This window comes from Manis pentadactyla, chromosome 1 (assembly GCF_030020395.1).
Source record: "Manis pentadactyla isolate mManPen7 chromosome 1, mManPen7.hap1, whole genome shotgun sequence".
Taxonomy (NCBI): Eukaryota; Metazoa; Chordata; class Mammalia; order Pholidota; family Manidae; genus Manis; species Manis pentadactyla.
In genome coordinates this window covers 82,858,023-83,002,201 of record NC_080019.1, presented here as the reverse complement: position 1 = coordinate 83,002,201, position 144,179 = coordinate 82,858,023, and the positions used below count along the sequence as shown (strand labels likewise).

General features: G+C 36.5%; 3 protein-coding genes and 1 long non-coding RNA gene across 8 annotated transcripts; 1 reads left to right on the top strand and 3 right to left on the bottom strand.

Moving 5' to 3' along the window:
* Positions 1-16,893: 16,893 nt before the first annotated feature.
* SELENOT (selenoprotein T) lies at positions 16,894-34,136 on the bottom strand. Of its 2 annotated transcripts, none has more exons than XM_057499121.1 (6): positions 33,903-34,136; positions 22,582-22,692; positions 21,895-22,021; positions 19,827-19,914; positions 18,160-18,320; positions 16,894-17,653 (listed from the first exon to the last, which is right to left on the bottom strand). In XM_057499121.1, the coding sequence occupies exons 1-5, from the start codon at positions 34,037-34,039 to the stop codon at positions 18,196-18,198; spliced, it is 588 nt and encodes a 195-aa protein (XP_057355104.1). In that variant the 5' UTR covers positions 34,040-34,136; the 3' UTR covers positions 16,894-17,653; positions 18,160-18,195. The 2 variants fall into 2 exon arrangements, with proteins under 2 accessions (XP_057355104.1, XP_036752307.1); XM_036896412.2 differs by having other exon boundaries at positions 16,894-17,661; positions 18,167-18,320.
* A 21,601-nt stretch (positions 34,137-55,737) lies between these two features.
* EIF2A (eukaryotic translation initiation factor 2A) lies at positions 55,738-100,889 on the bottom strand. 4 transcript variants are annotated; one of them, XM_057499100.1, is made up of 14 exons: positions 100,823-100,865; positions 95,117-95,186; positions 90,241-90,315; positions 87,139-87,257; positions 85,907-86,036; positions 85,482-85,564; positions 82,912-82,985; positions 82,633-82,777; positions 82,330-82,446; positions 79,115-79,686; positions 75,636-75,749; positions 57,403-57,531; positions 56,781-56,846; positions 55,738-56,155 (listed from the first exon to the last, which is right to left on the bottom strand). In XM_057499100.1, the coding sequence occupies exons 1-14, from the start codon at positions 100,848-100,850 to the stop codon at positions 56,090-56,092; spliced, it is 1,788 nt and encodes a 595-aa protein (XP_057355083.1). In that variant the 5' UTR covers positions 100,851-100,865; the 3' UTR covers positions 55,738-56,089. The 4 variants fall into 4 exon arrangements, with proteins under 4 accessions (XP_057355083.1, XP_036752221.1, XP_036752222.1 ...); XM_036896326.2 differs by having other exon boundaries at positions 85,907-86,006; XM_036896327.2 differs by lacking the exon at positions 87,139-87,257 and having other exon boundaries at positions 85,907-86,006; positions 100,823-100,889.
* Positions 100,890-101,176: 287 nt separating this feature from the next.
* On the top strand, positions 101,177-105,105 carry SERP1 (stress associated endoplasmic reticulum protein 1). The gene is made up of 3 exons (XM_036896329.2): positions 101,177-101,630; positions 101,900-101,975; positions 103,144-105,105. Exons 1-3 carry the CDS (start codon positions 101,547-101,549, stop codon positions 103,182-103,184), a joined length of 201 nt encoding a protein of 66 aa, XP_036752224.1. The 5' UTR covers positions 101,177-101,546; the 3' UTR covers positions 103,185-105,105.
* Positions 105,106-128,876: 23,771 nt separating this feature from the next.
* On the bottom strand, positions 128,877-137,333 carry LOC130679018 (uncharacterized). The gene is made up of 4 exons (XR_008992058.1): positions 137,266-137,333; positions 136,409-136,526; positions 131,194-131,318; positions 128,877-129,423 (listed from the first exon to the last, which is right to left on the bottom strand). It is a non-coding gene; the product is annotated as an uncharacterized LOC130679018 (long non-coding RNA).
* Between the last annotated feature and the right edge of the window lie 6,846 nt (positions 137,334-144,179).

The window sequence follows — 144,179 nt, the reverse complement described above, 5'->3', positions numbered from 1 at the left end:
TCCATTGAACATATTTGTGTATATTTGTTTATGGGTTTCCTATTCTCTTTTGTTGACCTACGTGTCAGTTATCTACCAATACCACCCTGTCTTGATTACTGTCATTCTGTAGCATGTCTTAGTATTGGGTAAAGTGATTCTTCCTATTTCCTCTATTTAAAAAATTGATTTAACTTGACGATGGGGGGAGTCTAGTAACCATACTGTCATTCATGTAATTGCAAATTAATGATATAAAAAAAAACTGATTTAGCTATTCTAAGTCTTTTGCCATTTCAATTTCTTTAATGGTTATTCAGTTATTAGGCTATTGGGGAAATCTGTTTCATTTCAGTTGAGATTTGGTAGTTTGTAGTTTTCAATAAATTTAGACCAAATAGTTTTACATTTGAACTTTTCCAATGTCCGCACCAATAAAAATTTTAAAGCTCACTCTGTGAGGCTAGTAGCATAGCCCTAAGTTGCCCTTCCAATTAGATGTATTAACAAGTGACCTGCAGAGATGTTAGCCATTAATTGCACTGCAAGTGCAATGGGCAGTGTCAAGATAAAACAGACCAGAATCCCTTATGATGACATAAGTATTCTAAAACGAAAGTAATATCTATCAGATGATTAAAATAGACTTGTCCAGAACACCCAGGATTTAATCTCCTTAAAATTAATTACAGTTTAGAGTAGAAATTTTATTTCAAAGAGATGATTCTGATGGAAAATGATTTGATGTAGCCTCGCATCATTTTCATTGTCAGAGTATATGGTTTTGGAATATAATGTGTTTTTCAGGGATTTTTTGAGACTAACCCAAATGAAGGAATATATTTTATATGACCAAAATATAGATAAAAATTTCATATGGTACCATTACTTGGCAGGAGTTCATTGAAAACACATTTGGCTGAGTGCTTCATAGCCAAGTTTAAGAAGTAGTATTTGCCTTAAGACAAATGCACCACTACAGAATCAACTTCTGGCAAATGAAATAAATCTGAAATTTTCGTGTTTATTTTATGATAGATTTTGTCAAATCATTTCAGGCATCTTGAAATTTTGAGGTATTTTAGTTGACACTTTGGTTTTAATTAAGTCTTACAGTATGAGAATTACCAAATAGGACCTTGTTAAGATTAATAACCAAAGTGAAATTAAAATAACACTAAGAATTATGTGTGATTTTTACTTGTTCAAACTATCAGTGCTAGCATCCCAACAGTTCTATAGATTTCAATTATGATTTAATCTATTCATTTGCCTTCTTGTTATTTGAATTATAAACTCATTGGCTCTAAAAAGATATGAAGGTCTTAAAGTTATCTAGGCAAGATACATTCCATTAATATTTTTATTAACTGTTATCTCTCATACTGTTTAATAGATTTTAAGTTATCAATACCCACAATTTAAATATACTATATGTGTATGTGACTTGCCAAACTAAGAGTTCAAAGTTTAGTCATTTCACATTTAAAAAATAAAATTAGAGAATATAATCCATGCATACTCAGTAAAACTGCAATAGCCCTTCATTGTTACCTGAACCAGCTGTCCTGTTTTGCTCAGATTTTGTAATTTATTACATCATAAATAAACCTTTCACATGAAACTCAGTGGATTTCATGATTGCCACATAGGAAAGGTGTTTTTACAATGGTGTATGTGTAATACCATGTACTACCTTAAATTGTTTCTAATTCTTTTACTTAGGACCGTATCTGTGTGTTAATAATTGTACTTCAGAGATAATACATTAACCTAACATTTTCCATAGTATATGTCAAGTAATGCTAGAACTCAGCTGATAACAGAAGAAAAGATTTTGTGGTCAAACAAGCCTGTAAGTCATGGCATATTTCATATCACTTCTTGGAGCAATAAGTTCATTTTATTTCAGGGCTGTAATAAATATTGTTTATATGACCATGAATCCCTTTTTCTAATATGTGTTAATTTCTTTTGCATATGAACTGTTTCTGTAAATAATGCTCTAGCTAAAAGAACCTCAGGGGTGGAAATTCTATATATTATAGTTTGTGACCAACTACATTTAGGAGACAGCAAGGTACTTTCTCTGTAAAACAATCACATTCTTTTTCTACATGTAGGACTCCTGTCCTAAACAAGGAAAATCCTCTCTCTACCTTATGATATACCTTCAAAGCCCTTTCTTACCTTTCCTCTTCTCCCCACTTCATCTTAGTGCAATTTAATGAAATATTTTTTTAAAAACAAGAAACAAACAGGTTCTTGGGATTGTAATGTCATAGTAATGAAGTAAATGGCTTCATCACTGGTACATTTAGTCCATAAATCAAGTTTTCAGAATTGGAGCTTCTCTTCTAAGGTGAAATGTACAAGAAACAAGAATAAAGATGGTCAAATGGGCCATTATCCCATTACTTTGTTCTCTGCTTCTAACAGTTTTTGACATACTCTCTTACAGAATGTTGGAAATTAAACATTTTTATGTGCACATTCTTCTCATATTTGACAGAATTGTCCTTCTGAAATTAGATAATGCATTTCCCTCCAAAACAGACTTAGAGCAAATACACTTAAAGGAAAAAATCCGACTTTTACTTAGGACCATAAGCTTTGGCAAAGTTTAGGTCTTGCTAAATTAACAAGTTAAAAGCCTCATGAATACCTTTCCATAGCTTGCTTTTATGCTTAAATGTGCATGTATGTGGGACTTTTCTTTTTCCCTTGATTGTTTGGGGGTATTTAAAGAGGATCACTGTAGGACATCTCTGCAAATTTTCTTTTAAAATATATCATGGACATCTTTCCAGGTACATACAGATCTAACTTACTCATTTTAGTATTGGTAGCTGCAGAATACTATATATGTAGAGGTATTGTATGTTGAAATTATTCCTATATTGATGTACATTCATGTTGTCTTCAGTTCTTCACTATTTCAAACAACTATCAGTAAACATCTTTATACACACACAAAAAAGAAAAAGATGTGCAACATTTCTGTATGTCTACACTACCTGACTTCTTTCCTCAGGGCCAAAATCAGGGCACTGATACAACCCACTTCCAAGCTTTGACAATTTATTCACTGTAGCTTTCAATAGAGATGGAAAAAAAAAAAACAACCTAATCCCAATTCCACAAAATCAAATAATGTTTTATGAACGCCTGTGTGACCAGATGGTGGTATGACAAGTTTCCACTAATTCTATACCAAAAGGGCTAGGAGACAGGATAAACTAATCCTCTTTCATATTTGCATATTGCTTACAGTTTAAGTCTCACATAATCCTGCAAATTTCCATAACCACCACTAAGACTGAAAGATGGTGACTTCTTGGGTCTCCCAACTAGCCAAGAACTGTGAGCAGAAAGCAAGCCCAGGCCTTCGGACCCCTTCCAGCGCTCTTCCCTCTGTTCCTCACCTGAGTGTTCTTTGCCCAGGGGAGGGCAGTGTGCTGAAGTGGAAATCATCAGTCAGACATTCCAGGGGCAAGTCCCAGCTCTCCACCAACTAGCTGTGTGCCCTTGGGCTAATTACTTAACCTGATGAGCCTCAGTTCTCTCAACTGTAAACTGAAAAAGATAAAATCAAGTTCCCATGGCTGTAGCGAACATGACCATTTGAGAGGATACATGTTAGTAAGTACTAACAGTAGTAAAAGTAAACATGTTTGTTTCTCCTTTACCAACAGACTATAGATAGAAAATGCTATACAAAATACATCCACACAATTTCCATAAGGACACATTTAAGTTTTCGCAGCATTTATTGTTTATCAATCCCAAAACACATGAGGGTGTAAAGTATGGATCAATTTCTGATTTATTAAACTACAAAGACAAAGTTTAAAGTAAATTTCATTCTAATGGCCCTTGGGCCTCCAGAAGGAAGCAAAGCAATCCATCTAGACCAGTGATCTTTAAACTTCCTTTCACATATCCTTAAAAAAAATTTTTATGCAGATTCACCCTTGTACATTTTCCAGTTGACATCTATGATTCATCATAAATTTAAGCAGTTGCAAAGAATGTAATTTCCGGTATATTATAAATCTTGACATTTTGAAATAAAACATTACTTTCTAAAATGAATCCAATGGAATCTAAATACCATAGCATATATTATGCCCTGCATTATACATCTGAAAAGTATAAGAGCTAGCTCTTCTTTAACAATACTTCCTCTTTCTTTCTGAATTTATACTTTCATCCTACTTCTTCCAAAGAGGTTGACTGTACTGTGATATATTTTATACTTGAAGATCTGTTACTGATCATATACTTCTTGACTACAACAGTACATATTTATTTAAAAATTTTTAAACTTTACATCCTTTGACCTAATTTAAATTTTAAGCTTTACTTCCTATGACCTAATTGTTCAAAAAAATTCTTTTGATTGAATTAACATTACCAGTAGCACGATTGATCAAAACAGCATGACAAATTTTGATAAACCGGAAGTAAAATTTTAGAGTAAATTTATGACTCACCCTTTTACAGTCTGGTTGAAAGCAAAGAACTACAAACCATTCAACAGTGATCTTCAAACTGTCAGTTGTTGAGTAAACTGCAGGCACTGACCACTAGGACCTAAGTTGGTAAAGGAAAGTTTTCCTCCCAACACTATGTGTACATGTAAAGTTATCTCTCTGTGACCACAAACCACCTCCATTTTGCACTACACATGGGTGGGGAAATTGGATAAAGCATACATGGGGTGTTAACTCTATCTGGATATCCAGCTATAGCTGATCCCTTGGAGAAGCTGATATCCCCAGTCTGAAGGTCACTGTTCTCTCTACTTTGGTATACATTTAAAAATTTCCACATAAGTAAAAAAACACATCACATACATATGAATATACCATATATATAATACACACACACACACACACTCAGATGGCCTGGCTCCACTAGCAGATTTTTAAATTTAAATTGGTCTGGGATGGAGATGGGCTTCAGCAGGTTTTTAAGGCTCCCTAGAAGACTTGAAAGTGCAGCCAAAGTTGATAATGACTGAATTGGGGTTAAACAAGAGAGAAAATATATTTCCCTGAAAGCATCATAGCAGCAGACTCCTGCCTACACTGGGTCCAACAGTGGGCAGTGTCAGCAGAGCCTGCTTTTTAAAATTTTTTCCCTTGTGCTGGAAGGAAAAGCCATCACCTCCACTATGAAGAGTTCGGGGAAATGGCTGCCTGGGAATTCAGGGACAAGGAAAGGGTTCTTCCTGGCACAGCATACTGTCGCATGCAGAGACCAAACTGACAGCCTTAGTGTCAAAAGAAATGTGTTTTTGTTTAATCAACTTTTTAAAAGAATCAAGGTATCCACTTGAAGTGTAGTGTCATTCCATCATCTTCTGTATTAACTGGCTTCCTTTTCTTTTCCTTTGGCTGCTTTAAAGATTTTTCTCTTTCACTGATTTTAATACACAAAAACAAACTGTATTTCTACATACTGGCAATAGAAAAAAAATTCAGCAAAAACAAAATTTGGCTCTTTGGAAAGATTAACAAAACTGACAAGCATTTAGATAGACTGGCCAAGGGAAAAAAGAAGGAAAGACTGGAATTACTTAAAACATAAGTAAAAGAGGAAACATTTATCAAACTTACAGAAATAAGGATTATGAGGGAATACTATGAATTGTATGCTAACAAATTATATAATTTAAGTGAAACGGACAGATTCCCAGGAATATACAAAATATTAAAACTGACATGTCAAAAAGAAATAGAAAATGTGATGGCTTGTAATAATAAAAATAGTAATTTTTAAATTTTCACAAAGAAAAGCCTACATCTAAATGACTTCACTGATGAATTTTACCAAACATCAGGAGAAGAATTAATATCAGTGCTTCACAAACTGTTCCAAAAAATAGGAGTGGACATTTCACAACCCATTCTATGAGACCAGTATTACCCTGCTACCAAATTAGACAAAGACGGTGCAAGAAAAGGAACTAAAAACCTATACTGCTTATGAATATAGATGTAAAAATTCTCACATGCCAGCAAACCAAATTGAGCAACATATGAAAAATACTATACACCATGACCAAGTAAAATTTATCCCATGAACATAAAGTTGGTCTAACATCTGAAAATCAACTAATGAATAGACAGTAGTAAAGGAAAAAGGGAGGAAAATATGATCATTTGAATAAATGCAGAAAAAGCAGGGAACTTCCTCACCCTGATAAAGGACATCTATGAAAACTTCACAGCCAACCTCAAGATCTAGAACATGCAAGGATGTCTGCTCTAGCTACTTCTACTTGTCATTGTACTAGAAGTTCTGGGGAGGGCAAGAAAAGGATAAAAGACATCCGGATTGGAAAGGAAAAAAGTAAAACTATCTCTATTTGCATATGAAATGATCTTATATATAGAAAACCCTAAGTAATCCATACCTATATACAAATATGAGAATAAATGAGTCCAGCGAAGTTAAGGAATGCAAGATTAATACACAAAAACAAACTATTTCTACATACTGGCAATGAACATTCTGAAAATGAAATTAAGAAAACAAATCTATTTATGATCACATTGAATAATAAAACAAGGTACAATTTTAACAAAAAAAGTCAAGACTTATACATTGAAAACTACAAAGCACTGTAGACATAAAAGACTTGAATAAATGAATGGCACCATGTTCATATCAGAAGACTTATTATTGTTAAGATGGCAAGGATCTCCAACCTAATCTACAGATTTAACATAATCTCTGTCAAAATCCTGGCTTTTTGTAGAAATTCACAAGCTGATCCTAAAGTTCATATGGAAATGCAAGGAGCTCAAAATACCCAAAACAATCTAGAAGAGGAAGAACAAAGTTGGAGGACTCATACATCCCTATTTCAAAACTTACTGCAAAACTACAGTGTTCAAGACAGTGTCATACTGGCATAAGGCTAGACATACAGGTCCATGGAATAGAATCAAAATTCCTGATATAAACCCTTAGATTTATAATAAATGGATTTTTTGACAAGGTGACAATTCAATGAGGAAAAAATAGGTTTTTCAACAAATGGTGCCTGGACAACTGGATAGCCTCATGCAAAAAACAAAGTTGGACCCCTCCTCACACCATATACAAAAATTAATGTAAAATGGATCAAAGACCTAACTGTAAGAACTAAAACTATAAAGCAGATGAACACATAGGCATAAATCTTGATGTCCTTGAATTAGGCAATAGCTTCTCAAATATGACACCAAAAGCAAAAGTGACCAAAGGAAAAAAAAAAGATGAACTGAACTTCATCATTATTAAATGTTCTGTGCTTCAAAAGACACCATTAAGAAAGTTAAAAAGACAACCCACAGAATGGGAGAAAATATTTGCAAATCATGTATCTGCTAGAAGTTTAGTATGTGGACTATACACAGAATTCTTACAACTCAATAACAAGACAAATAAACCAATTAAAATGGATAAAAGATATGAATATTCATTTCACCAAGGAAGATATACAAATAACGAATAAACACACAAAAATATGCTCAACACATTAGCTATCAAAAAATGTAAATAAAAACCACAGTGAAATATACCACTTCACAACCACTAGGATGGCTAAAATCAAAGTCAGATAAAATAACAAGCGTTCAGGATGTAGAGAAATTGGAACTCTTACATTGCTGGTGGGAATGTACAGCAGTACAGCCACTTAGGAAGACAGTCTGGCAGTTCCTCAAAATATTAAACATAAAGTTACTGTATGACCCAGGAATTCCACTCCTAGGTATATACCCAAGAGAACTGAAAATGTATTTCCAAACAGAAAACTTGTACACAAATGTTTAAAGCAGCATTATTCTTCACAGCCAAAGGAAACATCTCAAATGTCAATCAAGTGATGAAATAAAATGTGCTATATTCACACAAAGGACTATTATTCAGCAATAAAAAGAAATGAAGTGCTGACACATGCTACAACATGGTTAAACTTTGAAATTACGCTAAGTGAAAGAAACTAGTCACGTTATCATGACTTCACTTTTGTGAATTATCCAGGTGCATCTATAGAGACAGAACATAGGTTAGTGGTTGCATAGAGCTAGGGGATGCCAGAATAGGGAGGTGATAGCTAATGGGCACAGGCTTTCTTTCTGAGGTGACGACAACACGCTAAAATTAATAGTGGCGATTGAGGGATTTGTTTTAGGGAAAACAAAAATCTTCTAAAATTAGGTTGTGATGGTTACACAAGCCTGTGAATACAGTAAAAAACACCACACTGTACACTTTAAATGGGTGAATTTTATGGTATGTGTATTGTATCTCAATAAAATTTTTAATTTTTTTGTAATATCTTTCACCAGTATTTTTCAAATATTTTCTTCTCCTTCCCCCTGAGATTCTTGTTATGCAAAAATTTCATCTCATATTGTCCAACAGGTCACTGACCATCTGTTGACTTTCTCAGTCTTTTTTCTCTCCAGTTTAGTTTCTTTTGCTACTACTTTAATTTCACTCATCTCATTAGTGTCTAATCTTCCTTTAAGCCTTTCCAGCTAATTATTGATTTAAGATACTGTATTGTTTCATTCCTAGAAGTCCTATTTGGTTCTTTTTTTATATCTCTGATTTTGTTCATCAGTGTATTCATGTTTTTCTCTAAATATCTTATTTTATGTATAAACTGTTCTAAAATCTTGGTCTGCTAATTAAATCATCTCAGTCATTTCTGGGTGGTTTCTATTTCTTTGTTTTCTCCTGGCAGTGGTTCAGATTTTCCTGCTTCTTTCCATGTGTAGTAATTTTCTGTTGGATCAACATTGCAAATTCTACACTGGGAACTGTCGAATTTTGTTGTTTTCAAAAGATATTAAGACTGTCCTCTGAGACAGTTGGGTTACTTTTGGATCATGTTGAGCCTTTCAAAGCTTATTAAGCATGTTGGTGTGAATTTAGGAGTCTTTACTCTGAGCCAGTTTACCCCCAGTCTTAGGGGGTCTCCACTGAATATCCTAAATGTGTAACTCTCCATTCTGGCAGTTCAGAAAGTTTCCTAGCCCTTTTGAGCTTGGAAATTGCTCAGCTTACAACTCCCCATTCTTTGCCAGCCTCAGTGGGGCTTCAGCAGTACACTCAAGGAACACCTCAGGAGACTTCTGGGGGTCTTTTTTTGCATAGTTTCCTCCTCTGTGACTGTCCTACAATTTCTAGCCACCTCTTTCAACTCCTATCTGCCTCAATTTAGTAAGGTAACTGGTTGGCTTGGAATCCCCGTCTCTGCATCTTAGTCTGGAAAGTACTTCTATTATGGACTGCATTGCGTTTCCCCAAATTCATGTTGAAGCCCTAACTCTCAATGGGACTGTATTTGGAGTGGGGCCTTCAGGGAGGCAAAGGTTAAGTTAGGTCATAAAAGTGAGCCCCTACTCCAGTAAAACTGGTATCCTTGTAAGATAAACCAGATTTCTCTATTTACCACCCCTTTGTACCCCCATCTCCACTGCTCCCCAGCCCCCAGTATGGGCAGAAAAGACAGGTCATGTGAAAACAGTGAGAAAACAACCATTTACAAATCAGGAAGAGAGGCCTGAAACCAACCATTAGTACCTTGACTGTCCTAATCTCCAGAATTATGAGAACATAAATTTCTGTTAAGCCACTCAAGTCTGTGGTGCATTATGGCAACCTGAGCTGACTAATGCAGCCTCCAAGGAGAAAGTCCGGACCACTGTATGTAGTTCTTTGTACTTTCTTTTCTCTTGGGCATCAAGGTTCTGCTCTGCCTGTTGTTCAATTTATGATAGTTATTTCACATATTTTGTCTACTTCTAATCATTTATTCAGGTTACTTGGGTCAGAGTTACTCCATAATGACCAGAAGCATGAGTTCCTTTTCATCATGATTTAACTAAATGATTTTCAGAAATTTTGAGAAGGGGAAAAGATGAAGAGTCACAACCCCATCATGAGGGGCACTCAAGAAATCTTCAGTCAACCGGCACTATTCTCCAGAGAAAAGCAAGTGTGTTCTGCCATCCCAACTGGGATGGAGTGAGGATCCTCTATATATCAGACAACCCAGAATAGTCCTAGCAAGATTTCAGCTTTCAGCAAAATAAGACTTCTAGATCCTACTCATACTTGTATCGAGATGGAGTTCTCATTCATTCCAAGAGGGTATCCAGTTTAATTTCCATCATACAATTTTTCTTGTAATTGGTAAGAAAAACCAATCTCTGAAGTGGGTATCTAGGTTCAGTGTCCTTCCTGAGACCAATACTCACAGGACTATATGGAATATTGTCCCTAGAGATTAAAACCAAGATTATATTCTGGACTGGGCCACGAAAGGCAAGGATGACTTCTTAGGAAAATAAGAACATTACCCTAAACCACTAGGCATTTTAATTACTGAGAATATCATGCTCTCAGGGCATGAAGGGAGGCTCCTTAGCAGAAAATAGATACCAAGAGGAATTTAAATGATACCCAAGGGTTAAAAGCTAAATTGTAAACATGAGACTTTAGATTTGAGGATAATTCTAAGGGAGTGTATGTTTCAGCATGACACTGATCCCTACGATAAAGTAAAACTCCAGAATACAAAGGGACTGTGACCACAAAAGCTGACACTGAGTTTTTTTTAATTGACTAAATTACTGTTGTGTATATCCAAGGTCAAAGATGTCTGAAAGATGAGATGGAATACCAGAATGTTTTTGTTAGAGCTTCTGGCCACCTCTTCTACTTCCTCTGCCTCAATCCCACTCCTACCCTCCCATGTGTCACTGCAGCCAGACACCTCTTAAAACTCTGCCTCTACAGCTCATCTCTGTACAAAAATATCTTCACAGAATGCATCCCAATTCTTCAGCTCTCAATGCCTTCAACCATCTTTCCCCAACCTACCTGTACTCTGTGTAAGAGTAAAGGTACTCTTGGACCCAGATACTCCCATGGTCCAGGGCCTTCCCCTACAGGAATTATCACAAAGACCCTGAGCCTCTGTGCTTTCTCATCTATAAAATGCAGTTCCTTCTGTGCCTGCCCTGCACTCCACCTGTCCAATGCCCCATCTCTCTGCTTCTGTAGCCCCCTTAGGCTTCTTGTACCAGCATTTAACCTGTGTTGCTGCGTTTAACATTTTTGTGTGGTTGTCTCTACTGCTATAAGCTCTTTGAATGCAGGAATTGTGTTATATGCATCTTCACAACTGCTATCTTCCATGTGACCAAGCACATAGAAATCCCTCAAAATTTTGAGAAGCGTAATGGAGTCTAGAAGCTTATTCCACAAGCAGGAAAATTCCAATAGGTTTGACTTTCAAGTTGTGGATTTGCTTAGCCCTCAGTGCATACTCTGTCTCCCACCCCGCACCCATCAACACAGCCTAAGGTGGAAGCCCAGAGAGCTGCCCTCTCCCACCCCAGGAGGCTCATCAGGCTAAGACTCTTGTACCTCAGCCCTAGCTGGAGACTGTGGTTACTCAGCTCTACTCCAGGACCCTGAGAGGCCACCCTGCACTATGTGTGCCCACTGACTGGCCTGTCTCCTAGTCTTTTTCTTCTCCTTTCCCAGCACCCGCCTCCAACTGTCCTTAACTTAGGTTCTTAGTGATATTTTGATCAGATTATTCTTTGTTGTGGGAAGCTACTTGGACACTGCAGGTTACTCTGCAGCATCTCTGGCTCTACTTGCTAGATGCCAGGAGTAATGAAACCCTGCCACCCAGTCATGGAAATAAAAAATTCTCTCATCACTAATGTTCCCAGAGTAAACATCCCTCTGCCCCACATTGAGAACTATTGCCTTAATCAAACCCATTCATTCATCCACCCATTCATTTGTTCACAGGCAACATTGACAAGACCATGATTTTAGCCTTTTTTAAGACTTTCAGAAGCTTAAGTTTTCAGCATGTTTGTCATTATATTTACTTTTTTGGTATTGCAACTCTTTGTGTAACATTTTATAACATACTTATGCTCTTCATATTATCTTTTCCCATGCATCTTCCTGAAACACGTTCTCTTCAGTTACTGTAATAAATCTTAAGCACAGTGCTTTATTGCAGATTATAAAGTTCACATAAGTTTAAAGGAAATGACTTTATAATGTAAATCACTTTATTTCCTAAGATGGTGTGAATGAACACTCACACAGCCCACCCACCCACTACCCCTCGCCCCAAAAAGAATAAGATGCAATGGAGCAGGGGTTACACATAGCTTCAGAAGAAGCATAATTTTCTGTGATATAAATTTTGCTTGAAGATTTAGGGAGTTGTTAAGAATAATAAAATTTTTCACATAAACCAACATGAACAATTTGGAGTGAAATGAAGTTTTTGCATGCATTTTAAGAGATGTCAACAAAAGTATGTTTTGCAATGTGTCACATCAAGCCACTGTCCCAGACAAACCTTTGCTTCAGCAGAAATGCTGAGAAGACCTAATTTAGTGAAATGGATTATCTCCATTGAATCAAAAATGCAAGAACTTCAAGAGAACGTATGATCCAAGCTCTAGCTCAAAGGCAGGTGTGGTGTTTTTAAACCCATCTCATGGTTAAGGTAACTGCCTTGTCTATAGGACATGTAATTAGCAATCTCTCTATGCTTTGCAATTCTCCTCACACAAGCAGTGAGGAGAGTGAAGGACATATGGATTTCCAGTCCACTTTAGCTAAAGTAAAAGTAAATAAAGTTATGAAGTGAAATTAAGATTAGATTCTTATGTTTTGTTACTGTCTCTTCTCTTCCTGCCTGGAGTCATTTCTGACAAAGACCTCTGCTTTTACTCCTCATTCCCCAAGCTCCATGAAGGGTGTTTTTCTTTTTTCTTTTTGTTTTAGCGCTGTTACAAGCTATAGAATCAGGGCAACATACTTAACCTCTCTCAATCTTTTCTTAAGAGTACTGAAGTAGATCTCAATTATCTTTCACACCGAATTTCCATGTATCTGTATAATGTTTTGTAGAATTTTACTTGCATAATCACATTTATAAATGACCTATTGTTTAAATACATTACATATTTTAATTCCATAGAAACAGCGCCACATCTCTAGATTCTTTGGACTACTAAGAGAAGAAATCCAGCAGCATATTCAAATACTTGAAAAAAAATGCTTAGAGGAAAATGTCATGAGCACACTTACCTGCAAACAGACTTGCTCTTAGCAACTCAAGAGTAACAATAAACAGAGAAGCAGTTAATTGTTTTCTTCTCCAGTAAGAGTTGCTAGTACACAAAATAAATGAGTACAGCCAGTGGCCCGAGGGAGTGTTAGTAACCTGTCCGCCAGGTTCTAACACTTTTATTAACCAAGCCAACCAACCTAATGCTGGTTCCAACCATTTTAGATAATTCCCAAACAGCTAAGCACTTCATCTGAGGAGTTCATAACCATAAAGTATAAACCTCTCTTAAAAAATTATGATCCTGAATAGGAAGGAGGCTGGATGGACGGAGTCAACAGGAGGAAAGGAAGGGTTAATGGATAACAGAACTGTTAGGAGAGTCATCAAGTGAGAAACAGAACTCAGGAATGTGACCCAAGTTGCACTAAAGTACTTTTCTGGGACTTTATCCCTGTTCTCATTCCTTCTCCATTCTCCCCAGTCCCACACAATCTTCTCCCCAATTTCAGGGGAGACTCATGGAGAAATGAGACCAACTTGGATGGAGAGTTCTAGAAATCGCATTTGACTACCTAAGACCAACTCTGTTGGGTTTTTCAGTTACATGAACCAGTAAATACTTTTTGGGGGTTTTAAGTTCAGATTGTGTTTGGCTAGTGATTTAGAGTTCTATTATGGTTACTACAATAAAATTACTAGAATTTTAAGAATTTAAATAGATTTGTTTTATATGAAAATCAAGACCAGTCATCACTATGAAATGTAAGCTTAATGCAACCATGTTACCTGCTTTGTTCTGGGAAAATCTAGCAATCAAAATCAGTATTATACTCAAATGCTTAACATTCAAAACATCTATCCAAAAGTTTAAAAATACTAACCCAACAAAGGATAATAGGTTGTACTGATAAAATGGATTAATTGGGAAAATTAAATCCTTGATTTTTCTTAGAAACATCTCATCTCATTGTTTCTCTCCTCTTTTGAGTTTCATTTTACTGAACTCTTGTTCTTATTGTCATTCTATAAATGTGAAGCAAATGTACACAATTTACTTGTTCCATGAGTTACATTTCCTTCCAGGTTGAGTCATAGTAAGTCTGTTTGCCTTGGTACAGTGCTCCTCAGTGTGGACCACAGACTGACGGCATCAGCATTATCTAGAAGTTTGTCTGAAATGCAAATTATTGGGCCCCATCTCAGACCAACTACTAACAACCTCTGGGATGGCATGCAGGAATCTTTCCCCATGACTCTCAGGCACACTACAACTCTAAAACTCCTGCTGCAGTATGTTTGCAGTGATCATGTGTCTTTTATTTTGCTCATACTTAATACAGGCAACAGAAGACATTCCCTAGGCTTTGATAGTAAGTGGGTGACTTTGATACTCTTTCCACTGTATCTGAGAACAGTTTATATTTCTGAAGATACACTCCAAAGCCAGTAGAAAAACGTTCTATTTGCTTTTCTGAGGCTTAGGGAAAAGGAGCCAGGCACCATGAAAGGAAAGGCTCACCTGGATCTTAATATTTGAACTTTGTTTTCTCTTTTGAGTGTTAAACTGTCTGTATCAGTCAAGGGGGAAAGTAGTCAATGAATTTTTCTCCAGACTTGGGGATGTTAGTATGACTTTCTCAGGAATTCTGAAGACTGGGTATAAAAATGGACAATGATGTAAACTGCTCTGCTGTGCTCCACCCCAGCACAGAATACATCACAGAGCTGTTGTCAGTTCATCAACACTGGAACTTAAGCAGCTCATAAGGCTTGAGGTCCAGAAGTGGGAAGATGTGAGTGCCAGACTGGAAAGGAGGGGTGAGGTGTTAGCACTGACTGGGTTAAGAAGCCCTTAGAAAGTAAACATATTATCTGATGACAACTTTTACAACATAAAATTTCCTAAATACAGATATCATGTAAAGTGCTCTAGCACAGATTTAATTCTACAAAGGAGGGGTTTTACCTTTCATATCAGCTTAAAGTTCACTTTCACAATGCTACAGAGGTAAGTCCCTGAACTTCATAATTCCTCATGTTTCTCTCAAAAGAGAATTTTTTAAAAAGCCTTATTATTAAATACAAAATCATGGTTTAAAATTCTGTAGACTATTTTTTGAATCTGAATCATTTAAAATTATGATAATAACTAAATGCCAACCAATTAAGTTCCCAAACTAGTAACATTCAATAAAAAATCATCACTAGGATCCTGTTAAATTTTGACAGTGGTAAAGGCTGATTAACTGCTGTCATCAATGTTAGTGTCATAAGAAAATAATGCATTTATATTCTGAAAAATTATTGTTCTTGCACATCTTGATACTGAGGTATGAAGCCATGGTTTGCCAAGTTTTTTTTATTAATCTAACAAATTATTTCTTTCATAATAGCAACTGTGGTAAAAATCCCAGTAACATTAGCAACTTCCTTTTGTGTTCTATGGTCTTCTGATTAATATAGTAAGTAGACATTTATAAACAAAGCCACACCAATTTGTAAACAACTAATAAATTTTGAAATGTTAGGAATATAATAGAACTATATTCTAAATAGTTTATTTTTTACTTCCTTTTCCTTATTTTTTTAAATATTCATGCTTACCACCAATTGTTTCACTACTCTATTAAATCCTAGATTTAAATATGAACAAAGATGAAACAATATTGAGATGAGTATCAACAAAACAGCTGAGTTTTATCAGTGTCTAAACTACTTAAAGCTATTCTCCAAAAGATAAATTATTCACACAAGTCAAACATGGAAGAAATTAGGATTGAATCTTAGGTTCTCCGTGGTTGACCTATCAGATACGTGGGACTATACAATACAAAGCTAAAGCCTGGATGATCTAAATGCCAAAAAGTTTACTTGTCCCTAGTAGAATGTCCATCAGCTGAAGAAAGACCCTAGACACACTGAGCAGTGTGTTCAATTTGCAGAAGACAGGAAATAGGGGCTCATACAAATCAAGTTAAAAAGGTTTTAAGCCCCAGTCAAAGACAAAATGTAATTATACTTGAAAAATAAACTCTAAGTAACTTCCAGCTTATATTGTACTGATTCTTGCCACCACATGAACTGAGGTTAACAGTTCTGCAGTCTTAATAGGATAAGCCATTTAATCAATTTTTTGCAGTGAATTATTAGACAAACTTCCTGTCAGCTAGAGATTACAGTTTGTTCTACCTTGAGGCTGTCATAATTAAGATAGTTACCAGACATTAATTCAACAAATAAATATCCAGGGACAAAGTGTAAGGTTTGTGCTTAAGTGTTTGATGGACCCAATGCTGAATTACCTCATAGCTTCCTCAAATCCCTTCACTTCCACTAACAAATCTAGACATATATGGAATTCTAGTCCTATATGGAAGCTCAATTATGTTATGACTTGCTTTATGAGTACTTTCTACACTGTGGTCCTATTTCTGCTAAATTACTCTTGCAGTCTTTACCAATTTCATTTGTTTTGTTTTGTTTTTAACTATGTTTGTAGAACTCTGCGAAGATAGTAAATTCACTAAATAAAATTTTCAATTTTGTTCCTTAAATATAATAAAATTCTGATATATGATGTTACACAAGTTAAATTATTAGGTAAGTGATCTCCATTCACCTAAAATTAATGTTATAAAGAGGTTCAATTGAATTTTCAAGTGAGATGAGTTTCAATTAACCTAAAAATGGTAAGTAATCTATTATCTGTGTGTGAATCTAAAGTGTATCCCTTATGAAATCTGTAAGTCAAAAACAAAAATTTAGGCAGACAACTGTTAAATATAATGTTAACAAGTACACTGGGCAATAAATTCAAACTTTTTATTTAACTTACATCTGCTTAAGTTTTTTATTGAATTAAGTAAAAAGGCCTAGTTAATCAACTCATTAGATTGGTCAAGGTAAGACACTTGAACTACGTAACAGGATTTAAAAAGCAGTTGGTCTTTTAGTAATTCTCTGGTAATCACACACACACACACACACACACATACACACAAATTGGTAGAGTACTCTGGATATAGGATTTCCCCCCATAATCTTATATAATGCACTGTTCACAATCTGTAGTATTTTGAAAACTATATAAATTGGACAGGACCAAATTAAAGATGTCTGATAAACTCTTATAAAGTACTTGGGAACTTCATCTGTATTCCCAAAAAGATCAATTTTAAACTATAAAAAAGGAAAATTTATATAAAATCACAACAGATTTAACAGACGTCTTTGAAAAAAAGGTCAAATTGTAACTCAATTTTCTACTTTTTCAAATATGACTAAGAAAAAAAGGTACAAGTAGTAATGTCTACATTTTTTAAAAACTATTAAATGAGTGGATTTGGGGAAGAAAAAAATATACAGTATTATTGCACTCCACGAATGTGCAGAATTCCAAAATGTGCCAGCACTGAAAAACTATCTTGCATTGAGGTTTTCCAAGAGGTACAACGAGCCTGCCAAGAAAGCATCTGGTCTGTACTAACAGCTTGCTGTCTTCAGTACAGGCCTTCATAATGTCAGTCACGCTGCTCTTGCAAAAAATCCCTTAATGTCTGAAAGATATACAGAAGAGAAGAGTATTTTATTTCAAAATTCACTCTTGTAAAATCAACTTATTGATCAGAAAAGAACTGAGAACATCTCTGTTAAGCAAGAGTTAACATCTCCATGTTCACACATATTTGCTGACAAATTTCCTATCCTGAGCATGTTAAAAGAATCTTCATACTCTTAGGAACCAGTTATTTCAAAGTATGGAGAAGGTATGTATTTAAACATCCTAGCATAATAAATCAAGTCTGGCCACTAGGAGCTCACAGTCAAAAAAATGATGTTACAGGCCCAGTTATAACAGACTTGAGGATAAAATTATTAGCATAACCTTACTTTATATTTTGGAAGGTCCAAACTCTCTTGATCCCTTAACAAACTTTAATGAAGAACACATCCATCTGTTAAATCTTAAGTTGGAAACTCAAGTGGTAATATATGAAGTATCTAGTGTCTTGTTGATTTGTGATGAGAATTAACTGAGAACTATAGGTTGCTACTACTTACAAAAGAGTTTTCAGTGCTGATAGGTGGGGCTACGATCGATGATGTGGGATTGAATCCATATGCACATTGAGCTTCATTTCATTGTCAAGAATTTGAACAAGCTGTTGCATGGATGGAAGGTGACCAGATTCCAGCTTAGACCATACAGGTACATCTATAAAAATAAAAGGTACCATCCCCCCAAATTAAAAATGATGCTGTAGTAGACATTCATTTCAATATGTTTATTGTCTATGTACACAGCTGGGGATAGGAAGTGAACAGAAGAATTATACTTCTTACTATTACGGAGTTCATATTCTAGTACGGGAAATGCAAAAAGAACTATACAAATAGCTACAAATCACAATTGTATGCTAACAACACTAGACAATGCTGAGACGCACATATGAGAAACTGGAAAGGAGCCTTTGCACTTACTATTACTAAAAGTGAGAGATATTATCATTAAAAGTGAAGAGAGAGATGGAATACTTCTAAGAGTGCTACACAGGTGGCTGGAGAGATGGAGAAGGTCTAGATCAGGGGTCAACAAATGATAAAGAGCCAGATAATAAGAATTTTTAGCTAGGGAAGACATACAGTCTATCACAGCTGCTCAACTCTCCTTCTAGCATGGAAAGAGCAACATTTATACATAAATGAATAGGCATAGTTGTGTTCCAATAAAACTTCACTGAAAAAAAAAAGGTAGGAGGGAACATGGTCCATACAGCCATCGTTTGTTGATCCCTAGGCTACATCATACTTTTAAAAGTTTTGGCCATGTTAAATTATCTGGTCTTAATCTTGAGAACAGATTTAATGAATTTAAGTCAATGAAGCTATTTAATGAATTTAAGTCAATGAAGCAAGAAGTTGCAAAGTGCATTTGAAAAAAAATATCACTCTACTCTTTGAAGCAGGTGTCAGAAAATTTTTCTATAAGAAGCCAGATAAGTATTTTAGACTTTACAGAGTAACAGCCAAAATCAAGATTATATAGGTATTTATATAACCAGAGAAATAAATTTCCACAAATTTTTCACTGATGAAACTTAAAACTTAAGGTATGAACACTGAAATGTGAATTTCATATCATCTCCATGTGTCACAAAATATTATTTTGATTTCTTTGTAACCATTTAAAAAATGTAAAAACTATTGTTAGCTCATTATTTGCCAACCTCTGGTTTAGAGAATGTATTAGAGGGTAACAAAATAATTGTGACTTGGACTATGGTGGTGGTGGAGAACACAGGTTTTTGGGTAATGTAGCAGGTAGAATTGAGAAGAACTAGTAACCATTAGATATGGAGAGTAAGGAGAAAGTGGTATTATCCTAGGTATCTGACATGGGCAACTTAGTAGAATGACAATGGTACCATTATGTAAATGAGAAATGCCAAGAAAGGAGCAAACTGGGAGCATACAAGAGTTGTAGGAACGAGAGATAATATTTTGAGAGTAGGAATTTAAGATTTCTGGGTATAATACCTAGAAGAAAGGTCAGAGCTCTCTAGAGCTGTATATTCAGAGATTATATCATACAGATGTAATTCTAAAGTCATGGGAGCAGATCATACAGGATTAGTAAAGAGAGATAAATTTAGCACATTATGAAAAAACAGAAAAGCCTCATGCCCATTATAAATCATTTAAAATTCATCATAGAACTCACCATTCAAAGTTATCTCAAATGCACCTGTTGACATACACTGGTTCTCAATCATGTTGCTCAAGAAGAAAACCATCATACATGCATAGACCTAAGAGAAAATATAATACAGAACAAGCAAAGTCATTATGAAGGCTAAACAACATCAGAACTTAAGTCACCATAGTCTCATTTTATTTGCTAATTGCTCTTTTTTTACTCTACTTCTTAAGTGTCTGTACAAACTATTACTGCTATTCCATGTTAACATATGCAGAACAAAAAAAATTCAACATTAACTCACAGCTTTTACATGATGAAGAACATGTATGACATTCACAACAGAGAATTTCTAGAGATCTCATAATAATAGCCTTAGTAAGTTAAACAAAAGAACGCCAGCATTAGAAGGGTTCATTTCACCATTTTTATAATAATAAATGTATGAATTCACAAGAGACTAGTGATGCAATAATCAGCAACCCCATGTATCCAATATAGCCTGTCCATGTTCCAAACAAATCATTTTATTCAAACCAAGAAAAAAAGTAGGTTAGAAAGCACTGACATACTAAATTATTCATTTACCTTTTGAAGACAAATCTATACTTTCTCAAAAAGACCAGAGGTTCCTTGTTGGGCAGAGAGGTTTTAATTTAATAGAATCACCTGACTAAAAGTAGGACATAGTAAAAATGTCAATTCACAGCAAGCTGTTAAAGAGAAAAATCCATCCAAATGAGCACAGCAGATGAGAAAGGGCTTTCCCCCCAGTCCCACTTGAGTAGTCAGGCTTTCATTTCATAACGGTTACCCTAGCCTTTCGGAACATAAGTCTACTTTCTTGGGAAAAATCCACAGGATGTGTCATAAAACTTCAGCTTTCAAGTACATTCCTCTTCCACAGATCAAGCATGTTATATGTCTAAACTAAAATGCACTAAAGATAATTTGCAATCAATAGAATTAATAAATAGAGCACAAAACATTTTCAATAGGTAAACTTCCAATTCTTAATCTGATGCAAATTAGTATCTTGTTAATAACAGGACATACACTGCAATTAGAGACAGCACCTGAGATTATTTTAAGAAGCCTCAAAAGTTACTGGAAATAAGTGATTCCCCAAGAAAAATTAGTATAGCTACATAGTCATCAGCTAAAGGTAATCAGTTCAGATAGAAGACTCCGAAAGAGATTACTTCTTGGAAGGACACCAAAGGCAATCTCATCCAAGAGAGAAATAAAAACTATTCCATTTCTCACAGCCTAAGGTAAAACCTCCAGAAAACATGATTCTAAGTAAAACAGATGAAAGAGACCTAGAAAGAATATATGTTGTAATGGAGAAGACAATTAATGACTCTATAACATCTTACTACACTGAAAGACAGTGACCACAAGGAAGGGGGTTAGGACTTGACAATATGAGTGAATGTTGAAACCACCACTGTGTCGTCTATGTGAAACCATCGTAAGATTGTGTATCAATGTACTTTAATAAAGAGAAACAAAATATATGCTGTAGCAAAATCCTATAAAGGATAGAACAAGTAGAAAAAGATTCTTATGCATATTTACATTGATTGTTACAGGTAATGTAATTTGCTAAACAGAGTCCCCATAAATAGGAAAGTCAAAAGATAGTGAAAAAAAAAAAAAAAAAAAAAAAGACAAAGTTCTGGTAAGAAAAATTTGTGGTGGAAATCCCATTTTTTTAAAGAGAATAAAACCCCTAAAATCCACATCAGTTGGTATAAAAGGCCTATGTTTTGTGTATATAATATTTTGGTGGATATGATTTGCCCTAAGTTATATAACCAAAACCAGGCATAAATTGTTCTGTGCCCAGGGCCTACTAAAGCAACACCTCCTTATCCTTCCAATAATAAAAAGGTAAAACTTGATCATTCTTAATACATAAATATGGAAACTAAGGCCAAGGGAGGTTAAGTGCTTTGCCCAGAGATAAAGTTGAAATAACACATAAACAGGGGAATCAACTACTTTAAAAATGAAGAAAAATCCATTAAAATACCTTCATTGACAACCTAAAAACCTACAGCTATCACACAGCTATTAAGTTACATACCTTATTTTCTTGGCCCCACTGCCAGATGCTAGGAGCTTGCATGCCAAAGAAAGCAAAAGGATCCTTGCCAACAATTATTAAGCCTATTAATACTAGTTTGAAGACTGACAGGAAAGATGCTATGTGTCTATTAAAAGAAAAGAAACAAATTCATCAGAAGCCATATTTTCACATCTACTTCAAAATTTCATACCTCCAGTCTATGTGTACATTTTCTAGACACCAAATCTAAAAGTCACTATTATAACCACTGAAAAAGATAATAACGAAAGTTTACTGTGCAGTTTTAAAACAAAAGTTTAGTATCTTTTAAATTAATCAAAACTAACATAAAATTATATGGCATTGGCATTTAAAAATACTATTATTTTAATGGTAGAAAATTTTGTACCATTTACTTTCTACAGAATTTTGGGAGTTCTTGGGCTATTTCCACAATAAAAATTACATAAGGAGACACAGCTTTAGAAGGGCTGCCAACTCTGAAATAATCCTCTTTCCTTCTTATAGAAAAATTATTCTGTATTTGGATCAAATAAACTTGCTATTTATAAAACAAGGTTCTCGTACATAACCAAGAAATTTTAATAACCAAGGAAAATCAATTGAACCAGTTTACAAAAATTTATTCACAAGTGAAAAAAAATTCACTGAAAAATTCCTTTTAAGTTACTGAAATTTACTTACCTATATATTGGCTGAGGGAGGTAATTCTCTCCTTCAATGCGGATGTCTGGGTACCGCTGGCTAATAACCCGCATGTACTCCTCAAACACCCGCCTATAGCCTCAGGAAACACTGCAGAAAAATGAAAGTGCTTATTTTAAGTGATTTAGAATATGCCTAGATTCATTTTGTAGTTAGACAAAGCCTTAAAAAAATTTCAAGATTAAAAATATTTCTGAAGAACAATTAAAAATTAAGAATGATAAATGCTGGATGATGGGTATAGGGAGGGATCCCCCCACACACAAATTTTACATATTTAAGTTACATTCCCCTCAAATCTTTCCATTTGAACATTAATCTTTATAAATTTGGGTTATTGTTATAGATTGGGACAGCATCAAATATCTATTTATATATGTCAGCATACAGTGAGCTCTCAAATCAATATGCCTTTTTTTGGGTATCAATGACTGTAAACACACAGAAATGAAAACAATTCTTATTCATCTGAAATAGGGACTTTCAAAAGTGGGGCACCATAAGTTTAAAAAAAACCAAGGCACAAAACATGAAATTCTGGTCTGGGCAAATATGCCTGCTCAATCACAATAAAAGGAACTTAAATAACTCTTAGATCCCTTCTGATGCTAAATTTTGATTCTACTTTGCAAAGGAAACAAAGATTGGGAAGATAATTTTCAGCAATATGACAGCAATCCGTATCATTACTCTGAAAATTTAGTCAACAGAATCCAATCATCTCCATTAAAATCTCTGAACAACTGAACTGTGGATATGTATTTCTCTAACAGGGGAAATGGTACCAGAGTGCACATACAGAGAAAAAAGGTATACTGGAAATTTAAGACACTGACAAATGAAACTGAAGAATTTATATTGTTAAAGTATCCATATTACCCGAAGTAATCTACAGATTCAGTGTAATCCCTATCAAAATTCCAAAGGCATTTTTCATAGAACAAAGAATCCTAAATTTGTATGGAACCCCAAAGACCGCCCAAAAAACATATTATCTGGCAATTCCACTTCTGGGTATATATCCAAAGAAAATGAAATCCCTACTGTTTGCTCTGTGAGTTCCAATCCTTCACCAAGGGAGGCCCTAGAGTCCCAGTTAGAAAGATGGGTTTATGTGCAGGCAACACTACTGGTCAGAGTTCTCCAACTCACCTACCTTTCTGACTACTATGCTCAGAAACCTAACTCTATCCTCAGTTCTTCCGATCCCAAGTCTTCAGTTTAATCTCAGACCTCTGTTCATGAAACTCCAAGTAGAACTGACCCATAAACCTGAAATCCAAAAAAGGACTTGAAAACTGAAAGCCTCAAATTTCCAGTTATAAAATGAATTAAGTCTTGGGAATGTACAGCATGGTGACTACAGTTAACAGTACTGTACTGCATACTTGAAAGCAGCTAGGAAAGTGGATCTTAAAAGTTAAAAAAAAAATTGTAACTGTGGTGATGGATGTTAACGGAATTTATGGTACTGATCATTCTGCAATATATACAAATAGCAAAATATTACAACTCAAACTATTATTATGTCAATTACGCTCAATAAAAATAAAAGTGAAACAAACTGTACCTTTCTTATTCTGAAAAACGAAGCAGTTTACAAGACTGACACAACACATTGTAGACAAGTTTAGTTATGCTTGAGTAAACTTTCCTCCCTATATTTGCCTCTAGACTTGTGAAGAAAAACCAAGGAACTTTTTTCCTATTGAATCATTTTCCTCAAAACAACTTTTCTGTTTTGAAACAACAACCCCTACTGCTGACAGATGTTTTCCAAAATAAAACATACCTAGTGTTTATCATGGTGGACAAAATGTTAAATTAAAGGCATACAAGATAGGAGCCAGTAATTTTTCCACCTCTATCACACCCAGTTCTTTCAACTGATTCCATTTTTATGAGTTAGTAAAATTATGATGTCCAGTTAACTCTTAACAAATAAGTATGTGAACTTGCTAAAAATATGTTGCAGCAGCTCCCTGTTCCTTCTGCCCCTGGACTAAAGGGCCTTATGACGTAAACATAAAGTCTGAAAAGAAATCTTTATAAAGTTAAATCCTAATCACTTTGCAAATCTCTTTCCAGTAATACGAAATATCTTAATATATGTAGTTTAACTCTTGGAATTGCTCAAGTTAAAATATTTTCCATACAACACTTTTTTAAAAGGGAGAACTTGCATACAATTTACATGATCTATGTGTAATGAATAGAAAGGAAATACAGAAAATACAGAAAAATCCTGTCCATGCTATTTCAAATAGATTTTGTACTTTTTTTTTTTCGTTAGGTTTATTCCTAGGTATTTTTTTCTTTTTGATCCAATTGTGAATGGAATTGTTTTCCTGATTTCTCGATTTTGTACTTTTTTAGGTCCATCATGCTTTCAGTCTCCAAATTCATGATGCCAACCACTCCACTTTTCCCTTTTCTGTACTGCATCTGTCCTTATAGTCAAATGCCTATTTTATCAAACTTAAGCCTGTCACAAACCCCAGCCTCTTACATCTCCTTATTAAAAGACAAGAGGGCAAAACCTCAGATATTTACTTATGAAATAATTGTGATTTTTATTTTTACTATCTCTTGACCTCACCATCCCCTTTGGTTTACAATAACCTCCCCTTCAACTGTCCTCTCACCCATACATAGGACTGGATCCTGTTTTTATCATGAGACCCAACTCTTATCCCAACAGACAGTCCAGAAATGTGAACCTGTCATAGGAAGGCTTGAGTCTTCTCTCTCAAAATGAAGAACTGGGGTTTAAAAAACTGATTATCTCTACATAGGTGAACATTTAACACAATGGGTAGAGGAGTGGTAATCATTCAAAAGTATTGAGCAGACTACTCTTCAATCTTCAGAGAAATAGAGAAATAGGGGAAAATGAAATATATTTTACTGAGAAAGAACTACATATGTTGTGAACCAGAAAAGAGGGAATGAAGTCTTCTTAGACATACTGGTTTTCTATCGTAGCCAATCTTGAGGCACTGCTGCATCCTTGCCTTTGGGGATTTCTAAATAAATGCATTTCTAAATGCATTGTTCAAACCAGCTCACATGGGTTTCTGCTACTTGCATCCCAAAAATTTCAATATTCCTGCATGTTGTACGAAGAAAATCAGTAAGATGTTTAATGAATTTTGTGCTTTCTACCTGTCTATAGAATTGCCCAGTCCAAGAGCCCACTGATCACTGAAAACTGAATTTTGAGATGTAATCTTTATTGCTCCTACTTCTGTTTATTAGATGAAGTAGTAATAGACATTTATCTGTCTGATGTCATCACCTGCTGAGTGTTTTAAGCAAGGAAATCTGAAGAAGGTGCACTATAAACTACACAAGAAACAAGACATTCAGGGAGTAAATAATAGACTGATCTGATAAATATTCTTAAAAAAATGCCAACAGGAGTGCTCACACACTCCAGATGAAGATCAAAACATGACCAGACTTTTTTTTAAAGTTGTAAAAACTGCACTAAAGAGGTATCAGCTTATCAGGTTAAGGAACTGCATTAAATGAAATCAAGTGACTTCCCTTCCAGCTACCCCTCCTCACTCTTGGAGTACTACAGTGGCCACCATCATAAAAACATAACGCAAAATATGCATGAAGTGGCTTCTAAGCTCCTGGCTTCTATACTGAGTTTATTCCAAAGATTTTAATAAACCTAAAACACAACTAATGATCTGTTTTATTCTCTTCATTCTTTGTGTCTTATTCTTGAGGTCACTAGCTTCTAGTTTCCCTACACCTTTGGCGTAACATTTCAGGAAAGCTTTTCCTTCAGACTATACCACCAATAATTTATAAACTGCTTAAGTTCCTCAGCTCTTCCTGAGAAAGGAATTTTCTCTCTTTACTCTGGAAAGCATTTTTTATTAATAGATTCATATGGTACATAACCTCTCAATAAAGGTGTAAGAGATTTTTATAAGTTGGAAGAGAGACAATAAAAAACATACCATGTTTTTGCTAATTCACTGGCCAGAACAAGAGCGGTCTCTTGCCTGCCTTATTGTTTTTCTGTTGTCTTGTGCAGTTTACCTATTGGTTTTTCACTGGTCCCATGTGACATCTAGAGGCATGGAGGCCAAGCCAAGAGTAGGTTCAAAACTGAAGTTTTACACATATCACATTCTATGCCTAATGACTACCAAACTGAAGCAAAGGCCAAACAGATAAAAACCTATCATAAAGGAACAGTATCAAGAGCTATCAATCTATAGTCCAGTTAGGAATTAAAAGGGAGGCAGGGGTACGAGAGGATTTGTTATCTCAGGGCCAACCACAGTGGACTACAACAGATTGTACTTATTTTTTCAATAAATATTTACTGATGACCAGTACTGTTCTGGTCTCTAGAGATACAGCATCTAGCCAAAGAGACAAAAATCTTTGCCTTTTTAGTACTGGCAACATTCTAATGGAGAAGAGAGAATAAGTTGCTAAGAGTCTAAGCAGAGGACACAGTTCATTAGTTCATAATATCTGAAGCTGTTTCCCCTGTCTTGCTTGAAACACAGAGAGGAAAAACAGAAAATATACCTGAGAGACTACGGAAAAAATGTCACAAAATTAAAGATCAGAAATAGCAACCAAAAAATTCAAACTAAAAGCCTATGTCCAAAAATACTTGCAAGAAGCAGAAAGATGATAAAAGAGATAAGGACCACAAGAAATCTCAAAATCAAAAGCAGAATTAAAAAATATTTTGAGAACCTTAAGCAAATTGATGGGCAGAAAACTCAAGCAGTGATAGATAATAAAAATTATAAGCTGTGAACAGCATCATTAACAGATTTCATAGATTCATCAGTGGTTTTTTTTCCTATAGGAAAAAACCCTGAGAGCCCACAGAACATTTATAACAAATGGCCATCTATGTTAGATCACAAAGAAGGCCCAATAAGTAGAAACAGCAAATGTCACATTCTCCGAATACGTGCAGTAAACTAGGAATTTAAAAAAACCTAACCCACTCTAAGATCTTCTAGTAGGAGTATTAACTAATTTAACTCTGTCAAAATTTAAGCAGTGAAACCCTTTGACATGATTCTAACATTTTACTTCTATGGATTTAATTTACGGAAATAACTGAACAAGTACATACATAAGACATTTGAGGACATTGTTCCTAGCAAAGTAATTTTGTGAAAAATTAGGACCAATCTAAATGTTAACCAGTAAGGCATTGATTAAATAAATTAAGGAATACCCATCTTATATAATACTATGCCTGTTGGTGTAAATCTGTATTTACTGACAGCTGGGGTTTTTTTCTAAAGCTGAAAGTCAAAGAGTAGAACTTTCAAAGGTGTATTTACTTGAGTTCTCATCACAGCATTAAAGAAAGTAAAAATAAACTACAATAATAGGCACTTGATAAATGGTAGCATGTACACTGTGCTAAATGTTTTAACTTACTGACTCATTTCCTCATGTCTTGTCTCCTCCCCCTCCTCCCCGCTAGGTCAGGCTTCATTTGCATACTTTCTTCCCATCACTTATAAAGCTCTTTCTCTGTACCTCCTGGTAGAGTTCCCCATACTCTTCAAGATTTCATTTCCTCCTCTGCAAAGCTTTCCAACTCCCCCGATTAGATAATTTTTCTTTCCTCTGGGTTTTTAAGAACCCTCTGTCTTACTTAGACCACTGGTTTTCAAATGTTACTGTAAAAATTTATATCTTCCTAAAGTTGGATGTAAGGGCAAAAAAAGTGGCATGAAAAAAGGACATAAAAAAAAAGGAAGACTTGATTATCAGCAGTTCTTGCTAAAAGCTACATGGCAAGATTTCTTCCTCAACAATCCCAGGCTGCAACCCAATCAAGGAATATGAAAACATGATTTCCCTTTTTGTAAAGCAGAGAAGGTGACGATCAGGAACCAGAAGACTCCAGCTACATGAAGTGACAAAAGAAATGAAACACATATATAAGTTTTAACTTTTTTCCTTCAAGCTTCTTAACAATACAAAACAGAATAACAGAACATTAGAGGTAACTGGAAAGCAACCAGCCTTTTTTTAATTAAGGTATTATCGATATACACTCTTCTGAAGGTTTCACATGAAAAATCAATGTGGTTACTACATTTACCCATATTATCAAGTCCCCACCCATACCCCATTGCAGTCACTGCCCATCAGTGCAGTAAGATGCCACAGATTCACTAGTTGCCTTCTCCGTGTTACACTGTCTTCCCCATGACTGCACACACCATGTGTACTAAAATTATACCCCTGAATCCCCTTCTCCTTCCCTCCCTACCCATCCTCCCACACCCCTCCCCTTTGGTAACTGCTAGTCCCTTCTTGGAGTCTGTGAGTCTGCTGCAGTTTTGTTCCTTCAGTTTTGCTTCGTTGTTATACTTCACAAATGAGGGAAATCATTTGGCACTTGTCTTTCTCCGCCTGGCTTATTTCACCGAGCATTATGTCCTCCAGCTCCATCCATGTTGTTGCAAATGGTAGGATTTGTTTCTTTGTTATGGCTGAATAGTATTCAATTGTGTATATGTACCACATCTTATTTATCCATTCATCTACTGATGGACACTTAGGCTGCTTCAATATCTTGGCTATTGTAAATAGTGCTGAAATAGCAACCAGCTTTTTTTAAACAGATGAATAAATTGAGAGCTAAAAAGATTAATTTCCTGAAAGTCACTCAGAAAACAGACTGAATAAGGCCTGGGCTTCCAAACTGCTAGTCCAGTAAATATGCAGTTTTCCAGTAACTTTACTATTCAAAATTTATGAGGTTATTGTGATATTTCTAAATGATATATTCAATTTCCACCACTTACCTTAATGGCAAACTGTAAAGAAATAATGTTTCAATTTTCGGTAAGAGGAGATAAAATCCTTAACACTGTTTATGTTTTACCTACATCTAAAAGCTCTGGACTAAAGTACTCTGTTCATTATTAAGTAGAAACAACGATTATATGCACAGCATTCAGGTAGATACAATTATTTTGCTTAAAATGGTAAAAAGCAAAAACAAAATGGTAACTAAATTCCATATAAACATTACAGAACTTAAAAAATCTAACAGAGTGGTAGTGCTGCAGCTTTCAGTTTGTTCGCTAGTAACACTCTATTACTACTCTTCTAACGGAATCAATTTATTACTTCTTTATTTCATTGATTTTGAGAAGTATATTTTTCCTATTTAGCATCTTTTAAAAAACAAATCAAAAAAAAAAAATAAATAAAAAAAATAAAAAAAAAAAAAAAAAAAAAACAAATCAGTTGATAATATGGGTAAATGTAGTAACCACATTGTTTTTTCATGTGAAACCTTCATAAGAGTGTATATGAATCATACCTTAAAAATTTTTTTTAAATTGCCCTTCTTTGTTTATCATTCCAGTGACTGGCACAGCGTCGCTCCAGAACAGGAGTCATCTTTGATACCTCTCACTCCAGGATGCCTCTCCTTCCACCCAAAGGTGTAACCCATCACCAAGAATTGCTAAATTTATCTCCTAGAAGTCTCCTAAACCTGCCGTTATTCTCTACTTCTACTACTGCCTTTCTATTCCAAGCTTTTATTATCTCTTACCTGGACAATTCCAACAGCTCCTCCAAACGGTTCTCCCACATCTATTCCCCTGTTTTTCCACAGTGATTATAACTGATCTTTATCATGGCTTGCCACCCCACTCCAGGGTCTATGCCACCTTCTCTTTGGTCTTTGAGGTTAGGAGCTTTGGTCTTCTTTAAATTTTCTCTCCTACAACCAGACCACTGAACATGCTATTCCCATATCTTTAAAGCTCTTCCTAAATAAATCTTATCATTCATATCTCAGTTCAAAGTTATTTCCTCATGGAAACCTTCCTTCCCTGATCTGACGAGATCCCTCTCCTACCATATTACTTTCCTTCACAGCACTTAACTGTGATTTTTTATGTGTTGTTCATAGATTAATACAGCCTTCAACTCTTGCCTGCAATATCTATGAGAGCAATGAATTAAATTCCCAGCACCAGGCAAAGTGCCTGCATAGAGTAGGTGCTCAAGTATTTGTCAAATGTGCAAATATTAAGTTTACAGTAACTAACCTATAGCTCACAATATCTCAAATTTCTTCAATTCAGCATTTTATTAATCTTGATCAGTATCAACATCCAAATCAGTCTTAGGTCTTTATTTTCATTTATCCGTATCATGAAAGCAAAGGTTGAGTTTGTATAAATTTAAATAAAAATCTATTACTATAGAGCTTGCTTCATTTACCTCTTCAAAATCCATGCAGTAGTTGGTTGTCCTAAAATTATAGCAGTGGATTCTTAAATTAACAAAAATTGGAAAATTCTGCTATGTTCTGCTTATGTTTTGAAATCTTAACTTTATCTACTATTCTTAGTAAATCAATTGTCAAATGCTCAAGTAAGGGCTAACTATAAAGAGCTGTAGCCAATAGTCTTTTTAAATCAACAACTGATTAAATGCTGTAGGTCTGGTAACATGTTAAATCATATATATGGAGAAAATAAAGCATGAATACGAACATCATGAGAAATAGTACCTATCAGAATATATTTATACATAAAATACATTTTCACATAAAAATCAAAAGGAAAATGTGACAAGGGAACTTTAAACTCTAATTGGAGAATTTCCTTTTTTATGTTCAATATTTAAACAGTTAATACTTAAATTAAAATATTAGTATTTATATTAAACATAAAACAATATTTAACCAAGCGGGAAAGATTTTTCCCAAAATATGAAATCAGCGCCATCAAATTTACATAATCCTACTGCTCAATCAACATAATAAGCCAAAGACTCAGGTGCATAAAGTAATACCGTACATTTCTGTAGGTTTATAAGGGGCCATACTGTCTTGTTCACTACAGTAATATTTAGGCCCTGGCACAAGCAGGTACTGAATGAATATTTACTGAAAAAAAATACATGAATATAGAATAGGAAAGTTTGTTTTAAGCTATTTTGCATAATTGATCTCTCCCGCTTCAATTCCGTTTGTGTATTGCTATTTTATCCTATTAGCAATTATAAAAGTGGTACAATTAACAGATAATATATTAAGCTAAAGTTAAAAAGAAAACTACTTATATAAATATGTAATAATAAGAAACAAAAGCATTTCAAAGGTAAAAATAGTTTCCTTTGTTAACAGTGGTAATTAATGAAAAATATTATACAGCACTGACGTTTCAAATGGAATTAATTTTTTTCACATATTTATCCTCAATTGTTGTAGCTGCTTCTCCTTTCTCAAATAAACCTGCAAATGAATGTCCAAGAAACTGTACCGAAATTAGAAGATTAATATTCACTTTACTATTTACATATTAATCTCTGGGGGAAAAGTAGCAAACAACAAGCTATATTTACCTGCATTTGGTAGGGCATATTAATAGTTATTTCCCATCTATAGATAAAAAACAAAACAAAACTGAAGCATTTTTGCATGTAACATGCTCAGAGTTACTGCAAAAGAAAACTCTTACTAGACTTTTGGGACAAGTTTGTTCTTAAAGCAAAAAAACCAACAAGAAGAAGAAAAATTAGTAAGTGTCAAAAGTTCCAAGGAAGTACTACTTAAGACTTTTAAAAGTTTAAATTGAAGGACTGAATGCCATTCCTGACATTTGTTTACACATTTTTAAAACTCTGTTATGCATATCTTCAGTGGCAGATACACTTGTTAAATTATTTTGACAAGTCTTCCCATATAAGCAACTATAAAAATCATTTTGGAAAAGCACCAATGAAACCAAGAAATACGTAAGTAGGAAATAGAAAAAAACTACATTTGGAAACCGCAGTCTTTTTTTTAACTACTTAAATGAAAAGTATTACACTTAATCCTTAACAGTACTTATAAACTGGTAAAACGACTACCACCTTCTAATTAAAAAATACATATCTGGGGGAAAAAAGTCAGCAGGGACAAGCCATAACCCCCATTAACAGCCTTAAATGAAAGATGGTATGTGCTGGGCATACAGTTAACAGTACAGGGAGACGAGGAGGGTTTTTTGTGTTTTTAATCAGGAAGGGATGGCAAGGTTTTCAGTTTTCACTCCAAAAACAAAGTTTCACTATCTTACTTTCTGACTCTCTTTAAAGGTCACTTAAATTGATTTTCTTTTTTTAATTTTAAAAATGTGCTTAGTCTTTAAAGATCAAACTAAAAAATTAGCTGGATAAGTGGAAAATATAAACTTTAGTACACTTAATACATTAAGTTTGAAAAAGCTCATTTTCAACGTATTATGGCCAACACCAATATTCCAAAGTATCAGGGATCCTAAGATTTACTAATCTGGCCATCCTATGATGAAACAGAAGTCATCTGCAATGCAGGATTCTAATTTCCGAATTTTACAATTTTGTTTTTCTGTTTTTAAATCTCAGCCTTTCAAACCTTCCCAACACTACTTACGTTAGTACATGCATTACTGCTCTGCTAATATTTAACTAGGCAACAATAAAATGACTTACAGAGCAATGTCGAAATTTGCCAAGGGTTTTGTTTTTTCTGTTTCTCTGAATGCACAAGATATTTCAAAGGTAGAAAGAGATGCCAGGGCAGGTAGCCCCTGGGAGGGGGTTATAACGAGAATAGGGAGCACATCCAGTTGTCTGGGAACGAACGCTGTCAGGGCACTTTTCAAAGACACTTTGGAAATTGCCAACTGAAAACGGCCTCTTTGGACCTCTCCACGTCCTCCATCTGTCTGAATTCCCCACTCCCTTAACAGTCACCCCGGCAGGTCCCGAAGAAAACTGCATCTGTCCCTCCCGGGTCCCCTCCAACGACCCGAATTAACCTTCGCCTCGCGCGGCAGCGAAGCCACCTGGCATAACCCTGGGTAACGGGAGAGCAAGAGTGAATTGGGTGACGAATGCCGGAGCTCCTCCGCCAACGCTGCGCCGACTCATGCCCACCTCCGCAGGCACCGGAGTGGCCCCGGCGTGACTGCCGATCGGTCCTCCGCACCGACAAAGGTCCCCACGTCTTCGCTTTTCAATGTTTTAACCTTCCTGTGTCCTCTTTCCCCCATTCCCACCATTCTAACGGCCAAAAAAGAGCAGTGAGCGGTTGTGCTCGAAGGCACGGCGGGCGGCCTGGACGTCCCGGGGAAAGGCACAGGAGAAGACAGACATCGGAAGGCTGCTGGCGCCGTCCTTCCGGGCCGGGGTAGGGTCAGCCCGCTAGGCCGCGAGGCCGGGACCTCGCGTAGAGACGGGGCACGAGTAAGAGCGCGGCGGCGCGGCCGGGGCCCAGCACACATACTCACCAAATCTGGAACTTGAGCAGCGGCCCCGTAGCGTACTGCATCTTTAATCTCTTGCTAGGCATGCCGCCCAGGTTGGCCGAGGCATCGCTCCGGATCATCGCCGACGCCGCCACTAGGAGAAGTAAGAGAAGCCTCATCTTAGTAGAGCCAGCCACTTCGGCCGCCCTCAGACCGAGACTGCAGCCAGTCGTAGGCCGAGCGGGAGCCGCGAGCCGCTCCCCACTGCGCAGGCGCAATCCTCCAAAGTCAGGGAGGGAAGCAGGAATGCGCCTGCGCAGCCCGGCACCTGCGCACGCTCGGAGAGGCAGACCGGACCTGTTTCACTGTCCTAACCCACCATGTTGGGCGTGTGTAGAGACCGGGTATAGAATGAGAACTGTAGGGAGGGAACGAGGCAGCTGGTGGAATATCAGAGGACCCGATTAATTATAGCTTCGGGTATACATCTGGGTACTACGTACAGTGTGGTTTATTTCAGGCATTTATATGCCTGAGACACTTAAAAATATTATTTAACAGCCTTGATTCAGGTGTGGAAATAGAGCCCCCTGCTTTGCTCTTTTTTTTTTGAATTTATTTATGTATTTATTATTAAGGTATGATCGTTATACACTCTTATGAAGGTTTCACATGAAAAAACAATGTGGTTACTACATTCACCCATATTATCAAGTCCCCACCCATACCCCAATGCAGTCACTGTCCATCAGTGCAGCAAGTTGCCAGAGATCCACTGTGTCCCTTCTCTGTGCTACACTGTTCTCCCCGTGACCCCCACACCATGTGTACTAAACATAATACCCCTCAGTCCCCTTCTCCCTCCCTTCCCACCCACCCTCCCACACCCCTACCCTTTGGTAACCATTGCTTTACTCTTTTAGGGTGCCATGCAGTGGCCTTTCCTTTGATCTTACAATTATTGTTGTAAAGACCTTTGGAAAATTTCAATCATATAACAGAATTGAATAAATTACCTTACTCATTAACGACCTTTAACAATATACTGGCATTCTGACAATCTTGACTGCCTATAGCTCTGAAACCACTTCTCCCTGAAGGCAAGCAAGGATCAGACATGTAATTTCATCTGTATATCTAAGCATGTATCTTTAAGAAATAACTATTCTTTAAAAAAAAAAAAAAACCCAATGCCATTATTCCATCTTAAATAAAAACAGTAGCTGCTTAATATTAAATATCCAGTGTTCAAATTTCACCTATCTTAATAAACATTTTTGTATTGTTTGTTCAGATCAAGACCAAAATAAAATTAATCCATTGCCATTGATTGGTATGTCTTTTAGGTCCTGTCAAAGTCTTTAAGACCAAAAGTACACTGGGAAATGAAATTCAGTTATTATTTATTTGCAGCCAAAGGGAACACTAATGACTGGGAACCAAAGGGAGCCTGAGTTATACTCTATGATAATATCTGTGTTTTGAGTGGATGATTTGGGGAAGGGAATGAAGGATGTCAATGGGAAATTTGGTCATATTTTTTAAATAAAGTCTCGGTATTAATAAATATTGGTCATTCTAGGTCATTCAGCCTAAGTACTGCAATTATGAAATACATCAGGAGTTTGAGAAAACGTTGACTAGATAAATGTAAACTGATAATTCTTCATACACAATAGGTTGAATGTAGCACATGAATCAAAATTTTTGTCCTAATTTAAGGATGCAGTTTAAGTCTGAAAACATTTCACAACTGTTAATTTCATTTAACTTAGACTTTAAGTGACTAAAACAAATTTTATATATCTTAGGACAAACAGAGCTGCAAAACCAAAATCTTAAAACTGTTTTCAATAATCACATTGATGTTGATACTATCTTGTTTGTATTATTATCCTAAGACTCTTGCATGTAATGTGCGATAAAGCAAATGAGTGATTATATTGGTGCCAATGGGAATAGGACTTTTGGGGTAGAAGAAAGGAAACAGATTTTACTTAATGTGTTAAATACATCATGAGAGGTGGAGACAATTTCATGGTTACAAGAATTGTTTTAATAAAAATCGGTTGAAGTTCTTTGCAATAATAGAGGAGAAATATCATATTTCAATCGAATTTGATAAAATTCAACTCATTCATTATAAAACTCATCAAAATTGGAAGGAAATTTCCTTAACCTGATAAAACGTATCTAAGAAAGGACAAACATCATACCTAATTTGAAACATTAGAATCCTAGGAAATTCCCATTTCAGTCATAAACAGGTCAAGTATACCCATGCGCACTGCTCCTCTTCAGCATTGTGCCAAATTGTACAATTGCGCACTGTACTTAGCAAATTTGCTAAGATAAGAAAAAGAATTAAAATGTGTATGGAATGCAAACAAAGAAACACTGCCATTGTTTGCAAACAATATACTTATATACAAAGAAAACCAAAAGGAATCTATAAACTTTTAGCACAGAAAGGTTGCTGGATACAAGCTCAATTTACAAATGTCAATAGTTATCTTTCATCAACAGATAAATTTTTTTAAGTATCCCTTAATATTTCTTAGAATAAATCTAAACTGAAACGTGCAAAGCCTTTACAAGAAAAATAAAACCTTTCTACCCACTCTTTAAGGCCAATTCAGTTTCTACAATGAAGTCTACCCTCGGGCTTCCCTGTGCTGTGGCCCTGAAGCTCTCAACACTGACCTCCTTATTTAGTCAACATATTTCATCAGTTATTATTATTATATATATTTTATTAATATTATAACTGATTAGTAATCAGTTATCACTCTGTCAGTCTTCTCTTAGCTGAGCTTGGCAAGGGCAGGACTCATTCATCCTTGTAGCCCAAGTGACCATGGACTTCTTGCAACTGTAACAGTGAGAACACAATGAGAATAAAATAAGAAAAAATACTATCAGCTGCTGTTTATTAAATATCTACTATACATAAGGTACTGTTAAGGGCTTTACCTATATTATTTTTTTAATTACTAAAACAGAGCAAGTATTTTTGAATGCATACATGTAACAGGTGATTAAGATTTTGAACAGTGAGGAAGAGAGAATGCAAGCAAAGGCCAGGAGTGGGGTTACTGCATGACTACTGTGCTGGAGGGGAGGTTCTTCTAGGAGATGAATGTAAACCAGATTTGGAGTGTAGACAGAGCAGATTGTGGAATGTAGGTGGGGCAAATTGTCTTCTAAGCCAGGCTAAACAGTTTAATTTAATTTAATTTTTTGCTATAGATAATAGGAGCTATTGAAGATAGGTGGCATTATCAAAGCACCCTCTTAGGAATACTGATGTGCTGTGTGCATAAAGATCGAAGTAAAGAGTGTCTAAAGGTAGGGAGTTATATATAGAAGGCAGACAGTTACCACAGAACTGTCATTGTAAACCACTTGGCAAAATGGAAAACCAGGGCACAAGGAATAGACGTGGGTTCTTCAATAAAAACTTAAAGATCACTATAGAGTAAGAAAATATTTCAAATGGGACCAATAAGATGTGCAAAAGTAGGTGAGTGGGGAATCTCATTTAACCTGGAAGGTTTCCAATATTGGGGCTCATATGCATGGCAGATAGATATATACCTAACTGGAGGTGGGGCGACACAGAATGAATGCTTCTGGGAATAATGCATTTTAAGAGAAGAGGCCAACAGTAAGAGCAAGAGAACACTGGTCTCTGGGAGGAAAATAATGCCAACTCCAGTAATGTGACTGGCACTTAGATTGCACCCCATCCCAATTCAACTAGACTCAAAAAAATGATAAGTCTAAAAGTCTAAAAATTCAGCACAATATTGGAACCCTGGAAGCACAGCTTTCAAAAACTCTCCTCTAAAAAAAGAATGTAATGCAAAGATAAGAGACATTCTTTATCTTACCCTGAAACATAAGGTATGGAGGGTGAGCATTAAATGGATCTGCATGTAGGACCAATGAATTAGTGCTATAAGAGCTGACATAGTAATATTACGCCATTTATTCTCAAAGGCTAGTAGTTTGGTCCAAAAATCAAGTTAAGAATTTTCTTAATCTTCTAATTCAGCGAAGTAGCCTATGTCCATAAAAAGATCTGCAGAACTGTACTGGAAGAGTTTCCTTGGAGAATACAATTAATACAATTAGTAGTATGTGGTAGGGTCAGAAGACTGATCTTGGAAGCCATATTGAAAAATAGAGACTGGGTTCAAAAGACAGTGGCAGGTACTACAGGTTCTTGGGCAGAGAAAAAAAGTGCTACAGGTTTCTGAGGAAGGTCATTTGGTGGGATTTGGTGCAAGACAGACTGGAAAAAAGAGAGAATGGAGGCATTAGGATATAAAGGTGATTAATGATCACTGGTTTTGAAGTCTGATCCTCTTTTGCTAGCTGTGTGACTGTGAGTTTCCTCAGTTATTTGTTCATTTAATCCAAGAAAAAATCATTTATTTTTTTCTATTTCTGGCAGCTATAGTTTTTGTCATTCTTAAAGAGTTTTTGTTCGGTATAATTAACCATGATAGAAAAGTCAGTTATCTTTATTTTTTAAAATGCTTTCACATCTTTTGTCTTTTTTTATTAAATACATTGAATAAAATGCACAAATCTTAGTGTACAGCTCAATGAATTTTGACATGTATACACACTTATGTAACCATCACCCATATCAAGATATCAAACATTCTATTCTTCCCCTTCATATGTTTTACCCATTCCCTTACCCCCATCCTCTATGGCAACCACTGGTCTTTTCTGTGTTTGTCTCCTAAGTCCATTTCTGCTTTGTTTGCTCATTTTTCTTTTTAGATTCCACATATAAATGAAATCACATGGTATCTTCCTTTCTCTGTCTGACTTATTTCTCTTAGCATAATACCCTCTAGGTCCATCCATGTTGTCACAAATGGCAAGCTTTCATTCTTTTTTTCAGAACTGAATAATATTCCATTGTATATATGTAACAGATCTTCTTTATTCATTCATCTATATATGCACATTTAGCTTGCTTCCATATTTTGGCTATTATAAATATCGTTCAGGTACACATAGGAATGCATTCATCTTTTTGAATTAGAGATTTGTTTTTGTTGGGTAAATTCCCAGAAGTGGAATTACTGGGTTGTACAGTACTTCAATTTTTAGTGTTTTGAGAAACCTCCATACCACTTTCCATAGTGGCCGCACCAATTTACTACATTCCTACCAACAGTGTATGAGGGTTCCCTTTTCTCACATCTTTGCCAACACTTGTTAATTCTTGTCTTGCTGATATCAGCCATTCTAACCAGTGTGATCTCTTATTGATATTTTTATTTGAATTTCTCACATTGTTTTAATAAGGATTAGAGCAAATAAAATGATGTATGTAAAAAGTTCAGCCTGGTTCCTCAGAAAGTGGTAGAGTCATTATTGCTTGTCTAAGGTAGTAAGGAATTTGAATAAAAGATGGTAAATATAAAGAAAATGAGACATAGTTAAGATTTTTCTAGAGGAAATATTGCCTAATTTGGTGATAACCAATGATCTAGAGAATGTTATAGGCAGAAAATTTATGTTCCCCTTCAAATTTATATACTGAAGCTCTAACCCCCAATGTGATGGTATTCAGAGTAGGGCCTTTGGGAGGTAATTAAGTTTAGATTAGGTTATGAGGGTGGACCCCCCACATGCCCACAAAACAGAGGTCATGTGAGTACACAGCAAGACGGCGGCTGTCTGCTACCCAAGAAGAGGGTCCTTACCAAGAACCCAGTCTGTCAGCACCTTGATCTTGGACTCTCTGGCCGCAGAACTGTGAGAAATAGATGTCAATTGTTTAACCAAGTCTATGGGATTTTGTAATAGTAGCCCAACCTAAAGACAGTATAGAAGCGATAATCATTGTTTAACTCAGGTGTTCTTCTGAATTAATTGGTCTAGGATGGGAACTGGGGATCCATATATATTTTTCCCAGGTAATTCCATGATTAGCCAAGTCTATTGTGTTAGAGTTGAGGTCTCTTAGAGAACAAACCAGGGTTTTATTTGTCTACAAATCTCCAGAGAACCCAGCAAATTGCTCTGAGCATTACTTGAAGTTACTTGAATTTTTATTGCAATGAATGATAAGGCGGAAATTGGAAAGTGGTAAAAAGATAATTTGATTGTCAATATGTTAAGTTTAACTTTTGACTAGATAGTCAAGTAAACTTATTCTGGAGATAATTGGTAATATGCACTACAAAGAGACAGAATGTACACATACATATTTGGGAATCATCCAAGTGCATGTGATAGCTAAAATTATGAAAGAATATACAAATGTAGTTAACACCTAATATTCTTGAGGCCTCAATTAAAAGCATTAGATATAAAGTAGATTAATATAATCAGCTAAAATTGAATTTAAAAACAATACCTAGAAAACACAGCCTGTATGGAAAAAAAAATTTGAACCAAACATGTCAAGTCAAAGGTAAGTAAGGAATAAAGTACTCCTCTTCTGGTAATATCATGTCAGTTTCTTTTCAAGGGACTAGCCAGACCCCATTGCACTCTTGGTGAGAGTGTCAATTAAGATGCCCAAAGCTTTCCCAGCCAGGGCTGTCCCTAAGCCAAACACTATGAAGCTGATTAATTCTGATTGAAGAACTGGGAGGAGAGTTCCAGACTGCAAACTGCTTTATCTCCAGGGCCTCATTCCATCTTTTCATTTGAATCTGTGAGCTGTAAGAGATTTTGCCATTCTTTTTCCCCCTCCACAAGTTAGAGTCCATTTCTGTTACTTACAAACTCAGTGCCATGAACCATCTTCTTTCCTTCCTTAAGCCTGGCTTAGGTTTTCAAACTGTTGGCACTCTCACCTCCAACTCTTAAACACAGAATTGTAGAAAGACATTACTTGAAAATTCAGATACTAGATTCAGTGTCTGGGAGTCCATTACACAGATGGGATAACCCTGGCTAGCAGGTAGTTCAGGTCATCAAGCTCAGAATCAAGGCCAGACCTCAGTACCAGAAGGGGCTACATCAAGAGGCTTATGACACAAGGCCTAGTATAAAGATTATGTTCACACAAAAACCTGCACACAGATGTTTATAGCAACTTTATTTGCAATTGCTAAAACCTGGAAACAACCAAGATGTCCTTCAATAGGTGAATGGATAAACTACAGTATACCCGGACACTGGATTATTATTCAGCACTAAAAGAAAAGAGCTTTTAAACCATGAAAAGACATGGAGGAAACTTACATGCCTATTATTAAGTGAAAGAAGCCAATCTGAAAAGGCTGCATACTGCATGATTTCAACCACATGACGTTGCAGAAAAGGCAGAAGTATGGACACAGTAAGATCAGTGGTTGCCAGGGGTGAGAGTAGGGACATGAATAGGTAGAACACAGAGGACTTTTAGGGCAGTGAATATATAATATTAGGTATGTGCCATTACACATTTGTCATAATCCACGTCCAACACCAAGAGTCAGCCCTGATGCAAACTATGGACTTTGGATGATAATGACGTGTCAAAGGTTGATTCATCAGTTCAAACAAATACACCATTCTCATGGTGGATGTTGATAATGGGGGAGGCTATGCATGTTTGGGGGCAGAGGAATATGGGAATTTTCTGTACCATCAGTTCAATTTTGCAATGAACCTAAAACTCCTCAAGAAAAATATTTTAGAAAAAAATAAATCTTCCCTTCCTCAGCAGCTCCCAACCCAAATAACTGCAGTAGTCTTGTTAGTCAGCCTTTCTCCTCCAGGGGGCAAGGGACGTCTGCAGACAATGTAAAGACTACCAAATTCCAATATTACCAAACTCTATCTAAATTCCTTGAGAGTCTTTCATTACCAGTGCTTAGAATGCAAAAGTCTGCTTGAGTTTTGTGGTCCAAATGTATTCTATCATTAAGTGTCAATGGAATATCTCCATTATTTGAATGGAGGTTGGGGAACCAGGCAAAGCCAGAGATTTCAGGTTCCTTAAGTGGGTGCCAGATACCCCTGCTGGGAAGAAGAGGGGAGAGGAGAGGATGCGAAACCAATACAGGCTGGCCACAATAAAAGGTGTCTCTGGTGATATGACAATTCTAGGATTTGACCTGTTTAGCTTCAACCGAATATAGATAAAAACTATACTGCCTAGGAGTAATTTTGTCAGAGTGTAAATGTAAGTGGCTCTGCTTTGACAGGTCTTCTAAGGCTTTATTTTTAAAGTCTTACAGCTGACTTTTCTTTGAAAAGAAACATAATTCCTAAGAGATTTGTGGAGGTTCTCCCAAGTCACATAGTGATTTAAACTATCCCTGGGTTTTATGTTAGCTATTTCCTCTTCCAAGAGCTCTCACCATCCCTTCCTTTCCTTCCCAGCTCAAACTAGAAACTGAGATGGCCTCCTGGGTGTGATGACTTTGACAAAACTCCAGGCTTTTTACTTCACTTCTTTGCTTTCATTTCTCTGTTCATCTCATGTGTTATCTTTTTCTCCGTAATGCCTTTTTACCTTTCCTTCCTGCTTCCATTTTTTGCCTAATAAAAACCTCTCTTCTTTCTTTCCTGCTCTTCATTTCTTTTGTAAACACTAAATGACCTCAACTGTGGTTAAATTTAAGAATAGTGAAAATTTGTATCAAGGAAAAGAGAAGTTTATGTATGTATAGTAAAGAATTAGAATCTAAAGCACACAAGGATAATCAAAAGCATCCTTAGGAATCTCCTAAAATTTTTTCCTTCATTTAGATCTGTTTTTAAAAATAGCATTTAAACTTTCAAAAATAATTCTCATTCTATTGCCCTACATTTCTTATCCTGGCATTAATTTTTAAAAAATTAACTCTTAAATTGCTTTTTAAAAAAACGAATCTATACTCAGTTCTTCTACTGAAGGTTTTCATGGACTCACCTCAGCACCGACATCCACTTATATTATTACAACTATGGGAAAACACATTCCATTTTGTAAACATTTGACATATAAACAAATTATTGGGACATGACTCATTTGCAGCCAGTAGATCACTAAAAGAACTTAGGAGAAAAGTAGGAATACATCTGATGTCAACATTAAAGAGAGCTAATTCAGGGAGTTTGGCAAGAAAAAAATAAAGAACAGAAATCCAGGCTATTAAAGTGGCAAATTTTAAGTGAGTGAACATATTTTCCAGATATGTTTTAAAATTTCTAATTCCTAATTTCCCTCCATAGTATTCTGATCTTTGGAACCCTGTAGTGGCCATTATCAGGAATTGTGTTTGGGGTGAAATGGATAAAATTCTTTTAATTTTCAAAGTCATTTAAAAAATACATATATTACAAAATATAAAATAACCTATGGAAGTGTGCTTTAGTGACTTTCAACTTAAGATAGCAAAGTAATCACATGCACTTGCCTCTCTCCTTTCTCAGGATCTCAGAGAAATGTCAGGAAAGTGGTACAAGAAATAAATCCATGGCAAACTGGAAAGAGTGGTCTAGAAACCATAAAGATTGGCAACAGGAAATGGATGGAACCATATTGATTAGCTACCTATCATTTCCACAATACACCAGGAAAAAGGTAAAGTGAAGATAGGAGCTGGGGAAGCCCTAGAGAGGCTCCAGGAACCAAATTAATATAGGGAAGGAGTGGGCTATCAAACAGCAATTGGGTAGCTAATTAGACAGTCATCCTCTCACTCAGGGGAAGCCCTCCATGTAAACAGGTCTCCGTAACTCCACACCTGATGTCTAATTTTACTCACTCTATAGGGCTGAGCTGTCTCTGTAAAGGGGTCACCTTATTGCTGGTGCCTCTGACTGACCACTTATATGATGGAGGGATTACAGTCTCAGCAGGGACTATGTCTGTATGTCAGTTAATGGATTGTACCTTTCTGTAGAAAATGGAAAAGCCAAGAATAAAATGCTCACTTTTGGAAAACTCTTTATCTTGTTTTTTTCAAATTTCACAGACTTTCTGATATCAAATTTCCTTGGAATTTATAAGTATTAGTTTTTACTTGGCAGGGGGATATAAATTCAGGAAGTATTCTACTTTCACAGTTTACAATGAAGGATGAATTACTCTACCCAATGTGTGTGTATTAGGCCGGCAGAGTAAAATGTTACATGACACATAAAATTAACTAAGAAAAGGACTGTGAATATTTCCATTACTATTTATGTGGAGAAAGTCCAAATGCTAGATTCTGTCTGAATTCTACGCATCCTCTATTTAGCTGCTCACCATGACAAACATGATAAATCTTAAACTTTTTTTCTATGAGTGCCCATAATAGATACACATTAAATCCTTTTTTTTTTTCCCATGAAGTCTCTCCTAATTGGTCATCCTTGACTTTTAAACCATCTGGAATTTGTACACCCACCCTGTAATTAGTCCGTTGGGCTGCCAACAAAATACCATGGGTTGGGTGACTTAAACAATGGAAATGCATTTCCTCACAGTTCTGAGGACTGGAAGTCCAAGATTAGTGTGCCAGCATAGCAAGGACCTTCTTGCTGGGTCCTCACATGGCAGGGAGAAACAAAGAGCAAGCTCTCTGGTGTCCCTTATTTTTCAGAATAAGAAACTTTAGTTTTAAAACTTAGTACTGAGAAAATATGGAATTTAGTAGTGTTGTGCCCAAAGTCGCGAATCCCAGAAGACCACCAAGGAGACAACACCGATGCAAAAGCAAAGAGCCTTTATTCGAGCTAGCTCGAGCTCAATCTCTCATCTACACCAACGCAGTGGCAAGATGCCAGAGAAAGAGAGCGCATTTTCCCCAGAACAAAGGTTTTATGGGTTTCCAGGGCGGTTTGGGGGGGTGATGGCCGTGGCTCTGGCTGATTGGCTGGGCCTGGGGGTAGTTGGGGGGGGTGATGAGTCATGGCTTTGGTCAGTTGGCAGGGTGTAGGGGTGGTGGGTGTACTTCTTGCTGACTGGAGAGACTAAGCTCCGATTGGCTGAAATAGGATCTGGGAGCTTGCCCTTTCATTCCCCCCTTTCTCTGCATCCTAAGGGACCCAATCATGGGTCTAATAAGATTTTGCAGTTGTAAGGAGATAAAGGCTGATACTGTTGTCTTAGCACTATTAGCTTGACTGTATTAATTCTATCTTTAATAAGTTATCAGGTAAGCAGGAGTAACAAGATTACTAGGGGCTTGTATTGAGCAAGGAGGACTATCAGTTGGACGGCCCCCATGTGGTCTCTGACAATCTGGACCAGCCTGTTGATGATACAGGGCCTAAGGGTTAGTAAAAGTAGGATGGCAAGGGGTCCTTGATTAAAGATAATCTGCCTTGATTTCTCTCTGGGACACTGGTGCCTTGGTCCAGGCGCACATTAAAAGACTGCATGCCCAGCCTCTAAGGTGGGCTGAGATATTGTATATTTGCTAAAGAATCCTGCCTTTTACTATGCCATCTACAGCTGGGTCTGCATGCTAGGTTTCTCAGCTTGCAAAATTACTTAGATCAGGAGGAAAGACAGCACATAGGCCTAGGCTCTTCCGCATGCTAAAGTGAATCCTACACATGATCACAAATGATTAGCATAATAAAATATGTGCTACTCTTCTTTATCTGGGGAACACCAACTGATCCCACTGAAGAATGACTCCAGAGCTCAATGTTCAACATAGTTTTAGTAGGAGGGGGGTTTCCAGCATGTAGTTACGTTGCTCTGATTGCAAATATCCTGCCTTGCTTTCTTCAGAGGCTCTCACTTTATTCTGTCTAAGCCTATGGTCCCTGTCTCATTCTCCCCTCTATAGATAGAGACTCTAGCTGCTGCTAGGGAAAAGGGGCAATGACAGCTCTGGCGGCTTCGTGCTGAGAAGGGGACGCAGTAAAGGGTGCAGCTAGGTCTCCATCACTGGTCAGTTGAGAGGGCCTCAGAAGGTTGGCGCTTCTATTCTGGGTTTCATTTCTATTACTATTTGCAGTTTTGTGGCTTTTAGGCAAGATAAAACAAATTGTGTTATAAGGTTATGTAGCAACATCTGGAGTTGGATTTTCCATTCTGGAAGGACAAACTTGATGAGATTAAGAATGCATGGTTGAATATGAGAACTAGAAATAGTAAAATTTTAATAGCAATGACAGGAGAAAACTAAAACATAGCTAGATATTTTGAAGAAGCTGGAATTCTGGATCTAGTTTATGTCCCAATGACTAGTATTAGGATTTAGTATGGATAAGGCTGTGTTATTGAAACAATACTTTTCTCTAAAATCACCCTCATTTTTATTAGAAGTAACTAGGTTAAGAAAATAATTAACAGCTGGCTTGATTATTTGCATAAGTGCAGCAAGAAGAGCAATTGATTACACAGGCTCTTTAAAATATGCTTTGCTGGAACTTTTTGTAAGGAATTTCAGATTGAATTTTTAAGGGCTTCTTGAGGCCAGAAAGCCAAGCCAGACTTGCCATGAGCTTGTGCCTTCAGTACCTGTAGATTTCGGTGAATTCTTCTCTTCTTGAGGTTCCCGCACCTGCCAGGAAGTGACCTTCCTTACTCACCTGGTAAGGCTGCTGGGAACTCTGTAAGCAAGGTACCAGGCCAGTTCTTCTAAGGGGCTTTGTTGGCTTTATAAAGTCAATCTTAGTCCCTTAAAGTTGTTCATATCTGAGTTTATGCACATGTCTCTCAGGTATGACATTCCAGTCAAAGCCTTGGTAGTATAACCAGTGTTTTTAATTAGTCTTCTTACAAGGAAAGCAGATTCTTATTGAACTTGTGCAAATAAACATACTGCCATGGAATATAAAAATAGTCACTGAAAGTTTTTAAATTCTGGAGGGATCAGGTAGAGAAAGATAAATGTTTCAATTCTGCTTATAAAGATAGTCATTTACTAAACTGTTGTCAGCTTAAGAGAACAAGCTTAAAACACTTAATCAGCAACATTTGAAACAAAAAGACACAAAATCATTTTCTTTAGTATATGTAATCTTATGTAACTAATACCTGTTTTGCTGAAATCTAGTTCTTTACTAGTTTAGGAATAATAGAACAGTGACTATAAATGACAAAAGACTTACAAATGACAATGGTTAAAGACTTGATGAGAACTTACTATAAGAGTTGATATAAGAAAATTTGGATATTTCTGTAACACAAAACATTCAGTAACAAAGTTTAGCATCATTCTCTTTGACAGTGCTTTCCTGGTAAATATATATATATATATAAAGCCAAATTAGTCAAATACTTTCTCCAATGAGAAAAAATTCCTCCGACATGTTCCAAGGGCCCTCTGGAAAATATCAGAGTTAACTAGAGGTAAAAGCACCTTTTTGCATTTGATTTTTTTTTTTTTTTGGGCACCTGCTTAAATAGGATTATAGGTTGCTATGAAGCAATACTTATCTATTTAACCAGAATGATAACAAAATATTTCAAAGGCAAATAAAGGTTACACAGTTAACAAACTTTAGCTTTTAGTCTTTTTAATATTAAGATTTCATTTAAAAAAAAATATTCCAGCAACTCCCTGAGACTTTAAGCATGAGAAACTGCTTTGATAAAACAATTAGAGAACCTTTTGCAATCTTTCAACATATAGAGCTAACAGTTAAAGAAAACTTTGTTTTTTTTTAACTGGAAACAAAATTCTAATTTTGCTGTGTACTTGATATCAAGACTCACTTGCTTTAATTTCACATAGCACGACTATATCTATAAGAATATAGTAATTTATTCTTCATTTGCCCCATGGTCCCAAGCACATAAGCCGGTGAGAATTATGCCTGGGCTTGCCTGGGGCTTGACTGGGTTTATCCCGCGTTATCTCTAAACATCCTGACCCTCCCCCAAAGCAACAGGCTGAGTGGATCCACCACAACAAAAGGCACCACGCTGCTGTACCACACTGCTCTCTCTCTCTTTGTCCCCCTTTAAATAAATAGCTGTACTTTAGAACAAAGTTACACATTCTTTAGCATGCAGACGAGTTTTCATTCTTTATACCTTCTCTTATTAAAACATACATCTTTTAGCATAGAGAAATGTTTTCCTTATTTAAGTAGTTTTCTTTTTTTTTTTTTTTTTTTAGATAATTATTTTTTATTGAAGGGTAGTTGACGCACAGTATTACATTACATCAGTTTCAAGTGTACAACACAGTGATAAAACATTTATATACATAATTCTAGGTTCCAGCTATCACCCTACCAAGCTGTTACAATATCTTGACTATATTCCTTATGCTATACATTACATCCCGGTTACTTATTTATTTTACCATTGGAAGTCTGTCCTTTTTTTTTTTTTTTTTTTTTTTTTGTGAGGGCATCTCTCATATTTATTTTAAGTAGTTTTCATTAGAACTTAAAACCATTTGATACTTTAACTTTCAGTGAACACTGAAAAATAGGCCACCGTAAACTGTTACACTAGCATTCTTCAGATTGATACATCTATGAACATATGTTATCATTTTTGGAAATGTGCTTTACAACACAATTTCTCATCAGGCACAAAATATGTCTATATAACTTAGCAAACTTTAAAAATTTTGGTTACCACAAAAATTCTCAGGCTGTTTGCATATATACACACTGTTATACATTAACACAGTATTATTATTAAGATGCTTATTTGCTTCACTTGTTTACTTATTTTTAGCAACCATGCTAGATTACTTAGAAAACTTTTACTAAATGTAAGACAAAGTCAAGCTTTTCTTTAAGCATCTTCTTGAAATGTTTAACAGGTAACATCAACTTAAATGACTTTAAGTAAACTTTGGCAGCTGATAACTGTAAGGACATGCACACCTCAGCCAAACCCAAATTAGCATTAATGCTTAACATTTTTTATCAGATTTTCTGGAAGTTTTAGAATGCCCAATTTTTCACAAGCGCTTGTCTTTATATCAATTTCATTAATACCATCCAGAGGTAGAAAGATATTTTCATTTACATACTTAGACACACAAACATACAGACTGAGTATTAATGATAAGGTTCCCTCTGGCAGCCATCCGACATTGAAAACTGGCTACTCACTAGAACAAAAAGTCTGCCACCGACCCTTCAGGACTTCCACACTGAGGTTGTTTAAGAGTGGTTGGATTAAATGTTCCCTCCGGCAGCCAGCCAACGTCAAAGGACGGCCACTCGGAGGTCTAGAAAACACGAAATTTTCCCTGACGTCTGTGCTCAAATTGTGAGCTCTCTCCCTGTCTGAGAAAAATGGTCTGTCATGAGAAGGGGGTCGTCTGAGTCTGTCCCATTTCTTCTGTCAACAAGACTAAGACAAACACAACAAACAACAAACAGGCGCCTACAGAGAATAAGAAGCCGCGGTGGCAAAACTGAAAGTAAGTTGAGGGCTTGTCAGACTGCAGCGGCAGCCGACTTTCCTCACAGATGAGGACTTCATCCTCCAGACGGGGGCAAGGGACGTCTCCCAAGACACCGGGTCAACGACCTGCCAGCGCGTCTGCCTAAGTCAATGCCGACCCTGATACAGATTGGAGCTCCTACAGGCTTATACAGGCTTCAGGCTTGTTTATGAACAAAAACAGTGAGACACAGACAGACAAAGACAGACAGATAACTGAGTGCACTCACCAGCCAGCACAGGGCTCTCCAGGTCGGGGGTCCTGGGGGTCTCTGGGATCCCGGACAAGCCCCCAAATGTTGTGCCCAAAGTCATGAATCCCAAAAGACCACCAAGGAGCCAACACCGATGCAAAAGCAAAGAGCCTTTATTCGAGCTAGCTCGAGCTCAATCTCTCATCTACACCAACGCAGTGGCAAGATGCCAGAGAAAGAGAGCGCATTTTCCCCAGAACAAAAGTTTTATGGGTTTCCAGGGCGGTTTGGGGGGGTGATGGCCGTGGCTCTGGCTGATTGGCTGGGCCTGTGGGTAGTTGGGGGGGGGCGATGAGTCGTGGCTTTGGTCAGTTGGCAGGGTGTAGGGGTGGTGGGTGTACTTCTTGCTGACTGGAGAGACTAAGCTCCGACTGGCTGAAATAGGATCTGGGAGCTTGCCCTTTCAAGTAGGTGTGCCAAAAGTGGAAAATATTTAGCACAAGATGCCCACAGAATTGTTGGTGCAAGTATTAAGAAAAGAGAACACTAAAATCATGTGAATTCTGTAACTATAGCAAATAGTTACATCCATAAGGCAGATGTAAAATATTTATATTTTAGGCTCTTTAAGGATGAACACACCCTACAACAGAAAATAAAATCACTTGGCTTTCTCACACATTTTCAGGAATGTATTAATACTGTAGGAGATGAATAGCACAGGCTAGATTTGTGATTCCCAAACTTTGCTAACACACTGGAATCACCTGGGGAATCCAAAGGACACTGTAATGATGCCTATTTTTCATCATCAGACATTACTTAGCTGGTAGGGAACTTCGGCATTGGGAGTTGTAAAAGCTCCCAGGTGATTCTCATGTGCAACAAAACTTGGGAATCACTGGGCTAAGTTATCTGGGGATAAAAAACATCGCCAAACTCTCAGTGTTCTAAAAGACAAAAATTTATTTCTCATTCATGCTACAAGTCCAACTGAGTCAGCAGAGAGATTTTGTTTATCATTGTCACTCAAGAGATCCACCATCTATGAGAGTGCTATCTCAACCCTAGCCCTCAGGGTCCAAGACAGCAGAAGAAGCACGCAGAACAAAGCACTGGCTCTTAAATGCTTTTGCTCAATAGTGACACACCTCACCTCCCAAACATTTCATTGCCTGAAGCTAGTCATTTAGCCAGGTTTGACTTCAAGAGGTTGTCCAAGAGATGAGAAGAAATATTGGTAATGACAGTAGTACCTCCCATCTTTTTGTAAGTGTATATTGAATGCTTGTTTTTATGCTGCCCTGGTGCTACAGACTGAATGTTTGTGTCCTTCCAAAATTTCTATGTTGAGGGTAATGGTGTTTGGAGGTGGGGATTATGGTAAGTGATTTAGGTCATGAGGGCACAGCCTTCCTGAATGGGACTGTGTCCTTATTAAAGAGCCCCCAGAGAGCTCCCTCAACCTTTCAACTATAAGAGGACTCAGTAAGAAGACAGCAGCCTATGAATCAGGAAGTGGGCTCTCACCAGACACCAAATCTGCCAGTGCCTTGATCTTGGGCTTCCTAAACTTCAGAACTTTGAGAAGTACCCTTGTGTATAAGTGACCCAGTCTACTACTGTTTTTTGTTACAGCAGCCCAAATGGATTGAGACACCTGGCCACATCTTTTGATATCAGGTCTTGAATCTTCAATTGTTTTCTATTTTCTACTTCATTTCATGAACCAGTCTTAACTTGATATTCCTAAATGATACACTGCATTTCTCTTGTAACCTCAACTGTACCCAGTAAATACTGCATGAATTGATCTATGTAGCTTTAAAGAAAAAGTGTGAAGGTTATTCCATCTAAATCTGGTTTGACTTTATGGTGTTGGTAGCCAAGGATGACCCAGAGAAGTAGGCACCAATTGTAGGCTTATTCCACTATTACTCCTTCTTTCCAGAACAAAATAAAACACTTAATTTTGGCAAGACTGAAACAGCAAGGCCGTCACAGTCATTCCTGTCATTTAAGTACTTATAAATGTATTTACACGTGTATGAATCCAAGAACTTCTTTGAAACCTCACTTGAGTAAAAATTCTTAATATTCCGAGCTGTCCTTTCTGGTACCTCAATAACTCAAAGAAATACAGTGCAAAAATGACTACCAGTTAAACTGAGCATCTATGGAACTAATTTCATTTCTCAAAACATCCAACTTAATCCCCAAATACAAATAAATGTACATACCTTGATGTCGTTTGTAAGCAAGTGTATATGTCTGTGTATTATAACCTAGACGTTTATTAGCGTGAGATAAATCCTATTCCATACAATGGGTCATTACAAAGTTATATGTATAGTAAAAGGAACTATATATATATATATATATATATATATTAATTGAACTGGAAAAAGATAATTTCCAATTCTGAAGCTTAGTCTCAATTATATATGTATGTATATTGATATGGAATTACCTCCAGAATATGTTAAGGGAAAAAAGGAATACAGAACAGTGTATATATGCCATTATTTTTAAAAAAGCATGTGTACATATACTTGAATACACACATGCTATGTATCTTTAGAAACACACAAGAAATTGGTAATTGTTGCCTCTAGAACCAAGGTGTTTTTTATGATATGCCTTTTTATACTGCTTGAATTTTTTAAAAATCTTCTGAGCATGTACTACCTACTTAATATTTTTAAAAAGAAGATTTTATGTTATCACACAGGACACTCTTACAAATCAGTTAAGAAAGCCAAACCAGAGAAAAGGGCAAAGGAAAAGGAGAAACAATTCACTAAAGAAATATAAACAAGTGTTAAATGTGGAAAAGTACATAACCCACCCCTAATAAAAAGAAATAAAAACAAAAAGCATTTCAGCTCTCTTGAAACCTCAAAAGCCTTATAGAGGAGAGTATGGAAAACTTTCACTGGTGGAAGTATAACCTTTAAAGAGCGCAATCTGGCTATAACCATAAAAACTTGATGTGCACAGTCCATGATCTGGCAGTCATGCTTAGAGAAATCCATCCTTCAATCACACTAAAACAAGTGTGTAAGGAAGGATATATTACCTAAGGACACAGAAGCCATGTTATCGCGGTGACCTAGAGCATGGGCTCTGGTGTCAGACTTTCTGGGTTCATATCATAGTGCTGTGATATTGGTAAATTCCTTAATTCTATGGCCTCGGTGTCATGGAAAAATCTTACAGGTACCCATTGAAAATAAAAATAACTGTAAGTGAATCAATGAATGTGTGAAGTAGGAGTCAAACTATTTTGTTTTTATATTAGTAATATGCCAGGATAAAAGATGGAATCACATTTTATTAGGCATTTATAAGGGAACACAGCAGACTTTTCAAATCTACTTGTCAAAATTTCTTAAAAAAACAAACAGGAGTTACTTTTGTAGACATATATCTCCCTCTCATGATGCCTCAGATATCAGGTGAGGTATTCCAAAGAGTTAAGTGAATTTCATTCAATATCCATAACACTTTGAGTTCTTCCCTTAGCAATGAGAGAGAAGGTAGTCATATAATTGAACTGGAAAAAGATAATTTCCAATTCTGAAGCTTAGTCTCAATTAATTATCATTTTTACATTGTGCAAAACTATATTCTCCTTTATATACATAAAAAAATTAAACATTATAAGTAAGGCTAAAGTTCTTTTTGACCATTGTCCACCCTAGTAATCAGTGTCAGCAGGTTAGTGTTTACCAGACTTTACCATCAATTTACCCTCATGAGACTTTTTTTCTGTAAGTTTACATACTTAAATGTACCCATAGAAAATATAATATTGTTTTGAAAATATTCAGTATTATTTTATTTGGCAACATAATCATGTTCTGACAAAAATGATCAACTCTATTTCTTTTTTAAGAGAATCATTCCTTTTTTGGGGGCAATAGTTGGATTTTTTTCCTTTTTCTCTTCTCTGGGAAGTTCGCTTAACTCATGAAAGACAAGGAGAGTATTTGCATCTACTGAACTGCCTCCCCTCAAATGTCTAATGCTCTTCAGAGATGCTTATGGTAAATGCCAAATACATTTCTTAGATGATTAAGGAAGGAAGATTTTTATGAGAATCCAGGGTTTACAGATTTTCCTTTATAATAAATACAGCAATGCATTTAAAAGTTCATTTTTAAGCAGGCTGTTAGCACCTTATACTCTTTTTCTATCACCCTGCTCTTACTTCTAGAAGATAATGTTTGAAATAAAAATCAAACAAAATGTGCAGTTAAAGACTACCTCAGTGATATTTATACTGATATGTGCTGAGAAATAGAACAATTTTTAGAAAAAATTTAAAATGTATGAAATGAGTACAGAAATAAAGATAATTCCATAAAGTCAGTCTAAAAATTCTGGTAGGAACAGCCACCCTTGAGCAATTAACAAGTATCTAACACCAAAGGTTCAAACACTAACTCTGATATAACATTTTTAAAATGATTAATATGTTTACTGTAAACTGTGTTTTTTTTTTTTTTTATTGAAGGGTAGTTGACAACAGTATTGCATTACATTAGTTTCAGGTGTACAACACAGTGATTCAACATTTATATACATGATAATTCTAGGTACCAGGTATCACCATACCAAGTTGTTACAATATTTTGACTATATTCCTTATGCTATACATTACATCCCGGTTACTTATTTATTTTACAATTGGAAGTGTGTTTATATATATATATATATATATATATATATATATATATATATATATATATATATATATTTTGTGAGGGCATCTCTCATATTTATTGATCAAATAGTTGTTAACCACAATAAATTTCTGTATAGGGGGGTCAATGCTCAATGCACAATCATTAATCCACCCCAAGCCTAATTTTCGTCAGTCTCCAATCTTCTGATGCCTAACGAACAAATTCTTACATGGAGTACAAATTCTTACATAGTGAATAAGTTACATGGTGAACAGTGCAAGGGCAGTCATCACAGAAGCTTTCGGTTTTGTTCATGCATTATGAACTATACACAGTTCAAATATGAATATTCATTTGATTTTTAAACTTGATTTATATGTGGATACCACATTTCTCTATTATCATTTTTAATAAAATGCTGAAGTGGTAGGTAGATACGAGATAAAGGTAGAAAACAGAGTTTAGTGTTGTAAGAGAGCAAATGTAGATGATCAGGTGTGTGCCTGTAGACTATGTGTTAATCCGCGCTAGACGAGGGCAATAAACATCCATGTATGCAGAAGATTTCTCTCAGAACATGAGGGGGGAGGTTCTAAGCCTCACCTCTGCTGCTCCCCATTTTCTCACCAGATGGCCCCCTGCGACTGTGCCTGTCTTAGGTTGTTCCTCCCTTGAGGAATCTTACCCGTCTCTGGCTAACCAGTCATCTTCCGGGGCCATACAGGGATGTAAACTGTGTTAATAAAAGTAATTAATTTTTCAAAAAATTGTTAGACTGCCAGGCCAAAAAACACTATACTGTCTCATGACACATTGTTTAAGATTTTATTAGAAAAACAACTTTTAAAGTAATATATTGTAAAAGTAATGTATCTGCTTAAGTTTCTATTATCAGAAATGAATTAATGTTTAAAGCAATAACATGTACAGAAGTTGTATGCACGTGCATACAAATATACATCCCACACCCAAAACATTCACCATACTACTTAAATTTTCATGCATTACGTCTTTACCAAATCTTATTAGAAGCTTTGGGGTATCAGTAAACTCAGTTATTTGTTTCTGTATGTGTCTCAAGATGTTTCTGGATTCTTTTCTTTTACCTATCAGTTTAAATGTTAGCTCTGGAAAACGAAAACTTGTATCACTGCAACTAAAATAAAAATAATTCAAATGTAAACCTGATGAAAAGAATTAATCTTAGCAGACTCTAAAATCAAATGTAAATTAGTTTTGAGAGTTGAATGTCTGGGGTTATCATTACATCATTTTTTCCTATGTCCCTGTGTTCATTCACATTGTCCATATGAATGGACAATCAAAACAAGACGATAGCAAAGTAATCACATCTCATATTTGGAAAATACTTACCTCATCCTTTAATCACAAGATTTATTATTTTAAATATCAAAATAAAATGTTTTACTATTTTCTATTTTTGAAGTCTGTTTACTTTAAAACTAATCAAAAACTTTTCTTCAAATACTAGAAATAAGAAAAACAATTTAATATATTTATATGACCTGATTTTTAAGGCTTTTCTTTAAGGTTTTGAAAATAATATTTTAGGATCATAAAAGTCCTATTATATACTCAAAGGAAAAATTTCCCAAACTTGCCGTGTAAATTAATAATGAACTTATTAACCAAGGAACTTACAATGAAACTAACAATGATTAAATTTAACATCTTTATTCATTTGTATGGTAAATACTGTCCCCCACTAAAAAACAGTTATTTGTCTTTCAATCTGTCAAGCTTAGCTAAAAAATTCATGTCTCTTTTCCCTGCTAAAAAATTCATGTCTCTTTTCCCTATCATGTGTTGACATGATACAGGATGCAGAATTTAAAAATCAATTTAATAGACATTATCAAATAAATTCACATGTATGCAGATCTTAGATAAATGGTTAAAATTACAGATGAACATTAAATGTGGGCATGTGGATATTCTATATATACCAATGGTTTAACAGAAAATGTGTTTACACTGACTTCTGGTAACCAACTTGCTTTCTGAGAATCTTTAAATACCTAATTCCAAATCTTCTAGCTCCTGAAGAAGGGTTTTCTCTTTTTGAATTTTCTCCAACTAGAAAAATAAAAGACAATAAAGTTATTAAATAGGAAATTAAATAAAACGAAGTAATTGTTGCATCTATAGCCAAAATATCAAAGGAGAAATAATTTAGAGAAAGAGTATTTTTGACACTTTGTCAGATCCACTGGTAAACACAGATTTAAAAATACAGATTAGAAATAAGTTCTAATTTGTTATTGGGTATGAACAATGGGGGCAAGGGACAGAAGGTGTCATACCACATCCCTTTAGGTCCAAAAAGTTTTCCATTCTATATCTGGGCTTAGAAGTGCTGAGGAAAGGAGGGAAGGGGCAAACTGGGCAGTACAACCTGAGATAGAGGAGGAGAATCTTATATTTGTCTAATATCATAAATTCCCTTTTTTTTTCAGCAGCAATGGCATTAGTATGCCTTTCAGGACTAGTGGACTCTCTCATTCACCATTACCTACATCATGTCTTCCACTATCCTTTCCTGTTAGAGTGGAAACATTAAAGAATACATATATGGCATATGTTTTTCACAGTAAGTTTTCAATCTGTGTGCTCTTTTACCTAATCAAACAACTGCTTATAATAAAGAGGGGAAGGAAAGGTGGCAGTGACTATAAGCCCAGGTGAAAAATGCAGAAAAGACCTGATTTTTTTCTAGCTGTTTTCCAGTTGCTGCTTGTTCTTTCAGCTGTTCAATTGCTTTCAGTTTCTGCAAACATCAAATATATTATAAGTCAGGAGGAATAAATCATTTTAGAATGCAAATTTTCTTAGTTAAAACCTCAATCATATGAGTGCAAACATTTTTATCAAGTACAGTCTTAAAATGCTAGGGTAAAGTACTTTTTAAAATTAAGTATAAAATTGGATGTTAAGAACATGGGATTTGGAAAAATATTTTATAAGTTTCTAATATTATCATGTATGTATATGTGTGTCTATACAGGTATGTAAAGTATGTAAATGCATCACCAATTTCACCATCTATTTTAGCACTCCACTGTACCCGACTGATTTGGTATCTGGCTCTATGAGCAACTTCATAATGCAGCTCTAGTGACCTCACAAACTGGCTACAGTGCAGCAAATTAAAAGGCCTAACAGCCTGTAAACATTTGTGAATAGAACTAAAATCAGTGCCATGCCTGAGCTCCAGTATTGCACAATGAGAAAGCAACAATGAGCACTGCCAGGAACTCTGAAATGCCTGTCTTAATAGAATTGTCAGGTATTTTTTAGTAAGTACATGTTTTTAAGTCTCTCACCTTCTTCAGGTTCTTGATTTTTTTGTCTGTCTCAGGGTCTCCAGAAGTTGACTGAGAGGTGGTATTTTGTGGTGTGCTCTGTGGTATAGGAGTAGGTGCCAAATCTGGACTCTTATCACTTCTTGCTTCCTGCACAAAATATTTTCAAAAACAATTTTGAAAACATTAAAGTATTTCAACCAACACAGTCTTGGTATATAAAATGCAGAAACCAAAATATGGCTTTATCTTTTACACTAAACTGGAGGTCCTATGGAATATACAAAATTGTTCCATAAGTGACAGATAAAATGCATCTTATAAGAAAAAAAATCACAGTAGAATGACACACCCAAAGGTTTTTACTATGTAACTGTCATAGGCAACACTTAGCTAGATCTAGAATTTGAAGATAAAAATAAGATAAAAAAAAATCATACTATGTTAGCAATGTAACAAAAGAAAACTTGAAAAGAAATGACCTTAGCAGAATAAACTAGAATGTTTCTGTATCAGCCAACAAGCATTCCAAGTTTTGGGGGTATTTTGGGATGTGCCATTATACAGATGCTTTGGAAATGTGAGAGGGCTTTGCTAATTTAAAGTGTTTGAGGCTTCACTCTTATGTATCCTCCAAAATTAGAGTGAGATTGTATGACTGAGTACATGTAATGGATGATGCTATAAGTCCTATAAAAGTTTATTTATAATCAGATCAATTCAGCTCTGTAACCTAGTGCCATAAAAAACTTTTATTCCCTGAAAGGCATATTGTATTGCTCCCAATGTGATCAGACCTCTGATAACCTTTCTAGCCTCATTCCTCCTCACTGAGGAACTGCTGATCTTCAAACACTGTTACTTTTCCCAAGGTGCAGTATACTTGTTTCCTGATCTTTGTATGTACTGTTCCTTGTGCCTAGAACACCTCTGAGCTAGCTGGCTGACCCTATTTACCCTTAAAACTTCCCCACTCCCAAGAAACTGAACTGGCTACACATGTGATCTATATCCCTAACGTGTTGTGCTGTCACCCTGTTAGACTGTATCTGAGGTTTCCTCATTCACTGTTTTGCTTGTGCTCCCAGTATAAAACATGCTTTATCACACTTGCTATATAGTGAAAGAGCAAAGGAATGACTCTCCTTTTGTAATTATGACAAGATGTACAATTTGACAAGAGGGGAAAAACTTTACTTATGTCTTTATTGGTCCCAAGGTAGGGCCAATTTCTATTTTTTCCTTATGGAGTCCCCAGTGAAATACGTAAAGCCCCAAGACTCCAAAATTCCAAAACTTCTTACTCAGTGTGTTCTGAGTAATTTTCTGAATCCCAAAACAACCTATGGGGACATGGAACAGAGTATCACTCCTAGATCTCAAACCTAAAGACACCTGCCTGAAGAACTTTGGGGAGTCATTTTTTTCTTTTGGAAGTCGTGTCGGTTGTACTTTTTGGTATACTCCAATACAACAAACATTAATTTCTAAACCTTCTATGTGAAGACACATTACTGAGCACTTTAGAGTATTCGGAAAGAAACTGGTTTTTACTTTTAAGGAGCTATAAGTTCTGATAATACGCAGTTCAGTAATTTTTGTAATATGAAATTAAAGGAGAAAAGTGGACAGAAGAAGAAGATGTTCTACCTATCAAAATTTACTTCTGATATCAGATAAAAAATTTAAAAATTTAGTTATTTGTAATGAGCTGAGACAATTTTTCTTCTAAGGGAAGTTAATGCTATAAATGTGAAAAAAACTACTAAAACTAAGTGAAATATGAAATTTAATTTTCCGTATTTTAAATAATCAAGAGTAAGTCAAAATGTCTGCATTATTATACTTAAAGTTTCACCATTCTCTGAAAAGGATGTGCCATGGTAAGATTAAATTTGCAGTTTCAGTTCTTTTTGATAAAGTTAATAAGCTTATAAAATCATCATTGGTTTATAAAAGTACTTATTAGATAATATATATCTTACTTCTTTATCTCTTGATCACTTAATTCAGAGGCAGGTCTGAGGTCCGGTCAAGGTGAGATCTGGTCATGGACCATTTTGCTTTGTTCTATCACACAGCCATAACTTTTACTAATTCCGGCCAATTGTTTAAAAAATGCATATTGAAAACACTTTTATGCAAAAATGCATATTGAAAAATGCACATAGAAAACATTTTACCATCACTAGGAAAGCACGCAAAGAACAACCCCATAGTGATGGATTAATCATCTTAAGTAAGTAACATGTGGGTGATTATGTGGCAATATGAGGGAACTGTTTTTGTAATTATATAATTATTATGACTTATGTTAATGGCACTATGTGTTTTTTCAAAAGAGCCACAAGGCCAGGTGGCACCCAAGCCCTTCCCCCACCCCAGCTCACCAGTGGGAGGAAGAGAAACAGAGCAGGGAGGGAGTGGAGGCCTGGGACTGCTGAATACCTAGCTCCGGAGATCTGCTCTGAGAGCTCAAACCTACATTTCATGGTGCTTTCATGATACTCGCATGATTACCGGACTGGAAAGCTAATACAGGCAGAATTCCTGGAGAGACTGAGATTACAGCCGCTTGTGGAAAGCAGGGATCCATATCTGGCTGCTCTGGGACAAAAGCTTATACCTGTGTGCTACGCCCACTGGTTAAGGCAGTGGAGACAGGCACAGCAGCTGGGAAGCACAGCAGCTCTTTCCTCCCCCCAGGCACCAATACCACTCCCCTGCAACCCCCGACATTGCTTCAGGGGCTGAGCAGCTCCAAGGTAGAGCTTCTGGAAACTAGAGGGCGCCATATACAAATATGAAACACCAAACAAACCTGGTCCAGAGTAAAATTAATGTAACTCCGGAGAAAGATTTAAATGATATGAACCTTATGACTCTTCCTGAAAGGGAGTTCAAAATAAAAATCATCAACATGCTAATGGACGTACGGAAAGATATCCAAGAACTCAGGAATGAATTCAGGTTGGAGACCCAATCGCTGAAGAGCACAATGGAGGGTATTAAAAGCAGGTTGGATACAATGGAGGAGATGATAAATGAAACAGAAATTAGAGAAGAGGAATACAAAGAAGCTGAGGCACAGAGAGAAAAAAGGATCTCTAAGAATGAAAGAATATTGAGAGAACTGTGTGACCAATCCAAACGGAACAATATTCGCATTATAGGGATACCAGAAGAAGAGAAAGAGAAAGGGATAGAAAGTGTCTTTGAGGAGGTAGTTGCTGAAAACTTCCCCAATCTGGGGAAGGAGATAGTCTCTCAGGCCATGGAGATCAACAGATCTCCCAACACAAGGGACCCAAGGAAGACAACACCAAGACATACAGTAATAAAATTGGCAAAGATCAAGGATAAGGACAGACTATTAAAGCAGCCAGAAAGAGAAATAAGATCACATACAAAGGAAAGCCCATCAGGCTAACATCAGACTTCTCAGCAGAAACCTTACAGGCCAGAAGGGAGTGGCATGATGTGTTTAATGCAATGAAGCAGAAGGGCCTGGAACCAAGATTACTTTATCAGGCAAGTTTATCATTTAAATTTGAAGAAGGGATTAAACAATTTCCAGATAAGCAAAAGCTGAGAGAATTTACCTCCCACAAACCATCTCTACAGTCTATTTTGGAGGGACTGCTATAGATGGAAGTGTTCCTAAGGTTTAATAGCTGTCACCAGAGGAAATAAAACCACAGTAAAGAAAGTAGAACAGCTAATTACTAAGCAAATGCAAAATTAAATTAACTATCCCCACAGTCAATCAAGGGATAGACAAAGAATACAGAATGTGATACCTAATACATAAAAAATGGAGGAGGAAGAAAAAGGAGGAGAAAAAGGAAAGAACCTTTAGATTGTGTTTGCAGCAGCATATTAAGTGAGTTAAGTTAGACTCTTAGATAGTAAGGAGATTAACCTTGAACCTTTGGTAACCACAAATCTAAAGCCTGCAATGGCAGTAAGTAAATATCTATCGATAATCACCCTAAATGTAAATGGACTGAATGCACCAATCAAAAGACATAGAGTCACTGAATGGATAAAAAGACAAGACTCATCTATATGCTGCCTGCAAGAGACTCACTTTAAACCCAAAGACATACACAGACTAAAAGTGAAGGGATGGAAAAAGATATTTCATGCAACTAACAGAGAGAAAAAAAGCAGGAGTTGCAGTACTTGCATCAGACAAAATAGACTTCAAAACACAGAAAGTAATAAGAGACAAAGAAAGACATTGCATAATGATAAAGGGGTCAATCCAACAAGAATATATAACCATTATAAATATCTGTGCTCCCAACACAGGAGCACCCACATATTTGGAACAAATACTAACAGAATTAAAAGGGGAAAGAGAACGCAATGCATTCATTCTAGGAGACCTCAACACACTACTCACTCTGAAGGACAGATCAACCAGACAGAAAATAAATAAGGACACAGAGGCACTGAACAACACATTAGAACAGATGGACCTAACAGACATCTATAGAACTCTACACCCAAAAGGAACAGAATACACATTCTTCTCAAGTGCACATGGAACATTTTCAAGAATAGATCATTTACTAGGCCACAAAAAGAGCCTCAGTAAATTAAAAAATATTAAAATTGTACCAACCAGTTTCTCAGATCACAAAGCTATGAAACTAGAAATAAATTATACAAAGAAAATGAAAAATCCCACAAACACATGGAGGCTTCACAACATGCTCCTAAATAACCAATGGATTAATGACCAAATAAGAACAGAGATCAAGCAATATATGGAGACAAATGACAACAATAATTCAACACCGCAAATTCTGTGGGAAGCAGCCAAGGCTGTGCTAAGAGGAAAGTATATTGCAATATAGGCCTACCTCAAGAAATAAGAACAATCCCATATGAGCAGTCTAAACTCACAATTAATAAAACTAGAAAAAGAACAACAAATGAGGCCCAAAGTCAGTAGAAGGCAGGACATAATAAAGATTAGAGCAGAAATAAATAAAATTGAGAAGAATAAAACAATAGAAAGAATCAATGAAAGCAAGAGCTGGTTCTTCGAGAAAATAACAAAACAGATAAACCCCTCGCCAGACATATCAAGAAAAAAAGAGAGTCTACACACATAAACAGAATCAGAAATGAGAAAGGAAAAATCACTATGGACACCACAGAAATATAAAGAATTATTAGAGAATACTATGAAAAATTATATGCTAACAAACTGGATAACCTAGAAGAAATGGACAACTTTCTAGAAAAATACAACCTTCTGAGGCTGACCAAGGAAGAAACAGAAAATCTGAACAGACCAATTACGAGCAACGAAATTGAACTGGTAATCAAAAACCTACCTAAGAACAAAACTCCTGGACCAGATGGCTTCACCGCTGAATTTTATCAAACATTTAGTGAGGACCTAATACCCATTTTTCCTTAAAGTTTTCCAAAAAATAGAAGAGGAGGGATTACTTCCAAACTCATTCTATGAGGCCAGCATCACTCTAATACCAAAACCAGGCAAAGACACCACAAAAAAAGAAAACTACAGACCAATATCCCTGATGAACATAGATGCAAAAATACTCAACAAAATATTAGCAAACTGAATAAAAAAATACATCAAAAAGATCATCCATCATGATCAAGTTGGATTTATGCCAGGGATGCAAGGATGGCACAATATTTGAAAATCCATCAACATCATCCACCACATCAACAAAAAGAAGGACAAAAAGCACATCATCATCTCCATAGATGCTGAAAAAGCATTTGACAAAGTTCAACATCCATTCGTGATAAAAACTCTCAACAAAATGGGTACAGAGGGCAAGTACCTCAACATAAGAAAGGCCATATATGACAAACCCACAGCCAACATTATACTTAACAGCGAGAAGTTGAAAGCTTTTCCTTTAAGATTGGGAACAAGACAAGGATGCCCACTCTCCCCACTTCTATTCAACATAGTACTGCAGGTCCTAGGCAGGGCAATCAGACAACATAAAGAAATAAAAGGCATCCAGATAGTCAAGGAAGAAGTCAAACTGTCACTGTTTGCAGATGACATGATATTGTACATAAAAAACCCTAAAGAATCCACTCCAAAACTACTAGATCTAATATCTGAATTCAGCAAAGTTGCAGGGTACAAAATTAATACACAGAAGTCTGTGGCATTCCAATACACTAACAATGAACTAGCAGAGAGAGAAATCAGGAAAACAATTCCAATCACAATTGCATCAAAAAGAATAAAATACCTGGGAATAAACCTAACCAAGGAAGTAAAAGACCTATACTCTGAAAACTACAAGACACTCATGAGAGAAATTAAAGAAGATACTAATAAATGGAAACACATCCTGTGCTCATAGATAGGAAGAATTAATATTGTCAAAATGGCCATCCCCCTAAAGCAATCTATAGATTCAATGCAATTTCTATCAAAATTCCAACAACATTCTTCAACCAACTAGAGAAAATCATCCGAAAATTCATATGGGACCACAAAAGACCTCGAATAGCCAAAGCAGTCCTGAGAAGGAAGAATAAGGCAGGGGGAATTATGCTCCCCAACTTCAAGCTCTACTACAAAGCCACAGTAATCAAGACAATTTGGTACTGGCATAAGAACAGACCCACAGACCAATGGAACTGACTAGAAAGCCCTGATATAAACCCAACCATATATGGTCAATTAATATATGATAAAGGAGCCATGGACATACAATGGGGAAAGGACAGCCTCTTCAACAGCTGGTGTTGGCAAAACTGGACAGCTACATGTAAGAGAATGAAGCTGGATTATTGTTTAACTCCATACACAAAAGTAAACTCGAAATGGATTAAAGACTTGAATGTAAGTCATGAAACCATAAAACTCTTAGAAGACAACATAGGCAAACATCTCCTGAATATAAGCATGAGCAACTTCTTCCTGAACCCATCTCCTCGAGAAAGGGAAACAAAAGCAAAAATGAACTCATGGGACTACATCAAACTAAAAAGTTTTTGTACGGCAAAGGATATCACCAACAAAACAAAAAGGCATCCTACAGGATGGGAGAATATATTTGTAAATGATATCTGACAAGGGGTTGACAACCAAAATATATAAAGAACTTACACACCTCAGCACCCAAAGAGCAAATTACCCGATAAACAAATGGGCAGAGGATATGAATAGACAGTTCTCCAAAGAGGAAATTAGGATGGCCAACAGACACGTGAAAAATTGCTGCACATCACTAATCATCAGGGAAATGCAAATTAAAACCACAATGAGATATCACCTCACACCAGTAAGGATGGCCAGCATCGAAAAGACTAAGAACAACAAATGTTGGCGAGGATGCAGAGAAAGAGGAACCCTCCTACACTGCTGGTGGGAATGTAAGCTAGTTCAACCACTGTGGAAAGCAATATGGAGGTTTCTCTGAAAACTAAAAATAGAAATACCTTTTGACCCTGGAATTGCACTCCTTGGAATATACCCAAAGAATACGACTTCTCAGATTCAAAAAGACATATGCACCCCTATGTTCTTCACAGCACTTTTTACAATAGCCAAGATATGGAACAACCTAAGTGTCCATCTGTAGATGAATGGATAAAGAAGATGTGGTACATATACAATGGAATACTATTCAGCCATAAGAAAGAAACAAATCCTACCATTTGCAACAACATGGATGGAGCTGGAGGACATTATGCTCAGTGAAATAAGCCAGGCAGAGAAAGACAAATGCCAAATGATTTCCTTCATTTGTGGAGTATAACAATGAGGCAAAACTGAAGGAACAAATGGCAGCAGACTCAGAGACTCCAAGAATGAACTAGTGATTACCAAAGGGGAGGGGGGGGGCAGGTGGGGAGGGAGGGAGAGGGGACTGAGAGGTATTATGTTTAGTACACATGGTGTGGGTGAGCACGGGGAGAACAGTGTATCACAGAGAAGGGACATAGTGGATCTCTAGCAACTTGCTGCACTGATGGACAGTGACTGCATTGGAGTATGGGTGGGAACTTGATAATATGGGTGAATGTAGTAATCACATTGTTTTCATGTGAAACCTTCATAAGAGTGTATATCAATCATACCTTAAAAAAAAAAAGGAGCCATAAGGGTTATCTATTTTTAAGAAAGTCAAAGTATTTTAACACTGATTTTTCTAAATAAGACATATTGATTCTGTTCCCTTTTCTCAAATTCACATGTTCAAATACCAGAAAAAAACACACAGTAAGCTATTTACATTTTATTACAAAGGGACCTTACGTCAGTACTATATTATATATCATCATATTAACAATATCTTTGATAAAGAGAAAATAACATCACTTATAAAAATAAGAATTTTGTTCGGTGGGCTTCAGATGGTTGAAGGAATATTATACAGCCCTATGGAAAACAATATGAAGGTTCCTCAAGAAATTAAAAATAGAGTTACCATACGATCCAGCAATCCCATTTCTGGGTATGTATCTGAAGGAAATAAAACCATTATCTCAAAGAGATAGCTGTACTCCCCATGTTCATTGAAACATTATTTACAATAGCCAAGGTATAGAAACAACCAAAGTGTGCTCATCAATGAATGAATGCATAAAGAAAATGTGGTGTACACACACACACACATACACAGTGGTGGAATATTATTCAGCCATTAAAAAGGAAAGAAAATCCTACCAGTTGCAACATGGATACACTTGGAGGACATTATGCCAAGTGAGATAAGCCAGAGAAAGATAAATACTGCATGGTATCACTTTTAGTAGAATCTAAAAAAAATAATCAAAATTGTAGAAAGAGAATAGAATGGTGATTTCCATGGGCTGGGAAGTGGGGGAAATGCAGATGGTAAAAGGATACAAACTTTCAGCTATATGATGAATAAGGTCTGAGACCAAATGTGTAACATGGTGACTAGAGTCAATAATAGTGTATTACATAACTGAAATTTGCTAAGGGTAGAATTTAAGTATTGTTACTCCTCCCAAAAGTAAAACAAAATAAATTGATGTTAATTAACTCAATTGTAGGAATCCTTTAACAATATATACCTTTATAAATTCATCACACTGCACACTTCAAAATTTTTGCTTGTCAATTATACCTGAAAATATTAGCTGGAACAAAAAAAGTTATCTTACCTACACTAATATAAAGATGCTATTAACTTATAATATTCAGGGCCAGCAGAGGTCCCTATGCACACTGAGGAAGGACAAATCCTGTTTTTATACAAGTCTAACACTTACATACTTGGAGGAGATTTTACTTGGAGTGACCTAAACCTGAGCTATTTAAAGATATTTCTGAAGATGAACTATATTAACTACAAAAGAGCACACTGATTTTTAAAGGCCAGATTTCAGCAGAATATGGCTGTATAATGTAGTTCTACACGTTAAAATAGTAACTGCCTACCAAAACAAAGAACTGTCAAAATTCAAGCATTGAAAGCAAAACTGCAATGTCTAAATCTCAAAAATGGGGTCATGAAAACTTCATTACAAGATATTCCCAGCCCAGCTGATCTCACTTTCACCATAAGCTTATACATGATCACAACTTATTTGTCAATTATTATACTGGTATGACTTTTCAAATTCAAGATCACATAAAAAATTATTTTAGGGTGGGGCGGAAGATGGCGGCGTGAGTAGAGCAGCGGAAATCTCCTCCCAAAACAACATATATCTATGAAAATATAACAAAGACAACCCTTCCTAGAATAAAGACCAGAGGACACAGGACAATATCCAGACCACATCCACACCTGAGAGAACCCAGCGCCTCGCGAAGGGGGTAAGATACAAGCCCCGGCCCCGCGGGAGCCGAGCGCCCCTCCCCCCAGCTCCCGGCGGGAGAAGAGCAGGCAGAGCGGGAGGGAGACGGAGCCCAGGACTGCCGAACACCCAGCCCCAGCCATCCGGGCCAGAGTGTAGGGCCCTCGATACTGGGAAAACAGGGCAGCAAGAACAGTGAGCAGGCACTGGAGGCTGGGCGACAGAGGACATAAGAAAAGCGCGCGACCATTTTTTTTTTTTTGCTTTTTTGCTGCTTTGTTTTGGCGAGCGCTGTTTGGAAGTCTTAAAGGGACAGGGACCCCAATATTAGGGAAACAGGGCAGAAAGACCGGTGAGCAGAGGCCTGAGGCTGGCACCGGAGAATAAAGAAAAACGAACGACCACCTTTTTTTTTTTTTAAATAAAAATTTTTTTTTTTTTTAATTAAAAAAATTTTTTTTCTTGTTTCTTTTTGTGGTCGTTGTTTTGTTTTAGCGGGTGCTTTTTGGAAGTCTTAAAGGGGCAGGGCGGGCCACTTAATTCAGAGGTAGGGAATCCGGGACCTCTGGGCACCCTAACCCCTGGGCTGCAGGGAGCAGGGAGGCCCCTTACGGAGATAAATAGCCTCCCAGCAGCTCCTGCTCCAACGCGACTCCACCATTTTGGAGTAGCTGCCCGAGCCAGGTCACGCCCACAGCAACAGCGGAGATTAACTCCATAGCAGCCGGGCAGGAAGCAGAAACCCTGTCTGCGCGCAGCTGCGCAGCACAAGCCACTAGAGGCCGCTGTTCTCCCAGGAGAGGAGGGCCACAAACCAACAAGAAAGGAAGTCCTTCCAGCCGTCACTCGTCCCAGTTCTGCAGACTATTCCTATCACCATGAAAAGGCAAAGCTACAGGCAGACAAAGATCACAGAGACAACACCAGAGAAGGAGACAGACCTAACCAGTCTTCCTGACAAAGAATTCAAAATAAGAATCATAAACATGCTGACAGAGATGCAGAGAAATACGCAAGAAAAATGGGATGAAGTCCGGAAAGAGATCACAGATGCCAGAAAGGAGATCGCAGAAATGAAACAAACTCTGGAAGGGTTTATAAGCAGAATGGATAGAATGCAAGAGGCCATTGATGGAATTGAAATCAGAGAACAGGAACGCATGGAAGCTGACATAGAGAGAGACAAAAGGATCTCCAGGAATGAAACAATATTAAGAGAACTGTGTGACCAATCTAAAAGGAGCAATATCCGTATTATAGGGGTCCCAGAAGAAGAAGAGAGAGGCAAAGAGATGGAAAGTATCTTAGAAGAAATAATTGCTGAAAACTTCCCCACACTGGGGGAGGAAGTAATCAAACAGACCACGGAAATACACAGAACCCCCAACAGAAAGGATCCAAGAAGGGCAACACCAAGACACATAATAATTAAAATGGCAAAGATCAAGGACAAGGAAAGAGTGTTAAAGGCAGCTAGAGAGAAAAAGGTCACCTATAAAGGGAAACCCATCAGGCTAACGTCAGATTTCTCAACAGAAACCCTACAGGCCAGAAGAGAATGGCATGATATATTTAATACAATGAAACAGAAGGGCCTTGAACCAAGGATACTGTATCCAGCACGACTATCATTCAAATATGACGGTGGGATTAAACAATTCCCAGACAAACAAAAGCTGAGGGAATTTGCTTTCCACAAACCACCTCTACAGAACATCTTACAGGGACTGCTCTAGATGGGAGCACTCCTAGAAGGAGCACAGCACAAAACACCCAACATATGAAGAATCGAGGAGGAGGAACAAGAAGGGAGAGAAGAAAAGAATCTCCAGACAGTGTATATAACAGCTCAATAAGCGAGCTAAGTTAGGCAGTAAGATACTAAAGAGGCTAACCTTGAACCTTTGGTAACCACGAATTTAAAGCCTGCAATGGCAATAAGTACATATCTTTCAATAGTCACCCTAAATGTTAATGGGTTGAATGCACCAATCAAAAGACACAGAGTAACAGAATGGATAAAAAAGCAAGACCCATCTATATGCTGCTTACAAGAAACTCACCTCAAACCCAAAGACATGTACAGACTAAAAGTCAAGGGATGGAAAAACATATTTCAAGCAAACAACAGTGAGAAGAAAGCAGGGGTTGCAGTACTAATATCAGACAAAATAGACTTCAAAACAAAGAAAGTAACAAGAGATAAACAAGGACACTACATAATGATAAAGGGCTCAGTCAAACAAGAGGATATAACCATTCTAAATATATATGCACCCAACACAGGAGCACCAGCATATGTGAAACAAATACTAACAGAACTAAAGGGGGATATAGACTGCAATGCATTCATTCTAGGAGACTTCAACACACCACTCACCCCAAAGGATAGATCCACTGGGCAGAAAATAAGTAAGGACACGGAAGCACTGAACAACACAGTAGAGCAGATGGACCTAATAGACATCTATAGAACTCTACATCCAAAAGCAGCGGGATATACATTCTTCTCAAGTGCACATGGAACATTCTCCAGAATAGACCACATACTAGGCCACAAAAAGAGCCTCAGAAAATTCCAAAAGATTGAAATCCTACCAACCAACTTTTCAGACCACAAAGGCATAAAACTAGAAATAAACTGTACAAAGAAAGCAAAGAGGCTCACGAACACATGGAGGCTTAACAACATGCTCCTAAATAATCAATGGATCAATGACCAAATCAAAATGGAGATCCAGCAATATATGGAAACAAATGACAACAACAACACTAAGCCCCAACTTCTGTGGGACACAGCAAAAGCAGTCTTAAGAGGAAAGTATATAGCAATCCAAGCATATTTAAAAAAGGAAGAGCAATCCCAAATGAATGGTCTAATGTCACAATTATCGAAATTGGAAAAAGAAGAACAGATGAGGCCTAAGGTCAGCAGAAGGAGGGACATAATAAAGATCAGAGAAGAAATAAATAAAATTGAGAAGAATAAAACAATAGCAAAAATCAATGAAACCAAGAGCTGGTTCTTCGAGAAAATAAACAAAATAGATAAGCCTCTAGCCAGACTTATTAAGAAGAAAAGAGAGTCAACACAAATCAACAGTATCAGAAACGAGAAAGGAAAAATCACGACGGACCCCACGGAAATGCAAAGAATTATTGGAGAATACTATGAAAACCTATATGCTAACAAGCTGGGAAACCTAGGAGAAATGGACAACTTCCTAGAAAAATATAACCTTCCAAGATTGACCCAGGAAGAAACAGAAAATCTAAACAGACCAATTACCAGCAATGAAATTGAAGAGGTAATCAAAAAACTACCAAAGAACAAAACCCCCGGGCCAGATGGATTTACCTCGGAATTTTATCAGACATACAGGGAAGACATAATACCCATTCTCCTTAAAGTCTTCCAAAAAATAGAGGAGGAGGTGATACTCCCAAACTCATTCTATGAAGCTAACATCACCCTAATACCAAAACCAGGCAAAGACCCCACCAAAAAAGAAAACTACAGACCAATATCCCTGATGAACGTAGATGCAAAAATACTCAACAAAATATTAGCAAACCGAATTCAAAAATACATCAAAAGGATCATACACCATGACCAAGTGGGATTCATTCCAGGGATGCAAGGATGGTACAACATTCGAAAGTCCATCAACATCATCCACCACATCAACAAAAAGAAAGACAAAAACCACATGATCATCTCAATAGATGCTGAAAAAGCATTTGACAAAGTTCAACATCCATTCATGTTAAAAACTCTCAGCAAAATGGGAATAGAGGGCAAGTACCTCAACATAATAAAGGCCATCTATGATAAACCCACAGCCAACATTATATTGAACAGCGAGAAGCTGAAAGCATTTCCTCTGAGATCGGGAACTAGACAGGGATGCCCACTCTCTCCACTGTTATTTAACATAGTACTGGAGGTCCTAGCCACGGCAATCAGACAAAATAAAGAAATACAAGGAATCCAGATTGGTAAAGAAGAAGTTAAACTGTCACTATTTGCAGATGACATGATACTGTACATAAAAAACCCTAAAGACTCCACCCCAAAACTACTAGAACTGATATCGGAATACAGCAAAGTTGCAGGATACAAAATCAACACACAGAAATCTGTGGCTTTCCTATATACTAACAATGAACCAACAGAGAGAGAAATCAGGAAAACAACTCCATTCACAATTGCATCAAAAAAAATAAAATACCTAGGAATAAACCTAACCAAAGAAGTGAAAGACTTATACTCTGAAAACTACAAGTCACTCTTAAGAGAAATTAAAGGGGACACTAACAGATGGAAACTCATCCCATGCTCGTGGCTAGGAAGAATTAATATCGTCAAAATGGCCATCCTGCCCAAAGCAATATACAGATTTGATGCAATCCCTATGAAACTACCAGCAACATTCTTCAATGAACTGGAACAAATAATTCAAAAATTCATATGGAAACACCAAAGACCCCGAATAGCCAAAGCAATCCTGAGAAAGAAGAATAAAGTAGGGGGGATCTCACTCCCCAACTTCAAGCTCTACTATAAAGCCATAGTAATCAAGACAATTTGGTACTGGCACAAGAGCAGAGCCACAGACCAATGGAACAGACTAGAGAATCCAGACATTAACCCAGACATATATGGTCAATTAATATTTGATAAAGGAGCCATGGACATACAATGGCGAAATGACAGTCTCTTCAACAGGTGGTGCTGGCAAAACTGGACAGCTACATGTAGGAGAATGAAACTGGACCATTGTCTAACCCCATATACAAAAGTAAACTCAAAATGGATCAAAGACCTGAATGTAAGCCATGAAACCATTAAACTCCTGGAAGAAAACATAGGCGAAAACCTCTTAGACATAAACATGAGTGACCTCTTCTTGAACATATCTCCCCGGGCAAGGAAAACAACAGCAAAAATGAGTAAGTGGGACTATATTAAGCTGAAAAGCTTCTGTACAGCAAAAGACACCATCAATAGAACAAGAAGGATCCCTACAGTATGGGAGAATATATTTGAAAATGACACATCCGATAAAGCCTTGACGTCCAGAATATATAAGGAGCTCTCACGCCTCAACAAACAAAAAACAAATAACCCAATTAAAAAATGGGCAGAGGAACTGAACAGACAGTTCTCCAAAAAAGAAATACAGATGACCAACAGACACATGAAAAGATGCTCCACATCGCTAATTATCAGAGAAATGCAAATTAAAACTACAATGAGGTATCACCTCACACCAGTAAGGATGGCTGCCATCCAAAAGACAAACAACAACAAATGTTGGCGAGGCTGTGGAGAAAGGGGAACCCTCCTACACTGCTGGTGGGAATGTAAGTTAGTTCAACCATTGTGGAAAGCAGTATGGAGGTACATCAAAATGCTCAAAACAGACTTACCATTTGACCCAGGAATTCCACTCCTAGGAATTTACCCTAAGAATGCAGCAATCAAGTTTGAGAAAGACAGATGCACCCCTATGTTTATTGCAGCACTATTTACAATAGCCAAGAATTGGAAGCAACCTAAATGTCCATCAATAGATGAATGGATAAAGAAGATGTGGTACATATACACAATGGAATACTACTCAGCTATAAGAAAAGGGCAAATCCAATCATTTGCAGCAACATGGATGGAGCTGGAGGGTATTATGCTCAGTGAAACAAGCCAAGCGGAGAAAGAGAAATACCAAATGATTTCACTTATCTGTGGAATATAAGAACAAAGGAAAAACTGAAGGAACAAAACAGCAGCAGAATCACAGAACTCAAGAATGGACTAACAGGTACCAAAGGTAAAGGGACTGGGGAGGATGGGTGGGTAGGGAGGGATAAGGGGGGGAGAAGTAGGGGGGTATTAAGATTAACATGCATGGGGGGGTAGGAGAAAAGGGAGGGCTGTACAACACAGAGAAGGCAAGTAGTGATTCTACAACATTTTGCTATGCTGATGGACAGTGACTGTAAAGGGGTTTATAGGGGAGACCTGGTATAGGGGAGAGCCTAGTAAACATAATATTCGTCATGTAAGTGTAGATTAGTGATAGCAAAAAAAAAAAAAAAAAAGGGCAGTTCCTGTGTGGTAACCTCCAACGAGTTCTACACAAGGGTATAAAGGGCATATAAAAGTGTAGGCAAAGGGTCTGTTTGTGTTTATACAGAGGATCAAAGCCTAATTGGGCTACCCCGAAAATGAACTAAGATACGATATGAAAAAGAACTTCCAACATCTGCACCCTCTGGAAGACTCATGCCAGAAGATGATCATCAAAAAACCCCAACAAAGATCCACGCACTGCTACAGCTGTAGATGCACTCATCCCACCAGTTCCTGGACCTGCCATGGGAATGAGGAAGGAGATATCTAAGCTGGCCTGTGCATACAGTAAAACAACAAAATTGGACTGGATCTATACTGTTGGAACTCAACCAAGAATTTGGAGAAGTGCAAATTGTAGCGCTCCAAAGTCTTACAACTACAAACTATTTATTGTTAAAAGAACATATGGCATGTGAACAGTCCCCAGGAATGGGTTGTTTTAATTTGTCTGATTTCTCTCAGACTGTTCAAGTTCATTTGGACAATATCCACCATATCATAGATAAGTTTTCACAAATGCCTAAGGTGCCTAACTGGTTTTCTTGGTTTCACTGCAGAGGGCTGGTAATTACAGATATGCTTTGGTTATGTAACTATACTCCTATTATGTTAATGTGTGTGTGCAATTTAAGTAGTAGCTTAAAACCTATACATGCTGAAGTTACTCTACAAGAAGATATATCAAAGAAATAATCAATCTTCCCATGTTTTCTTCCGCCTGCTACTTCTATAGCTTTTCTTCTTCCTTCCTAATTACAACCCTTAAATAGAATTCGTGCCTCATATCAAATTTACCGAGTATCATAATTCTTCCAAGTGGTAAAGATACCTCAAGACAAATGCTGGGCATAGAAGCCACAGGGCATAAATATGCAAAGAAGTAAAAAGCTAACTTTTTCAAACAATAAGGCTTCTCTCTCACTTACCAACTTCACATTTCCCTGTATGGCCCCGGAAGATGACTGGTTAGCCAGAGACGGGTAAGATTCCTCAAGGGAGGAACAACCTAAGACAGGCACAGTCGCAGGGGGGCCATCAGGTGAGAAATTGGGGATCAACAGAGGTGAGGCTTAGAACCTCACCCCCCCGTTCTGAGAGAAATCTTCTGCATACGTGGATGTTTTATTGCCCTGGTCTAGCTTGGATTAACACATAGTCTACAGGCACACACCTGATCATCTACATGTGCTCTCTTACAACACTAAACTATGTTTTCTACCTTTATCTTGTATCTACCTACCACTTCAGCATTTTATTAAAAATAATAATAATAAAGAGAGAAATGTGGTATCCACATATAAATCAAGTATAAAAACCAAATGAGTATTCATATTTGAACTGACTGTTTATAGTTCATAATGCATGAGCAAAACCGAAAGTTTCTGTGATGACTGCCCTTGTACTGTTCACTATGTAACTTATTCATTATGTAAGAATTTGTTCTACATGTAAAAACTTGTTTGTTATGCCTCAGAAGATTGGAGACTGACAAAAATTAGGCTTGGGGTGGAATAATGATTGTGCATTGAGCATTGACTCCCCTATACAGAATTTTATTGTCGTTAACAACCATTTGATCAATAAATATGAGAGATGCCCTCACAAAAAAAAAAAAAAAAAAAAAAAAAAAGGACAGACTTCCAATGGTAAAATAAATTAGTAACCGGGATGTAATGTATAGCATAAGGAATATAGTCAAGATATTGTAACAGCCTGGTAGGGTGATAGCTGGAACCTAGAATTATGTATATAAATGTTCTACCACTGTGTTGTACACTTGAAACTCATGTAATGTAATACTGTGTGTCAACTACCCTTCAATAAAAAATAATTATTAAAAAAAAAAAAAAATTATTTTAGAAGAATTCCACTGTCTTGGTATTTTTAGTGTCTAGCTTCCCAGTTGAGTGATTTCCTATAGTAATGTAATACTGAGTGACAAAATAGCTTTATAGTCTTGTAATGTCTGTCTGTCTTAATAAACACATGCTTTCAAGAAGGCAAACTATAGCACTTCACATGGGCTCTACCAAAACGGTCAATAGCAAGTAACATAACAGTACCAGTAACATAATCCAATTAGTTTCAAGTTTAAGGTCAGGTCCCATTTCCTTAGCCCTCCATTATATATACAGGACTACTTAGAAATTCATAGGCAAACACAAAAGACATACATTTTTTTTTTAAGTCTATTTAAGTCTAACTCCAACTACCATTTACAATAGTCAAGTCTTTAGGACTACCATATTTAAACTTGAAGGTTAAAAATGAATTTAACTGATTTTGTTTGCTTGTTTCATTGTGAAGAGATTTGTTCCCCAAATACCTGCTTTGCAGCTTTCTTAGCTTCATGCTTCCTTTGATTTTTAAGAGCTGTTTTTGACAACGGCTTATCAGTTCCTGGTTGTGGTTTCATATTCTGAGGTGGTTCTTCCTCATGCTACGGAGAATGTAAAATAAGCAATTCTGAAATGGAGTTCATGCTTTTAAAAACACACACAACATACACAGTAAGTTACACAATTTTGCTAGAATGGGATAAACTTATTTTACAAATTTATTTTAAGATCATTAGCAAAGAATATTTTAAAGCTTTCATTAATAGGTACACTCCAACTGTCAGGGTGGATTTAATGAAGATCTTACTATTAGTTGATATATGATATCTTTCAGTTATATAAGAACTGGCAAAATTTCACTATAGTTCTGTTTAAACAATGGAATTTTTCCTTGTACTACTACTGATACATGACTCTTATGAAATTAGATATCAGCAATAGCTTCTGCAGTTTTTTGTATCTGACTACTGCCAACAGAAACCCAGTTGCCTCATTTGTTTTCTTTGTAGAATGAATTACTCGCTAGGTCTTTACTTGCAAAATCAGAGACTAGAAGATTAAAAATAAAAACAAATGGGAAAACTAAACAGACAATTAAAAAAAGCCAAATAGGGAAGTATGTGGTAACTTCACAATCACAAATCCAATATTAACATAATTAAAGAGGCTTACAAAAAACTGACTTGTCAGACTATACAATGAAAGAGGAGACAATCAATTCCATCATCAGATAACTTATATAACCTTATATAACCATCTATCAACTATATTCCACAATAGAAAAAGGTGAATTAAGGATAGGATCAAGGATATAATAATATAAAACATGGTGATTATAGCTGTTGACACTGTATCGTATAATTGAAATTTGCTAAGCAAGAACTTAAATGTTCTCACCAAAAAAAAGTGAGGTGATAGACATATTAATTAGATGGGAAGAATCCTTTTACAGTATATACACACATCAAATCACCATGGTGTATACTTTCAATATTGTATAATTTTGCATGTCAATTATACTTCAATAAAGCTAAAAATATGAAAAAAATATATACATATATGTAGGTTCAAGTTATCTTCAGAGTAGCTTATGATTACATATAAGTGATAGCACTACAACTTATCAGATTCATCTCCTTATTGCTTTCTCTCTATATTGCTATTATCTTATTAGTGTTAACTGTTTCTTAAAATCTAACATACTCAGCACATCAAAAGGACTAGATCTCCATCAAGTTCCTTGAGCTAGATCTCCGATCAATGCTATAAGTACTGTAAGGAGATGGGCAGGGCTCAAACATTTAAGAAACAGAAGAATAAATAAGAAACCATAAAGTGACTTTATCTTAGCAGCTGCATTAATGATTTCAGGTCATCAAAGTTTTGTGTGTGTACATGCCCTTTTTGAAGCCTGAATATATGAGAACCCATATTCATAGAACACCTTGGATAGCAAGCCTCTTTTTCTTTTTTATCCCCACTGTATATAACGTTAGTTAAGATACACTAGTATTTGCTGAACATTAGTTTTATACATCGGAATTCTTTCAGTAATGGGTCTGACTCAGTGCCTTGCTTTGACTGAAAAAGTTTCTACTCATGAGAACTTGAAAATATGACAAAGCAATTAAAAATGACACAACAAAAAAAGAAATCAGTTATAAGTCTTTGCACACTATTAGCATCATTGTAGCCACTGACAGACTTTCACTTTCGATAAAAAAAATCCACACAGCGACTATGGATCATGAAATTTTCTGGCTTGAGCACTAAGTGCCCATTATATACAATTTCATCCTTATTAACACAATTTTTTCTTCAGTTATATCAATTATGGGACTGTTTTGATGAACATATTATGAAATTGAAGGTTTTTTGGAAAGCCAAGAAATACTTCTCTAAGCTAATTTATATATGAATTTTTATTCATAATAAAGCAATTTTTCTCTTTGGGGGAAGAATCTCAACACTTTTGTTTTCCTTCTGCTATGTAATCTTCTTCCTTATGAAGTGCTGACTAGATTGTCTTTGCTTCTAGTAATTTCTTGACCGTATTTTCTTTGCCATTTTGCTCATTTCTGGAATTTGATACAAAAAAAATTTACTACTGGGCATATGGTTCCTTTAAGTAAAATGATTTGATGGGATCACATAAAAAATGCAGAAATTAGTGGAAATCTTAAATGTTAATTTTCATCTTAAAATGTTCTTACCTGGCTTTATCACTATTTTCAAAGTATTTCTATATTAATTTCTTTCCCTCTCCCACCAAAACAAACTAGTTTTATGGATAAGAGAATAAGAATACACACTAAGTCAGAATGTCTTCCCTTTGTGTTATCTTACAGATTAAGAAATAAGGATAGATTGAGGTTAATTTTGTTTTTATCTTAGGTAAGGAAAATGTCTTAGGTAAGACAAATCCAAAGATTTTTAATGCCCTTTCTTTTTTGATCAAAATACAAATACCGTAAGTAGAGCTTAATTTGCTATAGAGCTTTTTAATATATCTTTGCTAAATAACTTAGTACAACAAAAATGTTTTAACATAACATTTCAATGAAGTCAAGAAGTTACAGATCACTGGGAGGGGGAAAGCTTGTTCTTTTGTTTTTGAAAGTGTTAACAGTGGCACAAGGGAGGTATAGGAATATTTATTTTTTGAAAAATATCTACTTTCCTGAGAGCCTAATAATTAAGTGATTATATAACTCCCTTTACTTGGAACAGTCCCAGTTCACCCCTATTGTATGGTAATCTTTCTAACAATACCAACAATACTGTTGTTCATTCTTACAGAGTACCTTTACTCCTTAACATTGTCACAGAAAATCGTGTCATTAATAAATGCTTTCCCTTGAGCTCTGAAAGACTACCACTTTAAAGCAGGTTGGAATCTGACCAATACTCTGGTTATAACTTTACAACAGAGGTGGGGACTTTTGGCCTAAGGACAACAAATGTGTTTTGTTTGACTGAGAGTGTTTTAAAAACAGAAATTTTACCCAAGTATCCAACCTATTTTGTCTTGAAAAATCAAACATTTTGACAATAGGGCCTAAAATCCCCTATAGAAACAATCAGCTACTACTGTGTAGTTGCCACGGCCTTTAAAGAGGGCATGAGCTTTCCCTTGCAGCCTTCTCTGCCAGTCACCATTGCCTTATATTACCAACCTAGCCTGACAGGCACCTGAATTTGAGCCCGTGATCTCCAAAGTCAACATGCCATACTCAGGTATTGTTCCCAGAAATGTAAAATGTAAATTGTTTAAAATTAACTACTTTATCAATTTAACAATATGAGCTATTCACCATCTTCAGAAGTAGGCCCTCCATGATTTCTACCCTAGAATTTATATTCTTAACAGGTACTAAGTAACACAAGAACACGCATGAGAAAAAGATCTAGAAAACTGCACATACTGAGAAACCTTTTCCTACTAAAGTAGTAAATTTTCACTTACCAGTTTGGAATTGGTGATTGGTTTATTTCTTAATGCTGGGGGTCTATAAGCTGTTGCGACTTTAGGTTCTTCACTGGGCACATCACTTGGAACTGCTTGATAAGTTATTGTTTTTGCTGGAAATATTCCATCTAAGACTGGTTGCCAAGAAACCTGCCATAATTCTGCATCTGATGGCACCTCATACTTGTGTAAGACTGAGCCAGTGTAATGCCAAATCTTGTATCCATTGTTAACACGTAACCTGGGAGCACACGTAGCTGTTAAAATATGCTCACCATCTGGGCACCACGCGAAGTAAGTAGAATCAGAGGCCACTGGTTTAGAAATAAGTTTGTAGTTTTTAACATCCCACACTTCCATTTGTCCTCTCAGATTTCCAAATCCAGCTAGTACTAATATATGTCCATGAGGGCTATAGTAGGCTGCATTACGAGGACCAGTTCCAAAGTCAAACACAGGATCACATTTCAAGTTAAAAACTGTCGCTTTGGCAGGCATAAAACCATAAACAGCACAAAACTCAGTAGAACTAGAATTCCAAACTACATCATAAATGGGGCCACTTTTTGCTAGAAAAAAATATAAAACCCAAATTAGCAATAATTATATAAATATAATACTTATTAGCACAAGTTATAATCATATTACACTCATAAACATGTTACAGCAAAAATGTAAAAATCTCAAGGTATGTTAACATTAAAATAGTTCCACATGTCTATGGGGATTATTTAAGAACGCCTAAAGAATCTCAATTTCTTTTAAACATTTTGACAATATGGGCTCATAGAAGCATAGGATATTATTATTATTAACAAAATATATTTTTTAAAATTAAAGTATCACTGATATACAATCTTATGATTTCAAATACAAAACACAGTGGTTCAACATTCACCCATATTATCAAGTCCCCACCCCCTCTCTTATGGTCACTTTCTATCAACATAGTAAAATGTTATAGAGTTATTAATTGTATTCTCCAAGCTGTACTGCCATCCCTGTGACCTACCTATACTGTGACTGCGAATTATAGTGCCCCTTAATTCCCTTCTCACTCCCTGTCCACTCTACCCAACCCTACCCCTTTGGTAACCACTAGTCCCTTCTTGGTGTCTTATGAGTTTGCTGTTATTTTGTTCCCTCTGATGAACTAGTTTTTATTGGAAGACGTAATATATGTACAAAGTAAAAGAATATAAACCATATAAAAGACATGCCACAAAAATAAGTCTCTCTACACAAAGACACTCCTGTTACATTTCTTTTCAGGATCTTTTTGTTGAAATTAAACATCTTTTAAATATATACACACAAAAAAACCCCCAAAGTTCTCAACTTTTGTTGTTTCAATTATACTTTGCCTTGAAGAATTTTCCATATAAACCATTAACATCTCATTCTTTTTGGTTGCACTGTGTTCCATTACAAACCTTGTTATGTATTCTCCACTGTCAATGCACATAAATCACATCTATAGGAATGAAACTCTCCGGTCAGAGGGCACATACATTTACTTCATAATATAGCACGAAAATGCCCTTCAAAGAAGTTGCACCAATTTATGCTATCAATAGTTTTTGATATGAAGATTTTTTTCTCACTCTGTGCACTTTAGTATTTTTATCTTTGCCAACCTACTAAGTGAAAAACTGTATCTTGTTTTCCTATTTCTTTTATTATAAACTAAGCAACCTTTTAATATATTTAGATATAATTTAATTTCTTTTTATGTGGACTTTTTTACTGTCCCATGCCTATTTTTCTCTCCAGTTACTGGTCTTTTATTAATTTACTTGATAGAGTAACAAAATTCACCTTTATTATACTCATCCTTTGTAAAAATTTTCTGCCAGTTTTTAAATTTATGAACTTTCTTACCCCAATGTAGGAATCCATACTTTTAATATATTCAAATTTGCCATTTTTCCCTTATGACATCTGCCTTGTTCAGAAAGTGCTTTTGTATTTTAAAATTAGGAAAAAAATTCTCCCATATTTTCATCTAGTTCTATAGTTTAAGGTATAATTTTTTGGCACAACTAGAATTTATTGTGGTGAAGAGTTAGTAACGTTAACTTTTTGCTCTAAAAAGCTAGCCAGTTGTCCCCATTTATTAAATAGTATCTTCCCCCACTGATTTAAAAACAGACTTTATCAATGGCCATGGACATATGGACCTGTTTCTGGATTTTGCCCTGTTCTACTGATTTATCTGTCTATCCATAAGCCAGAACCAAAACTGTCTTAATTACATTTACTTTACATTTTAATATCTTCTATTATCAGATTTACCCCTGACTTCTCTTCTTTCACAATGTTTTCAAAACATTTTTGCATGTTTATTTTTCAAAATCAATTTGAGGACCAATTTGAAGGCAGTTAAAAAAAAAACTATTGGCATTTTTATTTAATTATTAGATCAATTTGGAGAGAAATGGTATCATTATACAATTCTTATTAAAGGTCATAGTTTGTCTTTTAGAAATTACAGGGTTTTCTTCCCATCGGTCCTAAATATTTCTCATTGATTGTTGCTATATATGGAAACTTTCCTTCCATTATGTTTTCTAAGTGGTTGTTTATACTATGACTTCATCTGTATGAGCAGAGATGACTCTGTTTTCTCCTTTCAAAATTATATACTTACTCTTTGATAAGTTACACTGACTGGGTCCTTCAGAATGTTAAATGGTGGAAAGGGGAGTCATCCTTGTTTTCTTTCTGACTTCAATAGGAATATATAATCTTTTTGAAAGAAGGTTACCTTACTTTTACATGTACAACTCAAAATGAAAAAATTAGGGAGTTGCCAGAATTTTTACATTGTGTTGTTTTACAGTTAATTTAGCCCATCAAAAGAAAAGATGAAATGGTAACATTCTTCAGTTCTGAAGATAGTGCTAAACTCACTAGATCAACTTACTGCTGTAGTAACTTAAGTATGTACCAAAAGGGCTAGTACAATGCAGTCACCTCACACAGCAAGTTCCCTACTGAAGTGCCAGCATAACGAAACTAGCTAATTAGATTCTGTCAAAATAAGGCATGTTTGGAGGATGATGTAATTAATTGAGAGTAATTTTACCTTAAAGGCTATTAAAATATATGAGTTTTATCACTCGATCAAGAATTTAGATTTTATCATCTTTATGGCACAGTATTTTTTACTATCACCGTTTTGATCATGGGAAGGCTTCTGGGATACTCACGTAATTGCACTATAGCACTTTCTCCATTTGTTGCAATGTAGAGCAGTGTTTGTTCCCCGTAGTAGGAGGCTCCTGTCTTGTCAACATCCGTACTAGCTATTACCAGCACAGCAGTAGCTATAACAGTAAAATCCTTAATTAGATTTAAAACACAAATTAATCCAATGGTAATTAACAAAATATTAAAATTGTAACAGAGTACATGTAAATTTTCATTAAGAGCTGACACTTTTTTTCCTATAAATACAGGAAAGTAAGTCTAAATTAATACTTGATCAATAAAATAAGATATATTTATCATACCTTTTTTATTCCATAACATAGTAACCTTATCAGCCTTAAAGAAACTTTTATTGGCTAAAGCTGCATGAGGTCCATCAAAGTTGGGGTACTGATACAATCTAACAAAAGAAGGTGCACCCTTACTTCCTGGAACATAGACAGCCACCTAGGATACACAGACAAAAATCATTAAATTGAGGCATATAAACTAAGACAGACACATTTTTATAGTCATTTAACACTGGGAAAACAGTTTATCTCATAACATTCCACAGGAACAAACAAAAAAACAGCAATTACCTTGTATGGCTGGGGTCCAGGTGATAACACAAAATCATTAATTTTTTGCAAATGCAATTTATTTGCAATTGTGTCTAAAAAAAAAAGTAAATGGTGTTACACTGATGAGAGAAGTGAACAGGAATAAGTTAAGATTCTGAATGCATTATAAAAGTTAAATGTAACTATCCACTAATCCTGCTAATTGTAGTCTCATATAGGTAAGACAGAGCAACATAGCAGAAAAAGTATGCGATGGGAGCAAGATAGACCTATACCTGAATTCTTACTCAGTCACTTACTGGCTGTATGAATCTTGGGGAAATAATGGGATTACACACCTAACTCCCAATGATTGATCTCAAGAGCACAGTACCAGGCACATATAGGTATTCAATGAATGTCAACTCCCTTCTCTTCAACCTCTGGAATAAAACAGTCATTAGAAAATGACTCTAGCCTACTGTTGTAGAATGTGGAAATGGAAATTATGTACTAATGTTAATAAACAGACCCATGATAATGATCACAACAATGACTATTTATTGAATACTCACTGTGTACTTTGCAGACAGAACCCATGTTATGAATAATACTGCTCCCCTACTTAAGGGATCAAGAGCTATTAATCTTTCTTTGTTCAAGTTCAGAGCTTAACAGCTGCTCAAAGTAGCATACCAAACTGTCAAACTGGGAGCCCCCTCTGACATGCTCAGAAAGAGGCAAATAAGCAAACAAGCTAACTCAAAATCAATGGGGAAAATGAAGTCATTGCTAATGCCTATATGGATGGTGCTCAAAATCAGCCTGTGTGTCATTTTTGGTACCTGTGAACAGAGTTACCAATTCTTATTCTACTTTAATATACTCAAAATTAAAGTACAGTCACTAATGGAATACTCTAAGAATAAAAGGAACTACAAAACTTTTTTCTTTATTTTCAGTAATCATGTTACTGTTGGTACTGCTATTCTAAGACTACTATGTGGCTAATAAAGAATGAAGCAAATGAGTATGTATGTGAATATGGAATTTTCAAACTATCATTCTTGGTATCCCAGAGAAGCAGGAGTTTTAGTGTTAGCAAAAGGCAATACAGATATAAGATAAAAATGAAAAAGAAAAAAAACACCTAGAAACAAGATCAAAACTGTAGCAATGAGAACCCCCTACACTCAGATTGTGATCTCTGAATACCATGTGCCACTAAAAGGAACCAGAGTATCTTGGACAATTGGCTGATTCTAGGTGTGCAGCAAGCAATATACAAGATAATCCTAGAATGGGATGTCTTACATATAGTAAAGAAATTAAGGACTAAATGACCAAAGATGTGCCAATTGGAAAACAATAAGAACAGCAATTGAAATGGACTGAAACACATCATATAGGTTTGAATCTGTAGTTCATAAGGAACTGGTTGCAATGGAGATTGTAAAACAAAGAACTCATTATAGTAAAAATGATAAGGGGAAAGAATATTTATCTTGCTTTTCCTATATAAATGGTAGTACTAGGTAATTAAATAGTAGATGAGGCATTTCCCTTTACAGAAGTAGTACAGCTATTTAATGGGGGAAGAGAAGTTGGGGAGTGGGGTTAGAAAATCACCAATTTGCATCTACACATGAAATAATGGACCTAGGCATTGAACATTAATGTCAGCTAACCGTACAAGACTGAAGACAGGAAGACACTATGTGCTTATTGATAAAAGAATCAAACACTGCCTTATGATATAGTCTTGCTCTCATTTCCAGCTCCCTTCCCCCAAAGAAGAACCTGACCAACTCTAGATCCAAATAGCAGGGAAAGATGAACATGTTAAATTACAGAGTAAGATACAGTAGCAAAAATCAAACTATGGGAAAATATATAAGACAAGTAACCTTGTTTCTTAAATATAAATTGTAAAGGGGGAAAAAAGAAATGGTGAGAGAACCAACAGCTTAAAAGAAATTTAAAAGATTTATCAGTCAATTGCAATGTGAGAGACCTTATTTGGCTCTTGAGTTTTTAAAAAATGATAACATTTGCAATTATTAGAAATTTGAACACTGACCAGGTATTTTATAGTCTGTGATAATGGTATTGTGGCTAAGTTTAAAAAATTAAGAGCCCTATTATTCAGGGACATATACTGAAAAATGTACAAGTAAAAGTGTATGATGTCTAGGATTTGCTTTAGCAGAATTAGAGAGATGGTAGGTGGATAGATATATGAATGAGGTAGAATTGGCAATGAGCGGAAGGCTATTGGGATTAAGTCTTTACTTTAGGGTTTGAAATTCTACACAATTAAACATTAAAAAATTTGTATTACAGAATTTAAATAGCAACTAAACTCAGAAGAGGTATTCAAATGTCTTAACAGCAATTATTAGATAATAAAAAGTTACTGTAGAAGAAAATCTTTGTTACAGAATTTCACTAGCATTTAGACTATTATAGTTATTCAAATAAAGTGATATAAGAGCAATTATTGATTAATATATTAACTATTTAGGAGAATCCAATGATGCCATATAAAGCAATAAAAACCTTACACATTTATAGTAAATAATAAAAATATTTCATAAATCTTTCCATACTAAAATTGTTGTTTTCAAAGAAGTGAACTTCATTGTTAACATTTCGGGCACAAATGATTTCATTTTCTGACCAGCATGGACACCTACGTGAAAAGAAGGAGTATGAAAAAAACTTAGAATGCAACAACACGTTAACATGTTATAGTTTGTGATATTGCTTACTATTTAAGGGAAAATAATAAGTATGATGTCAAGTCAGTTACTAATAGTACTGGCCAGCATTTGTAACAGAAAAATGCTGTTCATTTTCATTTTCATACAAAGTAAAGATCAAATTTTTACTCTATTACATTTCTATATCCTTAAAGATCTAGATTTTGGTCTGACAAGTTACTTCCTCAATGAATACCAGACAAATAAATATTATATGATAAAGATATTTAAAATGTTTTGCAAGTCATTAATATTTTAAAGCATTTATTTACCAATTTTGCATTTTTTTCTGGATGAAAGATTTCAAACATGTCCCAGTTTTCACATCATAAAGTTGTAGGTTGGGTATCCCAGCTGTGCCATCTTTAGAAGCTGCAATAAAATTTTTTGCAGTAATTGTTTCTGAACATGAGTAAAGAGATTCTGTTATTATATTCTTAGAAAAAAACTGAACAAAATTATAATGATCAAATAAAAGAGTGCTTTAAATCGAATTTTCCCTCCAGCTTTAATTATGGATTTAATCATCTGCTCCTAAAGATATGACAATCTGACAGCTACTTGCATAAAAGTTCAGCATTTCTGAAATGAGTTAATTACTACAGATGTTAAGAATACTTAAGAGATTTCTTACTAGGTTTGACATGACTCAACTGCCTTTTTATGAAAACTTGTGTCCGCAAGTCACATACACACAAAAAGTTATATAAAACTACTCATGATTCTCAACTGATTGTCCATTTCCCTTTTATTAACTTGGAAAGATTTATTAGAGTTCATGTCTCCTGGAAGAACCAACCAGGAGGTTAATAACCCAATAATGAACTATCACTATGTATTTACTCAATAATACATTATTAATTTTTAAAAAATTCTTATTAAGGTGCCATTGATATACTCTCTTATAAAGGTTTCACATGAAAAACAGTGTGGTTACTACATTCACCCATATTATCAAGTCCCCCCATACCCCACTGAAGTCACTGTCCATCAGTGTAGTAAGATGTCTTCTCTGTGCTACACTGTCTTCCCCATGACCCCCCCACCACCACCATGTGTACTAATCATAATACACCTCAATCCCCTTCTCCCTCCCTCCCTCCCCACCTCTCATTGGTAGTCCCTTCCTGGAATATGCACATTATTAAAAAATGTTTACTGTACTTCCTTCTTTTATTTATAATGACTATTTAAAATATTTTTCATTTTAAAAGTTACTATTATTCTTAATTCTCTATCCAGTGGTTATTTACTTTCTAGATTTTCCCGAGCTTCTTCTTTTCCTCTATCGCATAATGAATCTTTTCAGTAATTCATTATACCTTGAAATTACTTAAGTACATTGTATTTGGGGAACACAAGATTCATTATTGATTAAAGATATTCATAAACACTGTTTATTATCATAAAGATTACTTTCTTATAAGGTTATAAACCTTCTCTTTTTTTCCTACTGAATTGAGTAGGACCTGCCAGAATATTTTTACAATTGGAAAATACTTACTAGTGTAAGGCTGCCACGTTGCCAGGACAGTGCTTTTTGGTGAGAACTCAAGGCAAACTGCCTTTGGAAGGTTGAAGGAGTGCAGCAGTCCCTTGTTAGTGACATTGATAATATTTACTCTGGTTTCAAAAGAAATTACTTCAGCAATGAAATACTGTTTTACAACAGCCAGCTGTATCCAAAACATTCATACCTCTTTTCAAATGCAGATCACTCTAAAGTGTTCATTTTTCATAAAAATCAATTTTCAGTTAGTTCTAGAAATACACAATAAACACCTTATCTAGAAAAGTTATACATTTTACCAAAAGGTCCCTATATAATAAGGGTGGTGATGGGAAATAATACGGGATTAGCAGAAAGATACAATAGATTTCACTTTCAGCTGAAAAGGAACAGGCCTTTAAGTAGACACAGAGCTAATGTACAGACAAGCTGAGGTATATTAAACCAAAGGGAAAACAAGTGATAAGCAAAACTGTATTTTTTAATTTGAGTAAATGGAAGCTATATCAGCTGGGGGAATCATCAAGGAAACTTCTGATATCTATTAAAATGTCAGAAGTAATCTTCAAAAGATAGGACTGTAAGAATTATTGTGGTATAATAATGACAAAAATTATAATAATGGCTTAATAAAAGCAGTTTCCATTTTTTTGGATGCTTGTACCATGTTCTATTCTAACCACTATATGTCCATTTTCTCATTTAATCCTCACAATAGTCTTATAAGATAGGTATTGCCATCTCCATTTTACAAATGGTGAAAGTGAGGCTTAGAAAAATTAAATGATTTGATGATTTGCTCAAGATCATAATACTGATAAATGCCAGTTTTAAAAAAGCTTTAAAACCAATTTGAACTGATTTGCTCTTATATATTCTTTGGGGTAAAAAAAAGAAAAAACAATACTCCATGTTAAACCAGAAATTGCTTGAAGTCACTCTACTCAAGTTTGAGAACACTGGGTTAGGGTAAGCAGAAATTGCTAAGACTGAACTATTACTGCATATTGTTTAAGCACACACACAAACACACACACACACACACACACACACACATAAACACATTAGATTCTTTACAACTTACTGCATATTACATACTTAGAATTACATGAAGCTTTCTTTTTTGTTGTTGTTAATAATCTTTAGTAGTTATTTTTAGTTTAACGAAGGGTGTTCAATTAAAAAAATATTTAAGGAAAAATCAATTATAGTTTCTAATTAGTTACCATGAGCTCAGCAAAGACTACAATCAATACACTGTATCTGTTTCTTTTGCCCTAGGAACATTGTATATTGTTGTGGCCACAGAACTTTAAGGAAATAAATGCTAGAACCAGGTATAGAAAATATCTATTAAAAAAACTGACACAACACATGTAGATATATTAAAAGGATTCAGAGCTGAACCCAACAGAAAACCAGGTGGGAATATGAATGAAGTGTATAAAATAACCAGTAATTGCCAAGGTGAATACAGACTTACTCAACAAGCTCTAAGCCAGTAGAGTAAGGGATACCTCAAAAAGATAATAGACAATGAAAAGAAGCATGGTATTTCCCATTACAGTAAATTTCTATTAATTCATTGCTCAAATAGTATAAACTAAAATATGGGTTAAAAAAAATAAAATCCAAATACCCACATTAGGTCTGTTAGGAAAGAGTATAAAACCTAAATGTGATTTATTCCCACTAAGATGTTTAAACGTTTCAACGGTAAGGTTTTAACAAAGGGCCACGTGGCGGAAGCTGCTCGGGCTGAGAGTGGAGGTGGGGGAATTGATAAGGGCCTGGCATACCTGTTTGAGTTTTTTTTAAACCTACAAATAAGTTTAAGACAAATGCAAAGGAAAGATATAACTGGCTTAGGCGACGTCAGGGAAAGAATGTGAACCCTGTAGTACTCAGCCAATGAGAAACCAGGGGAGGGACTCCTGCACTAAGAGATAAATTATTAATTATTGGCACCAAACTCCCCAGGTGTGCCTGCTCACCAAACACCTGATCTTGCAAGACCGTCATTAAAGCCTTGCTCCGTGTCCACTTATTGAATTTGCACCAGTGAGTGTGCTTCTCACAGGTCACACCAAAAGAAGTAAGAAATATGAGAGTATATCTTTTCTTTGAGGCTGAGATTAGAACTGTACCGATTATAACTATAGTCTTAATAATTTGAAATTAGTAGTTTATTGGCTGGATTCAATAACTTTAAAAAAATTAAAAACATTAATATTTTTCATTATAAAAGCTAATTCTGTCATCTTATCATCATAAAAAATGAATCAATTAATTCAACATAAACTATTAGCATTATTTGTAAACCATGTATTTAATCCAATCTGAGCTGATTGTGGAAGGACTTCAGAACACATTATTACTGTGTAAAAAACAATATTTAAAATATACTTTTCAAATAATGTTTGCATTTTCTCCCTTTTAAAAAACCTAAGATATTCTACCTGGTTAAAAACAACAAAAATAACTTTAAACCAAGCAACAAATATTTGGACATTTTCTTGGTTCTATGAACTGAAATGTAGAAAATTTAAATGGACTGGTTTTCTTTGTAAAATTTGAGCATTTAATCAAAATATTTATTTTACAAGACCAATTTTATAATATTTTTTGTATAACAGACTAAACATACTTTTGAATGACATACTTAGATGATATACTTTCATATACAATAAAACTAAGAGTAATAACTGCAGACAGCTGTTACTAATTTAATAGTGAAGATAAAAAGCATCCAAATCAAAGGTAAACAAGGGAAGACTTATAAGTGTTAGTGCAGAACTTAAGAAACTTAACAATTTCAAACAACCTCTCAGATTTTTTAGCATTAAATTAATTGTCCTAATATATTACTTTTTACTTCTAGGCAGCTAGATAACACAAGTCAGGGCACATAAAGAGAATCCAAGAACTGGAGGTGTTCTATGTAAGATTGTTGGCGATAATGCCTAACTGCATAATAGTATCAAAAGCTGGACTTTATTAATGACACCCAAATACATGTCATTCAAATAATGCCATGTTGTTATGTTTTATATTCATGACACACACATAAAATACATTACATAAAAGAACACTAACTTTTCTCCATTGCCCCAGGCAAACAAGGTCCCATCCTTACTAAAGGTATAGACTTTGCAATTTTTTCCAGATTCTCTGAAAATGACAAGAAAAAAGTTTAAATTAATAAGCATTAATACTTTTCAAAAAAATCTAATTACAAATCCACATTTTACTAATTTAATGACTATGGACCTACATAAATTTTTAAAGTAATTCCAAAATGCTTTTTGTCTACCAAAATACTTTCTCTCTTAAAATGCAGTGCCAACAACCACTAAAGTAAGTTGAAAGTTGACTATACAACAGAACAATGTTGAGGAAAAATATAGAGCCCTTTTGGGTGAATAACTTTGTGTGAAAACCCCAAAGTGTAAGTGAATGTGCAGGTTTCCAGCTGTCAGCCCCAACATTGAGAGGGCTTGCATCTCTGGGGAAGCAAGTTCCCAGTGTGGCTGAAACCAGTCGAGGGAAAGGCTAGATTGGCAGAAACCCTTTTGCTGTTCACAGTGAGGCCTGGCTCCATCTGCTGCATGCTCTCTCCTTTCCACCCAGTCCCTGCTAGCAAAAGCACTCTTGGTGCTCTCCGTCCCCTGCAGTCACGGTGCGGGTTCGCTTTACCACCCACCCCTTCTGGGATGAACTCTGTGAGCAGGTCCCTGAGACTGAAAAGCAACAGACCAATTACGCAGTGGAAAGGAGGAGAACAGCCTTTCTCCACTCCTTGCCCCAGAGGTTGTGAGAAGCTGCAGCGGTATATGTAAACGGACTAAGGTCAGACTACAAATTTTGTGCTTTACCCCACAGAGCTGAAGAATTTCAACATGGAGACTCTGTGAAGTATGCCCCAGACAACCTGCATAACAAAGCAAATGTGGATAGAATATCAAGTGGCTAACAAGTGCCCTGGATTTGAAAGACAAAAGACCTCCCACCAATTTTTTATGTGCAGAGACAGAAAGTATATCAACAGTAAGAGGATCGTCACATTAAATAAATGTGAATACAAGATTCTGTACAAAAAGAGACCTATAGAAATTGGATAATTAGACTTGGCAATATTCTACCAAATGATCAAAACTTTTAAGTACTGTATGAAGATGGCTACTACTATAAGTACATCTCCCAGTGATAATGAGAACCCCAACAGAAATGTGCAGTGTGTAATGTCGATGTCTAAATTTGTCTATCTTAGATCATAACTTCATAGCTAGTAAATAATTGAATTATTAAGTAACAACACACCAAAAACGGACCAGTACCCCACCCCCCCTTAAACCAGATACCTGGCATTAATTCATCTGAGCATGACATCTGTATTTCTACAATCACACAAAAGTGATAGCTCATACTCCATCTGTAGTTACCAAAACATTTTTTTCTCTCTCACATAAACAGCTATGACCAAGATGTGCACCATCCTATAATTGTGTAACTAATTTCTGAACCTTAAGGCAGAATTTTACAACCATTCTCATTAAATTCTGCCCACATTTTGGCCTATTCCAGCCCCGGGAGCTCTATGTACATCTATTTTCTCTTGCAAAACCTTGATCATTCCTTGCAAATTTATGTAACATAAAAATTCTAAACCATCGGTCTAAGCTATCATTTAAATTAATGATAACACTGAATGAACTCTGAACAAGATCTTGTGGCTTACCAACGCTCCTTCCCTCCATCTAAAATCAAGTCATTAATCAGCTGACTTCACGGCTCTTAACCAATGTAAACTCTATCATTATGATTCAATGAAAAGATTTTCTCGTTTCTCAGATGCTTTGCTTAAATCATGTAGTTCTATTCTGATGTGTCTGGAATTTCTACTCAAAAAGGAAATGAGATAAGCTTGAAAAAATTTGTTCTTAGCAACCTCATTTGACTCCAATAAAAAGCCCCTTATTTTAATAACTATAAATTGTTCTTTTAAAATAACTCATTCTAGAATTGTGTTTAAGACTGAAGGCAAGCTTTCTAGATTATAATATCCAGAATTCGATTATTTTCTTAATCTTGGCAATTGGGAAATTATTTCCTTTTGGTACAATCTCTTAAATGAAAAATTTCAAATATACAAAAAAAAAGAGAAAAAATATAACCTACCTTTCACCAAGCTTAAATAATTTAATTACTATTAATTTAATTTATCCCTTACTTCTTATATTTAATGTCAAATATTTTAAAGTAAAACCAGCTATTGTATCATATTATTCTATATTTCAGTATTCATCTCTAATTGATGAGGACATTTTTTTAAAAACAATCACCACCACCCCACTTTGCCTCATAAAATGAACTGTAACTCCTTACTATCATTTAATATTTAGTACCCAGTCCTTGGATATCTGGGTTTTTTAAAGCTCACCAGGTCATTCTAATGTTCAGCCAAATTTGAGAACCTCTCATCTCAAATCTTGATTAGAATTAGGATTTTTTTTTTAACCTTCATAGAAGGCTAAGAACCATGTGGTTCCTATTGCAACTCCCCAGGAGACATGTAATGTCTCCTCGTTCTACTCTTAGTGATGGTGAGATGGTAGTGGACCCATTATGTGACTCTTGAGATTCACCTAACCCTTCCTTACCCCAGGTGTCAGCAGCTACTCAATGGAGAGACCTGGCCACCTCATCACCACCTTCCTTCTCCTATCACCACTGGTTGTCTCAGACTCTCCAGGAGTGAGGGCCACCATTTCAGGATAGCTTCCATTATGCTTACTGTAACAACAGGAAGAGGAGCTCTAGCACTTAAGATTCAACCCGAACAGACCAAAAGAACTGGTGGCAGATAAATTTCTTACCCTTCCTCTCCACAATAGATTGTTCTGAGGCACAGTGGTGATTCCACCTAGGCTCTCTGGAGACATTCTGCATGTCCAACTCACCTGGGTGCATTTTGTGAATCTGGATCAGCTCAGCACCCCACATTAAATGTGCTTTCCCTTCCTCCTTGTCCCATTCCCCCTTTCCCCTCATACCTGGTGTCTTGGAACTGCACACCCCAATGACGTGTAGCACAGAACTTTTGACACAGACTCTTGTTTTCTACAGTAGTGCTTTTCAAATATTACATGTATACAAATCACCTGAGGATCTGGTTAAAACACAAATTCTGATTCAGTAAGCTGGGTAGGGCCTGAGATATTAGTTTTGCACTGCTTCCAGATGATGCTGGTATGGCTGGTCCTTGGCCCATACTTCTGCAACACGGTTTTAGAGAACTGGGTCTAATAAAAAACTGGTCAACAGATTCAGGTGATGTCAGCCTCATTATGAAGTTCACCATCAACAGTTTCAGCATCTCTTGATGATCATTTGCCTAGATCAGGGGTCCAGACTTGAAATATTAGTGTTACCTGGGAACTTATTAAAAAGTCCAGTTCTTGAGCCCCACCCCAGATCTAATAAATCAGAAAATCTCGGGAGGGAGCAGCAATTTGTTTTAACAAGGTCTTCAGGTGATTCTGACGCACGCTAAAGTTTGAGAACCAATGCTGCATGACTTCTTTGAGACTGCAAATGGTGATCATTACTTCTGCATTTATTAACTGGAGTTCTTCTATAAGGAAGTTTTCCTCATCAACAATTTGATTACTGTGAATAACAGTTTGTAGAGGAAAGGCAAGATAAATATTTGATTCCTTCTCTTGACTTATCAGTTTTCAAAGCAATGAGCAAGAACCCCATCAAACCCCAATGCTGACCAGTAAGATTTGGTTGAAGGGAGATTTCTTTTTAGGAGTGTTTATATATATTAATTCTTTTAGCCATAATTCTTCTTAATGTTCAAACTGCCCCATCTCAGGTTGGTACAAACTACTTCAAGTTGACTTCTGTTGTCCTTTAACCAATCCCCAGTAGTCTTTTATAGATTTCTTGCTTTTTGGCACTAGATGTCTCTAGCTCAGCTAGTACATTTTCTGTCCTAGATCTAAAGTCAGCCACTTCTCCAAGGAACTGGTTCCTTTTAGTGAAGAACTGTGTTTAGAGATCACACTCTGTGCAGAGGTATTCACTGCTAGCAGGTTATCACTGCTTCTAGACTTTCCAGCAGACAGAATTAGGAAATACAAATGCTTTTATGAAAAGAAATCATGAGTTCATATTGATATATGCAAGTCTACTCTTTCATTCTTATGCTGAAAACCTTACTTTCTAATGATGTTAATTATTTGTTTTATCCTACAATAGATTTAAAATGACAATATCAATTTTCTGTTAACAATAAAACTGCTGAATGCATTTAAGAGTTTTGCAGGTAATCATTAGTTATGCCACCAATGTAAAATAAAGATAGCTCCATTTGCTTGTTTTCAATATTTTTAAAATTTTAAACAATTACATGGTCCAGAGTCAAAATTATATATACCAAAGTTCATTCACAGACACATATGTCCCTTACATCCTATAACTCTCTCTTCCCCTATAGATAATTATTTTAATTAGTTTTTGGTTTACCCCTTATTTCTTTTAGGGAAAAAAATATCTGTTATTTTCCTAGCAATATATTATATATATATGTATATCTAATTTTTTCACATTTCCTTCCTTTCTTACACCTTTTTCATTCTCTGATTTCATGAAGCTGACAGGCACTGGCTTGGCTATCACGTTTGCAGGTTTTTCCTTATTCCCTAAGATAAAATTCTTCTAACCTAGAGGCTTGAACTCATTAGACTACTGTCTACACTTTTTCTTTTAAACATACTAAAGCTATTATTTTCAAATCTAAAGATCATTTTTATGGAGGATGTACATTTTGTCTTTTGTTAATATTGTATGTCTCAAAAAACTAGCTTATTTTTTCTTTTTCTTTGTTCAGAATAGAACAATGACAAAAACAATTTAGGATGTATTGTATAATTCCTTATAATATCACTCAAGAAAAAAACCATACCTTGGAAACACTGTGCTCTCTGTAAAATGTGGTGGTCCATTCACCATGTGCAGTCCTTCTGATCCTCGGACTAAAGAAACAAATGGAAAGAACCACCATTAGTTTGTTGATAAATACTCAATTATCACCACTGTTTCAAAAACAAAAAGCTTTCAGTCAAAATATTAATGAAATCATTAAACACTTCATAGAACTATACATTAGCATTAAAAGGGCAAATTTTTCTTACCCTAGTGCATTCATCATGTAACTGCTGAGAAATAAATAAGTAATATAATACACTGAGTGTCTGTGTCTCCCTGAAACCCTCATGTTGAAATTCAAATCCCACTTTCCTCCCAATGTCTGGTGGTATTTGGAGGTGGGACCTTTGGAAGTAAGTAGATCATGAAGGTAGAGCCCTCATGAATGGGATTGGTACCCTTATAAGAAGAGCTAGCTAGCCAGCACTCTCTCAGCCATATGGGGATACAATAACAAGTTGGTAGTCTGCCACCCAGAAGTGCCCTCACCAGAACCAAGCATGCTGGCTCAGATTTCCAGTCTCTAAAACTGAAGAAGCAAATTTCTGTTGTTTAAATTTACTCAGCTGTGGTCTTTGTTATAGCAGCTTAAACTAAGACAGGTAATATCACTCTTATGTCTCCTCCTATAAAGCATATTCATTTAGTTTCTAAAGAGACTACTTCAATCCATTTTAATCTAATTTACAAGAAATCTGTGCATGTACACTGAAATACAACATTCATACTATTATATTGCTTCATTCAAATGGAAAAAAGTGATCTTAGTATTAAGTTTTCACATTATTTTCTAATCTCATTTTCAAAATGTATGGATGTTGGAAACAGAAGCTGAGTCTAAGTTCAATCTTTTGGTAGCCACTTACTGTCTCAAGTAACTTTTATAAATAAAAACTCAAAATTTTAACTGTCCCCAGTAAAAGGCAGTTATAGTAGAAAGGACTTGAACTCAAAGGTGGATTTTGGTTTGGATGTGGCTGTGGAACCTTGGATCTGTCACCACCTGTGTGAATCTGTGCCCTAATATGCAAAATAGAACTACTAGAACACAGGGTGGCTATGTGCTCTATGTAAAATAACAATATGAAAATACTATCTATATTCAAAGTTCTTAAAAATGTTAAGGCATTACTAATATATTTAGTTTCTCAAACTATGAGAGCCAGTGGAATAAGACACATTCATTCATTAAGTCCCCAATGATAGATAATAAAATTCTAAAAAATTAAGTGTGAATAAAATAAAGTTCAAGATTAAATAGGCAAAAATATCTGTAGAACTAGATTACACTTTTTTAAATGGCTGTGTTATAAGCTTCTAAAGTGAAACCAAATAAATTGGCTCATTCATTCAACAAATGTTTACTGAGGAAAAACCTCCCAGGCCCTATGCTGAGTATTGGAGATAAAACAGGGAGGAAAATCAGCCTTGTCCCTGACCTCATTAAGGAAAGATATGGAGCTAGAGAGTGAATAATCAGGAGTTTTGATTTAAAAATGGAAGGCTAGGGAAGGTATCCTTGAGAATGTGATTTTTGTGCAAGATCTAAAGGATGAATCGCAGTTAACAAGCAAGGAGAACAGTAACAAGTGCAAAACCTCCATGGCAAGAGAGATAATGGAGCATCAGAAGGATGGACAGAAGGCCTGCATGACTGTAAGGAGATTGGGCTGGAGAAGAAAGCACGCTCAAACCAAGCAGGATCTTGGGGCCTAGGTTAGGCAATGTTGGCCTGTGGCCTAAGAACAGAGGGAAACTACAAAGTTTTAAAAACAGACTTGCATTTTGAAAAGGTCAATCTGGTACAGTGTAGAGAATGAACAGGAAGAGAGTAAGAGTGGACAAGAAGAGACTATTTAAGATGGCTCTGCAGTAGTCCCACAGGAGAGACTATGGAAACTTGGACTATGATGGGGCAGTGGAAATGAAAAGTAGAAAATGAGTGTTCAAGGTTTAGGATAAAACTGACAGGACTAACGGTGAGTTACTCTTATTACCTAGAATTCTTGCTAGCAGCAATGGTCTAGGCGCTGAAGAGAAGAAAATGTCTTACTAGGCCCATGGTACAATAATATCTGCCTCCTTTTCTGCAAGCTATTCACAAATCCTCCACTTCTCTTGGTTACTGGGAAACAGCAAAGTTGGTAGATAGGGGCCATTCTTCGCTCCAACTCTGATCCCTATTTTTTTCCCTTCTCAAGAGACAGCTCTCAGAACACTGATTTTCTACCTGAGAATTAACTAGCTCAATTTTCAGATGTTAAAAGTAATATGATTTACAGTCCCAAGATAAATAATTCAAAGTTAGAACAAAGAACCATTGATGAACAAGATAACCACACCCTCATGGAGCTTCTATTCTAGAGGAGAGATGGAAAATAAGTAAACATAATTGAATGAGTTTTTTTCAAGTATACAACCATAAACCATGTTTCCTTTGAGCTGCTGAACTGCTGTGGGTAGTTTGCACTTGAATAGAATGGAACCTAGAAAAATTTTCTGCATACATCAAAATCTAAACTCCTAACACCACAGCTGACAAGGCTCTATGTGCTAGGCCTTAGGGATTTAAAACATAAATCCATTACAGCACTTAAGATAATGATTTGAAAGCAGCTCAGTCTACTGCTATACCTTGAACGAAACACTCAAGGTATTTACTCTAAAAATCTCTGATGACATTTACAAACATTTTCTGCCAGAAAGTGTATATATTTTTTCTGAATATATATGAATGGGATTAGTGCCCTTATAAGAGGCCCCAGATTGTGTGTGTATATATGTATATACATATATATACATTTTTCCCCGACAGTAAATGTTTCCTTAGATTTAAAAAATATGAAGCTTAATTTTCTAGCATCAAAATTTTTAATCTCCTCTCAGCCTTTCGCTAAGATTAAGTGTAGCATCAAAATTCTCTTACTACACCAGCAAAATAGTGTTTATTTCTCAAATTGGCCATCTGCTGCAATCTCAGGTATGAAATATTATGATTTAGAAAAGAATATGTCATTCTTAATACAATAATTAAGGTTTTAACATTTGCTTGAGGGATTAATAAAAAATGAATTTCCCAAACTAGTGGCCCTCTCTACTTTGATTCTAGGTTACATAAAATTTTGTCAGCCTAATTAAGTCCCCTCCCACAAGCTGCAGTGGCAATTTAACACATTAAGAGCTCTCTTTCAGAATTCACATAGAGGCCTAGGAAAAAAAATCGCATATCATCAGTGTAGTCCCAATGAACCTGCTGTGAAATTAGACAATGTGCCACATGATGATGCAATCAAACCATGTTCTACTGCCTTAACCCCTGGCCCCAAGAACATGTACCTGGGTGCTTGGCAAAAAAATAAAAAGAAAAATGCTTCCTCCAGCTCATCTCAGCTTGTGTTTTCATGACACTTGAAACTACAGAGACCTTAGTCCTCTATATTTGTTAACTTTGCTGTTATCACTGACCACAATGCTTACTTGGGGAAAATTTAAAGTTTTTGTACAGTATACTAAAATGCAGCTGTACCTCAGAAGGTAGCCTTCTGACCACAGCAGCAAAAACTTTCAGCGTATTCAGGGCAATAGTACAAGGTTTTTCTTTTCTAAAATTTCTATTTCATACCTACATCCTAAACTGAAATAGATGGAAGACACCAAAGGAGTTGCTAGGTTGAATGCTTGTCTACCCCCCAACCCCCACACATACAAATTCATATATTGGAACTTAATCCCTAAGGTATTGGTGTTTGAAGGTGGGGCCGTTGGGAGGTAATTAGGTCATGAGGATGGACCCCTTATGGATGGGATAGTGCCCTCGGAAAAGACGCCTCAGAGATAAATCCCTTGCTCCTTCTGCTATGTGGGGGCGCAGTGGAGGTTGTCTCTGAATCAGGAGGCAGGCAGTCTTCCAGTGCCATGATCTGTGTCCTCCAGCCTCCAGGACCTGGAGTTGATGAATGTTTTGTTCATTCTGTTTTGCTTTGTCTTTAGATTCCACAAATAAGTGAAATCATATGGTATTTGTCTTTCTCCACCTGGCTTATTTCACTGAGCATAATACCCTCTAGATCCAACCATGTTGTTACAAACGGCAGTATTTTTTTTTAATGGCTGAATAATATTCCACTGTGTATATGTAGTTCATCTTCTTTGTCCATTCTTCTATTGATGGACACTTAGGTTGCTTCCATATCTTGGCAATCATAAACAATGTGGCAATAAACATAGGGGTGCATATATCATTTCAAATCAGAGATTTTTGTTTTCTTTGGGTAAATTTTAAGAGGGGAGAACATTTATCAGATTTTGAAATGTAGTAATTTTATCAGAGTTCAAATAAGCATTTGGTATTCCAAAACTGCAAATAACATACAAGCTACCTTTATGAAGCTAAAGGAAAAAAATCATTTAATTATGTAATTATGCCTTTTGAACAGTATCTACCTGGCATATTATCTAACAAATTAGTTGGTACTTGATAAATGTTTGATGAATGAAATGAAGTGTGGTAGCCAGACTGGGTATGAGTGGGCACGGTGCTCAATAACAACGATCTTAAAATGTAGGACGGCAAAAAGTGCAACAGCTTTTCAAGGTTTCTTTCAAACCTCAGGAGAAATAACTCCATTCCTCAAAGTAGACAACTTTTCTATTAATGACTTCTTTTTCCTTCTATGTAAGTTACTAAGTTAACCATGACTTTCTCAAAGCCAATTTTTTTTCCTTCCCAACTCCCCATTCCTTACTTAATACCCTTATATGAGACTCCCAGCCATTAACCTAGTCCAGTTTTCCCAACATAGTGCAACACTAAGTTTATTATCTTCTCCAGCATTATAAACTCTGCCTCAGCTTCAAAATCTCAGGAAACCTCTAATGTTCTAATTCTGAAGTGCTCATTACCATTTCAACAAACGTTGCTAGACTATCTCTATAATGTTCACTGCTACCACCCCAGAACCCTTTAAACATTTGAAACTTACACTACCACATCTGCACTTTCTCCATTTATTCCTACAAATTTCATTAAAGCAATGGATACAGAATTTGGTACACTTAAATTCAGGGGTGGTAGCAGTGAACATTATAGAGATAGTGATTTTACAGCATCTTACTACACAGATGGACAGTGACTGTGAAGGGGTATGTGGGGGGGACTTGGTGAAGGGGAGAACCTAGTAAACATAATGTTCTGTAATTGTAGATTAATGATACCAAAATAAAAATAAAAAAATTCAGGTGTACTTTTTAAATGTGTGTCGTTATTCTAGTGGACTGAGTCATGTGTTTATATTTTTGCTTTATTATGGACCTACATGACTTCACACTACAAACAAGGTCTATCATCACATAAGGATCCATGTAACACCAATACTGCAGACCCAGGGTAACAAATTCAACTAGCACTTTCTGTTCTTATCCCCCTTCCTCTTTGCCTGTAGAACTTGAAGCGACAGCGAAGAATGATGGATGGGCCAAAGGGAAGGGGAATGCTGCAGCCAAGAGGCGGGGGCCTCACTTCCGATTGCCACGCCAACGCCAAAAACACAAAACGCCCTCTGGCTCTCCCAAGTCCACACGAAACAGATGATCAGACCCCAGAGCTTCTCGGGTAGTCCCCAAAGGCATACACACAATAGAAAATCGCTCTTGAAAAGCAGTTTCTTGCCGGTTCAGGACTCACCCGTCAGAAGCGGAGCGGACGGCGCCATCTTGTCCCGGAAAAAGAAACCCATGTGCTTGGGTCAGAGTTCACGAGGATCAAACCCGGCCCCTACACGTCTACTCAGGCGTGGAGACGGCGAATGGGTGTTTCCGGGACACCTGCCTCGGGGCCAACTCATTTCCGGTGAGAGAGAGCTGAGGAAAGGAGACCGAGCGCGCACGCGTAGCTCTGGGGCTATACTATACAGAGCGTGGTGGCGCTGGGCTAAGTCTCGTGCGCCCGCCTTCGCGCTCCCTGTGCTGCCTCGGCAGGCGGAGCCTACACTTCCGCGGGGCGGAGTCCGCCCAGTGCTGACGTTGGCAGTCGAACCCCGAATAGTCTAGGCGACGGGCTGCACGGTCCGGTTGTTCGGTTGCGTTTCCTTCCTCTTTCACTCCACGCTCCCGGCGGCGGCCAGAGCGGCGGCGGCACGAGAATATTCCGGCACAGCCTGTTTGCTCCTATCGCGCGCCCGTTTCACTCGGCCGGTCGGTCCGGCGGAGTCAGTCAGTCGGCGGCCCGCGCCCCGCTAGCGTTCAGCCCCGCACTTGCCGCGCCCAGGCCCAGCGGCCGGAGCTAGCGCCCCACCTGAGCCTCCTCGCTCCGGCGGCTCGGGCACCGGGAGCGGAGCGTCGCAACGGCCTGAGGGGAGGCCGGCGAGCGAGTCCGAGGGGTGGCTGGGGCAGGTGGTGGCGCCGCGAAGATGGTCGCCAAGCAGCGAATTCGTATGGCCAACGAGAAGCACAGCAAAAACATCACCCAGCGCGGCAACGTCGCCAAGACCTCGGTAAGGAGAGCAAGCGACCCCCACGTTTCCCAGTCGGGGCCGAGGCCCGTGCCCTACTGCCGCGTCTTCCCAAACCAGGTGGACTGGGGGAGCCCGAGGCTGCGACCGGCATGCCGAGTTGGGGGGCGGTGGGTGCCGGAGCTTGGCTGCTCGGGAACTGAGGGGAGACCTGTGAGGTGAGGTGGCCCGGCGGCCTGGGGTGCAGGCTGTGAGGGGCCGGGGTCGGAGAGGGTGTTTGCTCTTGAAACGGTGGATTTTCCTTTTTGCAGAGAAATGCTCCCGAAGAGAAGGCGTCTGTAGGACCCTGGTTATTGGCTCTCTTCATTTTTGTTGTCTGTGGTTCTGGTAAGTGTTCGGGGGTTACCATCGGGTAGAGTGTGGGATGACGTGGTGACCATAAGTGGTGAATCCTACCCACGTAGTTCTCAACTTACCTGCTGGTAGCTCCGCATCGTTCTATTTCATTGGAAGCAAATTATTTGTCCCACATTCGCACAGAGGGTGATGCTCCAGAAACTTCGCCCAGTTTGATTTGTGCACAGGAGATAAGAAAAAGAGGTCAGGTCCTTAATAATGGTCAAGTTAGAAGAAAATCTGGCCAAAAAAGAATTTACAATGTCTTGCAACCCCATTATCAATACCTTTGCAAAAAAGCTTATGAGTATCCTGTACACTTACTGGTGTTCGAATTTTACATACTCCATAATCTAATGTCTTTATGTAAAATTGGGCATATTTTACGAAGTAAAGCTAGTGCAAAGAATCAATTCACTATGGAGGAAACATACCTGATTGGCAACCTAATGTGTGAGACAGTTGTTTTTAGATTATTAAATAAATGTTTGACATATGGTAGGAAAAATTTGTTATCAGGGCAGCCTGCTGTTAGAGTAACAGACCCTTACTTCTACAGATGGATTACAGAATGTCTTGTTTTCTCTTCATTTATTATGTTAATATGCAAAATGTTGATAGTAAAGGACATATTTCTGTTCTCCACATTCTGACAAAGTTACTGAGGATTTTTTTCAGACATTTCACTTTGCCTGTCTCCTAAACTTAAAATTGGTAGCTTTCTTGATAAATGGCCAAGAGCCAAGCAATTTATATAACCTAAAGATTATTGAATTTCAGCTTTGTGAAAATAAGGAAATATGTCTATATGATAGGACAGGCCTTGAAAGGACACTTAATATTTAGGGGATAAGCCAAAATAATTCTATGCTAGAAAAACCTGTTTGGTGCTCTAAGACCTTTTCTAAAATGATTGCTTATTTGCAAACTGGGCATTAAGATAAAAGATTTAGAGAAGCTGAGATTTAAAAAAATAACTTACAGACATTTGTTTTATTAAGGTAGGCCTGTCTTCACTTCTTACTACAATGAGGTTACATAGCATTTGCAAGTGATTGTAAGGGTACTGTTGGATTCTTGAGCTACCAATACATACTTGTCATATGCCAGACCTATGTTATTCAAAGCATATTTTAATATTTGCTATTTCTCTTTACAGCAATTTTCCAGATTATTCAAAGTATCAGGATGGGCATGTGAAGTGACTGACTGACCTTAAGATGTTTCCATTCTCCTGTGAATTTTAACTTGAACTCATTCCTGATGTTTGATAACCCTGGTTAAAAACAATTCAGTAAAGCATCCTGCCTCAGAATGACTTTTCATATCGTCCTTCATGTGTCACTCCAAGGTTTCTTCACAAGTCATTCCAAGTTTTCTAGTCCATACCACAGTGCCTTGCAAAAGCACCACATGAATAAAGCAATAAAGTTTGATTGTTAAGCTACAGTAGTAGACCCTACTTATTTAGTCAGTAAAGAGTATTTTTTTTAATGTGGTCACTGAAACAGTATACAGTGTAATTAGATTAAGTCTGTGTAGGCAAGGTCTAGTATTAATCCTAATATGTAAATGCAATTAGCTTAATTTAAAATTTGGAATCTTTATGGTTTTTTTTTATAGCTAGGCACTTTATTAAAATATCTCAGATGAAAAGCACACTCCCATATAGGGTCATGTAACTGTCCTGTAATAAAGTACTCATAAATGAAACAGCTACAGAATTAACCTATTTTTCCCACAATCTATAGCACCTAAAAATTTTTTAAAAGCTTCTAAATGCCTCATATAAACAGATGCTTATAGCCACAATGTCTGTTTTAACTATTATTTCTATTACACTACCTTGGATTTTGCATGAGTGAATATATACTAACCTAAGATGCCACAGAAACATGGTTGAGCATTTTGTAACTTAGTCACTTCAGCTTCACTAAAAGCTACCGTGGTGGAGTTAAGTCAGGGAAGGTTTGTTTATGTCACCATTGATTTAACCAGAATTACTTTAATATATCAAAATGGTCTACTATGCTAGACAACATGTTAGGGGAAAATATTACTAAAAATTGATGTCTCATCAGGACATATTGTTGAGTCCAATGTGCCATAAAACATTGTAGCATGTTAGTAGCACTTTTAGTATCAAAAAGTCACATCGTTTAAAAAGGTTATACTTAGTTTGGAAATAATTGTCTAGTTATGATTAGACTTCTGTTAGAGTACTAGGTACATCAGATTTAAGTGGTCTGGAATTAAATGGATTTACTGATAAGGATCAGTATAGTCTTCCCTTTGTTGTCTGATTTTATAGGTTATGATTGATCAAGCTTTATTAATGGTAAGGGTGAGTAATAAGGCAGGTTTTGGGTCTTCTGGTGCTGTTGAAAAGTGGAAGCATCAGCTACTTAAGTACTTAGCCATAACTTGAAAAAAAGCCTAAGAGGTGTCTAATATTAATGAGTTAGAAAGAAAGCTGTTTGTTTTCTCTGTTAGTTGCCTCAGGATACCTCAAAAGAAGCTGTACTCAGAGGAACAGAAGGGAAGTCTTACCTAGGCGATACAGAGTGTGAACCTTAGCGCTTTTGATACCCCTAAGTACGGGGAAAGTGAAGGAGAGGAGTAGTTAAGGACGTTTGGGAACCTGACAGCTATGGAAGAGGAAAGGAAACAACTAACCTTGGGCCACCAAGATTTTATCTGTATTGTTACCTGCCTTTCTCACCCAGGATATCAACCCCTTGTACTTGTTTCCCTCTGAAACAAGTGTCTTGGCTAACTAATTCTATTTTATTGTAACTTTTAAAATGGAAGTTATTGTTTAAATTCATAGCCGGTGCCTTATTTTCTTTGAGTCAAACCATTCCATGTCAGAATTTCCTTTGGTTTACTATAGATAACTGGCTTTAAGATTTTTTTTTTAATGTGCAAGTCTTAATTTGACTGTTAAATTACTATAGCTAGCAATTGCTTTACATATGTAAAGTTGCATTCCCTTTGTAATTCATGTGTAATTTACCAATTGAGCACATTTTATATTAAGGATGGATTATGCATGTTTGGGTCAATGAAAGTTATGTCTTTTACTTGATTTGTTCTTAAAAATAAAGTTCCCTGAATGTTTGATGCCTTCTAAAAGAAAATGATTTTACAGAGTTCTTATCTGAGTGTACTTTTGAAAGTTAATAGAAAATGGTTTTAAAGAATGCCTAGTATTTTGTTGTGTTTGAGTTAAAAGAAAAAGTACCCAGAGATACAAGGTTTATAACTGAAAATGAGTAGCAAGAAAAACATAAAAAGCACAATGAATTAAATACTTCACCTAGGATTTACCCTCATCTCATTATTTTCTGAGTGTGGTTCAAGAAAAAAGCACAGTTCTTTTAGTCTCCGTTTCCCAATTTTTATGTCATACATGACGTTAGAAGATCAGAAGCTTGAGCACAGTAAGCAAATAAACACTTTACTGGGGTTTGTCAGCATTATCCAATCTCTGAATTTAGCTATAACATTTCAAGGAGTTGTCAGTGATTTCACTTTATTTGTTGGGTTGTGTATAATGTTGCTCAAAATAATTGAGTGACCTTCCAAAATAAGTAAAGATTCATTATAACAATGTGTTGTAATGGTCTTTGACTTACTTAAAAAGTAAAACTCAACTGCAAGGCTCTGGCTCTTCACACTGAGGTTACTGGAGTTTTGTTGGCACAAAGAACTACCATGTAACGCTGGGTTATGCTCTTCAGTCATCAAAATTTTGTGCTTTAGTATCTGAAATTTAAAACATGTTTTCCATTTAGAAACCATTCTGGTTTGTTTTGCCTTTACCTACCTTTTTAGTTAGTTGTTTTATTTACGTGCTTTAGATGCAAACCATAACTTTAAGAGGTAGGACTCGGGTTGAACAGCAAATTCTTCTCACTCCTTAATAGAATCCTTTCCTATCTAAACTTAGTCCCACTGCTTGTACTGCTTTATCTTCAAGTTGAATTAGGACAAAAATGTACTAAAGTACTAATGAGCAATAAAAGAATAAAAATTAAGCTGAAGGGGAAAATTAAGCTGTCTGGGCTTAGATCATGCAAAGTGAATTCATACGTACCACAGAATCACATAAAGATAGGAAGGACATGGGAAATTCAGCGCAACTGCCACAATTCACAGGTAAACTTGATTATTCAATGAATATGTTCCAGATGAGGAGTTAGAGCTGTAAAGAGTTGCAGCACTCAAGTATCAGTGCAGTACTTGGTAGGGGAGGACAATAAAATGGTAATGACCATAAGAGTGATCTTTCAAAGTGAAGTACAACCAGATAAGTGGTGTCTGCTCTGAGAGAGCTAGTTGAGGGGGAGCAGAAGCTAGAATCAAGTTTCCTGACTGACGGTACCCTATAGAAAGGAGGCATAATTGCAAACCGTCCACACAGAACACTTCTGTTTTCAGAGCTCTCCACTTCTGCTTTTATAAAAGCTCTGAAATTTTGTTTTTCCCCCAAAACTTGCTCTTTTATGGGTGCAATTTGTTTTGAAAATTAATTTAAGTGACAAATTTACTGTTAGCATTTCCTGTACAGAACAAAAATTAAAAGGCCAAATCAGTAAAAGTTTTGTGCTGTACTTTAAAAACTTTTCATCTGTGATGTTGAGGATAATTATTTGGTAGTCTAGTAGTCATGTGCCCTCCATAGATACTTCTCATAACAAAGGTTCAATGAATAAACCATGTGTGGCTTTAATGTGAAAATTTCTACTTTGGGATGCAAACAGAACAAATCTACAAATTTAAAAGTTAAAACTGATTTCAGTATCATTTAATGGGTTAACAGGTTTTTCTTTTCTCACTTACTGAGGAAGTCAAACAGAAGAATGAGAATAATTGATTTTACAGCTAGAAGGCACTTTAAACTGATCTTGTTTAGCCCCTTTATTTTACCCTTGAGAAAATTAGAGCCTAGAGAAGTTATCTTCCATCATGAATGAACCATTAGCAGAGCAAGGATTAGAAAACTGGTCTTGGGATGACCAAACTGGCTCTTTAGTATGTTGAGTGCCAATGAATGACAATTATTTAGGAATGCCTCCTTTTATTTTCCAATATTAAATACTAATCTCATGAAACCCCAAGGTGTTCCAAGAAGACAAAATCTTAAGATTTACTAGATTTTAATGACTTCCCACTGCCATTGGGATAAAAACTCTTTAGCTTTGATTTTTAGGACACTTCACAACATGGCCAAACACCTTTCCAGCCTTGTCCCCCGACAGCTTTCCCCCAAAGACGTGTTCTAGCCCACAGATACTACTTTCATTTTTTCAGATGCCCTGTGTTTTTAAGTGTTTTTGCTCTTTTACCTACATGACGATACTACCCATCCTTCAAAATCTAGCTTAAAATTCACCTCCTCTCTGAAGTTTTCTTCTGCCATGGGAGTCAAATACTCTGGGATTGATGGCTCAGCACCAATTAGAATATTTTCTTGACATGTTAATTTTTTTTTAGTTTTGTTTCTTACTGAGTTGGGATATGGAACCCTCAAGAACAAGTACCATTTCTTTCTTATCTACTCTCACATCCGAGGCTAGTATGAAACTACATGCACAGGGGGAGCACAACATTTTAGTTGAGTGATAAAGTGAAAGCAATAAATGCCCTGTCACATCAGAATAATCTTTAAAGTAAGACCATGTCTTGTAAAGTCATGTACCCCTGATATAAGTCATCTCAATTACTTCCAATTCTAGCAACCTCTGGTTAATAGCTGAGCTCAGCACCAGAATTCAGTCTGCCCTTGAAACAAACTCTCCCAAGGTAGCCTTCATATATTTAGAAATATATCATCAGTGGTATTTGTACTTCACACTCATATTTGAGAACCATTCATAATAAGTGTCATTAAGAAAACAAAAAAGTGCTTTACGAAGAAAGCCGACAGCTCACTACACCAGTCTATCTGGATATGAGGAAACAAACAACCACATTGGCTGTTTAGAGCAGGTGGCTGTGGGTTGTCAGCTGCTCTCTGACCCCAGCCCCATTCCTAGGTCACAAGCAGGGGCGAAGAAAATGTCACAGAAATACACCTTTCTCCACACCAGACCTCAGACCCAGAATGGCTCCATTCCCTGCAGACAAGATGCAGTCCCTGGAAGGGATAGCCTGTTCTTTTCACAAAGGAATTCCCCACAGCAGGGCCACACCACACTGACTACCACTTAGGAGGTGGTGTGGTCCCCAAACTAGAGCCCAGAGGTTGGGTAAAAGAGACTTCCACAGCCATACAGAGAGCTCTGGAAGAGCTTAGCTCCTGGCACCACAGAGCTCTGTGGGACCAGATAAACCACAAAGGTGCCAAGAGTGTGTGCTCTGCCTGACATAAAGGGCACCAACTAAGGAGCAACTGTAGATTCCAAGGCACAAATGCATCTGGAGTTGAGACATTATGATTTCTGACAAAGCCCAAATCATAAAGATAAATAAGCACTGGGAGTATCCAAGCATGTTTCCACCTAGCTCCAGCCTGGGTTAGTCGTGCACAATCTGCCTTAATTACTGATGGCTTGACTGAGAAGATCATCAGGATATTTTCAAGGTAGATCTCTTTCCTTTGCTGAACATTATGTTAAAGTCCAAATGCACTGCTGAGTACACCCAGAGAAAGTGGACCAGCAGTTAACCCAGCCCGTGTCACTGGTCTAATCTCTTATTATCAGAGTGGGGCCAGGAGCTGCGAAGTAACCTCGAAGCTTGTTAGGAGTGCGAAATCTTGGGCTCCATCCAAGGCGTGCTGAATCAGAATTTGCATTTCACAGGACCTCCAGGTGGTTTGTATGCAAATTACACTTTGAGAAGTGTTGACGAGGGCTTGGAGTAAAGTTCTGTGGCCTTAAATATCCAAACCTCTCAGGCTTCATACTCTTTGCCTAAGGAAAAGGAAACTTTTACCCTCAAGTCTCACCGAAGTGTTATGAAACTTAATGATGGTAAAAGCTCTTTGAAAAGTTAAAAATACTCTATGCAAACAAGACTCCACTAACTTTGTGAACTGCAAAAACAGAGATCTCTCATAGGGTGAGGGGCCTTCCTCATTGAAAAACAAAAGGGAAAGGTAGCCCTATATTTGACTTGGCAGAAAGTCTTGGACTTTCTTAGGATCTCTTGGTATTTGTACATTTATACAATTCAAATGTAACATTACAGATTTTCACTTATTTCTTGATTTTATATTTGTATGCTCTTTTTTCTTCAATTGAAAGTCTTGGATCCTTACATTAATGCTTAGTTGCTTTATCCTACTAAATAAACAATAGTTTCAAAACACAATACCAATTTTATTTTTAACAATATGATTACTTAAACAATTAAAATTTTTTTCTGAGTTCTTTTTGTTCTTAGGCAATATTTCATAAGTAATATGGAGTCAAATTACCAACTTTTGAATCACCTGAAATTTCTCTCTCTGGTCATGTCATGAACCTGATACACAGTTAGGTTCACTTGTTCCATTTGACTTTGATTTTCAGGATTTGCTCTTTTTTTTTAAATATCTTCATTGAGATACAATTCACATGCTATGTAATTCACCCATTTAAAACGTACACTTAACAGTTTTTAGTATATTCAGTGTTGAGCAACCATCACCACAATCACATGTTCATCACCTCAAAAAGAAACCTAGAACCTTTTGGCTATGAGCACTCAACTATTCCCCCCATCTCTATCATCTAAAGCAACCACTCATTTATTTTCTATCTCTATTTATTTGCCTGTTATGGACATTCATATAAATGGTATCATTTAATGTGGTATTTTGTGACTGGCTTTATCCATGTTGTAGCATGTATCAACACTTCATTCCTTCTTATGGCTGAATAATATCCATTACATGAATAAACTACATTTTGTGGATCCACTCATCAACTGATAGAGATTTGAGTTGTTTCTGCATTTGACTATTATGAATAACGCTGCTATGAACACTTGTGTACAAGTTTTTGGATGGACGTATATTTCCATTACTCTTGGATATATACCTAGGAATAGAAGTGCTTGGTCAAATGGTGACTCTATGCTTAACTTTTCTGAGAACTGCCAGATTGTTTCCCAAAGGGGCTGCCCTGATTTATATTTCTACAGCAGTCCAACAGTGTATGAGGGCTCTGATTTCTTTAGATCCTTGTCAACATTTGTTATTATTGTCTCTTTGATTCCAGCCATCCTAGTGGGTACGAAGTCATTTCTCACTGTGGTTTTGATTTGCATTTCCCTGATGGCTGATGGTTTTCATGCACTTACTGGATGTGTGTATATTTTCTTTGGTGAAACTATGCAGATCCTTTGCTCATTTTTATTTTATTTTATTTTTGTAAGAACACTTAATATATAATCTCTTTTGCCCATTTAAATTTAGATGAAGTCTAGTTTGTTGCTTATGCTTTTGGTGTCATGTCTAAGAATCTATTGCCAAATTAAAGGTCATGAAGATTTATCCCTACATTTTCTACTAAGAGTTTTATATTTTTGGCTCTCACATTTAGGTCTTTGACTAATTTTGAATTAATTTGTTGAAAAGACTATTGTTTCCCCATTGAATTGTTTTGGCATCTGTGTTAAAAACTAGATTGACTATATATATACATGGGATTATTTCTGGATTTTCAATTCTATTCCACTGATCTATATGGCTAGCTCTATGCTAGTGCTACAATGTCTTGATTACTATTGCTTAGTTTGTAGTAGTTTCGAAATCAGGAAGTATGAGTCATCCAAAACTTTGTTCTTCTTTTTCAAGATTTTTTTTGGCTATTCTGGGTCTCTTGAGTTTCAGTACGAATTTTAGGGTCTGCTTGTCATTTTCCACAAAGAAGCCAGCTGGCATTCTGGTAGGCATGTGTTATATCTGTAGATCAGTTTGGGGAGCATTGCTATCTTAATAGTAAGTCTTCCAATTCATGAACCTGGGATATCTTTTTATTTATTTAGGCTTCCTTTCATTTCTTTCAACATGTTTTGTAGTTTCTAGATTATGTGTTTTATATTTTTGTTAAATTTATTCCTAAGTATCTTATTCTTTTTGATTTTATTGGAAATGGAATTGTTTTAATTTCATTTTTTGTTTGCCCAGTGCTACTATATAGAAATACCATTTGTGCATATTAACCTTGTATTCTGCAACCTTACTCATTTATTAGTTCCAATAGTTTTTTAGTGGATTCCTTGGCATTTCCAACATACAGCATTATATTAATCTGCAAATAGAGATGGTTTTACTTCTTTCCTTTTCAATCTGAATGCCCTTATTTCTTTTTCTTACCTATTTACTCTGGCTACTACCTCCAGTACAATCTTGACTAGAAGTGGCAATGATAGACATCTTTGTCTTGTTCTTGATCTTAGCAGAAAGGCATTCAGTCTTTCATCATTAAGTATGATGTTAGCTGTGGATGTTTTGTAGATGACTTTTTTTCATTTAGAGATTTTGTTCTGCTGGTATTTTGTTGAGAATTTCCACATCTGTATTCACAAGAGATCTGGGTAGTTTTCATTTCTTGAGATGTATTTATCTGGTTTTGGTATCAGGGTAGTAATGGCCTCATAGAATGAAATGGGAAGAGTTCCCTCCTCTTCTGTTTCTTGAAAGAGTTAATGAGGAATTGGTGTTCATTATTCTTTAAATATTTTGTAGAATTCACCAGCGAATGGTAATAATTTTGCAGTATAGACATATATCAAATCAATATGCTGTACACTTTAAACATACACAATATTATGTGTCAATTATATCTCAATAAAACTGGAAGAAAAAGAGAGAATTTACCAGTAAAGCCATCTGGGTCTGGAATTTTCTTTGTGGATAGTTTTTAAAATTATAAATTCAGTTGGTTTACTTGTTTAAGTCTATTCAGATTTTTCTATTTCTTCTTGACTCAGTTTGTATCTTTTTAGGAATTTGTCCATTTTATCTAAGTTATCATACATCTGAGAAGAAATTAATATCCAGAATATATAAAGAACTCTAAAAACCCGAAAAACCAACAACCCAATTAAAAATGGGCAAAGGGCTTGAATAGACATTTCCCCAAATAAGATATATATTTAGATGAAGGCCAATACACACATGAATAAAAATGTATTCGCATTTCTTTTGGATGCTGTTTGTGTAGTGCCTTTTTCATACCTTTATCTTCAATCTTTATATGTCATTATGTTTTAAGTATCTGTTTTAAACAGCAAACATCTGTTACATGTATGTCCCATACATATATATGTTTATTGCAGCATTATTTGCAATAGCCAAGATACGGGAACAACCTAAATATCCGAAAATAGATGAATGGATAAAGAAAAGGTGGTACACATATACCATGAAATATTATTCAGTCATAAAAAAGAAAGAAATTCTGCCATTTGTGACAACATGGGTGGACCTAGAAGGTATTATGCTCAGTGAAATAAGCCAGGCAGAGAAAGACAAATACCATATGATTTCACTTACATGTTGAATCTAAAAACAAAACAAAACAAAATGAACAAAATAGCAATGGATTCATAGACACTGAGAGTGACTGGTGGTTACCATAGAGGAGGGTTTGGAGTGGGTGGGTGAAATAGGTGAAAGGGATAAAGAGGCACAAAATCACAATCAGAACATAAATTGGTCATGGGGACGAAAGTACAGCATAGAGCATATAGTCAATAATTCTGTAACAGCCGTTTAAAAAAAATTTTATTGATATAGAATCATATTAGTTTCAAGTCTACAACACAGTGGTTCAATAGTTTATAACACCTTTCTATGTTGACAGATAGTTACTACACTAGTTGGGGTGAGTTTTAAATAATGTAGATAACTGTAAAATCACTATGTTGTATATATGAAGCCAATATAATATTGCATATCAACTATACTTCAATAAAAAAATTAAAAATAAAAAAATAGCATATATCTGGATTTTTATTATGTTCTTATTCAGTTTAAAAAATAATATGTTTAGTTCATTTCAATATAACAAATAATGTTTTTGGATTTATTTCTACTATCGTATTTGCTGCTTTTTGTTTACTATATATTTTAACATTATTATTATTATTATTATTATTATTTGATACTGCTTATTTTCAACTTCAATTCTTGCTTTCTATTAGATTGATTGGGATTTGAGATTTCTGTTTTTTTTTTTTTTAAGGGTAAAATATATCTCAGCATAATGACATTTTGTTTATTATAATTTTTAACTGTGTTATTTTTTTAATTTCAGAAATTGGAGACCATCTTTTCATTACATTGTAGTTCCTTCCTCTCTTCCCAATTTAGGGATGATTTGAGAAAGTCTTATTTTGTAGATATTAATATGAAATTATTTTCATTTCTAAATCATAATTTAAATGTACATAAAGCATGCAAAACTATATCTTACAATGTATGAGGCTTTTGAAAAAATATTTCTTCTTATTTTTTATTGTTAAAGTATTTCTATAAATACCCCAAAGATAGATTTTTGAATATTTCTATTATTAGAAAATACACACTAAAAATTAGGCATAAAGACTCATGATTTACATAACTTATCTGCAAATCACTCAGGAAAATAATTATTGATAGCTGTATAAATAGAATTACTAGAAAGAAAAGGAGAGAAAGGGAATGATAAAAGTGAATGGTACAAAATATTAACAGTAGGTGTCAGCAAAGGGTATATGTCTGCTTTTGGTACTATTTTTATTTTTGCAGCATTTGATAATTTTGAAGTTATTTCCAAAGAAAAAGTTTTAAAACTCCACATTTAATAAAAGATAAAAAATCTAGTTTTTTTTGTTTTTGAACTTTCCATTCACATTAAGTAGCAAAAAAACCCAAACAACCCCCCCAAAAGCCTAATACATTAATATTTTGATAGTTGAGTGCCACCCAGTGTTCAATTTATGCAACTACTGATATCACAAATTGAACCTAAATTCTCAAAACTGTATTTGGAAATAGCGTTTTGTTGATTTCTTTATGATAACAACAAAAGATTATGAAAAGAATGTGTGATATAGCAAAATTAGCAAAAAAAAAAAAAAGCCCCAAGCTACTAAAATACAAAAAAAGAGCCCTGTATTATGACATCAAGTGCAGATTTCTGCCTCCCTTAAATTTTATCAGTCTCAAGAGGACATTAAGGTAGCTAGAATATACGGAAAGACTCTAATATGTGCAGTGAAAAGGTCAAAATTAGGGATTTACACATAATGCATTAAGATTACAGGGCACAGAATTTATTCAAAAGACCCATGTACTTGAGGTGAAGTGGTCACAACAGGAAACCTAGTAACGCATTTTTCTTCTTTTTTTCTAAGCAACACATATTGTGGGTTTCTCACTCAAGTAAATTCCATTATAACAAAAGAAAAATATAGGTTTAACATTTGACTTAAATTAATTTAGTATAATAAACTCTTAGAGGAACATAATACTTTAAAGCACACATGAAAAAACAATCTGCTTAACAAATTTAAATCATGTTAATATTTTAGTCCTCATCATGGATTGTAACTATGATCCCAACTGTGCAAAAATCCTCAGAAAAATTAGAATGTAAGATGTTGAGTTCAGCTTAGATATCCTCAGTATCTTCACCATCATCTCCATCATACCAAACTGAATTTTGACATCATTTCCAGGAACACATGTAACCTGTCTTTGACTGTAGCTTCAACATATGCCTTAACATGTCCAGCTTTATTAGCAACATAATATAAAATCACACAACTTTGCTGTCCAATAGTTTTGCAAGCCCACCAATATAATGTCAGAAATTCTTATCCAAACTTTCTCATATCTTCTGACCATCTAAACATATTGCTTCCAAATGTCCATTTCCCAACATTTGGATTACCTGGGTCTACTGGTCTGTTCTTGAGCACTAGTTCTTTTATTTCAGACTCGTTCTCATTCTTATCTCTGTACCTATTTTTACCTTTATTCTCAGGCATGGCTGTACTGGCAGTTTGGGTCTTTATCTCTCCCCCTGGTGTATGGAGCACAGCAATTATGGGAAGCTGGTTACCTTCTGTGGGAGAATATTGGTGTGTGTGCAAGAGCATCCAGTTAAGGTTTCCTTATTTCCCTTTTGTTCCCTCTACATGTTTCATAATTAAACATTCCATTTCTAGTATCTCAATGAACCCTTTTAGAACTTAACCAGGTATATTGATGAAATATAAAATTAATCTTTATTTCTACCTTCTTGATCAAAGACCTTAAAATGCTTTGATATCAGTCATCTCCCTCCTCCATATTTTGTGTTAATATTGTACAGTATTTTTTTTGCCCCAGTTCGCTATTTTTGTTGATTTTTTTATGAGCATGTGCTGTTTTTACATTGCTCCATGTTTATGAATTTCTTTGCTTACCATTCCTTCTTCCTGAAGTACATCCCTTAGTACTTTCAGTAAGTAACAGTGAGTGATAAATTCTGTAGTCTTTTTGTTTGTTTATATGAAAATGTTTAAAGATGATTTTCAGAAAAGGCTAAAATCGTAACTCTCATGCAGATATAATTTGACCATATATTAAAAGATTTACTTAACTCCCTATTAATGAAGGAGTCTGTAAGATGTCAACCAGTTCAAAGGAGAAGTCAGAAAAGCACAAAATTATATGGAATAAAGGAATGTTCAAACAAATTTACAAATGAACAGAGAAACTGGCTTTTTCCACAGGGAGGAAGAAAATCAATTGAACAGCCATCAGACAGAATATATTTTCATGTTTATAGACAAGATTTAACTTTCATCATCATTACTTATCCACTATTTACAGAATTGTAAAAGAGCTAAAAGGCAATGAAAAGACAGAATCAGATAACCTAGAAAAGTTGGCTCTAAATATGCTTAATTTTTCTCTGGAGAATCCTAATAATCTTTCTTGCTATTTCCAAATGTCCCTACAACTGACAAAGAGTCAGTCTTTGACAAAATTCTAATCAGGCTCCTCTGAACTCTCTGGTTGTAGACTGAATACTTGTGTCCCCTCAAACGCATAGGTTGAAATTCTACCCCCCAATGTGATGCTATCAGGAGGTGGAGCCTTTTGGAGGTGAGTAGGACATGAGGGTGGAGCATGTCTGCACGTCTACAGGAATGGGATTAGTGCCTTTGTGAAGGAAATGCCAGTCAGTTCCCTTCTCTCTCACCATGTGAGGACACAGAAGATGGCCATCTATGAACAACCAGAAAGTGGGTTTTTACCAGACACCAACTCTGCTGTCCCCTTTAGCTTAGACTCCTCAGACTCCAGAATTGTGGGAAATAAATGTTTGCTGTTTAAGCCACCTAGTCTATGGTAGTTTTGTTGTAGCAACTTGAACTGAGACATCTCTTCTTGACTAGGACCTGACTTTTGGGCCTGCACGTTTGCCTTTTCATTAGGCAAGAATTTCATTTCATTTAGCAAGAAATTACCAATTTTAGCAAGAATCCTCAATATCTGATTGGGTTCTTTATTCTCCACTGTCCCCCAGGTGTTGTCTGATCACTCTGGCCTGCCTTCAGGAAGAATCCTATCAAGTTAGTTTAGCCAGAACCACTCTACCCTGATACTTCCTCTTAAGTCATTTCCCATTCACTGACCCCTCACCCCATTCCTTCTTTACCTTGTTGTATTTGAAGTTGAGCCCAGTTTCTCTCCCCTACTGCAAAACTCCATTTTGGTGCTCCCTATACCTACATAAATGACCCTGAATAAAGTCTGCCTTACCATTCTTTAACAAGTGTCATGAATACATTTATTTTAACACAACCTTGGATTTTATACTAATTTTTGGTAGAAGACTTTACCTTTGTAATGATTTATCTTCATAATGAAAAAAACAGAATTTTCTCTTCTATTTTTTGCTTAAGTTGGTGGAGCCTAATTTAGGGGTGGGAGAAAGGGATGAAGAAAGAAAAGGAATTATTTTAGTATCATTCTCCCCATATTCTCCTGAAATTTCTGAGAAAATATAAGGGATCATAAGTGAACACTTGATCCTAGTCACTCTCAGGACCTTAGTCTATCAGGTTCATTGTTTATGGGAGGGTGGGTGATAGGCAGGAGGGGCCAGTTGTTGATTTGTAGGATACACACAGGGTATAAATATTTCAGGTTCCAGGGACAGAAAATCTATTCTCCATTGACCTACTATTCCAAACCACTCCTTGTGAAACACATTTTGAAAATTGCTACAGGAGTTTGAAAGATGAAGTTTCATTCAGGATTTCCTTTAAATTTCAGGGTTGGACCATATCACTTTGTTTCTAGGAAAGAAAATTAGGCAGATTTTGCTTGTGTATTATCACAGGGCTGAAAGCACCTTGGGGATAGCCCTGCATGCCCAGCCCTGGGAACTCTGAAGGAGTTAGAGGGATGAAAAGGCCTTGTCAGGTGGGATAAAAGGCAGGAAAGATGATCTCTCTCTGCAGCAATGGGCAAGCAGCTGGCTCTGCCTTTCACTGATTTTATGCCTGTGTCTGTGAGGCAACAGCAGTGTCCTACACAGACAGGCACTTGACTGAGGCAGTTGCTGTTTCAAGAAGAGATTAAGGAGATGGGGTAAAATTCCAACACATTCTACTTTCTTAAGTGTGGGGAGGAAAGAAAAATTGACAAGGAAGGAAAGACTGATTAAGTTTGCCCTGAACACTTGTGTTAAGTACAATTCCCAGGTGTGGACTTCCTAAGTTGAAAGTATATAAAGATTTTAATCAGCTTCATTCAGTTCCTATCAATTAATGAAGTTTATTTGGTAACATGGTAATCATTTATAAGTGAGAAGGGCAGGATATAAAACAATATGTGTGATGATCTATCCATAGTAAAATGAGAAAAGAATACAGCTAATATTAACATGGTGGATTTATTGTGTGTGTTTTTAAACATTTTAAATATTTTGATCAATGTGTCCATAACACTTTAAAAAGGCAAAGGAAAGCAAGAGAAAAAATATGCATTTGCTTATTTTTATTATAATTATGACTTAGTTGCAACCTTTTACATTTTATCCTTATACACAACCTTCAAGTCTAAGAAATAATACATATCAGGTTATTTAAGTAATAGTGAGAAATAACTATGACAAGATAACATGCGGAAATTTTAAGTTGTGTTTGTTTTCTCAAAGCCTTAGGACTTTGAGGCTTCAGGGATTCTTGCAGAATTAAATGCAAAAGCAACCAGAAGTCCAATGTTCTTCTGGCCTTTCATAGAAGCCCAGAGAAGCAATAAAGCCGAGGGTCATGGAGGGTGGGAGAGTGGAAAGGCACAGTGGGTCCCATGGGGCTGTAAGTGACTCAGATGGTTATTGGAGGGGACCCTTCTGAGGAGATTGCCAGCCGCTTGTGAACTGTGAAGGCTGAGCGCCCCCACAGACCCACTGCGAGCAGGATCAGGAGAGTCCGTGGGGTTGTGGTGAACTGGAAGTGAGACCCATATGCCAGGTCCATAGATGCCTCCCTGCAGCCGCAGGGCTCAGGAAGGGGACAAGGCCCTGACACCACCAAGATAGCATCTCCCTGCACCCCAGGACAGAGGGTCTGAATTAAGGTGATAGAGAATAAAATAAGCCAGAGTTTGTGAATGGAGATTCATACTTCAATGCAGTTAACCTTGGCAGAGAACAAGAAAGGGGAGTTAAAATTAGAGTCTACGCCCAGTGCCTGTGAGCCAAAGCCAGGTGCTTGAAGTATGTGATCACCTATGAACCCTTTGCCTACACAAACAAGTGACCAGTGCACCCACTGGAATCATCTGGGGTCTCCTTAGAACAGGAATGCGAGGCCCCATCCCTAGAGCTTCTGATTCCAGGAAGTCTGGGTTGGGGCCAGAGAATCTGTATTTCTAACAGATTCCCAAATTTGGCTGATACTGCAAGCCCCCAACAACACCTGGGTAGTTGGTGATTATTTCAGATATTTTGTTGTCCAACGTCTGGATGGCTGACACTATCTCATGTGGTATGATGGCAGTTTTACCAAATACTACTGTCAAGTGTGTGTAACATCTATGATGTTACAAAGAGGGTGTGAGTAAGAAATAATGAGGGATAATCCTGGAATCATATGAGTCTATAATGAGATCTCATATATACAGGCTTCTCCAGTTTGTCTCCTACCAAAAGCCTTTGGTTGGAAAGAAAAGGAGGCCTTGCCACAGAGAAAAAACTATCTTAGATAAATTCTGACACCTAAAGGACCATATTCCAAAATGGAGGGTGGCCTACTATAGCTTCTGTATTATATTTCTATTTTTCAGGGCATTTCTGTAATTCAGGACATTCCCTGAAGTCACAGCATACCGTATTGCCTGCCTTAGGGTCTCTCTCATATATTTATTTTGCCTCTTAACAGCTTGAAGGGCCATAGAATCAGAACTCCAGGTTCCAGTCATGAAGGCACATGTTTGGACTTCTCTGCAAGTGGAGAAAAAGAGCAAATGTGGGGGAATGGGGCCCAGCAAGCTGGAAAGAAGTGTTTTGATTGAGAGGAAACAGAATGGATTGGTCCTGGAAGAAGGCAATTCTATAATTTCAATCACTACCTAACCTCTGAAATATGAAGAGAAATAACTTGAAAAGAGTGAAAATCAAGCAAAACTGGTGTCTCTGATGAGAAGCTGGACTCGGGGCATAGATATTTCAACTTCCAGGAACTCTTCTTCCTTCTCATCTCTCTTTGTTTCCTTTTCCCTCACCCTATCATCATTATTTTATCTACTTGACATCGGTTATAACTGACATTTGAAGACAGCCTTGAAGAGGGGAAGTTAAAAATACACAGAGGAGAACAGCATTATGACCCAGTCTGCTTTAGTGATGGGAAAGTTCTCAGGATAGCTGGACTGCTGGGTTGGTGCTTTTTATTCTTTTATCTATTCTTTAAAACTTTTAAAAATTGTGGTTTAACTTGCATAGTAAAGTGAACAAATATTCAGCATACAACTGAATGAATTTTTAACATACATATCCACACATACACTCTTGTACCACCTTCCAGATCAAGATACAGAGCATTTCCAATAACTCAAAAGGCTGCTGCATGCCTATTCCCAGGCAGTATCCACAAAGGGAGCCACTGCTGACCTGTGGTGCCACTGAGTGTTTTTGCCTATTCTTGAACTTTGTAAACAAATGAAATTATACAGTATATACTATTTTATGTCTGGCTTCTTTCACTCAATATTATGTCTGTTAAATTCTACATTGTTACATATACAAGAACTTATTCTTTTTCATTGCTGTGTATTATTTCAGCACATGACTATAGTATAATTTCTATTTAACCATTCTACTGCCATTAGACACTTGGGTTGTCTCCTGTTTTTTGCTATTATGAATAAAGTTGCTATGAACATTCCTTGTAAAAAATAGCTTATTGAGTTATAATTCACATACCATATACTTCACCCAGTCCAATGGCTTTTACTATATTTACAAAGTTGTGCATACATCACCACAATTGATTTAGAACATTTTAATTGCCCCGAAAAGAAACCCTGACCTGTTAGCCATCACCCTCAATCACTCTATTCTCCCAGTCCTAGGGAACCACTAATCGTTTTTTTGTCTATAGATTTGCCTCTTTTGAACATTTCATGCAAATGAAATCACACAATATGTGGTCCATTGTGGCTAGTTTCTTTCCCTTTGTGTGTTTTCAAGTTTCATCCATGTTGCAACATATATCAATACTTCATTTCTTTTAATTGCCAAAAAATATTCCATTGTATGAACATACCACCTTTTATTTATCCATTCACCAGTTGGTGGGCATTTGGTGTGTTTCCATCTTTTGACTGTTACGAATATACTGCTATGAATATTTGTGTACAAGTTTCTATATGGGCAGTGGACATACATGTTCATTTCTTTTCAGTATATACTAGGAGTGGAAATGCTGGGTCATATGGTAACTGTTTAACTGTTTAAAGAATTACCAAACTGTTTTCCAAAGCATCTGTACCATTTTACATTCTTACCAGCCGTGTATGAGGATTCCAATTTCTCCACATCTTCACCAACTCTTGTTATTATTTGTCTTTTCATGGGTGTGAACTGCTGTCTCATTCTGGTTTTAATCAGGGTGTTTCCCTGATGGTTAATAATGTTGAGCAGCTTTTCAAATGCTGATTGGTCACTTGTATATCTCCTTTGGATAAATGTCTATTCAGATTCTGCCTATTTTAAGAAAATTGTTTGTCCTTTTATCATTAAAGATTTTCTTTTCACTTTTTTGATGGTGTCCACTGAAGCACAAAAGTTTTTAAATTTAGTGGTGCCAACCTTGTTATTTTTTTCCTTTGTTGTTTATGCTTTTGGTGTCATAGCCAATAAACCAAAGTCACAAAAACCTATGTCTATGTTTTATGTTTGGAGTTTTATAGTTTTAGCTCTTACATTGACATCTTTGATCCATTTTTTAGTTAAATTTTGTATATGTTATGAGATAGGGGCAGACTTCATTCTTTTCCATGTGGATATCAACTTGCCCCAGCATTGTTTATCAAAGACTATTATTTTTCCATTTAATTTTTTTTTGGCATCCCTGTCAAAAATCAATTGACCATAATTTTGAGCGTTTATTTCTCAACTCTCAAGTCTATGTCATTTATCTAATAGGTCTATTAGATCATACTCTCTTTTGAAATCAAGCAGTTTGAGTTGTTACAACTTTGTTGTTTTTTAAGATTTTTTTTGCTATTCTGGGTCCCTTGCAATTCCATAAGGATTTTTCAGTTTCTGCAAAGAAGTCACCTAGTATTTTAATAGTGATTACATTGAATCTGTAGATCAATTTGGGGGCACATTGCCATTTTAACAGTACTAAGCCTTATTATCCATGAAAAAGGGATGTCTTCTGATTTATAGTTTCTTAAAAATATCTTTCAACAGAATTTTACAACAAACAAAACAAAAAGGCAATGTACAGTATGAGAGAATATATTTGTAAATGATTTACCTGATAAGGGGTTAACATTCAAAATACATCAAGAATTCATATATCTCAACACCAAAAAAACATACCAAAACCAAATAACCCAATTAAAAAATGGGCAGAGGACCTGAACAGACATTTTTCCAAAGAAGTACAAATGACCAACAAGAACATGAAAGGATACTCCACATGACTAATCATCAGGGAAATGCAAATCAAAACCTCAATGAGATATCACCTCACATCAGTTAGAATGGCCACCATCCAAAAGACTAGAAATAACAAGTGTTGGTGAGGATGTGGAGAGAAAGGAATCCTTTCTGTTAGTGGGTTGCAGCCACTGTGGAAAGCAGTATGGAGGTTCCTCAAAAAACTAAAAATAGGAATACCATATGACCCAGTAATTCTGCTTCTAAGAATTAACCTGAAGAAAACAAAATCCCCAATTTGAAGAGATATATGCACCCCTGTATTTATTGCTGCATTATTTAGAATAGCCTAGATATGGAAGCAACCAAAGAGTCTATCAATAGATGAATGGATAAAGAAGATGTACATATACACAATGGAATATTAGTCAGCCAAAGGAAAGAAAGATATTCTGCCATTTGTGACAACACTGATGGACCTAGAGGGTATTATGCTCGGTGAAATAAGCCAGGCAGAGAAAGACAAATGTCATATGATTTCACTTATTTGTGGAACCTAAAAACAAAACAAAACAAAACAAAATGAACAAAACAGCAGTAAACTCACTGACACTGAGATGGATTGGTGGTTACTATAGGGGAGGGGTTGTGATGTAGGTGGGAAAGGTGAAGGGGATAAAGGGGCACAAAAAGCTCAATTATAATATACATAGATCATAGGGATGGGAGTGCAGCATGGAGCATATAGTCAATAGTCCTATAACATCTTTCTATGTTGATAGATAGTAACTGCACTAGTTGGGGTGAGGATTTAATAATGCATATTACTGCTGAACCACTGTGTTGTATGCCTGAAACCAATATAATATTGTGTATCAACCATACTTGATACACAATGCACTTAAAAAATCAATAGCAAAATATTTTTTAAAAACCAGTGTTTTGTAGTTTTCAGAGTGTAAGTTTTACATTTTTGTTAAACGTATTCCTAAGCATTTCATTCTTTTTGATGATATTGTAAATTAAATTAATTTCACTTTCTGTTTGTTCACTGAAACTGTATAGAACTACAATTGTATACTTTTAATAATGTATATAACTGTCAATCACTATTATATACTTAAAACCAATGTAATATTGCATATCAACTATATCTCAATTTTAAAATATTCAAAAATTTTTTGTATACTGATTTTTACATCCTGCAATCTTACTGAACTCATTTATTAGTTCTACTACTTTTTTAGTGGGGTCCTTTGGATTTTCCACATAAAGGATCATGGCATTTGCAAATAGAGATAATTCTTTCAATTGGTATGCCTTTTCATTTACTTCATTTACTACTTTGGCCAGAGCAGTCAGTGTAATGTTGAATAAACGTGGCAAGAATGGCCATTTTTGTCCTGTTTCTGATCTTAGAAAAAAGGTGTTCAGGCTTTCACTATTAAGGCAATTAGTTTTGAACTTTCTATAGATACCCTTTATCAGATTGAGGAGTTCATTCTTATTCCTAGTTTGTTGAGTGTTTCTATCATGAAGGGCTGTTGAAATTATGAACATTCTTGTACATTACTTTTGCTGAACATGGTACACATTAAGCACTCATATCTGTTGTGTGTATAGCAATAAATAGAAATACCTAATCATGGGGTATGCATACTTTTAGCTTTACTAAACACTGTCAAACAGTTTTCCAAACTGCTTCTTGTAATTATCACTCCCACCAATGTCATATGAAGATTTCAACTGCTTTTTGAAGTGGTGTTTTATTAACCATGAGCCAAGAGAACTGCTTCCTCATCTTTGCCATGAAAAATAGAAATAGCTGCCTTCTGGTCTCCTTGCAGGCCCAGCACTATGGCTGTAGGTAACAGTTGCCAGACTGACAATTGTAGGATTTGCCTGATTTACCACTCTCACTTTGGCTTCAGTGGGAATGTAGTTTGCAGAGTGCTAGTGGACAGTTTTAATATTTGCCAACACAAAATGTGAAAAATAAGTTATTTTTATTTACTGTTTCTTTTACTATTAATAATATTGAAACAAAGTTTCATAGCTTTTCTGGTCATTTATATTGTGTGATTTTTCTGTTTAGGTCCTTTAACCTTAAAAATTTTTTAAATTAGTTTTAAGCCCTCTTTATCAATAGACATTGTCCCATTATCTATAATATTTTCATATTTTTAAACACTTTTCTAGAATCACTGTTTATCTTAGTGGGTTTCTCATTTTTAATGGGTGTAGATCTGCCAGCTGTTTTCTTATGGTTTTAGGCATTGGTGCCATGTTAAGAAAGGCCTTCCTCATCTAGGGGTATACAAATATTCCATATTTTTCCTAGTATTCTTCTGTGTATTGACAAAAGTTCTAGAGACCAAGATATCTCTGAAATAAAAGGGTTTATTGCATTTAAAGCATTTGTAGATGCTTCCCAGATAAAGGACTGAGCCCTGGGGCAGGAAATTTCTGTTTCACAACAGCAAGGCCAGTTCACAGAAATAAACTGTCCAACAGATGCAAGAAACAGGACATTTATAAAGGGTCTCAAGGAAAGAAAGTTCTTTTAAATTCACATTGGCTACAGATAGGGAAGGAGGGCTAACACAAAGTGGGAAAGTCAGGGAATGGGTAGTTAATCCATAGAGAAGGCTCATGGATTGGTTGTTGATGATGGTCAAGCACTGTTCATGCACAAGAGGGATGCAGTGGATCTGGGGACCTTCTAGATAATTATTGAAATGACTTCATCCAGGAATGTGGAGTTTCTCGTTAGCTGTGGCCCATGGCTATTAAGTGATGACCTTCCCTTGTCTCTTCACCCCCATTCTCCAGCCCTTATGTCACTTAATTTTAGGGCACCTCAGAAATTTTCCTTATCAGTGTTTTTAAACATTTATTCTTTAATGTAATTGACATTTATTTTCATGCATGATATGAAGTAGCGATTTAGCTTTATATGTCTTCTTTGTGTGTGCTTTAGGTTATTTATTTATTTATTTATTTTGGTATCGTTAATATACAATCACATGAGCAACACTGTGGTTACTAGATTCCCCCTATTATCAAGTCCCCACACATACCCCATTACAGTCACTGTCCATCAGGGTAGTAAGATGCTATAGAGTCACTACTTGTCTTCTCTGTGCTATACTGCCTTCCCTGTGTGCCCCCACCCCCTACATTATGTGTGCTAATCATAATGCCCCTTATTCCCCTTCTCCCCCCATTCCCACCCACCCTCCCAGTACCTTTCCCTTTGGCAACTGTTAGTCTGTTCTTGGGGTCTGTGAGTCTGCTGCTGTTTTGTTCCTTGAGTTTTTACTTTGTTCTTATGCTCCACAGATGAGTGAAATCATTTGGTACTTGTCTTTCTCTGCCTGGCTTATTTCACTGAGCATAATACCCTCTAGCTCCATCCATGTTGTTGCAAATGGTAGGATTTGTCTTCTTTTTATTGCTGAATAATATTCCATTGTGTATATGTACCACATCTTGTTTATTCATTCATCTACTGATGGATACTTAGGTTGCTTCTATTTCTTGGCTATTGTAAATGGTGCTGCGATAAACATAGGGTGCATATGTCTTTTTCAAACTGGGCTCCTGCATTCTTAGGGTAAATTCCTAGGAGTGAAATTTCCAGGTCAAATGGTATTTCTATTTTTAGTTTTTTGAGGAACCTCCATACTGCTTTCCGCAATGGTTGAACTAGCTTACATTCCCACCAGCAGTGTAGGAGGGCTCCCCTTTCTCTGCACCCTTGCCAGCTTTTGTTGTTCCTAGTCTTTTCTATGTTGGCCATCCTTACTGGTGTGAGGTGATATCTCATTGTGGTTTTAATTTGCATTTCCCTAATAATTAGTGATGTGGAGAATCTTGCTTTATATGTCTTTAAGTGAAGTATAAAATAAAATACAATTTGACAATGGAAAGAATGTATAACAATCTGTGACTACATCAACTTTCCAAGGGCTATGTTACTCTCTTCTCTCATTAATTATAAGAGAACATTGCTACAGATTTGGAAGGAGGTTTATTTTTCTCTGATTAAAGTGGTAATACTTGTTCATTGTAGGAAATTGGGAACCACTGACACATTTAAAACCTAAAGTCAAATGGGGAAATTACATTTGCCTTCACTCTAGCCTACTCTCAGGCCTGGCTCTGCCCCATGCCTGTGTATTACACACACACTATAGTTTTTCCTGACCCCAACCTCTCTTCTCCCCTGTTACCTGGTGAATTGCTAACCACAGGGGCTCCTGACTACCTCAATTTAAATTCCTGAGAATGTAAGGAATTTTAGTTAACAAAAGAATCATGAAGTTACAGGGGACCTTGATGAATGCTTTTCCTCTCATCCTTTGGCCTTGCATAAGAATGCAGCAATAACATTTCAGAAAAATTCTATTCCAGAGAATTACACCACCTCCCTCCAGAACCATTCACTTGCTAAATCTGGAAACAGAACTTCCTTATAAACACTCATCCCAAACCTCTTTGATGAAATTTAAGCTCATCCTTTCTTGTCCCTTTCTCAGATCTAAGAGGCAGCAGCAGTATATTCCTGCATACACTTCAAACTTTGGCCGTTTTTAGGGAGTCAGAGGCACAGTCTGCTCCTCTCTCCTGGGCAGCAGTGGTGTCCCTGGATTGACAAGGATTTTTTGGTTTTTAAGTTTGTCTCTCTTTTTCCATTGAGATTGAGTTGTTTGGTTTAGCATTTACCAAGGCAGACTGAATCAGAATACCTAAATTATATTTTTGGGTGACCTAAGGCAGGTTAGCCACTTTTTCTGGGCTTTAGTTTTTTTCTCAGCAAAAAGAAAAGCATAATTTCATGAAGAGCCTCTGCCCAATAGGACTGCTTTGGGATCCAAGTATAAAGAAAAAGTATAAGGTTCTTATACAGCACTTTGCCCTTCGGATTCTTTCTATTATTTTTTGCAGTTCTTTTTTGTGGATAAAATGAGAGTTGCTGTGACCAGGATTCTCACCTGGCTGTGGTTGACTAGCTCACTGCACACCTGTGGGCACTACATGGCTGTTGACTCTATAAAAAGAGCTCCGCCCAGTGCTCTGGGCACAACATGGTGGCAGGGCTGCAAGGCTGGAGGAGAGCAGAACAGAGGCTGGAGTGGTGGCAGCACCGAGGACAGAGGCCCAGAGGATGGCTGTGCAGACAGAGGGGCCCAGAGGCAGAGACTGGCTTGCTGCATGGACTCGCTCTTAGTAACGGGATTCTAATGATTGACCTGCCACCATGGAAATAAAGTTGGGTATAACCCTTTCACCTGAAGAACATTCTACTGTCATTTCTTTGGTAACACTGAATCCATAGTGAACTTATCCAGGGATGAAACCCATTGGCAAGACAATTGGCATAGTTGGCAGGATTCACTGGTGACCGAGGGAAAAGAACAGATTGCCCTCATGGAAGGAATGTTTCAGCAGTCTGCACCTATGGACAGGGAGATATTCCAGTGTCCCCTGTGGACATGTACTGTGAAGGGGTGGAGAACTGGGGTCCACCCCAAGAAAAAGCTGACTGAAATGGCATCACTAGGAAGTGCTGTGGCCTGAGAGGAAGCAGCACGAGAAGGAGCAGCAGCCTGAGAAGGAGAAGTGTGGGAGTGCAGGGGGCCAGGTGCCACGGGGCAGGTGAAGGAAGAGCCCCGAGAGGGAGCGGCATGAGAAGCAGCAGCATGCAGGCTGCCAGGTGGGGCAAGAGAAGGATGGGGTGGAGCTGTCAGCCCCAGAAATGGAGGAGCGGAAGTTTGACAAGCAGGTGGGGGTGGAGGCCCTGCCAGCGCTGGAGGCATCGCCCCTCCTAGTTGAGACCCCACCTGGTTGAAAGCTGGTAGAAAGCCAGAAGGACTCGGCAACTGTGGGTTCTTTCAGGGGAGGTGCAGCCCCCTCCTCAGGTTGTCAAGCATTCTATGCTCTGCTTCTGTCCTCAGGCTCAAGCACAAAAGGAAATACAGTCTGCTTTTTGAAGGGAGAATTTGAAGGGCTCCGTGAAGATCACGAGGACCCAGATGTGGGTTGGTTTGAAAAGGCAGGAACAGACAGAAAGAAATTGTACTGGACCTGTGGCAATTGAGACCGGAGCAGTGGTTCTGGCTGCTGAGGATGAAGCAGAAGGCAGAGATAAAGCAACAAGATCAGCCTGTGTGTCTGCAAGACTTTCTGGAGGGGCTGAAGAAGGTGAGTATTGTAAAGCGCACCCATGGTCCCTTTGGTTAACTCCTTTGAGTAGAACTGGTTTGAATACAGCCAGGATACAATGGATCTCCTCAGGTTTGGGGGTTATTATAATTTGTTCTAAATTTTTGTTATTTGTATATTGTCATAGCCTCTGTTGTTATTATGGAATTTGGTTACAATGCTCCAGCTTTCTCACACAGGGACCATTGCAGAGGATTGAGGGCACATAGACTGAGAGGAGAGAATCCTGGAGGGGTGGAGTGTGGATAAAATGAAAGGTCCGGTGGCCAGGATTCTCACCTGGCCCTGGTCAGCTAGCTCACTACACACGTGTGGGCAATACGTTGCTATTGACTCTATATAAAGAGCTCCACCCAGTGCTCTGGGTGACATGGTGGCATAGCTGCAAGGCTGCAGGAGAGCAGAGCAGAGGCTGGAGTGGTGGTAGCGCTGAGGACAGAGACTGGGATGGCTGTGTGTGCAGGGAGGCCCAGAGGACAGCTGTGCAGGCAGAGAGGCCCAGAGGCAGAGACTGCTTGCTGCATAGACTCGCTCCAAATAATGGGATTCTAATGATTGACCTGCCACTATAGAAATAAAGTTGGGTATAACCCTTTCACCCCAAGAACGTTCTACTGTCATTTCTTTGGTCACATTGAATCCATAGTTAATTTGCTTGGGGCTGAAACCCACTGGCAAGACACCTCCATGGTATCAAGTAAAGCATCTGAGGGACTCACATGAGTATATTTGCATATATTTCACATTTACTTTTGTATGATGCATAATCTCAGAGATGGTTAAGAATTTGTTAATATTAATCCAGGTGTTTCATTTCTCCCAGTTCTATCCATTTTTATTCACCATCCCCCACTGTGAACCGTAATGAGGAATATTATAAAATTTTCAATTGAAAAATTTAAGAAGACTTACCTTTCAAAAGGAAGAATATTCTTGCATATTTTTCTTTTCTATGTCCCTTTCAGATCCCATCAATCTTCAGTCATAGTAGTATTTCTTTTATGCACTTTGATCACCTGTGAAGATGTGGCTTATTTTTTGTCTCCCCAAAGAAGGGCCCTTTGTCTCTGTCTGCTCCACTGATGCTTTAATCTGGGATTTTCCAAGAGCTGAAACTGAAAAACATTATTGATTTGTGAGTTTGCTGCTTGAATGACTGTAAATTGTGACAAATTAACTCTTCTTTGGTGTCCACACCTGTGAACATGTTATTTAGAGCAAAAGAGAAGTCCTGAACGAGTACTACTGTATTTCATCACATACAAGATGCCACTGTTTGTAGGAAGGACCACTATTTTATGTATTATGAAATGAAAGAGAATGCTGCCAATTAAACTATGACACAGTGTCTCAGCTGAAGTCCTTGTTCAATAAATGGTTACACAAATCTCTCATTACTTTGACAAGTCTTTCATTTATTCTGAGAGATTTGTCAAGATCCCCAAATTCACTGAGGTGCATTTCTTGGCAGTGATATACCTGTGCTTCTCAAACTTGACTGAATCACCTGGAGTGTTATTAAAATGCACATTCTGGTTCAGTAGGTCTGGGGTGGGGCAGAAATACTATATTTCTAATAAGCTCCCAGATGTTGCTGCTGGTTACACCAACTATGGAGTAGCATGGTGACAGGCAATCTTTACATGGATCTCCTTCACAAAATGCAACACCTCTTCATGTACTTGTGGATATTTTCCTTTCTTAAGTCTCCTAAAGCACTTGCTTAGGGCTTTGCAAGAAAATATAGAGCTGCAATAATTCCTCCAATGACAAATATTTGCTTTATAAATGTCAAACTTGAGACCTGCACCTTTGCAACTAGGACTTTCTTTGTATACAATAATTTTTTATTTCAATACTGAATTGTAGTGTGAATATTTTGAAGACATTTTAAAGGGCAATAAAGCTTAACATCCAGTAGAACAATGCACACAACTCAATAGGAGTGAAAACAATATGGACAGCCATGACCAAGTTTATGAATGCACAATGACAACTACATCACAGTGGCCACCTGTACAGCAGTGAACACAAGATGCCATTAGATTGTATAACTCATTCTGATTTCTCTGCATAATAAACTATGAAAGAAGTAGAATATATGAAAAATATAATGACAGCATATTAAAAATATAAGAATCCTAGGAGTGCAAAGAAAGACATTGGAAATGAAACTATATAAAGTACCTAGCACTTATTTGTTCATTCATGATACATTTATTGAGAATTTTCTATAGGATAAGGCACTGTGCTTTGTGTAAATTGCAGTGAACAAGCAGATCCATAGTTCTGCCCTCATGTAGCTTACAGTTAAGCTGGGAGACTGACATTAAAGAACTACAATCAATCCTCAGAAATATAGTCAATCCTATGGATTCTATATTTGCATATTAGGCCATGTACTAGTCTGCTAGGGTCATGTGAATAAAATAAAGGTTTCTGTGGCCAGGATTCTTACCTGGCCCTGGTTGGCTAGCTCAATACGCATGTGTGGGCAATACATTGTTATTGACTCTATGTAAAGAGCCCTGCCCAGTGCTTTGGGCGATGTGGTGGCACAGCTGCAAGGCTGCAGGAGAGCAGAGACTGGTGGTGGCAGTGCCGAGGGCAGAGACTGAGACAGCTGCGGGGCAGAGAGGCCCAGAGGCAGAGACCGGTTTGCTGCATGCAGACTAGCTCTGAGTGGATGAGATTTTAGTTACTGACCTGCTACCATGGAAATAAAGTTGGGTATAACCCTTTCACTCCAAGAACGTTCTACTGTCATTTCTTTGGTCACATTGAATCCATAGTGAACTTGCCCAGGGCTGAAACCCATTGGCAAGAAAAGCCATAACAAAATACCACAGACTGTGTGGCTTAAACATAGCAATTTATTTTCTCACAGTTCTGGAGGCTAGAAGTCCCAGTTCAAAGTGCTGGACATTTCAGTTTCTGGCAAAACTTCTCTTTCCTGCTTACAGATGACTGATTTCTCACTGTGTCCTCACACGACCTTTTCTCTGTGCACCTGTAAAGAGAAAGAGAGAGAGCTCTGGTGTCTCTTCCTTTCTTATAAAGACCCCAGTCCTATTGGGTTGGGGCCTCATCCTATGACCTTATTTAACCGTAATTACCTCCTAAACACACTATCTCCAAATACAGTCACATTGAGGGTTTAGATGTCAACATGTGAATTTGGGGAGGTCTCAGTTCAGTCCATAACAATCTGTTTGCTGAAATTTATGTGTAACCCCAAAATCAATACTTGCAGTGTTTTCATGGACATTCATAGACCTACACAGAGCATCAAAAAATTTGTGCTGCCTGATGCTTGCCTTCCCAGTTGAAGTCAACAGAATGACTGTTCTGCCTTCTTGCTTCAGCTTTCATACTGTCATCAATTTTGTGCCACTTTTTTTTTTCATTCTTGGGCTTTTTGTGGATAATTTTGCTGCTTAAAATCGAGTACAAGCACAGTGCAGAAGTGCTCTCTAGTGTCCTAAGTGCAAGGCTGTGATGTGCCTTGTGGAGAAAAATGTGTGTGTTATATAAGCTTTATTCAGGCATGAGTTGTCCATGGGTTCAATGTTAATGAATCAACAATATTTATTAAATAAAATGTCTTCAAAGAAAACACACATAAAGCAATGTTATATATTGATCAGTTGATGAAAATGTGCCAGAGGCTTGCAGGAACCCCACTCTGTATTTTCCCCAGAAGCAGTGATTCAGTATTCGCTAATTCAGAATTCATGGCAACTTACAGACTCTAACTACCAGGAATAACAAGAATCAATTGCAATTATACAATTAACTACTAAATTGTAATTGCAATATGAAAGAATATTACAAGTTTCTATGAGAAAGTTCTATAGATCCTTATAAAAGTATGCAGGCCTATGTTTAATATAGTATTCATTTAACCTATTTATATAGTGAAAAAAAATACTGTATATCAGACAAAAAAGAATGAAGGGATGAGGGGAGAAATTGGCATTGGATTTTCATTATGGAATTTGTGTTCACTGCATTCAAAATGTGATGGTCTTAAGGATGCCCACTCTCCCCACTTTTATTCAACATAGCATTGGAGGTCCTAGCCATGGCAATCAGACAACACAAAGAGATAAAAGGCATCCAAATTGGTAAGGAAGAAGTTAAACTGTCACTATTTGCAGATGATATGATATTATACATCTAAAGAAGTCACCAAAAAATCTACTAGAACTAATAACTGAATACAGCTGAGTTGCAGGATAAAATTAATACACAGAAATCTGTTGCATTCCTACATACTAATGATGAACTAGCAGAAAGAGAAATCAGGGAAATAACTACATTTACAATTGGATCAAAAAGAATAAAATACCTAGGAATAAATATAACCAAGGAGGTGAAAGACCTATACTCTGAAAACTACAAGACACTCATGAGAGAAATTAAAGAAAACACCAATAAATGGAAATTTATCCTGTGGTCATGCATAGGAAGAATTAATGTTGTCAAAATGGCCAACCTGCCCAAAGCAATCCCTATCAAAATATCAATAGCATTCTTCAATGAACTAGAACGAATAGTTCTAAAATTCATATACAACCACAAAAGACCCCAAATAGCCAAAGCAATCCTGAGAAAGAAGAACAAAGCTGGGGGGATTATGCCCCTGACTTCAAGCTCTGTTACAAAGCCACAGTCATCAAAACAATTTGGTATTGGCACAAGAACAGACCCATAGATCAATGGAGTAGAATAGAGAGCGCACATGTATGGCCAATTAATATATGATAAAAGAGCCATGAATATATAATGGGGAAAAGACAGTCTCTTCAATAACTGGTGCTAGGGAAACTGGAGAGCTACATGCAAGAGAATGAAACTGAACTGACTACTGTCTAACTTCATACACAAAAGTAAACTCAAAATGGATCAAAGACCTAAATATAAGACATGAAATCATAAGAGCTCTTAGAAGAAAACATAGGCAAAAATCTCTTAAACATAAGTATGAGCCATTTTTCCTGGGCACATCTCCTCAGGCAAGGGAAACAAAAAATGAACAAGTGGGACTATATTAAACTGAAAAGCTTCTGTACAGCAAAGGACACCATCAGTAGAACCAAAAGGCATCCTTCAGTATGGGAGAATATATTTGTAGATGACTCACCTGATAAGGGGTTAACATCCAAAATATATAAAGAACTCATGTACCTCAACACCAAAAAAACAAATAACCTGATTAAAAATGGGTGGAGGACCTGAACAGACATTTCTCCAAAAAAGAAATTCAGATGGCCAACAGGCACATGAAAAGATGCTACACATTATTAATCATCAGGGAAATGCAAATCAAAGCCACAGTGAGATACCACCTCACACCAGTCATAATGGCCACCATCCAAAAGACAAGAAATAACAAGTGTTGATGAGGATGTGGAGAAATGGGAACCCTCCTATACTGTTGGGAATGTCAATTGGTGCAGCCACTGTGGAAAGCCGTATGGAGGTTCCTCCAAAAACTTAAAATAGAAACAGTATTTTAAAATATTTAAAATATTTTAAAAGTATTTAAAACAGTAAAATAGAAACAATACAACCCAGTAATTTCACTTCTAGGAATTTACCCAAAGAAAACAAAATCCCTGATCTGAAAAGACATATGCACCCCTATGTTTATTGCTGCATTATTTACAATAGCCAATATATGGAAGCAACCTAAGTACCTATCAACAGATGAATGCATAAAGAAGATGTGGTACATATACACAATGCTATTCAGCCCTAAAAAGGAAAGAAATCCTGCTATTTGCAACAACATGAATAGATCTAGAGGGTATTGGATTCAGTGAAATAAACCAGGTGGAGAAAGACAAATACAATACGATTTCACTTATTTGTGGAATATAAAAACAAGGCAAAACAGAATGAACAAAATAGCAGTAGACTTATAGACACTGAGAAGTGACTGGTGGTTACCATGGGGAAAGGTTTGGGTGGGTGAGTGGGGAAGGTGAGGGGGTTAAAGGGGCACAAAAATTCTTAAAAATCATATAAGTAGGTCATGGGGGTGGTGGTACAGCATGGATAATATTGTCAGTGATTCTGTAATGTCTTCCTATGTTGACAGATAGTAACTGCAGTAGAAGGAGTTAGGATTTAATAATATGGGAAACTGTTGAACCACTGTATTGTATACTTGAAACTACTATAAGGTTGTATACAATTTTAAAAATATGATGGCCCGATAATATTTCTTTGTTCATTCCTTTGTGTTTTTAACAAAATAAGGGTCATATAATAGTAGGACTGTCAATGCTGTGTGCTTTTCAGGTATGAATTTTGAATCTACATCAAAAGCTATAACTGCATCCAAAGTCACACCTTATACATGGTTTGGGAGAATATCAGGTTCTGGTAGAAAGTAATCCCAGAATTAAATTAGAAAATTTTCACACCTTCTTCATTCTTGGTTCCTAAAGAAGGAAATTAATTTTGGAAAGAAAGGCATAGACAAGTCTTTCTTAATTTTCATAATCATTACTTTTTTCCAGTTTAAAAACATTTTCTAACTAAGAATTTATATCTTATTATCTTAAGAGAGGAATTATTTTTTCCAGTCCCCTTAATGTCTCGTGTTCTAATATCCAACCACCAGGTGGAGACCAAACAAAACTGATAAAAGTATTCCCTCAGTCTTCTGCTCTACACTGAATTTGAGCAATTCCTTAATCTGAATCAGAGGCACAGATAATTTTTTCCTCTTGTGAGTGAGACAGTGATCTCTTAGGAAATAAAACCTTACACATCAAAGACCACATGCAAATTCAAGACAACACAATTTTTCAGAGAGAAAATTCATGTGTTCAAATTAATGAATTTTGAAATAAAATTGGGAAACGTGCAATGTGCAATTTAAATAAGTCTATTTTCAGGCAACTGTTAGAGGATGAGTGAGATGAAGTAGAGAAAAACAGCAGCAAAAAAAAAAAAAAAAAAAAGAGGAAACAAGCAAGCAGACACAGACAGGCCTACGCAGAGCGAAACACCGAGTGGTTGAAGGCTGAGCTGGAACAGGAGCATGAGCTGAGTCTCTGGTTGTCTGTGCTGAAGCCAGAACCTTTTTGATCCTTCTTCTTGTCCCCAGGCATGGAGGGTGTCCAGCTCAGCAATGCCACAGAGCTCTTGCAAAGGCGGATTAACCTCTGAGCATCCCCTTTCTGAACTGGGAATTGGGTCTGCCTTTATTTGCAAACTTCAAAGTTTAATTTTAAAATGAAGATTTCTTTTTCTATCAAACCTGAAAGATTTTTCCACTCCATGTAAATAAATCACTTGAATTTTTTTAAGTTCCCTTTTTGTAACTTAGAAGTGTGGTCTTTTGGGGGAGGGGGAGATATTTAATACAAGCAGTCAGGTAGCCTAATGTCTACTTTTGTCTTTAAGAGTTTCTCATTCCATCATATTTGGAAGTTACAATAATTTAAGTGGCCATATAACTGTTCTGAACCTTATTGTCAATCAAACCTATTTTCTATGCGTGTTTGTGAGAGTCATAGTGGGTCACATGCATGTTGCCTAATGAGAGCCTTGGGAAGATGTTCTGTGATAGGAACAAAGACAAAATTTCCCTTCTGGGAACACAAGGTAACAGCAGACCCAGCTTCCTGCCTCTTAAGGGATCCAAAAGTTTCAGTCACTACAGCTCACCACAAAGAGGGGGAAATGGCCCGGTGTCTGTAGCTTACTTCTCCTTATTTACCAGGAACTTGAATGCAATGAAATGAGGAGCCAGCTCCCAGGTACAGGCAGAGCTTCTCCATAAGGGTCTCACTGTTCAGATGAAATATCTAGCCCACTGTCTGGCACAGTTGTTACTGTAACTAGTAAGTAATGGGGATTTTGGAACCAGCCTCATTGTTTTAGAAAAGGCTGTCTCATGGGTATTGTGAATCACCATCCTTTATCATATATGAAGCTTTTGTTAAATTACATCATATGACAGTTGGTAGCCTTTTGACAAACGTGCAATGGTGTTCACATTTCTTCCTGTATCACCTAAGATTAAAAAAAAATAGAGCAGAAAAGGAAGCTAACAGTCTTCTTTAACAAGTATCTACTTACTTCTTTAAGAGCTTTAAAACAACCCAAGTCACCTCACTGGATGCCAGCTGTGTGACGCTGGGCTGCTCGTTCCATGTGCCTGGGTGTCTGATCTAGATGTGGAGGTGGAGCCACACCCCTCGAGCCTGTACAAAGATGAAGAAATGTTAGAAACTTTATTTACCTTTTCTCCATCTGGAGTTTGAGGAAAAAATATTAAGCTTTACTAATATTTGATATCTGGATCAAGAGAGAACAAGTGTATAATTTATAAATGTACAAACATGGGGAGTACATGTTAAAAATGTTTTACTCTTAATGGCATATGATCAAAAAAGTGTGGAGATTACTGATCTACATCTTTTGAAGACTCAACTAGATTTAGTGTTTTTTCAAATTGCTGGTTGCAAGCTACTGTTGGGTCGTACAATCAATTTGGTGAAATTTTAAAGAATGAATAAAATAAAATATAAAATAGTGCATTGCTCATAGTAAGAATTAAGTATTGTTCTGTGCAATTTTTCAGATAAACACATGTGAGTACTGGGTTCCAATGTAAAATGTGTGTCCTGTGGTGGCTTACCGTTTAAAAAAATTGAAAGCAACTGGACTGGAGCAGTGGTTCTCAAAGTGGACCAGTAGCAGCATTTTATGGGAACTTATTAAAAGGAAAACCCTGCCATCCCATGCCAGACTTACTGTATCAGAAAGTGAGGGTGGAGCCTGGCCATTGAGATTTAACAAAATGTTGCAGGTGATTCTGAAGAATGCTAAAATTTAGAGCCACTGGCTTGGAAGAACTCAGGACTCAGCCAGTTGCAAAAGTTTAAGACTCTGTTAGATACTTGTTCAACTAAGGCAGTGTTTCTCTGACTTACCTGATCAGAAGAATGAGCTGGCTGACTTGAAAGTACCTCAGAGACCCTGAACAAGCAGGCCTGCCGTGGGGCCTTGGGATCTCCTTCTGAACCAATGGCTCTGGTGATTCTTGTGACCAGTAAGCTCTGGGAGACACTGTGAAAAAATGTGGAGATGAGAGAGAGTCTGTGGAATATAACTGTGTTACAGAACAGAAACTGTGTCATGTCAAACGCAGGGAAATAAGCAATTCAAACCAGAACCTAAAAAGCTAAGAATTGTGGAAACATTCCTGTCTTGCCAATGGGTTTCAGCCCCGGGCAAGTTCACTATGGATTCAATGTGACCAAAGAAATGATAGTAGAACATTCTTGGAGTGAAAGGGTTATACTCAACTTTATTCCCATGGTGGCAGGTCAATCACTAGAATCCCGTCCACTCAGAGTGAGTCTGCATGCAGCAAGCCGGTCTCTGCCTCTGGGCCTCTCTATCTGCACTGCCACCACTCCAGCCTCTGCTCTGCTCTCCTGCAGCCTTGCAGCCATGCCACTGTGTTGCCCAGAGCACTGGGCAGGGCTCTTTATATAGAGTTAATAATGACACATTGCCCACATGTGTGTAGTGAGCTAGCCAACCAGGGCCAGGTGAGAATCCTGGCCAAAGGACCCTTCATTTTATCCACAATTCCTAAACTGAATGGAATGACCCTTTTCTCATTTTGAATAAGCTGAGGCTGAGATTCTTTTCTGAAAAGTTTGCTTTGGAGTTTGCACAGCACTTCAGCCCTAGCACAGAAGTGCATGCTCAAAAGTGCTCACTGAATGAACCTCATATGCCTAATGTAGTCCGTAGGCAAGGGGCCCCAGTTCCTGGACTCAGAGAGTTTGGGCAGGTGTGGGAGATGTTCTCAAATTCCTTCATGGATGAACCAGGCAAATTTCAAATACATTTGTGAGCTAGAGACGACCCCACTTTCAAAAGTAACTTCACAATCAACTTAGTTTTGCTACTACTGAAACTACTGTCTGGTTGGTTGTAACTAAAAATGAAATCTTTGTGAATTAGAAAAACAGTGTCTTCACATTATAAACCTACTCAACAAAAATGTGTATAAAAATTTGAAAATCCTTTGACACCCCAATCCCATTCTCAGCTGTACACCCCCAAGTAATCACTGCTTGTTTGAAGGATATTTTCTGACTTTTTACTATACATATGTAAATGTAAAAACACTTTAAAAACAGAAGTATTATTGATGTCATTCTATAATTTTTCAGTAGACAGTAGTTCATGGATATGTTACTGTGTCATTGCATATCTAGACAATTCTATTGAACACCAGTAGATTTTTTTTTTTTGAGAGGGCATCTCTCATATTTATTGATCAAATGGTTGTTAACAACAATAAAATTCTGTATAGGGGACTCAATGCACAATCATTAATCCACCCCAAGCCTAATTCTCAACAGTCTCCAATCTTCTGAAGCATAACGAACAAGTTCTTACATGGTGAACAAGTTCTTACATAGCGAATAAGTTCTTACATGGGAACACCAGTAGATTTTAAATGTTTAATTTGACATTTACCAAACTTATTTGACCTTATAACATTTTAAAAATTAGGATGTATTTTGAACAAATATCCAAAAGAACTCAAGGCAGACAATATGTGCTTGGAATAAAGGAGACAGCTAAATAATGTGTCCTAAACAGATTAATGCTGTAAGAAATGATATCAATTTAATCGATAGCATTAAGAAATTTTTATAGTGGGAAGATTAATAATAAAAGTAAAACATAAAGTCATTGTATTTTACTAAGAACAAAGTGTTCTGAGATTAAGTGACATGTTTTCATTTTATGTTTTGTTATAAAATGTGACATAAAAACAAAACAAAATAAAGGTAGCATTTTGGGGTTATTTTATCACATAATTTAATAGCTGCAATACTGTTTTGAAATAGAAATCTTGTATATGATAAAGTATCAGATCTGTTGCTATATGTTGTCTCATAGCATAATGTAAAAGAATCTTCTCATTTTTTTATATAAGAACACTGCAACAAGGGAAAAAAACACATACACAGTACATTTTACAGTATTATGTATTCTTGATTTAGATGCTCTAAAAATCCTTAATTGTATGGTGTTTGATTGCTCTCTGCTGATTTTTCTAGAAATTCATGGGTACAATCATTCATTTTTATGTTGATGTGTTCAACCATTTTGCTCTTTTTATTTGCACAGCGCTTTTGAACAAGATGGTTTTTCATTGGAAACTATCTTCTTTCAGCCTTTGGCCCATATGAGAAAACCTTTATATTATAAGTGTTTAATAATACCATAAACATCAAATAGCTTCAAATGTGCATGGCAGTTTTGACATAAGACATCTGGCATGCAGTGGAGTAGTCTGCAAGCAGAGAAGGATGTGGACAGAGACAGGCAGAGGTATGAGCTTCCCAGGCACTTGCACATGAGCTATTTTTCTCCTGCAATATCCTAGTATTCTGGGGTAGGAAGCAACCTTAGTATTTGCTGTGCTTTAGGAGACAATTGTTATATCTAGCAAGGGAATATATAAATGCTAATAAGATGCTATAGATTTAAGTTTTTGGTCAATTTGTGCTGATACCAGAATCAAACTACCTGGGTATGGATTATTGAGCCCAGTACTCAGGACCAGGAGAGCATATTCTTCCACTGAGAAATCTGCTTTAATTCAATTAATACTGAGGGTGAGGAAGAGAGAAAATAACATTCCATCATGTTCAACGAGGCTTTATAACTTTCTCTTACAGTCTACAAAAGCAGTTTTCTACATGTTATTTCATTCAGCCCTTAGAAACAGGTATTACTGCCATTTTACAGATGAGGAAACTGACACTCAGAGTGGTGAAGTGATTTGTGCAAGTCCCTAGAATTCAAATTTGTATTTGTTTGTTATCAAAGCCTGTGCTTTATCCACCAAGGCAGGATTTTCTGTGCTTCAGTCATTTGCCTACCATTAAAATTTCTGTTGCATGTACTACTAAAATTGACTAATTTTAAACAATTTTTTACATAAGCATATTTTAAAAGGAAATTTTATATTAGTGATCTTCAAAGCAGGGAATGAAGACTTTACGAAGGGAACCAGGCAAGGATAGTTTTAAGGCAATTGATTTTCAAATCCATAACTTCCATAAAGTACTCTTAACTAACAAGTCTGCCTGAGAATGTGCTCTTTTCTTCTCCCCTCTCCCCATCCTGTTCTTACTATGTGGCTTTGCCCTGGGGGATAAAAATCTCTGGAGTTCAAACTAACAGAGAATTTGAAGTATAAGCTTAGCTACTGACTGGGTTATAAATCCTTCTGCAAGACAGGAGTGTCTCAATTTTTGATCTTGGCAAAATTGAAGAAGGACATAATTGATTTTTCAGCTTGTTGATCATAGAAAATGATATCTGACAAGAGATCACGTGTGGATTTTGAGAGAGAACTCAAATGAATTCAAAGATCAATGTTGCTATAACAAAATTCCCATTCCCATCTACTTCTATCAACAAAGCTTTTCAGTGCTGACATGTTTAGAAAGGAAAAATAGAAATGGAATTGATGCTAAATCTGTTTCATTTGACCAGTAATATTCATAATGGATATATCAATCAACTTAAATTATCAGCAATATTCATCTCATTAAGATAGGTGTTTCCAGTACTGCTTTTCTTTTTAAGTTTGAAATTTATTATGCTTTTTAATATATTTTGGTTTTTGATCAAATGTATGCTGATGTAATTATAATGATACAGTGATAACTAAACTGAGAAAGAAATGTAACACCTAGAACTTAATGGTCATGGGTAATAAAAATTGTCTTGTCTGTTCAGGCTGCTATAATAAAAATACCTAGACTAGATGATTTACAACAGCACAAATTTATTTCTCACAGTTCTGGAGGCTGGGAAATCCAATATCGAGGAGACTGCAGATTTGGAATCTCATGAAAACTTGTTTTCTATTTCATGGACAGCCATCTTTGTTGTGGAGGAAAAATTTTCTTCTATTCTTTGAGGTTCTTTTTTGCTGGTTTAAGAGTTAAATTGACATGTGACAGATTAACAAGAGAAAATCAAATGTAATTTTATATGTGAGAAACCCATATACATGAGAAGTGTGAAGACAGAGAGGTATGTAAATGAGGTATACGTGCCCTCTTGAGCTAAGAAATGGGATAGGAACGGGGGCTCCACAGGGGAGGAGGGCAATCCCCAGGGCAGTAAGAGCAGACGTGTGGTCATTAGATGTTTGCCCTGCCATACAGATGGGCCATTTAGATAAAATTAATTTTTTTTAATAACTCTCCTTTTGGGAAAAGACCCCAATTTAAATTTTCCTAGGTAGTTAAGGGAGGGGCAAAAGCTTCTCTGGAGTCTTCAGTGTCTCAGTTTTCTTCCTCAAACTAATCCACATGCTTAAGTGGCACATTTTGGGACAGCCTGCTCTTGTCCCTTACATCTTCTTGTGTCTGTTGGAAGGGGTGAGGGGGTCTCTCTGAAGTCTCTTTTATAAGGGCATTAATCCTATTCATGAGGGTTCCACTCTTATGACCTCATCACTTGCCAAAGGCATCATCCTTAATACCATCATATTTGGGAGTTAGGATTTCAACACATGAATTTGGGGGTGAGGGGGTACTCAAACATTCAGTCTATAGCCAAAGTGTATTATCATAAGCATATTTTTATTGCAGCAAGTAGAATAGGGTTATAAAGGCTTTCAGGATTAAGAATATATTACATAGGGTCAGGGCTCTTTACCACAATATATAATGGAGCAGCTAATTCTCTGTTTAGCAGTTTGGGGGAGGGCTTTCCTGTGTTCTGAAGGATACTTAGCAGCATTCCTGGCCTCTACCAACTAGATACCAGTAGCACCCCCCAAGTTATGACAACCACAAATGTGTCTAGATTTACCGAAATTCCCTTGTTGGGCAAAATTACTAGCAGTTGAGAACTGCTCCATTAGTTTATAATTTTGTGGCAAGTAAGACAGAAAATAGGAATTTAAGAGAAAAGGAACAATATGCAATTTCTGCCTGTTAAAGAAGAGCTTCTTTTTTAGTTCATTTTTAGTTGATAACGGATATCTAACCGATTTAGATCCTACTGCTCCAAGTCGCCATATACATGGACAACCAGTTTCCTTGCTGTTGTGGGTTGAATTGTGTCCCTTAAAAAGAATATATTGAAATTCTAACCCCTATAACTCCAGAATATGACATTATTTAGAAATAGGGTCATTACAAAGATAATCAAGTTAGAATGGGGTTATTGGGTTCTAATCCAGTCTGACTAGTGTCCTTATAAATAGGGGAACTAGAAAACAGACACAGACATACACAAAGGATGGCCATGTGATGATAGAGGTGGAAATGGGATGGATGGAGCTGCAAACCGAGAAGTGTCAAGGATTGCCTGTCACCACAAGAAGTTGGGAAGAGGTGAGAAAGGTTGCTACCTGGAGTCCCCAAGAGAATGTGGACCTGCCAACACTTTAGTTTGGACTTCTACTCTCTAAAACTGTAAGGCTATACATTTCTGTTGTTTTCCAGTTACCCAGTTTGTGTTTTTTTTGTTATGGTAGACTTTGTAAACTAATATACTTGCCATAAAAATAAAATCATAAAAATAAGACAATGCCCTTTAATGTTATTATAGTCCAGCAAGTTGCTTAGGAGTCTCCTGAAGACAGGCCTGAGTCTCACCATCTCTTTTATTAAAAGGGAAGAATAGCCAATGTTTGCCCACGTTCACAGCAGCATTATCTGCAGTAGACAGAAGGTGGAGCAATCCAAGTGTCAATCGAGGGATGAATAGATAAAATATGGTATGTACATACAATTGGATATTATTCATACTTAAAAAGGATGGACATTCTGAAACATGCTACAACATGGATGAACCTTGAGGACATCCTAGTAAGTGAAACAAGCCAGTCGCAAAAGGACTAATAGCATATGATTCCACTTGTATGAGGTACTTAGGGTAGTCAAATTCATAGAGACAGAAAGTAGAATGGTGGTCGTCAGGGGACGGGGAGGGAAGTATGCGCAGTTATCGTCCAAGGGGTACAGAGTTTCAGTTCTTCAGGATGGAAAGAGCTCTGTGGGTAGATGGCGGAGATGGTCAGCACAAAGATGTGAGTGCGCTTAATGACACTGACCTGTACACTTAAAAATGGTGAACATGGTAAATTTTATGTTGTGTATTTTACCACAGTTAAAGAGAAAAAGATGAGTTGTCAATGGTAAGAGAGATGTTAGAGGTATAATAAACCAAAGTTGAAGGGACCTAGGCATGCAAATTGGAAGTTAACTGAAATTTGAATAACTCCCTAGGTGAGTCAATACTATTTTTTGTGGGATAAATGTCTACACAACACCTAAAGTCATCCCACAGGGTGGGAAACTACCCTACATCATGTGATAACTTCTCATAAGAAGAGATGTAAGCCACACAGAGCCAGAGACAGGGTTTGGACCTAGGCCGTTTACTCTAAGTCTAGTATATTTTCCTTATAACACAAAATAAATTTATTTTGAAATAATCACACCGGCTGTTAGGTATTTGAGCAGAGAAGAAGCTGTGAGCCCTACTGCCCTCTGTTAGGTTGGTGGTTGGCAGTGAAGCATTCTGGGGTGAAGGATAGAAAAAGAAAGAACTCTTGGATGTTTGAGTTTCCAGGAAGTCAGGGAGCTTCAAAACAAAAGTAAAGTGCCAAAGAGAGGCAGTAACCAGAAAAAATAAATACAGTCTCTATTTTATCATTACAATGTAATTGAGGAAGAAAAATAAATATCCACACTTGAAATTTGCATATTGTGGGCCTCTTAGAAAACTTAAGTTATTTGATAGCTGTCTGTTTTATTCCTGTTTGAACATTCTGGGGGCC

Excerpts from the sequence above, each read along its gene's own strand:
- EIF2A (XM_057499100.1), bottom strand. The coding sequence starts at position 100,850 with ATGGCGCCGTCCGCTCCGCTTCTGACGG. Across the intron at positions 82,778-82,911 it reads CTGGACCCCAGCCATACAAG|GTGGCTGTCTATGTTCCAGG; the intron begins GTAATTGCTGTT and ends TGTGTATCCTAG. Across the intron at positions 56,847-57,402 it reads AAATCAAGAACCTGAAGAAG|AAACTGAAAGCAATTGAACA; the intron begins GTGAGAGACTTA and ends TGATGTTTGCAG.
- SERP1 (XM_036896329.2), top strand. The coding sequence starts at position 101,547 with ATGGTCGCCAAGCAGCGAATTCGTATGGCCAACGAGAAGCACAGCAAA. Across the intron at positions 101,631-101,899 it reads GCAACGTCGCCAAGACCTCG|AGAAATGCTCCCGAAGAGAA; the intron begins GTAAGGAGAGCA and ends TCCTTTTTGCAG. Across the intron at positions 101,976-103,143 it reads TTTTGTTGTCTGTGGTTCTG|CAATTTTCCAGATTATTCAA; the intron begins GTAAGTGTTCGG and ends TTCTCTTTACAG.